This window comes from Zingiber officinale, chromosome 4B (genome assembly GCF_018446385.1).
Source record: "Zingiber officinale cultivar Zhangliang chromosome 4B, Zo_v1.1, whole genome shotgun sequence".
Classification (NCBI taxonomy): domain Eukaryota; kingdom Viridiplantae; phylum Streptophyta; class Magnoliopsida; order Zingiberales; family Zingiberaceae; genus Zingiber; species Zingiber officinale.
Window position 1 is genome coordinate 79,014,125 of NC_055993.1, and position 144,179 is coordinate 79,158,303.

A 144,179-nucleotide genomic window follows, 5' to 3' on the forward strand; every position below is an offset into this window, starting at 1 on the left:
AATATTAATCTAGAAAATCCTATTCAAACCCAAGATAATTTAATTAATAAAAAATTAAATTTTAATGATAAGAATAATCAAATAAATTCCACTAATTATATCAACTTAAAAAATAAAGAAAATATAAGAATAAAATCAAACACTTTGATAAAATCAAAACTAAATTTAACAAAATTAAAATTAAATGTTAAAAATAACATATTAAATAAAGATAATCCAAAAAATTCAAAATTAACAATTAATAAAAGGTTAAAAGATAAACCTTTAAGGAAACATAATTCAAACAATTTAATTAATTCAAAGTTAAAAATGAATAAAAACTTAAACTTTAAAAATAAGCTATTAAAGAAAGATAATTCAATTAACCTAATAAAAGTGAAATTGAAAGAAAATTTAAATATTAAATACATTCTCTTAAAGAAAGATAATTTGACTAATTTAATTAATTCAAAATTAAAAACTTGAATCTAAATTACAAATTAAACATTAGATTTTAACCAAAACTTAACTATAATAAACCCAGAACCAAAAATCTTAAATTAATGGCCAATAATTCAGGGGGAGGTTCTAGAATAGCTGACACCTCCAAAACTAACCTACCCGACAGGGTAACCCTAACCAACCTACCCGAAAAGGGTAACCCCAACCAACCTACCCGACAGGGTAATTAGGACTAGTTAAAGAGGGTTCAAGTTTAACTTGAATCATGGTACTGGTGAAGTTTTTTGATGATAGTACGTTGGGGAAGCTTGAGTATCGCATGTCTAGAAAGATATGGCTTCAATCTGGTACATTTGGCCAAGTGGAACCGACCGAAGCTACCTTTAAATGGATCCTAACTAGTTAGACCAAGGTTTAATACTAAGTTCCGTGGATAGGACTATTCGGAAAACCTCGAAAGGTTGGTTACTTCTAATGACGTCCAAGTGACTCACCAAGCTTAGAAGTTTATCTGAAAAATGCCTATTTGTTGAGACCAAAGCTAAACCTAAATCTAACACAAGTTAAACCAAACTCTGTAATTAAATCTAATTCATCTCACAAAATTATAAGATTCCCTGATTGATAATCTAGATCGGGTGAGATGAATAAGGATTAAATTAATTAATTTTCAAACGAAATTAAAATTAATTAAAATTAAATTTGGAATTTCAAATTCAAATTAAATTAAAATTAATTAAAATTAAATTAAATTAATTAAAATTAAATTAAATTAATTTTTTTTAAAAAAAATCTATTTTAAAGATTAAACATATTTTTTTAACTTAAAAATTTATTTTAAAACTAAATTTTTTTTAAAAAATTTATTTTAACCTAAAAATTATTTTAAATTAAAAAATTTATTTTAACCTAAAAATTATTTTAACTTAATTATTTAAAAAAAAAACTATATTTTAAAATTCTTTAAAAACTATTTTAAAAATTCTTTAAAAACTATATTTTAAAATTCTTTAAAAACTATTTTAAAAATTCTGTAAAAACTATTTTTTAAAATTCTTTAAAAACTATTTTAAAAATTCTTTAAAAACTATTTTTTAAAATTCTTTAAAAACTATTTTTTAAAATTCTTTAAAAACTATTTTAAAAATTCTTTAAAAACTATTTTTAAAATTCTTAAAAATTATTTGAAAAATTCTTTAAAAAATATTTTTAAAACTCTTTAAAAACTATTTTTAAAATACTTTAAAAACTATTTTTTAAAATTCTTTAAAAACTATTTTAAAAACTCTTTAAAATCTATTTTCAAAACTCTTTAAAAACTATTTTTTAAAAATTCTTTAAAAACTATTTTAAAATTCTTTAAAAACTATTTTTTAAAATTCTTTAAAAACTATTTTTTAAAATTCTTTAAAAACTATTTTAAAATTCTTTAAAAAACTATTTTAAAAATTCTTTAAAAACTATTTTTTAAAATTCTTTAAAAACTATTTTTTAAAATTCTTTAAAAACTATTTTAAAAATTATTTAAAAACCATTTTTTAAAATTCTTTAAAAACTATTTTAAAAATTCTTTAAAAACTATTTTAAAAATTCTTTAAAAATTATTTGAAAAATTCTTTAAAAACTATTTTTTAAAATTCTTTAAAAACTATTTTAAAAACTCTTTAAAAACTATTTTTTAAAAAAATCTTTAAATACTATTTTAAAATTCTTTAAAAACTATTTTTTAAAATTCTTTAAAAACTATTTTTTAAAATTCTTTAAAAACTATTTTTTAAAATTCTTTAAAAACTATTTTAAAATTCTTTAAAAAACTATTTTAAAAATTCTTCAAAAACTATTTTTTAAAAATTCTTTAAAAACTCTTTTAAAATTCTTTAAAAACTATTTTTTAAAATTCTTTAAAAACTATTTTAAAATTCTTTAAAAAACTATTTTAAAAATTCTTTAAAAACTATTTTTAAAACTCTTTAAAAACTATTTTTGAAAATTCTTTAAAAACTATTTTTCAAAATTCTTTAAAAACTATTTTAAAAATTCTTGAAAAACTATTTTTAGAATTCTTTAAAAATTCTTTGAAAACTATTTTTAAAACTCTTTAAAAACTATTTTTAAAATTCTTTAAAAACTATTTTTTAAAATTCTTTAAAAACTATTTTTTAAAAATTCTTTAAAAACTATTTTTAAAATTCTTTAAAAACTATTTTTAAAATTATTTAAAAACTATTTTTTAAAATTCTTTAAAAACAATTTTAAAAATTCCTTAAAAACTATTTTTTAAAATTCTTTAAAAACTATTTTAAAAACTCTTTTAAAAATCATTTTAAAAACTTTAAAAAATTCTTTTAAAAATTCTTTTAAAACATTTTAAAAATTGTTTTAAAAACTCTTTTAAAAATCATTTAAAAAAAAAACTTTAAAAAAATTCTTTTAAAATTATTTTAAAAACTCTTTTAAAAATCATTTTGAAAATTATTAAAAATTCTTTTAAAACATTTTAAAAATTATTTTAAAAACTCTTTTAAAAATCATTTTAAAAACTTTAAAAATATTCTTTTAAAAATTCTTTTAAAACATTTTAAAAATTATTTTAAAAACTCTTTTAAAAATCATTTAAAAAAAAAAAACTTTAAAAAAATTCTTTTAAAATTATTTTAAAAACTCTTTTAAATATCATTTTAAAAATTTTTAAAAATTCTTTTAAAAATTCTTTTAAAAATTCTTTTAAAACATTTTAAAAAATTATTTTAAAACTCTTTTAAAAATCATTTTAAAAACTTTAAAAAATTCTTTTAAAACATTTTAAAAATTATTTTAAAAACTCTTTTAAAAATCATTTTAAAAACTTTAAAAAATTCTTTTAAAACATTTTAAAAATTATTTTAAAAACTCTTTTAAAAATCATTTTAAAAAAATTTTAAAAATCCTTTTAAAAATTATTTTAAAACATTTTAAAAACTCTTTTAAAAATCATTTAAAAAATATTTTAAAAATCGTTTTAAAACTATCTAAAATTTTTGTATCATTTTGAAGAATTCTTGTTATTTTTTCACTGTAATGAAATTTTGTTAACTTAAAAATAGTAATAATAAATTATTTCTATAGATTATTTTCACTTTAAAAATTATTATTTTGACTTTAAACTCATTTTTAATCTTAAACATCATTTTAACCTTAAAATTAATTTTTAATTTGACTTAATTAAAAATTAAATCTTAAATTAAAACTCAATATTCAAATTACAATTAAAATTAAAATTTTTAACTTAAACTTAAAATTAAACTTAAACTTAAATTAACCACTAATATTAATTTAAATTTAAAATCAAAACTGAATCAAACGTATGTTAATTGACATAAAACATATTATAAAAATCATTTTAAATTCCTTTTAAATGTTGTTTTAGAAATCCCTTTAAATTTTTTTTTATAATAATAATAATTATAACTAACACTTTCATTGATCAGCTCAATCAAGTAATATGAAATTTAAATTATTTCACTAAGTATTAAATTATTAAATCAAGTAAAAACTAATCAATAAATTATTGATAATGCTTAACTGTTATTGAATTAATAAAATCTTATCTTATTTAACCTTAAACTAAAGTTAAGCACCTGAATCTAAAATTAATTAATAATTGATTAATCAAATTCAAATATACCAAGGATACAGAAATAATAATATATGTATTACTAAATTAGACAAATGTGTTAGGGCTTTGAAATTTAACACAACCAAACCTTAGTATTAAAGGGGAGATATTAAATTAAGGGGAGTAACCAATTCAGGGGGAGGTTCAATTTCTTTTAAATTCCCTAGAAAAATTAATAAATAAGGAGGATTAATAAATTAAAAGAATATCAAATTAAAGGAATATCAAATTCAGGGGGAGGTTTATTTTTTAATTATCTCCTTAAGCGTTATTTTTTAATCTTCTCTTTAAAATCTCTCTAGAAAATTCTACCTCATTTAAAAAAAAAAAATTTACTTTGAATATTTTTAGCAAATATTTTCAAACTTTTAAGTATCAAGTTCAAGGGGAGAAATTAATTAAAATTTTGTGTGTTTGAAAAATGCTTTTTTACATCTATTTTAAAACTAACTTATTTTTAAAACACCAGTTTTCAAAAAGTTAAATTTAACTAAGTTTAATCCCACCTAATTTTTAAACCTGATTTTAAAAGTTGAATATTGCAAATTTAAACTTATTCAGTTTTGTAACATATGCTTGAAAATTCAACTTTCCAAACTTAGCTTTTATCAAATTAGCCTTAAAAATTTATTTTGGCAAAAATTTTACTTCTTGAAAAATTATTCTTACTTGTTTAATTTTTGCTTTATTTTGAAAAATAGAAGTTGAAAATTTACCTTTTTGAAAAGTAAATGTTACTTAAACATGAAAAGTAAATTTGAAAAACCTGATTTGAAAATTTTTACACGCTTGAAAAGTTAAACTTGATTAACTTTAAATTTATACTTTTCAAAATTCAACTTGTCTTCCCCAAGTCAACTTGACTTTTTTTTAACTTGGTGTTAAAAATTGTACTTTTATCTTTCAATTTTGAACCAAACTTAGATATGTTTCAAAATTTGATTACTTTTTACAGTAACTCTACACTATGATTGTTTACCCTTGCTTATTTTTGATGAATGCCAAAGGGGGAGGGTTAGGTGGTTAAGTTAGCTAAACCAATTTGAAAATACAAACTAACTTTAAAACCACATAAATGCATGTTGTTTCTTGCATATGTTTTCACTAACTTAACCAGGTTGTCATTCCATAAAAATGGGAGAGATTGTTGGTGCGGTTAGCACTAACGATTTAACCCAGGTTTTGATGAATGACAAATAGGTTAAGTTAGTTTTGTTGTTGTCTGACACTTTGATCGAGTGTGCAGGAGAAGTCCAGACAGGTCGACGGATGTTGCAGGAGAAGTCGGCTAGGTCGACGGGCTGACCGGATAGTGGCGAGAAGTCCAAGCGGGTCGACGGCCTGACCGGATAGCAAGTCCAGGTAACTTGACGTTCGGTAAGTGAGGTAAGTCACTGGAGGAGTGAGGACGCGTTCCGGGAAGGGACATTAGGCGTCGATCCGCTTAGATCCATTTCGGATGTCTAAGTCAAGATCGTGACTAGATTCCGAAAGACGGAATCTAAGTCATACTCTTTTATCCATCTGTTGAACTTTAACCGTGCTATGTTTTCTTGGATATATATTTACCTCGGACTAACTTTGTTTTGCAGGAAAAAGGAGTTTTTCTGGAACAAGGTGGTCCGGGCGCCCGGAGGGGATCCGGGCGCCCGGAAGGGATCCGTGCGCCCGGAAGGCGAATTCTATTCAGCCAAGTCATCGCCACGTGGAGCATCTTGGTTTGAGCAGTTACGTCACATTCCAGGCGCCCGGAAGGAATCCAGGCGCCCAGGCAGGAGCTTCAGAATCAATCAAACTGAGAACTCTTCTACTGCTGGTCTTGCTGCTCGACGTTCAATGCGACGCCAACAACGCTCCGACAAAGTGCTCCTTCCGTTTTTATTTAATTTCCTTGTCGGTATTGCTTTATTTTCACTAGCATTTCCTGTACTTATTCTGTAATCATATTTCGACTTGTTAGTGATTGCCCAACGAAAGTGGTCAAGGACCACGGACCTTCGAGTAGGAGTCGTCACAGGCTCTGAACGAAGTAAAAAATATCTGTGTCTATTTTACTTTTCCGCTGCGTTTATACTCTAAGTTTTCGAATCGATATTCACCCCCCCGTCTATCGAATCTAACGGTCCTACAGAAATTACAACTGTTGGATCTTGTGCGTGAGCTTCATCGGTTAAATGTTTAGGACAGCAAGTAATCTATAAAAAATTATGTTGGTTATGTCATTCTCATTTCTATTTCCATGAGTCTTTAGTGGATGCATTCTTCTTGTTCGTTCCACATGATAATACTGTGTTAGATTACTGGCAACATTTTTTTTTTATGTATATTTGATTTAGAATGTTTTTTCTGGCTATATGATGATGATATGCAGAGTCTCATTTCATCTGAATCTAAAATTTCCTAGCAATGGTTGAAAATTACGGTGAAGATCAGTTATACATTCCTCAAGTTGTAGATGTCCGAAAGCTAAAATATAGGATGAAATTCTCATCAATAGATGAAGCATTTTCATTCTATAACCAATATGCACGTGAATCTGGATTTAGTGCTAGGATAAATAGTAGCAAGAAAAATAAAATGACAAATGAAGTCGTGTGGAAAACATTTGTATGCTTTAAAGAAGGGCATACAGATGATCAATGGAATAAACAAGCAAAAGGTGATCAACGGACAAGGGAAAGAGAACGTGACGAAGTTAGAACTGGTTGTAAGTTAAAGATTTCACTTGTCATGAAACAAACTGGGCATTCATGGGTTGCCACTAACTTTATAGAAGGTCATAATCATCCACTCTCGACACCTTCAAAGGTGCATTTGCTACGCTCACATCACAATATTTCAGAAGCAAAAAAAGCATTGACTCAACGATTTTCAGAGGCTAATGTGCCAACTTGTCAACAAATGCGATTACTAGAGATAGAGTATGGAGGGCTCGAGCAAGTAGGTTGCACAGAAAGAGATATTAGAAACTTTGAAAAAGAGTTAAGGGATCAACAAAAGGGTATCGATGCCGAAACACTAATTGAGCTATTTGCATCTGAGAAAGAGAAAAATTCAGCTTCTTTTTTTGAATATGAGACTGATTCAGATAATAGATTCAGTAGGTATTTTTAGGCTGATCATGTATCAAGAACGGTATACAGTGTATTTGGTGATATAGTTGTATTTGATACAACATATAATGCCAACAAATATGGGTTGATTTTTGCACCATTTGTAGGAGTTAATCATCATCACCAAACAATTATTTTTGGTTGTGGCTTTTTAAGTGATGAGAAAACTGAATCTTTTGTTTGACTGTTCAACAAGTTTATAGAAGCCATGCCTAAAGGTGCACCAAATGTGATCATCACTGATCAGGATCCTGCTATGACAAAAGTCATTGTCCAAGTTTTCCCTCAGACAGTGCATCGATATTGTTTGTGGCATATACTGAGCAAATTTCCAGAAAAATTGCATCCTTTGACTTTTTGTGACTACTATTAAAGTATAAACAATGTAATTAGAAATTCTACAGCACCTGATGAATTTGAGAATTCATGGGAAGAGGTTATCAAGTGTGCTAACTTGGAGAACAATGATTGATTGTCTTTGATGTATGAATTGCGACATAAGTGGGTGCCAGCTTATTTTAGTCATGTATTTTGTGCTGGAATGTCTAGTAGTCAGAGATCTGAAGGCCCACATGCATTTTTCAAGAGATATGTCTCAAATAAAAATTCATTGATGGAGTTTATCACCCGTTTCAATAGGGCATTGAGACATCAAAAACATAATGAGTTAGTTGCAGATCATATTGATTTGAGCATCCCAGGGTTAAGACAAACTGGCCAATGGAAACTCAAATGGTTAAGTTATACACAAAAAAAATGGATGGAGTTTCAAAGTGAAATGAATGAGAGCAATGGTTATTATGTGCAACAAGTATCTATGGAAGTTGACTCAGTAGTTTACCATGTGAGGAATTTTCAAAGTTGTTCTTCCTCCAAACCAAGGGTACGCTTACGCATGACAAACAGAGGGACAACATATTCTGTAGTTGTAGGAAATTTGAGTTTGATGACATTCCATGCAGACATATGTTAGTTTTTTTTCGTATCAACCAAGTATTTCATTTGCCTGATAAGTATATAATCAAACGATGGACACGAGATGCAAAGGTTGGAGCAATATATGCTTTGGGGGTACAAAATTTCATTGATGATCCAGATAGGGTTTTGATGTCAAGGCACTCAAGGTTATCCTATAAAGCTTCACTATTAATTGATGATGCATCTTTGACTAATGAGGGAACAAACTTCTTGGATGAACAATTGGATTGTATCTACAGTAAAATTCAAGAGATGAACATTAGTAGAACATGTGACAATAGAGGTCAAAGGAAGAAATCTATGGATGAGTCCCCTAATATTATGGATCCTTTTTTAGTAAGAACAAAGGGATGCGAGAAGAGATTGAAATCATCAAAGGAGAAGTCAATCTCAAAGTCTCAGTTATGTCATGGATGTGGGCATCGAGGTGTGTCACATGATAAGCGTAATTGTCCACATTTGCAACAAGGTATGTGTCAATTAATTCTCTATTTGTATGCTAATTTTATTTGCAAATTAATTACCTTTATTAAATTGTATAAATATGACAATGTGCTGATTGACAGATCAACTTTGGATAATCATCATAACAACGATGACGACCCATACGAAGAAGAATTGGCATCAATAGCAGGCAAGGACTATCAAAGTTTAATTTAAAATTACTAGTTGATTGATTAAAGGCAATTATTAAAAATAATAATTGTCTTTATTATTGTAGGTTCTAACAATATGCGCTAGCAAATAATTCAATGGGATAATATTAAACAAATTCTAAAGCTTGGTCAATACAGGAAAATTCGTATTGAAGGTTTCTCTTTTTACTTTTGTTAATTATGTCTATTTAGTTCCATAGAAGATGCCTGTACAATTTATTTTTTATTTGTTAGCTATTACACTTATGTTAGCTTTAGTTGTTCTTATAGATGCTCATGGAGTAGTTGCAAAGACAAGCACCTAAATCTGAAGCTATTCTAAAGGTGGAGAAGACGATGTATGCTGCATCATGGAGTAGTTGCAAAGACAAGCACCTAAATCTAAAGCTGCTGCTTCTCTATGTAGCTTTGTTTTTATCAAACATTCATATGTAGCTTTGTTACAGACCATGTATGCATGTAAGATTCTTGTGGATTTAAACATGACGACTGAAAAGTTTCTGCTTGGGCAATTTTAAGAAATCCAAAACATCCATCAACTTTTGCATAACAAATGGCTATTAGAGTTGAGCTGGTCTGAACTGTAATAAGTGATGTATTTACAAGGAAGAACAATAGAGAACTTACAGTCCTGTTGTTGACAAGATCCTCGTAAAAAAGTATAATATGATGGGAGCTCTTGAAGTAGTCCAAAGAATCAGTATCCAATTTATCGACATGCTTTAGTTTAGGGATCAATGATGTTATATCGATTGTGGGCTTATATTTTTCAAGAATATCCGCTTGCATATTGTATAAGCAATGACTATTAAAATTCTAGTTTGTGGGAGATATGGGGTTCTATGGTTCACATATTCCTCATCCTTGGAATGCACATGAGCTTTATGGGTTCCATTTAGTTGCTTCACATTGCGATCATGAGTATTTGCGAGTATTGAAACTAAACGACGGAGTAGATTTCTTCTGAAAAGAAACATTGCAAAAACTCCTCTCTTATTGAAATACTCGTTTATGTTTTTGTGATGTTGCATGACACCCTGAAAGAGCAGGTAAGCTTATCAAAACTACATGAAAAATAGGAACAAAAACATATTGTTAAAATCGCTAAGTGTTTGGTTCTGTGGATATGTGGGAGTTTGACTACAATATTTAACCTCTCCCATTAAGTCATTTGTAATGAAAAATACACACTCCACTTTGAATAACATCTATTTTTTTCTCATTGCTATTTTTTTCACAGTGTTGAAAGAATGTAAGCACATTGAAGTTCTTTCACAGAGAACAAGATCAACTACACTTTCAATATACAAAATTCAACTGTATATAATGGTAACTTGAGCATATGAGGAAGATCTTTGAATAAGGTTTTGGAGCACATCCCATGTTAGTGCAGTTGTAATACGTTTTTGAAGCACATCCCATGAAGCAAATCCATAACTTAATCACATTACTTATAACAACATGGATAAAGCAATTTAGATTAAATCATCATTTTAATTTCGATACAACACTTGTAACAACTCAAACTAAAATAAGTGTTTGAACTTCAAGTCATATAACGACTTCAAACAACATGCCTAATCATTATCATTATCATCACTGATCATAAGAGAATCTAACTGATGCTCTATCTCTTTTAATGCATCTTTCAACTTAATAATTTTTTCAATTTTTGAAAGTTTTCTCTCCAAATCTGAACTTGACCTTGAACTTGAAGTTGCACATGATATTTTATTTGGACTAGATGCAAAGGAAGTTGGTACAGATCTTTTTTCGAATTATTCCTCAAAAGCTTTTTGTGCCTCCTCTCTAGTTTTGAAAGATTTGTGTATGGCGCCCTTAAAGCCATTAACATGATCAGAAGCTTCTACCAACGTTTCATAAATTCCTGGTTCACGTCCAACAAATACAACATATGTTTTCCCCTGCATTTTAAAGAACATTCAGAATCTTATATAAACAAAATATTAGAACTTAAATCAAATTATTTACCATAGATTATATATAAAGAGTCAAAGTTTTGCAAGTTTCCTATAAACTGTAGAACCAAAAGAATATAAGTTATCAAAGAAAAAGAGGCTGAAATCCAATTATTTGTGCCCAATTTATAGAAAATATAGTCTGTTATAAAACTCATCACCCGAGTGCATCGATATTACACATTAAACTAATAAATTTATTATGTGGATTTGAGACATGTCATCATTAGAGAAATTCATAAATAACTGATTGGTGTCATACTGATGCAACTAATAGACAAAATCATAACCTTTCCCACCTTATATAATTGAATTTCCAACATCTCAATTCCTATAATTGCAACAATTGCATGGTGTTAGTTTCAATTTAACATTTCTCTAGTAGTAACTAAATTTCATTCATAACACTTTACTTTTAGAAGAGCATAACACTTCATTTGACTAAGGAACCACATTCATAATAATTCGTGCAGATAAAAATAAATAAATAAAGACTTTATAATTTGTTCGTGTAGATAAACTATAAATCTTGCAATTGTAACATGTGGTCATTGTATTGTATGATTTAGCTAATCAAATAAAAGCACTATGTTGTGACCAACTAATTAATGGTTAAATTATACGCAACAAAAAGACTAGTGTTATTAGAAAAATGTAATTATCATGGACAATGATTGCTCATGGAGGACCTATAGGAATGTGCAAGAGGAATTCATCCCCTAAAGGCTTGTAGAAATAGAAATTGAGAATCACCATAACCAATGTGATTAAATCATATAATACTTTAAGCCCTAAGATGGGAAGAGAGGAAAACTATGAACAAGCATTCTCACAGAGAGGGGTTACGACGAGAGGTCGACAACGATAACAAAGGCTTCGTGGCGTGAGGTCGGCAGCGAGAACAATGGGCCAGTAATTCCATATTTTCCAGCAGTTGTTAATTTCAAAAATGAACAATGGGAAGTAGAAGAGGGACCAAGCATTCTTACAAAGAGGGGTTGCGGCGTGAGGTCGGCAGCGAGAACAATGGGGCAGTACAGTTTTGGAAGGGGCAAGGACAGCGAGGTTCTGCCTAGTTGCGGCATGAGGTCGACACGAGGATCTGAGAGCGAGGTTCTGGAAGCTTCGCGACCCCAGTCTGGAAGGGGCAAGGACAGCGTCGCGATGGCGAAATATGCGCTTTGGCGGAACAACAGCGCAGAGAGATGGCGTAATTTCATATTTTCTGGCAGTTGCTAATTTCAAAAATGAACAATGGGAAGTAGAAGAGGGACCAAGCATTCTTACAAAGAGGGGTTGCGGTGTGAGGTCGAGGATGGCGAGGGGCGCGAGGATCTGCCTAGTTTTGGTGGAACAACAGTGCAGGGGCAAGGACAGCTTCTCGTCGAAGGTTAGTCCAGAGAGATGGTGAGGGGCACGAGTATCTAGAAGCTTTGACGGAACCACAGCGTAGGATCTGGTTGCCCTAGTTTTTGCTCTGGCGACGAAGAAGGAAGTGTCGCGTGGAAAAAACACAAAAGGAAAGAAGTCAGGACGCGGTCAGCAAAGCAAAAGAGAACCGCGTCCACGTCGCGATGTGCCAACGAAGCAGTCACGCATCCTAAGTCGCGCAGGATAACGTTCCTATATACATATATATATATATATATAAAAGAAATATTTAATTTATAATATTAAATATATTTTTCTCCATTGTTTTTAAATGGTAAACTCCTTCCCAATGTAAACGGTAATGTTATTGTCATGTGACCAAAAGGTCACGGGTTCGAATCATGGAAACAACCTTTTGTAAAAAAATAAGTTAAGACTGCGTATAATAAATCCTTTCTTGGGACCCCAGATGACAGGAACTTCGTGCATCGAGCTACCCTTTTAAACTCCTTCCCAATGTAGGGGCGTCCCAAATTCCCAATGTGCACTCAAGCTACTATTTTGCTTCGTCTCTTCGGCTTCCCAAAAAAAAAAAAAACTTAATCATATTCTCAAGTTACTTTCCATTTCTTCGTTCTTTATTTATTTTTCTTCTTGTTTGATGTTTTTATTTCTTTCTTTCTCTTCTCCTCAGTCCTCACAAGTCACAAGCCACAAGTCACAACTCACTTTCATATTATTCTTCTCCGTCTTGGTCCACCAAATCATCATCACCAACCAAGATCTTGCACTTTCAAACTCATTTTCCAAGCCACACTCAGTGTTGCATGCTCTTTGCCCTAACTTTCCATGAGCACTCTACCTTATTCCTTGCCTATGCTCTTTGCCATGCTCCACAAAAGGCAAGTAATTTTTATTTTTTTGCTCCTTTTTTCAGTGGTTATACTCCATTATTTTGTTTAATTAAGTTTGATATGTTTTGTTAACTCTATATGATATGTTATCAGTTCACGTTTATTATAATTAATGATAAATTTTTAATATCATTTGTTTGGTTTTACTTAAAGTTTTTATTATCTTCAGTCATCTATGTCATCTATGGAAGAGATAAATGCTTCTATTATTGAGGAAAATATTAATTAAGAAGTTGAAGAAAGTAAGAATAGTTCATTTGATAAAAAGAAAAGGAAAAAAATTTCAAAGGTTTGGGAAGACTTTAGTGAAGTTAGCCTTGCTATTGGCACAAGAAAAGCCAAATGCAACCACTATTGCCAATTATTTTCAAAGAATAAGGATGACACCACAACACAATTGTTTAGACATCTAAAAGGTTGTACAAAACACCAAATTTTATTGAACAAGGGTCAAAAACAACTTCACATTGCTCAAACTGTAACTTCTATGAGTATGGGTGAATTAACAAACTTCAAATATAATCAAGAGAGAATTAGAGAAGTTATGTCTCACATGATTATGGTGCATGAATTATCATTTAATTTTTGTTGAGTATGATTTGTTTAATGTCTTACTGAGAATAGATACTGCACATTATCAAAGTATTTCACGTGCAACAACTAAAGGTGATTGTATATCTAGCTATGAGATGGAGAAAAAAAGGATTAAGTTGTTGTTGAAAGATATTTAGCATCACGATAGATTTATGGAGATCAAGGCAAAAACTCAAATACATGGTATTAACATGTCATTTCATAGATTCTGATTGGAGATTGCAAAAGAGGATCTTAAATTTTTGTAATGTTCCCCCTTCTCATACTGAAGTTATCTTACAAGATGCTTTATATAAATGTTTGCAAGAATGAGGTATAGAAAGTAAAATGTGGACAAACACTATTGATAATGCCTCTAACAATGATTCCATTGTAAGAATCTTAAAAGAAAATCGTTTGTTCTAAAAGAAGTTTCCTTTAAATGGACAACTATTTCATGTTAGATGTGTTCATATTTTAAATATTTTAGTTTAAGATGGATTATCTGAAATTAAAAGTATAATTGAAATTTTTTGAGAAAGTGTAAAGTACATTTTAGCTTTTCAGGTACGCCTTCATATTTTTTCTAACATAACCCAATAATTGAGGTTATCATCAAAAAGGTTGATTTTGGATTGTTGCACTCGATGGAATACTACTTATGACATGCTTGCCTTAGCTTTGGAATTCAAAGATGTATTTCCTCATTATCAATAAAGAGATCTTGATTATCAATATTTACCAAGCGAAGAGGATTGGATTCTTGTTCAAGAAGTTTGTTCATTTTTAGAGCTTTCTAATAAACTCATAAAAATCATCTCAGGTATCAATTTCGATTAGTGAAATATGTACAATCCAAAAAGGTTGATTTTGGATTGTTGCACTCAATGGAATGCTACTTATGACATGCTTACCTTAGCTTTGAAATTCAAAGATGTATTTCCTCATTATCAACAAAGAGATCCTGATTATCAATATTTACCAAGCGAAGAGGATTGGATTCATGTTAAAAAAGTTTGTTCATTTTTGGAGCTTTTTAATGAATTCACAAAATCATCTTAGGTATCAATTTCGATTAGTTAAATATTTATTTTACATTATCTTTAGTTAATTTAGTTATAAATATTTAAATGAACACACTGAATATTTCAATAGCTTAAGTGTTTTTATCTAGTTGTTTGTTTCAACTTATCATCTCTGTCATATGAATTTAGGTACTATTCTGGTTTTTGACAACTTTAGTAATCTTTGGTAGGAAATAAATATTTGATTGTTTGTTGGAGAGACTCTATACATGAAATTTTGAATGCCCTATTGTAGCAGATTTTGTTGACTAGCTATTGACATGAATTGGATTTTTTTTTTAAAATTAATGTAATTGATTCGTGTTCAAGAAGCTTGCTCGTTTTGGAAACTTTTTAATGAACTCACGTGAGTGTTTTATTTAGTTATTCTCTCAGCTTATTTATCACCCTAAACCATTCCACTTATTTATTTTATACTAACCTTTTTCCAATTTCATATTACAAGTAGTGAATATCCTACTTCAAATCTATTTCTTCCTTAACTTTGACAAGTAAAAGAGATACTAGATCAACAAATTTTAATTGAGAGTTCATTCATGAAAATAATGACTATAAAGATGAAAACTAAATTTGATAAGTACAAACACCAATGCAATTTAATAATCTCTGTAGCTAATGTTTTAGATCCTAGGAACAAAATAAAATTTATTGAGTTTGCTTTTCCTATAATTTACCCTGAGCATGAAGTTAGTGTCAAGCAATTGATTTATGGAAGAATAGTTTGCATGAGTTATATAATGAATATGTCACTGTACATGTAGAAGAAAAATCTAACAAAATCTCAATGGTGATTCAAATGGTGATGGTTTTGACACTACTTCAAATGCAAATAATGAGAAAGAAAAAGCTATTGTGATGGGACAGTATAAGTTTGATAATTTTATTAGAAATATTGATACTATTTAACATGTCAAATCTGAATTGGGCATTTATTTAGATGATGGTATTTATATATGTCAAAATGATAAAACTCATATTGATACATTAGAGTGGTGGAAAATAAATAACCTCAAATTTTGAATTCAATCAAAGATGTCATGTGACATATTATCTATTCTTATTAATACGGTTGCTTCAGAATTAGCTTTTGGTACTAGTAGTAGGGTGATCGATAATTATCGTGCTTCATTAGAAATTGAAACAGTTCAAGTTATACTTTGTGGCAAAGATTGGTTTTGTCATTTTTATGGTATTAAAAGAAAGAAAAAGATAATTCATTATTTGTTTTATAGATTTTTGTTCATAGTTTAGTATTTAACTTATGATATTCTTATTTTGAATAGGATCACAAGGAAGATGTGAACGAATATAATTTATCTTAGCCATTTTCATATGCAAAATCAATGGTTTTAGATGATATGTTTTTATTAAATTATTGATCCTTTAATATTTTTTTGTTGTGGTTGACTTGACTTCTTGTAATTGATGATTTTTTTTAAGTATGCTGATCCGGTGGTAAGGCGGGGCCCGCTCGACAGAAGGGTCAATGCCACGATGGTGGTCAAAGTCAAGACGGTCAACACCCCGATCGTCATCGTCCGATCGGAAGTAAGAGAACCCGACAAGATATCAATACAGCTCGGTTCCAGATCGAGCTTCTGACACTCAGAAGACCAAGTATCAGTGAACCTAGATGCCGAGCGGCCAATCCGCTCAGATTTGCCTTAAACCTCAGAACCGATAGAGTGGAGTCACAACCGAGCGGGCAGTGGAATGATGGCCGAGCGGCTCTCCCGCTTGGCCCAAGGGCAAGGTCACCCGGATGACTGAGGGCAGGCTGAGCGGCTCTCCCGCTCGGCCCCAGGATTGACAATCGTCCGAATGGACGAGGATCGGCCGAGTGACTCTCCCGCTCGGCCCAAAAACAGACAAAGGGAGTAGATGGTGATATCCTTTTGTGAACCAGTGCCACCGACACGTAGCATTGTTGACGGCATAGTCAGGCAGAGGATCATAAGACGGAAGCTTCCACTGTCTTGTCAGGGATATGCTCGGGCTGCTAAGGTATGGTGTTAGAGACGCTTTTCTGACACGTCTTTTCAGGATATGCTTTGAGAAGTGTACATGCCTCGATAAATATGCACACGATCTCCAAGAGTCCTATATAAGGACCCCCAAGCTTTGACGAAGGTATGAAAATCTCTACTGTAGCTACTGTTACGCTGCTGCTTTCACTTCTCTTCTTTGCTTGTTTATTGCTACCGCCGGTGACTGACTTGAGCGTCGGAGGGTCAACGCCGAGGAACCCCTCCCTGGCTCGGCACTGACATCTTGTGGTTGCAGGCTCATCTCGTCGAAGGTCCACGCACATTCAACAGGAGCGCCACGTCCCCAGCATCCATCGCCTCGACTCTCGGACAAGATCAAATTTGGCGTCGTCTGTGGGAACGTACCTGCATCTGAGCCGGGAAAATGGAAGACGCTGGATGACTTCACACCATGACACTCACCCAAGAGGAGCTCGACATGCTCGTGCAGGCTCGAGCATAGAAGATAGTAGAGCAGCAGCAGCAAAAGGCGCTAACCAATCGACTGGCACAACAAGAAACGTTGGCCTCAGGAGGCCAAGCGGCGCATGAAGACTGACCAGAGCAACTCTCCATCTGGGGGCAGAACAAAGGGCAGATCGACATGCATGGGGAGGCGTCGCCCACCCCGATACCATTCCACCGGACTCTGTTCCAAACACCCTCGGAGATTGCTCAGGCGAATTAGGAGAGAGGATCTTCTTCAGATGAAGCGCTTGTTCGGGACGTGAGGAAAGGCAAAGCGCCCCGAGCTGACTTATCTCTCGAGCCGATCAATCGCAAGTTCTCTAAGGCGATACTGCAAGACCCACTGCCAAGACACTATGCTTCTTTGGTGATCGGAGAGTACAATGGGTCGACTGATCCGGATGATCATTTGGGTAAGTTTGACAACGCCGCTACTCTTCATCAGTAAACAGATGACGTGAAGTGCCGAGTCTTCCTCATCACACTGTCCAGCTCGGCGTAACGGTGGTTTAGAAGGTTGTCGGACGGGTCGATTCGAAGCTTCAAGGACTTCCGAACGACCTTCTTACACCATTTCGCAAGCAGCAGACGCTACCAGAAGATGAGCGTCAGCTTATTTTCCATGAAGCAAGGACCCAGGGAGGCCCTTCGACCGTACATTCAACGCTTCAACCAGGTAGCCATGGATATCCCTTCTGTCTCATCTGAGACCATGATGAATGCGTTTACTTAGGGCCTAGTCGAAGGAGACTTCTTGTAAAGCCCGAAAAATTCCCAAATTTATTTTAGAATTATTCTATGATTTTTCTAGAATTATTAGATATTTTTCCGGAATTTTCCGAGTAGCGGAAGTAGCAAAAACAAATAGGTCGCAAAATAGCTTAGGCGGGAATCGAACCCGAGACCTATGGTGTAAGGGATAATGTTAGTAACCAGTTGAACCCAGCAGGGCCGTGCTGAAAGGAAGGAGAACCAAATATATTTATATTAGAGTTGGGTTCATTAAACCACTTAATATAAATAATAAACTTAAGTGGGGTTTGGTTTATTTTGGTTCGGCACCTCTTCACCTCACGCCACTTTCTCTTCCAAAACCTCACCGCCGCCTCTCCCTTCTTCTCCTCTTCCTCACGCACGGCACACCAAGGCAAGGGTCCATAGGATCATCTTCCGGCGACGACTCCAACACGAAAGGGGTTCTTCTCCGCGAGAGGAACGCGAAGACGTAAGCGGTTCGTCGAGCGGACAGTTTTCCGGAAACACCTAGCGAATAGAATCGTAAGAAAACCTTACGATTGAGGTAAGAAACCCCTCACCTGCAGTATAATTGCTCTCGCTTGTTAGTTTTGGCGTTAGTTCAGAAATTTTACAGTTCTCAGTGTTAGGGTGTGTTTTTAGTGCACACCAAGCATTCGGTAGAATGCCCAGTTCAGAAGGATGCACCAATAGGCGTCCTAACAGCATGTAAAATATATTAGAAATATTTTATTCAGTTGGTTATCAGTTATCACAGCTATATGGATCAGATATCCATTGGGTAGGCTCCCACAGAGCCTCTAGGTTCGAAAAATCTAGCTCTATAGTTGGTACGACAATAAAATAAAACGATTCAAGATTTTACTTTTATTGGGTTTGGATCGTGAATCTCCTAACATTTTGTCTATCAGGTTCGGATAACCTAGTAAGGGGTTATCATTTGTCACTTATTGGTGCTTTTAATCTGTTGCTAGGGCCCAACAGATGTTTAGTATTTTCATCTATTATATGTATAGTTTTCAAATTTGAAACCAGTGATGAGAACACAAATTTAGCGTTCAGTTCAGTTCAGGTTTGAGTTTACATGATTTGAGATATGCATGACTAGTTCAGTTTCATGCTCAGTTTATAAGTATACCATGTTCAGTTTATATGTTATGCCATGCTTTGTGTGATACCATGCCATGCCATGCTTGCATGCTCAGTTTAGTTTCAAACTGCATGTTTTAAAAACATAATCGCATCGTTGCATGTTTTTGTGAGGTAGATGGTTTCTTACTAAGCTTATTGGCTTACAGATACTACTTTTCTTATACTGCAGATACCGGTAAGAGAAAAGTGGATTAGCGGAGGCTGGAGGGCGATGCTACGATGATGTGTGTGTGCAAGGGGTCTGGAATAAAGATCCTTGGGATCTATACGTTTTTATTTCAGTTTAGCACTTATCATGTCTAGTTTGATACTTAGTCTCGTTACTAATTGTTCTAGCTTAGTAACTATGTTTTGTTAGCTTATCATGTTTAGAACATTAGTACTTATATGCTAGAATGTATCTTCATTGTTTTAGAACTATTGTGTGATGTTTTGGCACGCCAAAGTGTCAAATCAACTCTCGAGTGAAATCGACATCGACGCGCCTGCATCGATCGTGGTCCGAAGTCCCATCGATCGGCCACCGACCGATCCAATGAGATAAGACTATCAGATCCTCCTCGGATCGGCCACCGACCGATCCACCGATCTGAGCTCTCGAGGAAATTTCAGTGCATGGATCGGTCACCGACCGATCCAAAGACTTAGAGCATCCCAATCGGTCCGCAGACCGATCCAGACACACCGGATCGGTCCGCCGATCGATGACTGATCGGTTCGCAGATCGATCCAGCAGGGCATAGAATCGCAGAAGATTCATCGATCCGTGGATCGATCAAGAACTAGCGGGAAGTTAGTTTGAGTTCCTAGCTCAGATGGGAGGTCAAGCATTCTCCTTAGCACATGTACACCAATCGGAAAGGGTCTTGAATCCTTCCTTATAACAACATGGGTGCATCGGTTATCAGATTAATAGAGTCGATTAGTGAAAATTTTATTTTACCTAGTTTTCCGCCAGTTAGTTCAGTATAATGTAGCGATCCGCCTACAGCCTAGTAGTAGAAGTTGGGTCATTACAGAGTGGTATCGAGCCGTGTTCCATACTTCCTACACACACATCAACATTGTACCTGCAGCTTCCAAGTAAGAACATCTCTCACTCGCTTTGTTTTGTTTTCATATTTAGATATATGTGCTGCATGTTTGCTCGCATGTTGGTAGTTAATTAATTCATGTTTACAGTGATAGTATTTAACATGTTACCAGTAGTTAACTATAACATGATAGCCTAGTTATATATATATGTTCTCCGCTATTTAGAAAATGGTACGAGGACGTCCAACTAAGAAAGCATCAGCGGCTGAGCCCCAGCATGAGGCAGGTAGTTCATCAGCAGTTAGCTGAACAGCAGCAGGAGATAGCCTCCTTAAAGGCTAACCAGCAGACTACTCCCCAGTCACTCCAAGACCGAACCTCACGACTCCAGTAATCACAGAGGTAGTACCACCTCAGCCTGCAGTCCCCAGTAGCATGGGCTAAGAGAGAAGCTTACCTTATCCAATGGCAGAGAATTAAGCCCGAGAACTTCTCAGGCACCAGAACCATGGGCTCGGGCATGGTTTAAAACACTCGAAAGCACGATGGAGCTTCTAGATTGGCCGAGCACGGAAAGGTGAAGTGTGCCTCCTTCGCTTAACAGAGACGCACGATGTGGTGGGAGCGGATTAAACCGGCGGCCAGTAAACCACATGGGCCAACTTCGAGAAAGAATTCTTCGAGGAATTCTTTCACATGCAAGTCACGAACCGACACTATGACGAGTTTACGAGTTTCGGCAACCTATCGAGGAGGCCGTGAAGAAATTCAACAGTTTGGCTCGTCCGTGACTAGTCTCAGAGAAGGAACGAGTACGCTTGATGTCAAGATGCTCGGACCAGATCGCAATGAATGTGACTGGTGGTGTTCATAGGCCACAAACCACGGAGGAGCTGGTGAGTAGTACTCGATCACCGAGCACTATCAAGACAATGAACAAGGGCAAGCCCAAGGGACAATCTGGCTGGTACTCAGCAGAAACAACAAGGGCATAGCTCCAATCGGAAGGGGAAACGCAAGGCAAGCAGTGACCCAAAAGGAGGACCAGGAAAACATTCCAGACATCCCAAGTGTGCTACTTGTGGGAAACATCATCCAGAGTTTGCCGCAAGGGTACGCGAGGTTGTTTTGAATGTGGATAGGAAGGGCACATGGCTAAGCAGTGCCAAGAACAGTCTTCCTCGGCCTCACCGATACAAGATGGAGCTCAACCAGCGCACTACACCGATGTATGCTGTCTTAGATGGTCCACGATCAGTCAGGATTAGAAGCCCCCACAGCTACCACGAATGCCAGGATTTTCTCACCGACCAGGGACGTAGCAAATGCCTCGACAGCTGTCACAGGTCGATCAAGATTTTTCAGATAATGCAACTGTCTTATTCGACATCGGGCAACCCACTCTTATGTATCCGTGGCATTTGCCGAGAAACTAGCAACACCTCCAAGTACTCAATAGTCTTCGACAACGCTACCTCGAGACATTATGGCGCCTACGACCGCTCAGAGCAAGCAACCGTTATAGCGCATGGAGCTTTTGGTGATCCGATAGTGCTAGAAATGATCGACTACGATGTCATCTTTGGAATGGATTTTCGATCGATACGGCGCTTCTATAGAGTGCCGTAAATAGAAAGTCATATTCCAACCTGAAGCAGGAGTACAGTTTGAGTACACGGGGAAGCCAAAGAGGAAAGCCAGGAAGTTTCTCTCAGCATTGAAAGCACAACAGCTATTGGATTCAGGATGCATGGGATTTTAGCAAATGTAGTCAACACCAGCCACTAGCATTTATAGTCAACAAAGGGGCAGAACAAAAACGTGGACACTGTGAGATTGAATTTGAGATAGAGCTCATTCCCAGCACAAATCCAATTTCCAAGGCACCGCATCGCATGGCTCCAAAGAATGAAGGAACTTGAGGAGCAATTACAGGAGCTTCTTGACAAGGGTTTCATACGCCCTAGTCACTCACCATGGGGAGCACCTGTGTTGTTCGTGAAGAAGAAGGATGGAAGCATGCGCTTATGCATAGACTACCGTGCTTTGAACCAGGTCACAATTAAAAACAGGTACCCTCTTCCCGGGATAGATGACCTGTTTGACCAGCTAAAGGTAGCCACAGTGTTCTCTAAAATCGACCTCGGATCGGGATATCACCAGGTTAAAGTCAAGGAAGGTGATATACCTAAAACAACTTTCAGGACTAGATACGGACATTATGAGTTCGTAGTCATGCCTTTCGGCGTGACAAATGCTCCACTACATTCATGGACCTCATGAACAGAGTATTCAGAGAATACTTAGACAAGTTTGTCATCGTGTTCATCGATGACATTCTTATCTATTCAGGCACACAGGAGGACCATGCAGAGCATCTGAAGACAGTTTTGCAGATCCTTCAACAGAATCAACAGTACGCCAAATTCACGAAATGTGAATTTTGGCTAGACCAGTAGCCTTTCTAGGTCACATCATCTCCAAGGATGGTGTTATGGTAGATCCTAGCAAGATAGAAGCGGTAAGTAATCGGAAGAGACCGTGAACGCCAAAGGAAATCAAGCTTTCGGGATTAGCAGCTACTACAGAAATTCGAGAGGACTTCTCCAGATAGCCTCCCACCGATGCTCTCACCGGAAGAACAAGAAATTTCAAGTGACGGAGGATCATGAATTTCAACAATAACTAAAACGGAGATTGACCAAAGTGCTCCTATTTTAGCTATACCAAAACATGCATACCTTCGACATCTACACGACGCCTAAATTGGGATTAGGAGCGATCGATGCGGCGAGGCAAGGTGATCGCCTATGCCCGCACAACTCAAGGATTATGAGAGGAACTATCCTACTCACGACCTTGAGCTTGCAGCAGTTCGCTCTCAAGATTTGGAGACATTATCTAGACGGAGCTCGGTGCAGAGTGTATACAGATCATCAAAGTCTCAAGTATTTCTTTACTCGAAGGATCTGAATATGCGACAGATGGTTAGAACGGGTCAAGGATTATGACATAGATATCCTCTACCATCCAGGAAAGCTAATAAGGTAGCAGACGCACATAGCAGGAAGTCTAGTGCTACCTTATTATCTTTAGCAACTATGTCACCACCCCTAAGGAAGGAGATTACAACTTTAGTCTCGAAATTATAGTCGGGCAGCTTTCCACAATGTCCTTAGATCTACCTTGCTTGATGATATCCAGACAGCTCAGGAGCAAGATCCCGAAATCCAGAAAATCAAGCAAGGGTTAGCGTAATCGAAAGTGGAGAGTTGAGTGTCCGCTGGGGTAGTGTACCTTGGGGTGATGACTTTGTGTTCCGATCGAGGAACTACGAAAGCGATTCTAGACGAGGCTCACAGACTCCTATGCGATGCATCTCGGTTCCACCAAAATGTATCGTGATCTAAAGAAACGATTTTGGTGGCTCGATGAAGCGAGATATCGCCGATACGCCAAGATCCGCCTAACAAAGGGTTAAGGCGTAACATCACGACTGTGAGGAGTTCTGCACCGATCCATTCCGTAATGGAAGTGGAGGATATCTCTATGGACTTCATAGTGGGGTTACCCATAACCACGAATGGTTTTGATGCCATTTGGGTAATAGTCGACAGGTTGACTAAATCACCCACTTCTTAGCTATCGAATATCCTATTCCATGGAGCAACTAGCTCATTGTATCTCAAGGAGATAGTCAGCCGCATGGAGTCCCACTAACCATTATATCGATGAGACAAGAGATTTACATCACACTTACGGAAGTGTGTGCCACTATGGGCACCCGCTAAAATTCGAACCTTCCATCCTCGATGGATGGTCGACGAGCGAGTGAATCGTGTACTCAAGACATGCTCCGAGCTTGTGCCCTAGATTTCAAGGAAGTTGGTGCAAATATCCGAGTCTAGCGTAATTTGCATACAACAACAGCTATCGTGCCACTATCGGCATGGCACCTTATGAGGCACTCTATGGGCGGAGGTGCAGATCACCAATCTACTGGTATAAGAGTGGTGAACAGAAGGAGCTAGAGCTTGAGACGGATCTAGTAGCAGATACCACAGCCCAGCAGATTCGCCAGAGGATAGAGACAACACAGAAGAGCTATGCCGATACACGACGCAGACCCCTAGAGTTTTTAGTCGGTTTCTCAGAGTAGCTCCCATGAAGGAGTCATGCGTTTGGGAAGAAGGGCAAGCTAGCTCCCGGATATGTGGGACCCTACCTTATCACGAAGAGAGGGAAAGGTAGCATATGAGCTAGAGCTACCCTAGGAGATGTCAGCCATCCACGTATTTCATGTCTCCATGTCAAGAAGCATATTCCAGACGCCACCCAGTGATTGAGCCCCAGCTGTACAGTCCGTGATGATCTCTGATGACAATGGCCTATTCGGATAATAGACCGAGCAAGAAAGAAATTACGGAACAAGGAAGTACCATTAGTTAAAGTCACCTGGCAAAATCACACAGCAGCAGAGGCGACTTGGGAGACAGAGGCCAGCATGAGACAGAAGTACCCAGACTTGTTTTAAGTTCGGGACTAACTTTTATAAGGTATGGGATTGTAAAGCCGAAAAATTCCCAAATTTATTTTAGAATTATTCTATGATTTTTCTAGAATTATTAGATATTTTTCCGGAATTTTCCGAGTAGCGAAGTAGCAAAAACAAATAGGTCGCAAAATAGCTTAAAGTGAATCGAACCCGAGACCTATGGTGTAAGGGATAATGTTAGTAACCAGTTGAACCCAGCCGTGCTGAAAGGAAGGAGAACCAAATATATTTATATTAGAGTTGGTTCATTAAACCACTTAATATAAATAATAAACTTAAGTGGGGTTTGGTTTATTTTGGTTCGGCACCTCTTCACCTCACGCCACTTTCTCTTCCAAAACCTCACCGCCTCCCTTCTTCTCCTCTTCCTCACGCACGCACACCAAGGCAAGGGTCCATAGGATCATCTTCCGACGACGACTCCAACACGAAGGGGTTCTTCTCCGCGAGAGGAACGCCAAGACGAAGCGGTTCGTCGGCGGACAGTTTTCCGAAACACCTAGCGAATAGAATCGTAAGAAAACCTTACGATTGAGGTAAGAAACCCCTCACCTGCAGTATAATTGCTCTCGCTTGTTAGTTTTGGCGTTAGTTCAGAAATTTTACAGTTCTCAGTGTTAGGGTGTGTTTTAGTGCACACCAAGCATTCACCAATAGGCGTCCTAACAGCATGTAAAATATATTAGAAACATTTTATTCAGTTGGTTATCAGTTATCACAGCTATATGGATCAGATATCCATTGGGTAGGCTCCCAAGTAGCCTCTAGGTTCAGATAACCTAGCTCTAGGTTCGATAGCAAAAAAGAAAGTAAAATAAAACAAGATTAAGATTTTACTTTTAGTGGCACTGTATTGGATCAGATATCCATGGGCTGGACTCATGTCCCCTAGGTTCGATAACCTAGTAACTGGATTCGAACTTGCAATCCCGGTCTCGAGGGATGCGCACAAGAAGTACGATGCTGTGGCCCAACAAAGATGTTTAGTATTTTCATCTATTATATGTATAGTTTTCAAATTTGAAACCGTGATGAGAACACAAATTTAGCTTTCAGTTCAGTTTACATGATTTGAGTTCGTGTACAGATTTAGATATATGCATGACTAGTTCAGTTTCATGCTCAGTTTATAAGTATACCATGTTCAGTTTATATGTTATGCCATGCTTTGTGTGATACCATGCCATGCCATGCTTGCATGCTCAGTTTAGTTTCAAACTGCATGTTTTAAAAACATAATCGCATCGTTGCATGTTTTTGTGAGGTAGATGGTTTCTTACTAAGCTTATTGGCTTACAGATACTACTTTTCTTATACTGCAGATACCGGTAAGAGAAAAGTGGATTAGCGGAGGCTGGAGGGCGATGCTACGATGATGTGTGTGTGCAAGGGGTCTGGAATAAAGATCCTTGGGATCTATACGTTTTTATTTCAGTTTAGCACTTATCATGTCTAGTTTGATACTTAGTCTCGTTACTAATTGTTCTAGCTTAGTAACTATGTTTTGTTAGCTTATCATGTTTAGAACATTAGTACTTATATGCTAGAATGTATCTTCATTGTTTTAGAACTATTGTGTGATGTTTTGGCACGCCAAAGTGCTGAAATCAGAACTCTCGAGTGAAATCAGACACTGATCGGTGCCCAGACCGATCAGGGTCTGAGCTGTTCCACTGGATCGGTCAGCCGGGATCGGTCAGCCGACCGATCCAGCTCGATACAGTAGCCTCGGAGGAAATTTCCAGGTGCATGGATCGGTCAGCCGACCGATCCAGCATCGAACAGTAGGCATCTCAGCGCCTCCAGGTGCCTGGATCGGTCTGCAGACCGATCCAGACACACCTGGATCGGTCTGCCGACCGATCTAGCCTCTGCTGGATCGTTCCGTAGATCGATCCATCAGGGCATAGAATCGCAGTAAGATTCATCGATCCGTGGATCGATCAGCAACTAGCGGGGAAGTTAGTTTGAGTTCCTAGCTCAGATGGGAGGTCAAGCATTCTCCTTAGCACATGTACACCAATCGGAAAGGGTCTTGAATCCTTCCTTATAACAGCATGGGTGCATCAGTTATCAGATTAATAGAGTCAGTTAGTGAAAATTTTATTTTACCTAGTTTTCCGCACAGTACGGCACAGTAGTTTCAGTAGTTAATGTAGCGATCCGGCTCACAGCCTAGTACCCAGGAGTTGGGTCGTTACACTTCTTTCGGTCGCTTATCCAAAAGCCACCCCGAGACTACGACCGCATGCTCAAGAAAGCCAGCGAATACATAAATGTGGAAGAGTCCCAGGCAGCAAGAAGGAAGGAGGCACCAGTCGAGCCCTCGGCGCCTACTGAACGCAGGCCGTCGAGCGGCCCTTAACCTCCCAAGGGGCCGAGAGCTGAAGGAATATGGCTACATCAAGAGATGAGGGTGCATGCCGTGCAGCATGTGGCCTCCGCCCGACCAAAGGCATCGAAGGGCAAGGTATGAACTCCTATGTTTTGTTCCTTTCACCAATCGGCGTCCCACAACACCCACGACTATCGTGGGCTGACGCCAGTCGCCGGATCGGCACTAAGGGGTTATCGTCGTCGATCGCCTTCACCCGACCGACGACACTGGCATTAAACCGCCAGGCGACGAGAAGATGCCAGGCAGTCACCCGAGTGACATCACCACCATCTGTTGGTGCAATATCCCTAGGTCAAGGTTGACCTGGTTGACTAAGCTTGAGTTAGGTCAAGCTTAAGTCTTGATGTTTGGGTTTAGATGTTTGGCAATACAGACAATACGTAGAGATTGGAGGTGCAATCGTCCGATTGGGGAGATTGCTGGTGTAATTCCTCTCTGGTCAGGGTATGACCAGTTTAGTGTGAAGAAGAGTCAAGTAGGTTAAGATTGACCGGATACTTGACTGGAAAGTCTTAGTGAGTGAAGCTAGGCAGAAGTTGAAGTCCTGGTGAGTGAAGCCAGGCAGTTAGAAAATCCTAGTGAGTGAAGCTAGGTGAAAGTCCTGGTGAGTGAAACAAGGCAGGTGAAAGTCCCGGTGAGTGAAGCTAGGTAGTAGAAAAATCCTGGTGAGTGAAGCCAGGTGAAAACCCTAGTGAGCGAAGCTAGGTGAAAGTCCTGGTGAGTGAAGCCAGACAGATGGAAAATCCTAGTGAGTGAAGCCAGGTAAAAGACCTAGTGAGTGAAGCTTGGTAGTATGAAAATCCTAGTGAGTGAAGCTAGGTAGAAGTCCTGGTGAGTGAAGCCAGACATGTGAAAATCCAGGTGGGTCAAGGCTGACCAGACATCTGGTATCGGTAAGTCCAAGTGGGTCAAGGTTGACCGGGCATTTGACACGAGGAGAAAAAGTCCAAGTGGATCAAAGGGATTGATCGAACACTTAGTGAGGAAGTCCTAACAGGTCGAAGGTGACCAGATGCTAGGCATGAGGTCCCAACAGGTTATGGTTGACTGGATGTTGGTTTTAGGGACTTCAGACTTGATTTGGTAAATCACAAATGAGCCAAATCGATCAACCGATCGATTGACTCATGCCCAATCGATCGGTTGATCGATTGGGTGAGATGCCGCGACAATGCTTCTCCAAATCGATCAGTGGATCGATTGGGAAGAATCGTCGTTCGCACAAAAGGCCTCCAATCGATCACCCGATTGATTGGGAGCCTCCAATCGATCAGGTGATCGATTGGAATTGCGCGAGGGTTAGTGAATCGATCGGGTGATCGATTCAAGAGAGTTCTAGAGAGCACAGAGGCACTCTGGATCGATCAACCGATCGATCTAAAGCCTCCCCAATCGATTGAGAGCAATTCAATTGATTGAGATCCAACCGTTGGTGCTGGATAAAGCTGTTGCGAGCATCTTCTTCAGCATGATCTTCACCCGATTCATCTCAGATCTTAACAGTGCCTTCTCCACCACTCACTGCCAGTTCTTGAAGCTTCTTGGAGCAAGGTGTTTTTGCACTTTCAAGGTCAAGAGGCATTCTAAACAAGAAGAAGAAGCTAGCTAGGGTTTTATGCTGTAAAATCTTGTAAGATTTACTTGTATTTGCTTCTTCTTTTCTTCTTGTTGTTGTGTGAGTTTGTACGAGGTTTCTCCACCTCCGGCTGCGACCGAGAAGGAGTGTTTTCATAGTGGAGAGTGCGTGTCGTGTGTGGATCCTTGGATTAGTCACATCTTCTTGTGGTGGATACCAAGTAAATCCTTGTGTTAGCATTGTAATTTTGTTTATTGTATTTTCCATTGCATATCATCACCAAGAAGCAAGACGACGAGCACACGATGAGCTATTCACCCCCTCTAGCTACAAATCAACCCTAACAAGTGGTATCAGAGCGAGGTCGCTCTTCACTAGAATCATCGGCGGAAGGGGCAACAAGGCTAGAGGGTGAAGAAGTTGGAGCAAAATTCTTCAAGTCAAAGACTTCATCAAAAGGCTCAACTTCAAGATGGAATTCCGAGATAGACTCGGATTCGACACGAGGGTGCCTCCACCATTCACTATGACGAGTTTCGATTCTTGGAAATTAAGAATAAAAAATTTCTTGATGATAGAGATAAAGCAATGGTTTGCTCTAATGGAAGGCTTCGAAGCTCCAAGAAATTCAAAAGGCAAGATCCTTAAGAAGAGCAAATGGAGCCAAGAGAAAATTCAAAGGAGCGAGGCAAATGACAAAGTGACCAAACTATTGGTCAATTTATTACCAAGCAATATTTTTGTTGGTTGCTACTCGGAAAGCCTAGAGGTTCCACTGTACAAAAATTTTGTACAAAGGTCTGAACCTTTTCCTAGCTACCATGTGTTCTTTTAAATTAAATTTTGGATCGCCTGCGGAACTTAACACGTTTGATCCAAAACTTAATCTATTTGTTCTTTTAGGTTTTGACTTGGATCTCCTGCGGAACTTAACACGTTCGACCCAAATCACCTTAAGTTATTAATTTCATTAAATATTAATTTCCATAATTGGTTCCCAGTACTGACGTGGCGAGGCACATGGCCTTCTTGGATATGGGAGCAACCATCACCGACTAGACAAAACCTTTTATAGAAATCTAATATTTAATTTCCTAAAATAACTTTAGGTTAACCGAAAAGAACAATCAAATCACAAGGAAAAATAAAACAAAAGAACACAACTTCGAAAAACATATTCGAAATACTAGAACGTAAGCCTCTTGTATTTGGTAATATTTCCATAAATAACTAGTATGATGCGGAAAGAAAAATACTAGTTATACCTTTAGAAAGACCTCTTGATCTTCTACCGTATTCCTCTTCTAACCTCGGACGTTGTGTGGGCAACGATCTTCCGAGATGAGAATCCACCAAAGCACCTTCTTCTCCCTTCTTCAAGTTTCGCCAAGCACAAAGCTTCCAAAGATGAAGATCTTTTCCACCAACCAAGCTCCAAGGGATACAAGCTTTGTCTCCTTCTTCTTCTTCTTCTCCAAGTAGTATCCGCCACCACAAGAGCTCCAAGCCAATAGAGAAGGTTCGCCACCACCAAGAGGAAGAGAGGAAGAGAGGTTGGCCGCCACAACACCAAGGAAAAGAGAAAGAAAATAGAATAGAGTCGTTAGCCAAGCCCCCTACCCCTCTTTTATAATCCTTGATCCTGCGAATAAGGAAAATTTAATAAAATTTCCTTAATTCTTTTCCATTGAAAAGGAAAAATTATTTAATTAAAAACAATCTTTCTCAATTCTATTTGGTCGCACATTAAAGTTACAAACAAGGAGAGTTTTAATTAATTAAAACTTCCTAATTTGTCTCCAGAAATTTATAAAATTTCTCCAATAATTTAATCCTTCATGATTGGTTTAAAAGAAATTTAATAAATTAAAATCTTTCTTTTAAACATGTGGATAAAAAGTTATCTCTAAAAATTAAAATATCTTTTAATCTACAAATAAGGAAAGATATCAAATCTTTTCTCAATCTTTTGTAGAAACTAATAAAAGAGAATTATTAATTTTAAACTTTCTTTAAATCATGAACATGGGTAAAAGGAAAGTTTTCTTAAAATTTAAAATCCTCCTTTAATCAACAATTAAGGAAAGATTTCAAATTGTAAACTCTCTGTTAAACATGTAGATTATTTACAAATAAGGAAAGTTTTTACCAAAAATTAAAACCATCCTTTTAAACTACAAATAATGAAAGAGATTAATCTCTTCTCTTAATCTTTTGTAGAAAGCTATAAAAGGAAATTTTTAATTTTTAAACTCTCTTTTAAAATCATGATATCCACATAAGAAATAATTTTAAAAAAATCCTTTTAAATATTCTAGTGGCCGGCCACCTAAGCTTGGGACCCAAGCTTTGGCCGGCCACCTACATGGCTCATCCACTTGGTCTTGGCCGGCCCTAGCTTGGGTTCCAAGCTAGCTTGGCCGGCCCCATTGGATGGGTAAGAAGGTGGGTATGCGGTGGGTATAAATCTCTATATACTAGAGGCTACGATAGGGACCGAGAGGAGGAATTGGTTTTGGTCTCCCGATGAAATTAAGCATCCCGTGTTCGCCCCGAACACACAACTAAATTTCATCAATAATAATTCATTCCACTAAAGAACTATTATTGAACTACCGCACCAATCCCAAATTACATTTTGGGCTCCTTCTTATTATGAGTGTGTTAGTCTCCCTGTGTTTAAGATAACAAATGCCCACTAATTAAGTAAGTTATTAACAACTCACTTAATTAATATCTAGCTCCAAGAGTAGTACCACTCAACTTCATCGTCATGTCGGACTAAGTCCACCTGCAGGGTTTAACATGACAATCCTTATGAGCTCCTCTTGGGGACATTCTCAACCTAGATCACTAGGACACGTTTCTTCTATAGTCAACAACACACACTATAAGTGATATCATTTCCCAACTTATCGGGCTTATTGATTCATCGAACTAAATCTCACCCATTGATAAATTAAAGAAATAAATATCAAATATATGTGCTTGTTATTATATTAGGATTAAGAGCACACACTTCCATAATAACTGAGGTCTTTGTTTCTTTATAAAGTCAGTATAAAAGAAACGACCTCTAATGGTCCTACTCAATACACTCTAAGTGTACTAGTGTAATTATATAGTTAAGATAAACTAATACCTAATTACACTACGACCTTCCAATGATTTGTTCCTTTCCATTATGGTCGTGAGCTACTGTTTATAATTTATAAGGTACTGATAACATGATCCTCTGTGTGTGACACCACACACCATGTTATCTACAATATAAATTAATTGAACATCTACATTTATCATAAATGTAGATATTTGACCAATGTGATTCTTATTTCTAGATAAATGTTTATACCAAAAGCTAGGCTTTTAGTATACACTCTAACAATTTTAGCTTAAATTGGAGAGTATAAAGATGCCAAGGAGCTTTGGAGCAAATTGGTAAAGATTCATGAGATCCCCTCCACTCTACCAAATCAATAAGAATCCAAAGAGGGCGACTCATTGGATCAAGGCCAAGAGGAAGAGGACTTCGAAGTTGAGATATGCTCAACTTCCGAAGAAGAGGTCCAAGAAGCTTCATCTTCAAAGGAATGCAACGAAAAGAGCAAGGAAGGAGCATATTCCTTGTTCCATGTACAAGATGAAGATGAAAAAGCCTCCACCTCTAGGATTGAGGGGGAGAGACCTTCATTGACACCGGAACAAGAAGAAGGAGAAGCTTCTACATCCTCCTTCTTCTCGATCCGGGTCAAGTGGAGAAGAAAATGGTGTATTCTCCAAAAAATCAAGAGACATCAAATGGAGGATCAAGTGCCATCCCTACATGTGAAGCTAAAAATATTTCAATTAAAAATTAAAATCATATTATATGTTTTGAGTGTAGGGAACATGAGCACTATAAAAGTAAGTGCCCTAAATTGTCCAAGAAGAAGGGCCAAGTGACACCAAAGGGCAAGGAAAAGCCCAAGAAGATCGCTCCCACAACAAAGAAGAGCAAGGAGCACATTGTGTGCTTCTTGTGTAATAAAAAAGGACATTATCGAAGTCAATGTCCTAAGGAGAAGAAAGCGGTCAAAGTCAAGGGAGGAAGCACAAGTCAAGGGGGAGCTTCCAAGGTAAAACCCAAGGTATCATTTATTGAGTCTATCCCCTTGAATTATGGTAAAAAGCATGCTAGTGCTAACTTATATCATTTCAATGCTATTTACCATAAAAATAGAAAGCATGATAGCATTAAGGAAAATCATGTGGCTTTTCATGCTAAGACCATCACACCTAGGGTTAGGAAGGTAGATAAAAATTTAGGCAAGAACTCTAAGGATTTTAGTTATAAGCCTAAAAATAAAAATGCTCAAGGACACAATGAAAAACCAAAATCTAGGGATTTATGGAAGGAAAATCAAGTCTTGAGGTCAAGACTTGATAAAATGGAAAAGACCTTAAAAAGGATGACAAATATCCTAAAAGGGTAAAAAGAGCAAAAATTAGGTCTACGAAAACAACAAGGGTCATCCAATGGTCATAGAGGTTTGGGATACAAACCTAAAATCAAAAAGGATGTGCCTTCTTACCATAGGGTTTCATATAGCTATGGAACCAAGTCTAGGTCTAGTGGTCAAGTCAAAAATACTAGGGAAGTTATCCCTAAGAGTATTTTTGCGACAAATGTGACTAAGACTTCTAAGAAGTCTAGGAAAGTCACTAAGAAGGTCACAAGGGAAGCAATCCCTAGAGTTGACCTAGAGAAGGTGACCAAGGCTCCTAAGAAGCATAACAAGGTCATTAGGAAGGTATCTAGGGAGGTTATCCCTAGTGAGTACCTAGAGCATCCAAGGAGCACCAATAGGTTTTGGGTTCCTAGGAACATTTTCTCTACCCCTTAGATGGGTTAGAGAGTGTTAACTCCAATTTGAAGGGTAGTTAACCCAACCTTGACGAAGTTGACACTCGGGGAGCATTTTCAAAGTTATTATTAACCTTTGAAAATGAAGTGGATTTACATTTACTCTTTGAAAGAGTAAAATGTGTCATAATTTGAAAATTCTGATTTTAATTTTAAATTGGCACAAATTGGGAAAATATAAGAAATACCAAGTTGGGGTTTTGGTATTTTCTTAGAGATTTAAAGACAAATCTAAGCCTTAATTTAAAGTGTTTACTCTTTGGACGAGTAAAATGTGCCAAGTTTTGAGGAATTGAATTTAATTTTAATTGGCACAAGAAATCAAGAGTAAAATAAATGCCAAGTTGAATGTTTGGCATTGTCTTAAGGAGTTAAGGGCCAATTTAGGCCTTAATTTAAATTGATTACTCTTGTAAGAGTAAAATGTGTCAAATATTGAGGAGTTATACTTAATTTTAATTTGGCACAAATTTGATCATGGGTTGAAGAAATGCCAAATTGAGTTTTGGTATTTTCTTGAGAAGATGAGGGCAATCTAGGTTAATTTTAGGTTTAACTAAGGATTAAGGACACTTAGATAGATAATCTAGGTATATTATTTAAGCTAAATTATCATGTTTTTGTTTTCCCATCATATGTCATGACATCATTTTTACATTCATGTTTATTATGAAAAATAACAAAAATATCATGTCATGTCACACATACATCATGTAGTTATAGTATATTTTCTTTTGAAAATTATTCATTTTGATGTATGCCATACACATCATGCATTATTTTTAATTTCTTACAATTAAGGACAAATGACATTTATTAACAAGTAACATCCTTGGTGGATGTTCATAACTCCTAAAATACCTAGATATAAAATGCATGATCCCTAGTTTAGGGCAAAACCAAACTTTACATCTCACAAAAACTTATAAGGTGACTTGTATGTGTTTTGGTACACATTATATACAAGTGAGATGTTAGGATGATGAACAAAACTTAAGATGGTGATTTAATGCATTATTTTGAGTTTTAGGTTCATCAAAACACATAGTTATGTGTTTTCCAATCATTGGTAAAGTTAATGTACAAGTCATGTGCATTGAGCCCAAAGAACATGGTTGGATATTGGTTTTGAAAATCATTTTAAAATGCTTTTGGAAAACCTTGATGAAGGCTATCTTTTGATAGTAATCATCATTGAAAAGTGAGACACAAACTTAAAGAAAACACTAAAGTTTTTCTAAGTTTTCAAGTTTGTGTCAATATTTGAAAATAGGAAGTATTTTCATAGAAAACTATTTTTCCTTGATAGTATATGCCCTAAATAATGTCTACAACAATTTTCATGATTTTTAGAATTTTGTAGAATTTTTGAGGAATTTCTGAAAATCACTGAAATTGAATTTCAGATTTTCAGGCCTTCAATCGATCACCCGATCGATTGAAGTGCCTCAATCGATCGAGCGATCTATTGAGAAGGTGTAATCGTGAATAGAAGCTAATTGGATCGATCCATCGATCGATCCACAACTATTGAATCGATCCATGGATCGATTGGGTCAGGTTCAATCGATTCAAACCCCAACTTCAATCGATTGAAGTGTTGATTTCGGTTGGAAAAGCTTAATTTCAGCATCTTAGACCATCTTCAGTGCATGAAACCATTTCTAACCCCTCAAAACACATTTGTACACATTTAAGGGGAGTTTTCATGATGAAAACAAGGATGGATTGGTTAAGGAAGACTAAGTAGAAGTTTAGGTTGAGGTTTGGTTTCATTATTGAATTTTTGAACTTTAAAACTTCTAAATTTGGGTTTCCTAAAGATTTATGGATTCCAAGTCATTGTTGGTGCAATGACAGAAGTTTGAAGCATGTCTTTAGGGGGAGTTACTCTTTAAGGACATGAAAATCTATTTTTCATATACCTTGGAAGGTGGTCAACCTTCTTTAACGTAAATGCTCAAGGTTGAGCATTTTAAAAATAATGGAGAGTGGATATCTTCATTGTGGGGTTATGGATGCTCTAGGATGAGCAGCATAACGTGGAGTAATGCTCAAGAGTGAGCTTTAAGGATAATGAAGGGTATGTGACCTTCATTGTTGGATTGGTTAATGCTCAAGGGTGAGCATTGAAGATAATGAAGGGTATGTGACCTTCATTATCGTGTTGAACACATTGAGTGAAGTTGTGAACAACGTTGAGTAACTCTTCAGGGGGAGAATTTTTGATGTGTGCCAATACGGGAAGAATGTAGGGTTTAAGTTAGGCCTTCATTACCTAAAGAGGGAGTTTGCCCTCTAGGAAAGGGGGAGAATGAAGGGAACCCTCATTCATACATTGGCATAAAGGAAGTTGAGGCTATGAGATTAGCCTAACTTAAAAGTATTGTTAAACATCAAAAAGGGGGAGATTGTTGGTGTAATATCCCTATGTCAAGATTGACCTGGTTGACTAAGCTTGAGTTGGCTCAAGCTTGAGTCTTGATGTTTGGGTTTCGATGTTTGACAATACAGACAATATGTAGAAATTGCAGGTGCAATCGTCCGATTGGGGAGATTGCTGGTGCAATTCCTCTCTGGTCAAGGTATGACCAGTTTGATGTGAAGAAGAGTCAAGTAGGTCAAAATTAACTGGATACTTGACTGGAAAGTCCTAGTGAGTGAAGCTAGGAATAAGTTGAAGTCCTGGTGAGTGAAGCCAGACAGTTAGAAAATCCTAGTGAGTGAAGCTAGGTGAAAGTCCTGGTGAGTGAAGCCAGGCAGATGGAAAATCCTGGTGAGTGAAGCCAGGTAAAAGACCTAGTGAGTGAAGCTAGGCAGTATGAAAATCCTAGTGAGTGAAGCTAGGTGGAAGTCCTGGTGAGTGAAGCCAGACACGTGAAAATCCAGGTGGATCAAGGCTGACCAGACATCTGGTATCGGTAAGTCCAAGTGGGTCAAGGTTGATCAGACATTTGGCACGAGGAGAAAAAGTCCAAGTGGGTCAAAGGGATTGACCGGACACTTGGTGAGAAAGTCCTAGCAGGTCGAAGGTGACCGGATGCTAGGCATGAGGTCCCAACAGGTCATGGTTGACCGGATGTTGGTTTTAGGGACTTTAGACTTGATTTGACAAATCACAAATGAGTCGAATCAATCAATCGATCGATTGACTCATGCCCAATCGATCGATTGATCGATTGGGTGAGATGCCGCGACAAAGCTTCTCCCAATCGGTCAATGGATCGATTGGGGAGAATCGCCGTTCGCACAGAAGGCCTCCCAATCGATCACTCGATCGATTGGGAGCCTCCAATCGATCAGGTGATTGATTGAGAAACTGGAATCACGCGAGGGTTAGTGAATCAATCGGGTGATCGATTCAAGAGAGTTCCAGAGAGCATAGAGACACTCTGGATTGATCAACCAATTGATCCAAAGCCTCCCCAATCGATTGAGAACAATTCAATCAATTGGGATCCGATCGTTGGCACTGGATAAAGCTGTTGCGAGCATCTTCTTCAGCATGATCTTCGCCCGATTCATCTCATATCTTAACAGTGCCTTCTCCACCACTCAACGCCAGTTCTTGAAGCTTCTTGGAGGAAGGTGTTTTTGCACTTCCAAGGTCAAGAGGCATTCCAAACAAGAAGAAGAAGCTAGCTAGGGGTTTATGCTGGAAAATCTGGTAAGATTTACTTGTATTTGCTTCTTCTTTTCTTCTTGTTGTTGTGTGAGTTTGTACGAGGTTTCTCCACCTCCGGTTGCAATCGAGAAGGAGTATTTTCATAGTGGAGAGTGCGTGTCATGTGTGGATCTTTGGATTAGTCACCTCTTCTTGAGGTGGATACCAAGTAAATCCTTGTGTTAGCATTGTAATTTTGTTTCTTGTATTTTCCACTGCATATCATCACCAAGAAGCAAGACGACGAGCGCACGACGAGCTATTCACCCCCCCTCTAACTACAAATCGACCCTAACACCATCAACAGAGGAGCAATGACCATCCCCGAGCTTCACACAAGCGACACAGGTAGTCCGCTCAGGAGGAAGAAAACAGAAGCAATGCCGCTCAGGGAGAGATAAATATCATCGCCGGCAGACCGACTAGTGGAGACTCCAACCGAGCCAGAAAATCATTCACTCGACAGCTGGAGATCCATGCCGTAGGCTATAGCGGGGAGAATGCGAGCGGGCCTGAAATCAGCTTCAGACCCAGGGATCTTGAGGGAGTAGAAGTTTCTCACGATGACACCCTCATCATCCAAGCGGTAATCGCCAATTATGCTATTCATCGAATCTTCGTTGACACAGGCAGCTCGGTGAATATAATTTTTAAGAAGGCGTTCGACCAGCTCCAAATCGACCGGGGTGAGCTGCTGCCAATGACAACCCCACTGTAGGGTTCACTGGCAATAAGGTTCTGCCGATCGGCCAAACCAAGCTGGCCATATCGCTAGGAGAGGAGCCGCACAGGAGGACCCGGACCACAAACTTCATAGTGGTGGATGCCCCTTCAGCCCACAATGTTATCTTGGGTCGGCCGACCCTCAACGAGTTCTGAGCTATAGTCTCAACTTATTGCCAGAAGATCAAGTTCCCAGTAGAAGACCGGGTGGGAGAGGTCAAAGGTGATCAGTTGGCCGCTCGGTATTGTTATGTCAAGATGGTCAAAACTGAGGCAAGGTCCGCTCGGAAAACACCCTGGCTAGAGGTAAGCACCATAACCGAAAAGCCTCCTACTATGGTCTATGAGAAAAAGGAAGAGGTGTAGATCCATCCTGGCCGAGCGGAGGCAACTACCTTCATAGCTATTGATATGGAAGTTGAGCAGAAGGTAGAGCTGATCATTTGCCTCCAGCAGAATCATGACATGTTCGAATGGTGGATGCACGAGCTGCTCGGCATCTCCCCGAGCGTCGTGTAGCACGAACTTCATGCCCAACCGGACGCTCGGCTGGTGAAGCAAAGTAAGAGAGATTTCAGCGTCGAACAAAATCTGACAATCCGAGCGGAAATAGAGAAGCTCCTAGAGGCCATACACATTCAGGAGGTTCAATTCCCGAGCTGACTCGCTAATGTAGTGTTGGTCTCTAAGCCGGGCAACAAGTGGCGGGTTTGCATCAATTTTTGTAACCTTAACAAAGCGTGCCCAAAGGACTTTTACCCGCTGCCTCGGATCAATCAAATGGTAGACTCCACTAGCGGGTGCGAGCTGATATGTATGCTGGACGCATATCAAGGGTACCACCAAGTGCCGCTGCCAGGGAGGATCAAGAAAAGGTTAGCTTTATTACGGCCGATGGAACATACTATTACAATGTCATGCCGTTCGGATTGAAGAATGCCAGAGCCACCTACCAAAGACTGATGAATAAAGTGTTCCAACAGCAGATCGACCATAACATGGAGGTATATGTCAATGACATATTAATCAAATCCCTCTGAGCTGCTGATCTCTATGCAGATATCAAGAAGACCTGCCAAACACTTAGGACATATGGAATCAAGTTGAATCCAAACAAGTGTCTATTCGGTGCAAGGAGCTGGCGTTTCCTGGGCTACATTGTCATAGAGCGAGGCATCGAGGCGAACCCCAGCAAAGTAAAGGCGCTGCAAGATATGCCACCACCAAGGAATTTGAAGGAAGCTCAGAGGCTCATGGGTCAGATAACATCCTTGTCTCGGTTCATCTCTAAATTGTCCGACCGGAGCTTGTCCTTCTTCAAAATTTTGTGCCGAGCTACCAAGTTTCAATGGGACGAGGAATGCGACCGGGCGTTCGAAGAGTTTAAGGAATACCTCAATTCGTTGCTTGTACTAGCTAAGCTAAATGTCGGCGAACCACTCAGAATCTATTTATCCTCGACCGAGCATGCAGTCAGCTCGGTGCTAGTTAGGTAGAACGACGAAGAACAGCCGGTGTACTTTCTAAGTCATATATTGAAAGATGCTGAATCCCGCTACACCAACCTCGAGAAGCTTGCCTATGCTTTGATACTCGCCGCTCGGAGGCTTCATCCATATTTCCTCAGCCACTCTATCATCATGATGACCAACAGTCCCTTAGGGAGAGTACTCTTAAATCCAGAAGCGTCAGGACGACTGATCAAATGGGTGACGGAGCTCAGCGAGTTCGACATCCAATATCAGCTCCGAACAGCCATCAAAGCGCAGGCCTTGGTGGATTTCATCACTGAGGTACAAAATCCAGAGCCCGAAGCTGTTTGGAAAATATATGTGGATGGGTCGTCTACTCGGCAGGGGAGCGAGATTAGCCTACTACTCGTCTCCCCGCAAGAAGAGCGGATGCAACTGTCCGTTCAGCTGGACTACCGGGCAACCAACAATGAAGTCGAGTACGAAGCACTCATAGTCAGCTTGTAAGCCGCTCGGCATGTCGGAGCCATTAAGGTCCTCATTCACTCGGACTCTCAATTAGCCACTCAACAGCTGACCGGGACATTCGAAATAAGTAATGCGCGACTCAAGATCTACGTTGAAGCCTTCGAAAAGCTAAAGGTCAACTTTCAGGAGGTTATCATACAGAAGATCCTCCGATCGGAGAACTAGGTTGCAGATGAGCTGGCCAAGCTAGCTAGCTCCTTATCGTCGATCGTCATAACACAGCCGATCGAACAGATATCCCTAGTGGCTCACATCGACCGGATGGAAGGACTTACCTTCCCAAGCGATTGGCAGACAGCAATAACAGAGTTTTTATGGTCAGGGGCTATACCGTCCGATTGGGAGGAGGCTCGATTGCTAAGGAAGAGGGACAGACACTTCACCTTAATCGGGGAGCAGCTCTACAAAAAGGCCTTCTCTAGGCCCCTACTCAGGTGCGTTAGATCGGAAGACGCCGATAACATACTCAATGAGGTGCATCAAGGGTCCTGCGATGGGCATTTAGGCGGCCGCTCACTAGCAAGGAATATCCTGTTAGCTGGATACTTCTGGCCGACCCTCCAGGAAGATCCTGCCCAGACTGTGGCCACCTTTCTGTCCTGCCAGAGGTATCATAACTTCTCACACTGACCGACTGAGGAGATGAAGGCATCCAAGGTCTCTTACCCGTTCGACCAGTGGGGCATGGACATCATTGGGGCATTCCCCATGGCAACTGGCCAGCGGAAGTTCTTGCTCGTCGCGGTGGATTATTTCTCCAAATGGGTGGAAGCTGAGCCACTGGCAAGAATAACCGAACAGATGGTTATGAAGTTTATCTGGCAGCACATTATCTACCGATTTGGCATCCTCGCTGGCTTGCCTCAGATAACGAGAGACAGTTCGCCAGTCAGAAGCTCAAAGAATGGTGCGAAGGATACGATATCCGGCAGGTCTTCACTTCAGTGGCCTACCCTCAGAGCAACGGGCAAGCAGAAATTGCCAATCGTGAAATATTTCAAATCCTGCGCGCTCGGCTCGATCACGTCGGAGGAAGATGGGTAGACGAACTCCCCAGCGTGCTATGGGCGATCCACATGACTCCCAAGGAAGGGACCGGGGCAACTCCTTTTCACATGGTGTATGGCAGTGAAGCAGTCATTCCTATCGAAGTCGGAGTTGAATCCGATCGGCTGCAGCACTACGATGAAGATAACACCGAGCGAAGGCTACTAAAGCTGGACTTGGTAGATGAATTGCGTGCTAAAGCCATCGTCTGGTTGATGGCGTACTATCAGAGGATGAAGTAGAACTACAATCAGAGGGTGATCCCGAGATCATTCCAGATCGGTGATCTAGTATGGAAGAAAGTGAAGCCGGTCGACGATGTCAACAAGCTTGAAGCTCCGTGGGGTGGACCTTCAAGGTCGTGGAGAAGCTCCGTTCGGGCGCCTATTACTTGGATGATGAGGACGAACGACGACTAGAACGGCCGTGGAGCGCGAACCATCTCTAGCCGTACCGAGCCGGGTGAGAGGTGCGCTGATGTATCTTTATATCCTTGTGCTCTTGGTGTGCAGGGCAGAAATAAAATACTCAAATTCCAAGCTCTGTGCCGAACATACCAACAAATTGTTGAGCGGCAATGTTAAACCCCTATCTCTATCGACGGTTGAGCGATGACCTTAAACCCAAGTCTTCGTCAAATCGTCGAGTGACGACATTAAACTCCTGTCTCCATCGACGGTCGAGCGGCAACCTTAAACCCAAGTCTTCGTCAAATCGTCGAGCGACGACGTTAAACCCCTGTCTCCATCGATGGTCGAGCGGCGACCTTAAACCCAAGTCTTCGTCAAATCGTCGAGCAGTGACGTTAAACCCCTATTTCCGTCAACGGTCGATCGACGACCTTAAACCTAAGTTTTCATCAAATAATTGAGCGGCGACGTTAAACCCCTGTCTTCGCCAACGGTCGAACGACGACCTTAAACCCAAGTCTTCGTCAGATCATTGAGCAGCGACGTTAAACCCCTGTGTCCATCAGCGATCGAGCGGTGACCTTAAACCCAAGTCTTCGTCAAATCGTCGAGTGGCGACGTTAAACTCATGCATCCAACAATGGTCAAGCAACGACCATAAACCCAAGAGCAATTGAAATTCATCTAGGGTCAAACGACAACCCGAGCCCTCGACTATTCTGGCCGCTTGGGGTCATGTTGTCAAATGCTTCATTGAAGGCAGTGGGAGACTAGCACTTATCGCCGACCGGAAGGAGCGAGGGCAAACACGAATTATAAAAAGAAAGCTCACCGAACAAGTGAATATCCATTAATAAAAAAGGGGCACCGCCGAGCGGCGGGCATGCATTCAGACTTGAAAAAGAAAATTTTCTTACAGACTCTCCGCTTCACTCAAGATAATCGAAGACATCATCAGGCATCGAGTCGTTGAGCTGGCTGGGATTGATGACACCATCAGTCAGGGCTTCGGGGAGGTGACCGTTCACCTTAAGCTAACTGAACGTCCCGTCAACAGCCAATTCAAAGGCTCGGACGATCTGACGGGCGACCTTGTCGGTAAATTGGTCCGAACGGAGGTACTCCTATTTCATCACCTCGAAGCAGTTGGGCTCGACCTCCTGGCAGGTCTTCAGAGCATCGCGAGAGGCCTCCAGAGTGTCTTCAAGGGTCTTCAGCTACCCCCAAAGAGAAGCCTCTGCAGTCGAGCGACCGTCCTGCTCGGCTACCAGTAAGTCCTCTGTTTCTTTGAGCTTCTGTGCAAAATTCCGAGCCTCCTGATTTTTCAGCTCCAGGTCGGCAATGGCATGGTTTTTTTTGGTTGTGGTCAGCTCGATCTTCTTGTCATAAGTCTTCACCTGCCCCTCGAGCTGACCCAACATGATAGCTTGATCGACAGACTTCTTCCGTTCGGCCTCCAAGAGTTTGTTAGCCTTCTCCAAATCGGCTTGTAGCTCGGCGAGGGATGACCTCGGGGAAGAAGATGCGCCACCTGAAAGCTTGAGCTTCTTCAGCTCATCCTCCACAAAGGTGAGCCGTTGGCACATAACCATGCTCTCCACCCAGTACTACAAAGGAACAAAAAAAACGTTAGCGCCGATCAGAGGCAACTAGTGAATTGGTTGTGAAATACGTACCTGGTGGACATCTACAGATGACTGTTGCCGAGCTATCCCGGAGACATCGTAGCCGCTCGGGCCCTCGCTTCCTCCCAAATACCGGCAAGGAGCTCGCGGATCAGAATCTTATGCTTGGGAATGGTCGAGCGGACACACTGCTTAAGATAGTCCTCTCTTGGGAGGTTGAGAGTCGCGGTCACCGATCGCCGGCCGCTCGGGTCTGATGAGGAAAAGACTGCCGGACCAGAAGGAGCAGCAATCGATGTAGGATCGATTCTAGACCGCAGTGGCCTCCGTTGGGTTCGGGACGGAGGCAGAGCCGCGATCGGTCGCGCGACGATATACTCCGACTGCAGATTGGCCAAGGAGGGTGTCTAATCAGATGAAATGACCTCTGCTATTTCAAGGACGGTCGCGGGAGACGATGTACCCCCTCGCTTGGAGGGTCACACAACCAAGGTGGCAGATTGGGAAGGTGTGGCCATGCGGCGTCTCTTGCGCCTGACGAGCGGCTCACCATTCCCTGAAGACCCCGAGCCTTCGGTCTGGACGACGGGTTGCGCTCCAGAAGGGAGTGGATAACCCACCACCCCTATGCTGGCCGTCCGGCCGGTGTCGCCTTCGCCCACAGTAGGCGTCCCCCCACGCTCCGCCAGCATGCCTTCATGGGAGCCGATCGGCGTCAAGCCGAGGCTCGCCATTTCCTTTGCTGCAGCCGCCTCAATCTCGACATCCTTGAGCTTCGTTAGACCAGCTGCCCGTGCTCGTATCATGATTTCAGCTACAAAAGAAAAGAAGAAATTAGTTAGATTCTAGGGAGAGGGGTAGGAAATCTCATACCTAAGCTTCTCGGGAACCTCGTGCGGATCGGACTCAACCCAAAGATATACATAATACCCTCCAGTAGTAGCTTATGGATGTCATATTTCTGACCGACCAGCATGTTCACTGCATGAAGATAATCCGGTCGGCTCTTGTACTTCTTCATATCTTGCTGAGGGGGTAGTCCGACCTGCCAGTGCGTCTGAAAGCTCAGCCTTTCGGGAAGTCACAGAAAGAAAAAATACTCCTTCCAATGCTTGTTGGAAGTAAGCATTTTGTCAAAAAAATACTAAGCCGATCCGAGATTAAAAGAGATAGGTCCCTAGCTCAGACTGCTTGGGATAGTAGAAATAATGAAAGACTTGAGAGGTTAGGGGAATGTCATGCAGCCGGAACAGCACAACAACGCCGCACAGCAGACGGAAGGAATTTGGTATGAGATGGGGAAGAGGAACGCGGAAGTAGTTACAAACTTCAAGGATAAAGGGATGGATGGGAAAGCGGAGGCTGACCATGAATTGGTCTCTGAATAGATAGATGGTGCCGATCGGCGGATCATTAGGCCGATCGGACAAAGAGGCTAGAATAATTTCGTGGTCAGCAGGAATTTCATAGACATTCCGGAGGCTCTCAGCGTCACCCGCGTCGAACCTAGTCTCCATGGTGGTAAACTGGAGACCGGGAGCGGGGTCAGACGGCCGAGAAGAGCTGGCCATGTCCGGAAAAGGGGAAAACAAGAAGATCGACGGAAAAAGAGATGGAGGAAAAATGCAGAGGACACTGGAAGGATGCGAGAATCTGAAAGAACTGTAAAAAGTCACAAAAAGCTTACAGAAAGAGGAGAGGAGGTCGTCGTCGAGGAAAATAGAGGATCGCCGAAGCACTGGCCACACAAGGAACTGCCTGCAGCTATCGAAGAAGAAGACGCGAGGCAAGAAAACGGAGGTAACGCAGCGACTTTATAAAGATTGGGTGCAGCCGACCGGAGTCGTTCGATTTAGGGCACGGAAGCCGGAGCGTAGATTCAACCATTGAATTCAAACCGCAAAACATCACATCAGCGTCTATCACTTCGGACGTGCGGTGATGGTGGCAGTGACACGTGGCACATGCCTATAGGGCAGCATTTAATGGACGCCATTAACAGGCGTGGGCGCGTGCTCGGCTTTAATGATCCTGATTTACATGAATTCCAAGGGGTTTGGGAGGCGTCAGCATTGACCGCTCTCGGCCAAGGATACAAACTGAATTTCTTGAAGTGCAAATATGTGGAGCGCCGATCAGCCTCAAGGAGCAGTCTCAGGGTCGTCCGATACTCTTCGACAAACCGATCGGAATCTAGACCAGCATCACGGTCGATCGGCCAACCCAACTCAGACTACTTGTCCAGTCAGTCGGACTTACAGCCTCCTTTGACTAGACTTGAGGGGAGGCATGTGATCTGGTGGCAAGGCGGGGCCCACTCTACAGAACAATGATACGATGGTGGTCAAAGTCAAGATGGTCAACACCCCGATCATCATCGTCCGATTAGAAGTTACAGAACCCGACAGGATATCAATACAGCTCGGCTCCAGACCGAGCTTCCGACACTGAGAAGACCAAGTATGAACGAACCTAGATGTCGAGTAGCCAATCTGCTCGGACTTACCTTAAACCTCAAAACCAACAGAGTGGAGTCACAACCGAGCGGACAGTGGAATGATGGCCGAGCGGCTCTCCCGCTCGCCCCAAGGGCAAGGTCACCCGGATGACTAAGGGCAGGCCGAGTGGCTCTCCCACTCGGCCCCAGGAGGGACAGTCGTCCGAATGGACGAGGATCGGCTGAGCGGCTCTCCCGCTTGGCCCAGAAACAGACAAAGGGAGTAGATAGTGATATCCTTCTGGGAACCAGTGCCACCGATAGGCGGCATGGTTGATGGCATGGTCAGGCAGAGGATTATAAGACGGAAGCTACCACTGTCTTGTCAGAGATATGCTCGGGTTGCTAAGGTATGGGGTCAGAGATGCTTTTCTGACACATCTTTTCAGGGTATACTTTGAGAAGTGTGCATGCCTTGATAAGCGTGCACGTGCTTTCCAGGAGTCCTATATAAGCACCTCCAAGCTTTGATGGAGGTATGAAAATCTCTACTGTAGCTACTGTTACGCTGCTGCTTTCACTTCTCTTCTTTGCTTGCTTATTGTGTTAGTGTGTGCACTTATGTGCCAAGACACTCCGTATGTATTTTGTAGATAATTATTTAATAAAGATAATAATTTATCATTAATTATTTACTTTTCTGTATATATATTATTAATGATAAAGTCCCACAGATTAATGGGTATATTAATCTGAAAATAGTCCTTGATCGAATAGATATCTAGAGGGGTCATGGATATTTAGATCAACGCTGAGTATGACTAGGTCGTGATAGATCGGGAGATGGATATCCAAGTTGTACTTGGGGGTGCCTTGAGTTTAGAGGTACACTGAACACGACCCGCTCAAGAGGAGACCACATATTAAGCATCATTGGTTATTCCTCTTATGAACGAGTGTAACTGATCTTTTGACTTGAGATCTTCATTTATTCTATGCGTGGAGTTATGTGCTTTGACGCCGTTAAAAGCAGTCTTTAATCGGATTGTGATTAATACGGTAGTTGGGTGTATGGCAAAGCGTAAAGAGAATAGTGTTGAGTCAATAGAGGATTCATCGCTCTCTTGGATTAGGAGTTAACATCCTGACTGCTTGATAGAGATATTAGTGACTCGAAATCCATGGCCATGGGAGGAATGATTTATCATTCAAGAGGAGTCTATTATATCTTGGAAATCAAGTAAAATAATTAATTTGGTAATGATGCATAATGTACTGAATTAATTGGGATGTAACCTTAAATGAAGATATTGAATTACACAGTAATCGGTTCATAGTGGTTTACAATTTATAACTGATATTAATTTTATCGCGTTGGGTGGCTAAAAACTGTTGCTAGATGGTTACCTTAGTCTGTGTATGGATTTACACTGCCTTCGTGTATAAAACCTAGAGGGCCACATGCATAGCACGTAGACATGAACAATGGTATCGGAAGCTAGTCGAGATCAAGATCAAATATGGATTTATTTGATACAAAGAAGAGAGAATTCAAATAGCCATAATCATGATGATTAATGGAGAATTCGAAGAGTCATCATAATGATAATTAATGAAGATTTTGAAGAGTTATCATAATGAAGGCTATAAATGAAGAATTTATGGAGCCTATAACTCTTCATCTTCCTAATTAATGAAGATCATAAATGATGAATTTAATGAGAAGTTAACCCTTCGTATTCCTTGGAGGCTATAAGTAGCCATCCTCAGAAAGATGCAAAATGAGAATTATTCTCTCCGAGTTTCCCTCGTCAACTTCTTCTTCGTTCGGAAGAGATCGTAGTGCTTCTAAGGCTTTGTCGATCCAAGAGGCTAGCACCAAACAGATCGTGTCAAGTTCGTGATCTAGTGCGCATGGATACCACTAGAGGAGTCACACGTGGGGCTCTTATCTGTCTATCTGTCTGTGATATCATTCACACCTATCGAGGACTCAAGGTATGTTTTTATGTTATTTTTGTGTAAAACTATATGTACCACGAAAAGATCCATGATCAATATATGTCTTCCGCTGCGCTTTGAACCCAACAGTGGTATCAGAGTGAGGTTCGTGGTTGGATCATATAGTACGAAGCCGATTCTTCAAAATTTACTTGAGGAATCAGTGTTTCAAGAGATTTCAAAGAAATCTTAATTTCTTTATTGCAAGTTATATGTCGTAACATTTCATGATAGAAATGAATTTTGTCTAAAACCTGTAAAGTAATACATGTTGTAATTTAGATATAAATTCCTTATGGCATAAGTAGATTAACATGTTAAAATCTCTGAGACCTATTTGTCTTAAAAGACTAAGAGGATTAATGGAGATAAATCTCGTAATGAGATTGTGCAAATGCACAAGAAGTTAATTGTGGTGAGATATTTTAATAATTATAAAATTCCTTAAATATATTAAAGTCAAGATTTGTTAAAAGCCCTCCACTAATAACTATGATGATAGTTAGAGTTTTTACATAAAGTCGGTACAGCTCAGCTGTGGTCTTGTGTCAAAACATCTATAATTTATCATAATTATTAGTGGGTTGACTTAACTCAAATTCATTGACTTGTTTAGCTCAGCTAAGGTTAACTAATTTGAGGGGCAAGTGTTGAGAATATAAGGCTCAACAAGACCATACCGAAAGTCACATAGATTTGTGATTGACAAGTTAAGGCCTACTTGATGAATGTAACATGTAGGTATAGCTCAGCTGTGTGCATTCTATATGATTCAAGGTTTCGGTCCTATTAGGAATTATTACCAATCAATTCCCATTTCTAACAGTGAGGGATGTTGAACTTGAATAAAATAATAGGAGTTATAAAAGACCTTTATTAAATATATTCCACAAATACTAAAACTCTGCTTTAAATTTTAGATGGAAAACACAAGTACCTTATCACTGCGAAGCATTCTCGAGAAAGAGAATATCCTCCTCGGTTCCAACTACCTAGATTGGTATAGGAAATTAAAAATTATCTTAAGACACAAGAGAAAAATTTACGTGCTCGAAGATAAACCACTAAAAGAGCCTACACTTAATGCTTCAGAGGAAGATCAGTCATATTATTCTTAGTATATGGAAGATGCACTGGATGTGCAATGTATCATGTTGTCTTCTATGTCTCCCGAGTTGCAGAGACAACATGAGAACATGAGTGCTAGGGAGATTGATTAGCACTTGGGTGAGCTCTTCCAAGAGAGTGCGAGAGTAGAGAGGTATGAAACCTCTCGAGCACTATTTCGTACCATGCTGGAGGAATGAATCCAAGTTGGGCCTCATGTACTCAAGATGATCGGGTACATAGAAAGGCTCGAGAGCTTAGGTTCCAAGTTAGACCAGGACTTGGCTGTTGACCTGATCCTGTCGTCACTACCTCCATCATTTTCTCAGTTTGTGTTGAACTTCAACATGAACAGCATGGACAAGAGTTTGACTGATCTGATGGTAATGTTGAGAACTACTGAGAAGGATATGAAGGTAATGTTGGTTAGTCCTAGGAAGATCGTACCGATTTCACTGTACAAAAATTTTGTACAAGTGCCGAATCTTTCCTAAATAACCTATTGTGTTCTTTAGAAGTTAAATTAGGAATCGCAAACGGAACTTAACATTATTGATTCCAAATTTAACTTATCTGTTCTTAATGGTTTAGACTTGGATCGCAAGCGAAACTTAACACTATTGATCTAAATCCACCTACGTTATAAATTCAATTAAATATTAATTTTCAAAATTGGCTTCCAGGTTAAACATGGTGAGGCACAAGGCCTTCTTGGATATGGGAGCAACCACCACTTGCTAGACAAAGCCTTTTAAGGAAAGCTAATAATTAATTTCCTTATATAACTCTAGGTTTAACCAAAAAGAACAATCAAATCACAAATTCGAAAAACAAAGAAAAAAATAAACACGAATTACTAATTTGAAAAACTAGATCTAATGCCTCTTGTGTTTGGAATTCTAACAAAGAAAAATAACTAGCATGATGCGGAAGAAAATTACTAGTTATACCTTTTCTTTACAAGCTAATGATCTCAAGATCTTCTACCGTATTTCTCTTCTTATCCCGAACGTTGTGTGGGCAACGATCTACCGAGATGAGAACCACCAAAGCTACTTCTTCTCCTTGCAAGATTCGGCCACCACAAGTACTCCAAGAATAGATGTGGTTCGGCCACCACCACCAAGCTCCAAGGGATGCTTCCTTTCTCTCCTTCTTCTCCTTGCTAGAATCCGGCCACCTTCAAGCTCCATGAGATTATAAGGTCCGGCCAATGAAGAAGAAAGAAAAGGAAGAAGGAAAAACAATAGGGCCGACCACCACCAAGGAGGAAAAGAGAGGAAGAAAAATAGAATAGAGTCGTTCCTTTTGAAGGCACCTCTACCCTCTCTTTTATAATCCTTGGCCTTGGCAAATAAGGAAAGTTTAATAAAACTTTCTTATTTTCTTTGCCATGAAAAAGAAATAATTAATTGATAAAATTAATTTTCTTTTCTCTTATTAAAGTGGCCGGCCACAAAGAATTCTCCATCAAGGAAAGTTTTTATTCACAAGAATTAAAACTTCCTAATTTGTTTCCGGAAATTTTTAATAAAAATTTCTCTAATAATTTTCCCCTTCAAGGTGGATTATAAAAAGAAATTTTATAAATTAAAATAATTCTTTTAAACATGTGGATGATTTTCAAAAGGGAAAGTTATCTCTAAAATTAAAATCTCCTTTCAATCTACAAATAAGGAAAGATATTTATTCTTTTCTTAATCTTTTGTAGAAACTTATAAAAGGAAATATTTAATTTTTAAATTCTCTTTTAAATCATGAACATGGTTACAAAAAAGGAAAGTTTCCTTAAAATTAAAATCCACCTTTCAATCTACAAATAAGGAAAGATTTCAAATATTTTCTTAATCTTTTGTAGAAAGCTATAAAAGAAAAGATTTAAATTTTAAACTCTCTTTTAAAACCATATTATCCACATAAGAAAAAATTTAAATAAAATCCCTTTTATATTATATGTGGCCGGCCACACCTAGCTTGGATTCCAAGCTAGGGCCGACCACTAATCTTGGCTCAATCCTTGGGTCTTGGTCGGCCCTAGCTTGGGTTCCAAGCTAGCTTGGCCGACCACCAAAGAGTGGGTAAGAAGGTGGGTATAATTCTCTACATACAAGAGGCTACGATAGGGACCGAGAGGAGGAATTAGTTTTGGTCTCCCGATGAAAATAAGCTTCCCGTGTTCGCCCTGAACACACAACTTTATTTCATCAATAATAATTCATACCACTAAAGAATTATTATTGAACTACCGCACCAATCCCAAATTACATTTTGGGCTCCTTATTATGAGTGTGTTAGTCTCCCTATGTTTTAGATGTCGAATGTCCACTAATTAAATGAGTTACTGACAACTCACTTAATTAATATTTTAGTCCAAGAGTAGTACCACTCAACCTCATCGTCATTTCGGACTAAGTCCACCTACAGGGTTTAATATGACAATCCTTATGAGCTCCTCTTGGGGTCATTCTCAACCTAGATTACTAGGACACAGTTTCCTTCTATAATCAACAACAAATACTATAAGTAATATTATTTCCCAACTTATCGGGCTTATTGATTTATCGAGCTAAATCTCACCCATTGATAAGTCAAAGAAATAAATACTAAATATATGTGTTTGTTATTATATTAGGATTAAGAGCACACACTTCCATAATAACTAAGGTCTAGTTCTTTTATCAAGTCAGTATAAAAAGAACTTACCTAAAATGGTCCTACTCAATACACTTAGAGTGTACTAGTGTAATTTATTAGTCAAGATAAACTAATCCCTAATCACACTATGACTTTACCGATGGTTTGTTCCTTTCCATCTTAGTCGTGAGCAACTGTTTATAATTTATAAAGAACTGATAACATGATCTTCTGTGCGTGACACCACACACCATGTTATCTATGATATAAATTAATTGAACAACTACACTTAACATAAATGTAGATATTTTTGACCAATGTGATTCTTTATTTCAAAATAAATGTTTACAAAAGCTAGGCTTTTAGTATACATTCCAACAGGTAAATCCTTCACTACATGCAATGATGGTCAGAAAGACCAACAAGCGCCCAAGCACTGGGAAGTTTAATCCCAAGGCCAATGCAGTGAAGAATCCTAAATATCAAGCTCAGAAGAAGCTTAAGAAAGGGATGCAGGTACCCTAATCTGATGAGAAGGAGGCCGTGTGCTTCCATTGTGGCAAGAAAGGTCACTGGAAGAAAAACTACTATATTTTCATTAAGAAGAATGCCAGTGGAGCGAATGCTTCAGGTATCTTTATGATAGAGTGCAATCTTTCTGTTTCTTCATCATGGGTCTTAGATTCTAGAAGTAGTTCTCACATTTGTGTGAACATACAAGGTCTAAGTGACTTCAGACAATTGTCCAAGGGCGAAATAGATCTACGAGTAGCTAATGGAGCGAGAGTTGTTGCGTTAGCTGTAGGAACCTATTCAATAAATTTGCCTAGTAGACTTGTTTTGAATTTAGAAAACTATTATTTTGTTCCTAGTTTCTCAAAGAATATCATTTCGGTGTCAAGTTTAGACACCAAGGAATTTGTATTTCAATTCAAGGACAAGTTATGTTCTTTTTATTTGAATAATATATTCTATGGTAATGGTTCATTGAATAATGGTCTTTATGTTCTTAACTTATATGAACCGATCTATTGTATTGAAAGTATGAAACAGAAATTACATGACTCAAACTTAACATATCTCTGGCACTGTAGACTTGGTCATATAACCCATAAACGCATCGTTAGATTACTCAGTAATGGGTATTTGGACTCTTTTGAATTAGAGCCTATAGATACATGTGAAGCATGTTTACAAGGCAAAATGACCAAGAAGCCATTCACCAAGATTGGTGAACGGACAAAGGAACCACTAGAACTCATACATAGTGATGTTTGTGGGCCATTGCAAGTTCAGGTTAGAGGAGCGTATACCTACTTTGTGACTTTTACTTACGATTTAAGTAGATATAGATATGTCTACTTAATGAGACATAAGTCTGAAACTCTAGACAAGTTTAAGGAGTTCAAGAATGAGGTAGAAAATCAACGTGGCAAGAAGATTAAGGTCCTTCAGAGTGATTAAGGTGGCGAGTATCTAAGCCAAGAGTTCATTGATTACCTAAAAGAGTGTGGGATAATTTTCCAACTTACACCTCCTAGAATGCCGGAGTGGAATGGTGTTTCAGAAAGGAAAAATTGTACACTCATGGATATGGTTAGATCAATGATGAGTCATGCAAGTCTTCCAATGTCATTTTGGGGTTATGCCTTAGAACAGCAACACACTTAATCAAGTTCCAACCAAGACTGTAGATTAGACTCCTTATGAATTATGGTTTGGAAAGAAACCAAATTTATCTTATCTTACGATATGGGGTTGTGATGCTTATGTGAAGAATGAAAATTCTAATAAGCTTGCAGCAAGATCCATAAAATGTACGTTTGTAGGTTATCCCAAAGCTACAATGGGATATTATTTTTATCTCCCAAGTGAGCACAAAGTTATTGTTGCTCGATATGCTACTTTCTTGGAAAAGGAATTTATTTTTAAAGAAAGTAGTGGGAGTAAAGTAAGTCTTGAAGAAATTATAGACTCTACAAACAGGTTGGAAGATGAACAGTTGGATAATGAGACAGTGCCATAAGTACAAGTGTCTCCTTCATCCGAAACTGCTCAAGAAATACGAGATTAACGTAAGTCTACAAGAATACATCGAGAGACAAACAGATATGGTTGGCTGGTAACCCAAGATGAGGAAGTGTTACTCATCGAAAATGATGAACCGTCGACTTACAAAGAAGCAGTTGCTTCAAATGATTATGAGAAATGGCTGGAAGTCATGAAATCTGAAATGGACTCCATGTACACCAACCAAGTTTGGGAGTTGGTTGATGTGCCAGTTGGGGTAAAACCCATAGGGTGCAAATGGATCTTTAAGAAAAAGATTGACAAGGATGGGAACATCAGTACCTATAAAGCTAGGCTTGTGGCAAAGAGTTTTAATCAACGTCATGGAATTGACTATGATGAAACATTTCTGCCCGTTGCAATGCTTAAGTCCATTAGAATTTTGCTAGCTATAGCGGCTTACAAGGACTACGAGATTTGGCAAATAGATGTTAAAACTATTTTCCTAAATGGAAGGTTACAAGAGGAAATATATATGGTACAACCTCCCGATTTTATAAAATCTGAGAATGCCAATAAGTTATGTAGGCTCAAGAAGTCCATTTATGGACTAAAGCAAGCATCTCAGAGTTGGAATCTGTGATTTGACGAAGCCATTAAAGATTTTTCTTTTGTCAAAAATCCAGAAGAACCTTGCGTTTACAAGAAGGTTAGTGGGAGCAAGATTACATTCCTAGTGTTGTATGTCGATGATATACTTCTTATAGGAAATGACATCCCTAGCCTAAAATCTACCAAGACTTGGTTAAGAGAGTGTTTCTCAATGAAAGATCTTGGAGATGCAACTTATGTCTTAGGTATTAGAATATACTGAGATAGACAAAGCAGGTTACTAGGGTTGAGTCAAGGTGTATACATTAATAAAATGCTAAATAGATTCGGTATGTAGGACTCCAAAAGAGGATATTTACTAGTGTCACATAGTGTGCATCTTTCCAAGGCTATGTGTCTAGGAACACAAAAGGAAAGAAGTAGAATGGACAAGATACCTTATCCTTCGGCTATAGGGTCCATAATATATGCTATGATATGCACTCGGTCGATGTCTCGTATGCATTAAGCATGATGAGTATATATCAATCAGATCCTGGAGAGGGTCATTGGACTGCTGTAAAGACTACCCTCAAGTATCTTAGAAGAACAAAGAACATGTTCTTAGTTTTTGGAGGAGACGAGGAATTAGTCGTCAGAGGATATACTGATGCAAGTTTTCAGACAGATCGGGATGATCTGAAGTCGTAACAAGGATATGTGTTTTGTCTGAATGGTGCAGCTATTTGCTGGAAGAGTTTCAAGCAGGAGACAGTTGCAGATTCAACAGCTGAGTCCGAGTACATAGCAGCTTCAGAAGTAGCAAAGGAAGTTGTGTGGATCAAGAACTTCATAGCGGAGCTTGAAGTGGTTCCTAGCATTGTTGATCCAGTTGTGCTATACTGTGACAATAATGCGGCCATAGCGCAGGCAAATGAGCCAAGATCTCACCAACGATCCAAGCATGTACTAAGGAAGTATCACCTCCTTAGAGAGATTTTTCAGAGGGGTGATGTGTTGGTTAGCAGAGTAGATACCAACGAGAATATCGCAGACCCACTCACAAAGGTCTTACCTCTACAGAAACATGAGACCCATGTGAGGAGCCTAGGACTGAGAGTCCGTAGTGTTTGACAATAGTGCAAGTGGGAGATTGTTAGTGTGTGCACTTATGTGTCAAGACACTCCGTATGTATTTTGTGGATAATTATTTAATAAAGACAAGAATTTATCATTAATTATTTACTTTTCTATACGTATATTATTATAATGATAAAGTTCCACAGATTAATGGGTATATTAATCTGAAAACAGTCCTTGATCGGATAAATATCTAGAGGGGACATGGATATCTAGATCAACGCTGAGTATGACTAGGTCGAGATAGACCGGAAGATGGATATCCAAGTTGTACTTGGGGGTGCCTTGAGTTTAGAGGTACACTGGACACAACCCGCTCAAGAGGAGACCACATATTAAGCATCATTGGTTATTCCTCTTATGAACGAGTGTAACTGATCTTTTGACTTGAGATATTCATTTATTCTATGCATGGAGTTATGTGCTTTGACGCCGTTAAAAGCAGTCTTTAATTGGATTGTGATTAATACGGTAGTTGGGTGTATGACAAAGCGTAGAGAGAATAGTGTTGAGTCAATAGAGGATTCATCGCTCTCTTGGATTAAGAGTTAACATCCTGGCTGCTTGATAGAGATATTAGTGACTCGAAATCCATGGCCATGGGAGGAATGATTTATCATTCAAGAGGAGTTTATTATATCTTGGAAATCAAGTAAAACAATTAATTTGGTAATGATGCATAATGTACCGAATTAATTGGGATGTAGCCTTAAATGAAGAGATTGAATTACACAGTAATCGGTTCATAGTGGTTTACAGTTTATAATTGATATTAATTTTATCGCGTTGGGTGACTAAAAACTGTTGCTAGACGGTTACCTTAGTCTGTGTATGGATTTACATTGCCTTCGTGTATAAAACCTAGAGGGCCACACGCATAGCACGTAGACATGAACAATGGTATCAGAAGCTAGTCGAGATCAAGATCAAATATGGATTTATTTGATACAAAGAAGAGAGAATTCGAATAGTCATAATCATGATGATTAATGGAGAATTCGAAGAGTCATCATAATGATAATTAATGAAGAATTTGAAGAGTTATCATAATGAAGGCTATAAATGAAGAATTTATGGAGTCTATAACTCTTCATCTTCCTAATTAATGAAGATTATAAATGATGAATTTAATGAGAACTTAACCCTTTGTATTCCTTGGAGGCAATAAGTAGCCATCCTCGGAAAGATGCAAAATGAGAATTATTCTCTCCGAGTTTCCCTCGTCAACTTCTTCTTTGTTCGGAAGAGATCGTAGTGCTTCCAAAGCTTTGTCGATCCAAGAGGCTAGTACCTAATGGATCGTGTCAATTTTGTGATCTAGTGTGCGTGGATATCGCTAGAGGAGTCACATGTGGGGCTCTTATTTGTCTATCTGTTTGTGATATCATTCACACCTATCGAGGACTCAAGGTATGTTTTTATGTTATTTTTGTATAAAACTATATGTACCACGAAAAGATCCATGATCAATATATGTCTTCCGCTGTGGTCCGAACCCAACATATTTCTACCGCTGGTGACTGACTTGAGCGTCGGAGAGCCAACGTCGGGGAACCCCTCCCTGGTTCGGTGCTGACATCTTGTGGTTGTAGGCTTATCTCGTCGGAGGTCCACACACATTCAACAAGAGTGCCATGCCCCTAGCATCCATCGTCTCGACTCTCGAACATGATGATATGCTAATATAAGTTATGAATAAAAATCTATTTAATTCCTTTTGATCATGTATATAGTAAAACTTTTTTTTTTTTTTTAAAATGATTCTTTTTATTGGCTAAATTGTTTTTTCCCTCCCACTACCGTATAAATTGATACTTGCAATAAATTGTAATCTGATTTTTTTTTCCTTTTTAGGATGAGAAAGGGTAAGATGAGTCTTTGAGATGAGGAAGTTACATTCTATTTTTGGAGACACATAAATACTTATGAGTTTCAAAAACGTTGTAATTTAGTAATATTTTTTGTAATGAAGTATGACTTCGTATTTTAGAGTTATAAATTAGAAGTTGGATACTCTAAATTAATATATTTGTTTTGTCATCTAGTCAGATTTATTTATTTGAGTTATGAATTTTGATATTATTAGATGTAGTTTTAAAAGTTTTTATAAATGATATTTCTATCCTACTTCACAATATGATTATTATTAAAATATATTTATCTACAGGTTTTGAGTAATCAAGCTATGGCAAGCCTTATTAAGCATTTAAGCTTATAAATAAACAATAAGCTCTTATCAAACAAGTACTTATAAATAATTTTTAAAATAAACAAATACATTTAAACAAGCCAATTAATCAATTAAATAAAATTTAAAATATTAAATTTCAGATAAACTTGACTTAAGAGCTTAGTAATGTCTAAACAAACCGAGCTTGATAATGTCTAAACAAGCCAAGCTTGATTCAAGTTCGAACCAAGCTCGAATCGAGCTTATTAAAAGCTTAATATGAATTAAATGAGCTGAGCTTGATTCAAGTTCGAACCAAGCTTAATAAAAAAAAAAATGAACCAAGCAAAGCTTAAACAAACATTTCAAAAGCTTGGTTAATTTTAGGCTCGGTTCGACTCGGCTCGGCTTGGTTATCTTATCGAATAATCCTAAACATCATGATGGTTTTCTTGTTTCTCCCACATATGATGATATTTCTGGTGGTGCAGCTTTGCTTCCATATATGATGATCTATTATTGTTATATGTACTGGCATAGACTTAGGCTTTGCGGTACCCATGTTGATCATTATTTGGCTCTGCTCATTATTGCATTATTTACAGTTGAGTAGGTTGCTTATGTTGTAGATGCATATTGCATATGTTTGAGATCTTGCCATGATTCATGCATGTTCATTTATCATACGTGTATATGGTATCACATATATTGCTTAGGTGTTGCAAGAAGATCTGTTGCTGATCCCTAGTGATTTACTGATCATTATACTGTATGTGTTAGACCAGTACTAGTATGTGTGTTTATTATGACATTTATGATCATATTTTAATTTCCCTACTGAGATTGTATACCTTTGATCTCCTTACACATTTGTTCATGCACGACCATTTATCTATTACCCGTTGAGTCACTCAGACTCACCACACCTATGTATGTTTTACTTTCCTCTGGTAATAGGTAGATGTTTGAGGAGTTTCTTGGAAGATCCTGACTGTCAGTCCCACGTCACATCTGAGGTCATCTTTCCCTACTATTTCACATTGTTCTATTTGTACTTTGTATTTAAGTTTGGTTTTGTAATAATTTTCCTTTCTCTTAGATTTTGAGCCTTGTAGTCACTTTTATTCATTTTTAGGTTTTATTGTGGTGTAAGTCATGCCAGCATGTAGTCAGTCTATTATCTTACGTGCTTTGTGTTTATACCAGTCGTGTAGACTGTGTAGTATTATTATCTTCCACTATGTAGGTTATTGTATAGTTTTCAGCCGTGTGGGCTATGGTTTGATACCAGAGTAGGGTGGGTGTGAGGGGGTGAGAGCTGTGGATCGAAACAACAAGTTTAAATAAAAAAGATAAGTGATGAGAGATGAAACTTACTTAAAAGCAGACTTCTTATTATAAACTTCAAATATTACAACACTCAGACATGATACCAGAGTAGGGTGGGTGTGAGGGGGTGAGAGTTGTGGATCGAAATAGCAAGTTTAAATAAAAGAGATAAGCGATGAGAGATGAAAGTTACTCAAAAGCATACTTCTTATTATAAGCTTCAAATATTACAACACTCGGACCTCCTAGGTAAGGCTTAAGGTAAGCTTAAATGCCTTGCAAAGGAAACAAGGTTCATCTTAAATAGAGAAGTAAAGGTTCTTCGGGTGTTCTGAGGGCCCCATCGTCAAGATACCTTTATCTCAGATAAGATCGAATATGGTAAGGTGTTATAGACATCACCTAGTGCTTATTCTTTACAGCTCACACTTTACATAAAGTAGGATGCTACTTTACCAAAAGATAGATAAAGTGACATGTTCATACTTCTTTACAAAAAGTCAAGATTCTTAGTCACTTCAAACTTTAAAGTTATTTATCCTGTGTACCGCATCACTTAGTAGGTTGGCATCTTGCTCCAGCTGGTGATCTACTTGACTAGTGATAGGGCGCCACCCAAACCACCAATTATCCTTGGTACTTAGATGCTGTCATTCTCGTAACTTAAGTGAGTGTAGTATTCGTAATTGTTGTAAGGCGTTGCTTGCCTGGACTGCTGCTCATTGTTGGATTTGGTGAAGTTCTTCCCTGATTCATTCATCTTCATCCAGGGAGATAGGGTATTTCCTTCGCAGCAGTCTTTGGTATTGTTCATCCAATTGAAGAGGTTGTTGAGAACTTTCATGATCTCCTTCTTCGCTTCTTTGTTGGGTTGTAATAGAACTTCTGTTAATGCTTGAGGAATTAACTCCAGACCTCCAAGGATTTGTTCCGGCCATTCTGAAATAGTAAGAGAAGTAATTAGTCTAGATAAGGCATCAGCTAATTGGTTATCCTTGTCATCGATGTGTTCAAAGGAAATAGGGATGCCAGTTCCTGTGATGTAGTCAGTGAAAGGAAGCCATCTTACTCTTGACGGTTTATTAGTAGCTGTCTTCCCTAAGAAGCTAATAATGGCTTGGCAATCAGTACGAATGACTATCTCCTTTTTATCCAAATAATAAATTTTTAGGCCTTCCAAGGTATTCATTATCGCATGTATCTCAGCATCTATGGTAGATTTAATGGGAGAGTATTTTCCACTGGCATAGGTATAAATTTTTTTAGATGATTGTGGATCATACTTGCATTTTTTCCATTTACAGATGCCACCCCATCCTTCTGGACAACCGTCAGTTTCTAAAATAATGAAACAATCTTCATAAGGGTCTTCAAGTGGTGGAAGATTACGAACTATTTCTCTAATCTTTTTAACTAGCGACCAGTCTTGGAAGTTCATCCATCTATCTCCAGTAGGACTAGTTTTTGCATATAGTGGTCCTAGTAATCTCCCAAGGTTAGGAATATAATTTCGTGCATAATTTAAAATTCCTAACCATGATCTCATACCCTTATTTGTCATCAGATCCTCGTCCTGGAATTCTGTAATCTTCGTAATAATATGTGGTTGAAGCTTAATCTTTCGATTTTCTAGAATAGCTCCAAGGAATTCAATTTCTGGAACTACAATTTTCATTTTTGAAGGACTTAGGATCAAACCATTTTGTTTGCATATATCCAGTATAATCTTCAGTTGTTTGGCGTGTTTTGCTTCATTTTTTTAGAATACTAGAATATCATCTATATAGACAGCAATAAATTCTTCAGTTCCTCAGAAGCAGTTGTCCATCTTTCTTTAGAAAATAGCTAGCGCGTTTTTTAACCTGAATGGCATAGCCAGCCATTCAAACAGGCCATCGGGTATCCAGAATGTAGTCCATTCAATAGAGTTAGGATGCATCGCAACCTAATGAAAACCACTCTTTAAATCAAATTTGGAATAAATAGTGTTGGTACTGACCTTCTGGAGTATGGTATTGATTCCTGGTAGGCTATATTGGTCTTTGTTGGTGACATCGTTCAGCCTTTTGTAATTGAATACCATACATTCTTTACCTTTTACTTCTTTTCCGGTTGTAGGGTCTATGGTTGTTCCGGAGTTGACTATAATGCCAGTTGTTCTATGGTGAGATCGTTCAACCTTTTGTAACTTTAATAATGCTTCAATATGCTTTGTAAAGGTCACTTTCTGATTAGGAGTTAAATGCTTGATGGGACGATCTTCTATGATGAAATCCGGGTTCTTAATATCCAAGTAGCATAAAACCTTATTTTTAGACCAATGTTGGAGTGGATTTTCCCCTATAAATCCTTGATCTTGTAACTCCTTTAATAATGGACCAAATTTTTCAGTGAAGGTCTATGAGGATGTCCCAATAGAATAATATACAACCTCTTTGATCTATAAATATTCATCTTCCTCCAGATCAAGTTCTTTAATAGCAGTAGTTGTTCTTGCAGTAGGGAGAGTATTGATGATAGTCAGGCTTTTATAAAAGGTGACGACGTTACCTTCAATCCTGACACCGCCATTCATAGCTCTGATGAAATTGCATCCTATAATCTGTTGGTGCGGTTATCACTAACGGTCTAACTCAAGTTTTGATAAATGACAAAGTAGGTTAAGTTAGTTTCATAGTGATCTAACACTTTGACAAAGTGTGCAGGAGAAGTCCAGCTAGGTCAACGGGTCACCCTGATAGCTGGCACGAAGCCCAGACTGGTCGACGGGCTGACCAGATGTCTGGCACGAAGTTCAGCTAGGTCAACGGGCCGACCTAATAGCTGGCACGAAGCCCAGACTAGTCGACGGGTTAACCAGATGTCTGGCACAAAATCTAGCTAGGTTGACGAGCTGACATGAAAGCTGGCACGAAGTCTAGACGGGTCGAAGGGCTGACCGGACGTCTGGCAGGTAAGTTAAGATAAGTCACTGGAGGGGAGTGACTGTGAGGACGCATTCCCGAGAAGGGAACTTAGGCACCGATCCAACTTAGAACCATTCAGAAATCTAAGTTGAGATCTTGAATAGATTCCGGTCTCGGTGAGACGAAATCTAATTACTGCTTTTATTATTATTATAACTATACTAAGCTAACACTTTATTTTGCAGAGTAGTTTTGCATTTTACCTTGGACTAATATTTTCTTACAGGTCGCTGGAAAACAGAGGTCCGGGCGCCCGGAATACAAGTTATATCCTCTTATCGCTTCACCACATGGAGCACTCTGGTTGGACGGGATACGTCACATTCCAGGCACCCGGAAGGGATCCGGGCGCCCGGAGCCTCCTATATAAGGAGGATGCACCCTGGAGCAAAGAACTAACTCACAACAAGATCTTCCAATGCTTGATCTGCCGTGCTGTGCTCCTGCGACGCTGCGAAGCTACTCCGACAACAAGAGGCTCAAGTTTTTCTTTTCAGTGTTGTCGGTATTCCTTTCTAATAATTCCTGTACTTAGTTTTTGTAATAACTTTGCGAATTATTAGTAATTTCCAACGAAAGCACTCAACAAGTGCGGACCTTGGAGTAGGAGTCGACCAAGGCTTTGAACCAAGTAAAACAGTTCATGCTAGCGTTGTGTTTTCATCTTTCCGTTGCGTACTTGCTTAAATATTTTCGATCGATATTCACCCCCCTATATTGACTTTCACGATCCAACAAGTGATATCAGAGCTGGTACCGCTCTGAATTGGTGCAACCACCAATCGAGTAAGGGGGGTACACCTTTCATTTTTTCCCTCCAAAATTATTTTTGAAAAAGTCATTTTCATCTTTTCACCATTCGTCAATATTAGCAAAATAGTATATTTTTCAAAACTTGTAATAATATTTTTTTATTAATACTTTATTAATATTTTATTTTAAAAAAATAATATTTTTTTCTACTTATTTCCTTATCTCCCACATTGCTTACCCCAAGACAAAGTCTTGGAAATTGTCTCTTGTCTATTTTTTTTCTTGCATATACCAATGTCTATTCAAGAAGGACAGAGTATCCACGAACCACCACCATACGATCAAGAAGATTTCAACTACTGGAGGCGAAGAATGAAATGTTTCTTAGGAAGTCCAAATTTTGATTATTGGCTGATATTGAGAAAACCTTCTCGGGACTCAGAACTAAACAAAAATGTAAGTAAAATTATGTATAATATTTTTCCTAACAATGTTTTATGCAGACTAGAAAAGTACAAGAATGCACATGAACTTTGGACCCAGTTGATCAAGCTTCATGAGGAGCCGATGGAACTAGAAGATCAAGTCAAAATCAAATCTGGACTCAAGTCAAAACCAATCGAAAAGCCTACTGAATTAGGGGTTGCGCTCCAGGTTAGTAATATTTGCCAAAATGCCCTTGCTAGTAGTAGTTTAAAAAATATGCATGTTAATATTTCTAAAAATATACGTGAAAATAATGTATTTGATAATACATACAGAAATACCCCTAGGATATTATCTGATAAACTAAATCTAATTAATTTATAAAATTCAAAAAATTTGAAAATAATTAACAACCCTAAAAATTCAAATGATAACTAAATCAATTTGAATGACTCTACCTCTAAGAAAAATTCAACTAATAATATTAAAATTATTATTATACACAAAAATTTAAATAAATTAACAAATTCAGAAAAGTTAAATATTAAAAATTCAAATGATAATGATGACAAGTTCAATATTGATCTAGATAAAAATAATAAATTTCTTTATAAATTATTTAATAATCTAGACAATATAAATCCAGAAAATCCTATCGAAACCCAAGATAATTTAATTAACAAAAAAATAAATTTTAAAGACAAGACTAATCTAATAAATTCAACTAATCATATCAACTTAAAAAGCAAATAAAATATAAGTATAAAATCAAACACTTTGACAAAATTAAAACTAAATTTAACAAACTTAAATGTTAAAGATAACATGTTAAACAAAGATAGTCTAGAAAATTCAAAATTAACAATTAATAAAAGGTTAAAAGATAAACCTTTAAAGAGATATAATTCAAACAAATCAATTAATTCAAAATTAAAAATTAATAAAAACTTAAACATTAAATACACTCCTTTAAAGAAGGACAATTTGACCAATTTAATTAATTCAAAATTAAATTGACTTAAAAATAAAATTTAAAACTTAAATTGAATTAAAATTAAAACTTAAAAATTAAATTAAAACGTAAAACTTAAACTTAAATTCAAAATCAAACATTAAATCTTAACTAAACTAATCTTAATTATACAAAAATCTTAAAAGAAAAATCAATAATTTAGGGGAGGCTCCAGAATAGTAGGCACCTCCAAAACTAACTTACCCTACAGGGTAACCATAAACTAACCTATCCGACAGGGTAATTAGGACTAGTTTAAAAAGGGACAATAGTTTAACTTGACCGACAGTACTGGTGAAGTTTTCAATGTTAGTGTTGGTGCAAGTTGCACCATAATCAAACCTGAGTTTTGATGTTGTCAAAGGTTCAAGTTAAGTCTTGTTATGATCTAACTGTTAGGATGTATACTAAAAGTCTAGCTTTTGGTATAAATATTTATCTAGAAATAAGAATCACATTGGTCAAATGTCTACATTTATGATAAATGTAGTTGTTCAATTAATTTATATTGTAGATAACATGGTGTGTGGTGTCACATACAGAGGATCATGTTATCAGTACCTTATAAATTATAAACAGTAGCTCACGACCAAGATGGAAAGGAACAAACCATTGGAAGGTCGTAGTGTAATTAGGTATTAGTTTATCTTAACTATATAATTACACTAGTACACTTAGAGTGTATTGAGTAGGACCATTAGAGGTCGGTTCTTTTATACTGACTTTATAAAGGAACAAAGAACTCAGTTATTATGGAAGTGTGTGCTCTTAATCCTAATATAATAACAAGCACATATATTTGATATTTATTTATTTAATTTATCAATGGGTGAGATTTAGTTCAATAAATTAATAAGCTCGATAAGTTGGGAAATGATATCACTTATAGTGTGTGTTGTTGATTATAGAAGGAAACTGTGTCCTAGTAATCTAGGTTGAGAATGTCCCCAAGAGGAGCTCATAAGGATTGCCATGTTAAACCATGTAGGTGGACTTAGTCCGACATGATAATAAGGTTGAGTGGTACTACTCTTGGACTAAGATATTAATTAAATGAGTTGTCAGTAACTCACTTAATTAGTGGACATTCGACATCTTAAACACAGGGAGACTAACACACTCATAATAAGAAGGAGTCCAAAATGTAATTTGGGATTGGTGCGGTAGTTCAATAATAGTTCTCTAGTGGAATGAATTATTATTGATAAAATTAAGTTGTGTGTTCGGGGCGAACACGGGATGCTTAATTTTATCGGGAGACCAAAACCAATTCCTCCTCTCGGTCCCTATCGTAGCCTCTTAATTATAGAGTACTATACCCACCTATACCCACCTTCTTACCCATCTTATAGGGGCTGGCCAAGCTAGCTTGGAGATCAAGCTAGGGCCGGCCATGGCTAGGTTCATGGGTGAATTCATGTGGCCGACCCTAGCTTGAACTCAAGCTTAGGTGGCCGACTCTATTAAAATAAAAAGGAATTTTAATTTTTTAAAATTTTCTTATGTGGATAACATGATTTAAAAGAGAGTTTAAAAATTTAAATCTTTCCTTTTATAAGATTCTACAAAAGATTAAGAGAAGAGCTAAATCTCTTTCCTTATTTGTAGATTAAAAGGTTGATTTTAATTTTGGTAAAAAGTTTCCTTTTATTCATGTTCATGATTTAAAAAGAAGTTTAAAAATTAAAAATTCTCTTTATTAGTTTCTACAAAAGATTAAGAAAAGATTTAATATCTTTCCTTATTTGTAGATTGAAAGGAGATTTTAATTTTTAGAGATAACTTTTCTTTTTGGAAATTATCCACATGTTTAAAAGAAAGATTTTAATTTATAAAATTTCCTTTTAACCAATCATGAAGGGAGAAAAATTATTGGAGAATTTTTTTTTAAATTTTCGGAAACAAATTAGGAAGTTTTAATCTTTGTTTTAATTAAAACTCTCCTTGTTTTGGGGAAATAAGTGGCCGACCATTGAAATTGAAAAAAGGAATTGTTTTAAATCAATTAAAAATTTATTTTTCATGGAAAATGAATTAAGGAAGTTTTTATTAAAATTTCCTTATTTGCCAAGACCAAGGAATATAAAAGAGGGGTAGAGGTGCCTTCATGTAAAACGACTCTATTCTTTTTCTTCCTCTCTTTTCTTCCTAGGTGTGGCCGACCCCTAGAGGTTCCCCTTCCCCTTCTCTCTCCTCCTTCTTGTGGCCGAGACTTCATCACCTCTTGGAGACATAGAAGTGGTCGGATCTAGCTTGGAGAAAAGGCGAGAAAGGAGGCTTGTTTCTTGCATCCCTTGGAGCTTGGTTGGTGGAAAAAGTTCTTCATCCTTTGGAAGTTTTTGCTTGGCCGAAACTTGAAGGAAGGAAGAAGAAGGTGCCCATTCCACAATTCTGTGGGAGTAGAAGAAACTGATTTAGAAGGTACTAAGTTCAGAATGTACACTGCTGTTTCCAGTGCATATCCCCAAAACGAATTTGGTAATTCTGAATAACTCATCATCGATCTAACCATCTCCATAAGAGTCCTATTCCTTCGTTCTGCCACACCATTCTACTGGGGTGTACCAAGTGCGGATAGTTGGGATTGAATCCCGGCCTCTGATAAGTAATTCCTAAACTCTCCTAAGAGGTATTCGCCACCACGATCAGATCGTAGTGTCTTGATACTTTTACCTAGTCGTTTCTCCACATCAGCCCTGTACTCTTTGAACTTATCAAAGCACTCGGACTTACGGCGCATTAGGTAAATATATCCGTATCTTGAATAATCGTCTATGAAAGAGACAAAATATTCAAAACCTCCTCTTGCCTGGACAGACATAGGACCACACAAATAAGAGTGAACCAATTCTAAGACTTCTTTGGCTCTATACCCCTTGGCCTTAAAAGGCCTCTTGGTCATTTTACTTTCTAAGCAAGATTCACAAGTTGGAAAATTTTCCAACTCTAATGAACCTAAAAGTCCATTGGCCATAAGCCTCTGAATCCTATTTAAGTTAATATGACCAAGCCTTAGATGCCAAAGATATGCTTGGTTCATTTCTGAAGGTTCTTTTCTTTTATTAGAGTTAGAAGATGAGTTATAAATTTCCATGTTTTGCTTTGTGGGAGAATTTGGATTTAAAATATACAAATTGCCAACTAATGTACCAGAACAGATAATCACTTTATTTCTTTTAATAATTACATCATTACTAAAAGAAACTGAATATCCATCCAAAAACAATTTAGAAACTGAAATTAAATTCTTTCTAAAACTGGGTACATAAAGATAATTTCTTAAAACCAAATTTCTATTTCTATTAAAAGATAAATAGACGTCTCCCACTGCAACAACCGCCACCTTAGTAGTATTGCCCATGTAGACGGTAATCTCTCCTTCAGATAGTCGTCGGGTTTCCTGGAACCCCTGCAAGGAATTGCAGACATGATCAGTGGCTCCCGTATCTACACACCAGGTGCTGGTAGATAGCACCGCTAAACATGTTTCAACAACTAGAGCATGAGATATACCTTTGTTGTTCTGATTCTTACGAGGACAGTCCGCCTTCCAATGCCCAGACTGCTTGCAGATGAAGCACTTGCCCTTAGGTTTCTTCACTCCAGCTTTAGGTCCCGTACTCTGAGATTTATTCACTTTCTTTGCTGAACCAACTTGTTTCTTCTTCTTCTTTCCTTTCGGTTTAGAAGTAGAACCATTTTCAGCATAGTGAATATGAGAATTGTGACGAAACAATCCTTCTGCTGCCTGAAGTTCTGTCAGTAGTTCCGCCAATGAATATACCCTTTTGTTCATATTGTAATTCAGGCAGAATTGCTCTGTAACGACCCGCCTTCTACTGACTAGGCTGTGAGGCCGATCGCTACATTATGCTGTGCTAAATTACTATTGCGGAAATCTGGATTGATTAAAATTTTGCTAAACTGATTACTGTAAAATCTGAACTTAATATTCTAGGTGTACCTAGGAGTTGTACTGTAACGACCCGCCTCCTACTGACTAGGCTGTGAGGCCGATCGCTACATTATGCTGTGCTAAATTACTATTGCAGAAAATCTGGATTGATTAAAATTTTACTAAACTGATTACTGTAAAATCTGAACTTAATATTCTAGGTGTACCAAGGAGTTGTACACATGCTAGGGAAGATAATCTATGCCTCTCGGATGTCCTGCTAGCTGTAATCAGGCATTTCAATCGATCCATGAATCGATTGGGCTGTCGGATCGATCCGTAGATCGATCGGAGTTTCTGATTTCGCACTGAAACTCTGATTTCAGCACTAGTTCATGCCAAAACCTCACACAACAATTATGCAATGCATGGAAAATATTCTAATATCCACTAACTAGCATTCTAACATGACATAGTGCAAGGTTTATTAATTCATAGCATTTAAACCACTAGAAATGCATAAAAGTGTCTTAAGAAAAGAAACTAAGTTCTTAATTTGCTAAACTTCCTAAGGATCTTCATTCCAGGTTCCTGCCACACACAGCATCTCTGCATTGACCTCCAGCTTCCTCTGCTAGTCCATCTTCCCTTTTACCTTTATCTGCAGTATAAGGGAAAATAGTATCTGTAAGCTTTAAGCTTAGTAAGAAACCAACTACCTCACTAAAACATGCAACGATGCAAACATGTTTTTAAAGAAATGCTATTTAAAAACATGCACTGAATTTGTTAAAGCATGGCATATTGAAATTACATAGCATAAACACTAAAACATGGCATGCATAATAAAATCTAAGCATGGAGCTATCTCATGGTATCAACTAGGAGAAAATAAGCTGAAACTGAGCTAAAACTGAGCTAGTGCTGAACTTAAACTATAATCACATAACTAGGTTATGAATTTGAAAGCTATTATCATAATAAGTGAAAATAGTAATCATACTGCTGTTTGGGCCCGGCAACTGTACTTGTTGTGCGCGCATCCTTAACTAGACTCGGGTTTGCAAGTCCCACATTTAGTAGGGTTTACTAGGTTATCTAAACCTAGGGACCGACTATGGGAGCCCAGCCCAATGGATATCTAATCCAGTACAGTGCCACTGAAAATAAAATACTGAATATAGCTACTAATTTCTTATTTTGCTGTTTCTAGGTTATCTGAACCTAGAGCTAGGTTATCTAAACCTAGAGGCGACTGTGGGAGCCCACCTATTGGACCGTAGTCCCATGTAAGATGAAACTAGACTAATATACTGATTTAAATTCTACTAATGCATTTAACTGAGCTGTTAAAAATATCTGAGGTGGTATTTAGCTACACTAATCATTTTGTCGAACACTTGGTGTGCTCCAACTCTCTCCTCTAATAGGGAGACCACCTCTAGGCACCCGACAACGTCTAGAGCCTCCAACTGAAGGAGAACAACGTGTCTGGCCCATCTAGAGGTGCTCAACTAGATCCCTAATCTGTGAGGAGGGTTTAAACACACCCTGGGTGCCGAAAAATCTGCATATAGCTAAACTAAAGGCATGCAATCAAACGAAAGCTACTTATACTGCAGGTGAGGGGTTTCTTACCTCCTATTCGTAATTTCTTACGATTCTAATCGCGAGATTTTCTGGAGGAGACGATCCTTTCGACGATCTTCTTGCGTCTACGCGTTCCTCTCACGGAGGGGAGCGTCCTCGTGTCGAAGTCATCGCCGGAAAGTGCCCTTGGAGTCCTAGGAGAGGAACCCTAGGCCCCCTTGTGGTTGGCACCGAGAGAAGGAGGAGGAGAGGGAGGAGTCGGCGGGATTAGGTTGAGGGAGAGGAGTCACGATTAAACAAAATAACTCTTCACTAATTTATTCTCCCTATTTATATTAAGTGGGTAATTTCGGCCCAACTTAAACTTAAATATAAATGACTCCCCTTTCTTTCAGCACGACCCTGCTAGGTTCAACTGGTTACTAACATTATCCGTAAACCGTAGGTCTCGGGTTCAATTCCCGCTTAGGCCGTTTTCGTTTTCTATTTGTTTTTGCTACTTCCGTTACTATAAAAATTCTGTAAAAATATCCTAAAATTCCAGAAAAATCATAGAATATTTCTAAAATAGTTTTGAGAATTTTCGGGCGTTACAATCCCTCATACCTTATAAAAAGTTCATCCTCGAACTTAGAATAATTCTGGGTACTTCTGTCTCATGCTGGCTTCTGTCTCCCAAGTTGCCTCTTCTGTTGTGTGATTTCGCCAAATAACTTTGACTAATGGTACTTCCTTGTTCCGCAATTTCTTAACTGCTCGGTCTATTATCTGAATAGCCGACTGTCATAGCTGAGGTCTTCGCGGATTTATACCGATGGGGCTCAACCACCTGGGTGGCATCTGGGATATGCTTCTTCAGCATGGAGACATGAAATACATTGTGGGCAGCTGACATTTCCTGGGGTAGCTCTAGCTCATATGCTACCTTGCCCACTCTTCTGCTGATAAGGTATGGTCCCACATATCTGGGACTTAGCTTGCCCTTTTTCCCAAAATGCATCACTCCCTTCATGGGAGCTACTCTGAGGAGCACTGAATCCCCAATTGAGAACTCTAAGGGTCTGCGCCGTGTATCAGCATAGCTTTTCTGGCGGCTCTGAGCTGTCTCTATCCTCTGGCGGATCTGCTGTATAGCTGCTGTGGTATCTGCCACTAGATCTGTCTGAAGTTCTAGTTCCTTCTGTTCACCACTCTCATACCAGCAGATTGGAGATCTACACCTCCGCCCATAGAGAGCCTCGTAAGGTGCCATGCCGATGGTGGCCTGATAGCTGTTGTTGTATGCAAATTCTGCTAAGCTCAGATATTTACACCAACTTCCCTTGAAATCTAGGGCACATGCTCGGAGCATATCTTCGAGTACTTGATTTACCCGCTTCGTCTGTCCATCTGTCTGAGGATGGAAAGCTGTGCTAAATTTTAGCTTTGTGCCCAAAGCTGACTGTACACACTCCCAGAAGTGTGACGTGAATCTGCTGTCTCTGTCTGAAATAATGGTTCGTGAGACTCCATGTAATCTAACGATCTCCTTGAGATACAACTGAGCTAGCTGTTCCATGGAGTAGGATATCTTGATAGCTAAGAAGTGGGCTGATTTAGTCAATTTGTCGACTATTACCCAGATGGTATCAAAACCATTCGTGGTTCTGGGTAATCCCACTATAAAATCCATAGAAATGTCTTTCCACTTTCATTCTAGAATCTGAATGGGCTGTAAAACTCCTCCTGGTCTCTGATGTTCCGCCTTAACCCTCTGACAGGTTAGGCAGGTGCTGACATATCTAGCGACGTCTCTCTTCATCCCAGGCCACCAAAAACGTTTCTTCAAGTCCTGGTATATTTTGGTGGAGCCAGGATGCATCGCATAAGGAGTCTTGTGAGCCTCATCTGAAATCTTCCTTCTGAGTTCCTCCTGATTTGGAACACATAATCTGTCGCCAAAATACAGCACCCCGCTAGCTGACACTCTGAACTCTCCGCTTTCTGTCCCTGCTAATCCTTGCTTGATTTTCTGAATTTCAGGATCCTGTTCCTGAGCTGTCTGGATGTCACCAAGCAAGGTCGACTCTAAGGTCATAGTAGAGAGCTGTCCGACTATGAGTTTGAGACCGAAATCTGTGATCTCTTTCTGTAGGGGTGGTGACATGGCTGCTAGAGATAATAAGGTAGCACTGGACTTCCTGCTAAGTGCATCTGCTACCATATTGGCTTTCCCTGGGTGGTAGAGGATGTCTATATCGTAGTCCTTGACCAGGTCTAACCATCTGCGCTGTCGCATATTCAGATCCTTCTGAGTGAATAAGTACTTCAGACTCTGATGATCTGTATACACTCTGCACTGAGCTCCATACAAGTAATGTCTCCAAATCTTAAGAGCGAACACCACTGCTGCAAGCTCAAGGTCATGAGTAGGATAGTTCTTCTCATAATCCTTAAGTTGTCTGGAGGCATAGGCTATCACCTTGCCATTTTGCATCAGTACTGCTCCTAGTCCCAATTTAGAGGCATCACTAGATATATCAAAGCTGTCTGTGTTCTCTGGTAGAGTCAGAATAGGTGCACTGGTCAATCTCCTTTTCAGCTCGCTGAAACTGTTCTCTTTCTGTTCTTCCTGGTAAGAGCTGTCAGTGGGGAGGCTATCCTGGAGAAATCCTCTACGAATTTCCGGTAGTAACCTGCTAATCCCAGAAAGCTTCTGATCTCTCTGGCGTTCTTGGGTCTTTTCCAGTTGCTCACAGTTTCTATCTTACTGGGGTCTACCATGATACCATCCTTTGAAATGATATGACCCAGGAAGGACACCTGATCTAACCAAAATTCACATTTTGTGAACTTGGCATATAACTGGTTCTGCTGAAGGGTCTGCAATACCGTTCTCAGGTGCTCTGCGTGTTCTTCCTGAGTTCCTGAATAGATAAGAATATCATCGATGAACACGATGACAAACTTATCTAAATATTCCCTGAATACTCTGTTCATGAGGTTCATGAAAGTAGCTGGAGCATTGGTCACACCAAAGGGCATGACTACGAACTCGTAATGTCCATATCTAGTCCTGAATGCTGTCTTAGGTATATCCCCTTCTTTGACCTTCACCTGATGATAACCCGATCTGAGGTCTATCTTAAAGAACACTGCTGCTCCCTTTAGCTGATCAAACAGGTCATCAATTCTGGGAAGAGGATACCTGTTCTTGATGGTGACTTGGTTCAGCACTCGGTAGTCTATACACAGGCGCATGCTTCCATCCTTCTTCTTCACGAACAATACAGGCGCTCCCCATGGTGAGTGATTAGGACGTATGAAGCCTTTGTCAAGCAGCTCCTGTAGTTGTTCATGAAGTTCCTTCAGTTCTGCTGGAGCCATGCGGTAAGGCGCTTTGGAGATAGGATTTGTACCACTAATGAGATCTATCTCAAATTCGATCTCCCTGTCTGGTGCTAAGCCTGGTAACTCTTCAGGGAAAATTGCTGGGTAGTCACATACTGTTGGTGCAATCGACCTAGGTTTGATCGGTACGATCATAGTTTTGATGTGTGTGTCAAAGAGTTTAAGTTAGGCTTTCATATGTGTTTGATATGTGTGTTTGAGTCTTGCAGGACTTGCTGAAACAACACATGAGGAGCTTGGTGTAACTGAGCTTGGGAAGATTATCCTAGTGCTCGGATCCTTGAGTCGGTGAAGGATGGTGTGGAAGGCATCCGAGGAACCGCCGGATGAGGAGCAACGGAATAGAGCCGAAGGAAGTGGACTTCAAGGCAACGTGAAGGATGGCACGGAGAGGAGCCGCGGGCTCGGGTGCATCTGAGGGACGAAGGCCAAAGAAGAGGACTTCAAAACTCCGGAGAGGATGAGTGTGAGTGTGTAACAAAGTACAGTCCATCGATTGCATGTTTTAGCAGTCGATGCACAGTCGATGCGCAGTCGACTGGCAGTGAACAGAAGATTCTGTTCGCTTAGTCGGTAGCAACCAGTTGACTGATAAAACATGCAGTCGACTGGTAAATGACCGTTGATAGACCGTTGGTGCTGGAAAGTAGCCGTTGGCTACCTCCAACACTATACACCAATCGACTGCATGTTTTAGCGATCGACTGATGCCGAGATGAGTTGATATGATGATCAACTCTCTCCTCTTATTTAAGGGAAGCTTTGGGGCTTGAAGGAGGTTACTCATGCTTATTGAATAACTCCTTGTCATTGCCCAAAAGCTTCCAAGCCTACTCTCTTCCTCCTAAACCTAAGTTTATCATTGTAAAGAGGAAGAGATCCTTTGTGAGAGGTTTGCTCCACCGAGAAGGAGAAAGCTCTAGCCGGAGATTGCCGGGGACTGATCCACCGAAGGATCAAGGGCTCGTCCACCTCAAGGACACGCCGTGGAGTAGGAGCAAGCAATCTCCAAACCACGTAAAAGAATCGTGTTAGCGTTTGTGTTCTTACTCATTGCTTTCTTGTTTTAGTTTCATTTCCGCTTGCGCAAACTAACCGTGTAGAGAAGAAATCAAAGTTGGGGGTGACCTAGCTATCCAACCCCCCTTCTAGCCGGCCACCGATCCCTTACACATACGACTCGGACCTCTGCTAGCTGTTGGTCCTTGTCCTGACTGGTACTGACTACGTGTGCTAAAAATACCGTACACCCTGAATCCATTAACCTCTGTGCCTTCATAGCTGAGAGAAACTTCTTGGCCTTTCTCTTGGGTTCTTCGATGAATTCGAACTGTGCTTCTGCTTCGGGTTGGAATGCGACTTTCTGCTTACGGCACTCGATAGAGGCACCGTATTTGATCAAGAAGTCCATCCCGAAGATGACGTCGTAGTTGGTCATATTAATCACTATTAGATCGCAAAAGAGCTCTCTGTCTGCTATAATGACTGACACCGCTCTGAGCCAGTGCATGGATGCCATAATTTCTCCTGAAGGTAGCGTCGTCAGAAACTGACTACTAAGTACCTCTGGAGGTACTGCTCACTTCTCAGTTAGTGCCCTGGATATATATGAATGGGTTGCCCCAGTATCGAATAAGACAGTTGTACTTTGCTGTAAAATACTAATCTGACCTGTAATAACTGTCGAGGCATTTGCTACGTCCTCTCTGGTGAGTGAGTAGATCCGTGCATTTGTCGTAGCTAGAGGGGCTTCTAATCTGCCCTAGCTGATGTGCGGACCATCTAAAATGGCCTGCATATGATGTAACTGAGCTGGCTGGCCTCCGTACTGAATCGGCTGTGGTGGAGGAAAGCTGGCCTTGTTCGGACACTGCTTGGCCATATGCCCTTCCTGTCCGCATTCAAAGCATCCTCGTGTGCCCTTACGACAAACTCCTGGGTGAAATTTCCCACAAGTAGCACATTTGGGATTTCTAGACTGTTTGCTGGCTGGTCCTCCCTTTGGGTAACTCCCTGGTTTGCGCTTGTTGCTGGAGTTCCCTTTCCAGTTAGAGCCATGGGAGCTATGGCCCTGCTGCTTCTGGGTACCTGAGCCTCCTTGACCTTTGGATTCTGAGAGAACTTGTTTCTGCTACTTGATACTGTTCTGGTAGTGCTCGGTGGTCAGAGCACTACTGACTAGTTCTTCGGCGGTTTGCGGCCTATGAACGCCGCCAACCACGTTCATTGCTATTTCCGGCCTCAACATCTTGAGCATCAACCGGACTCATTCTTTTTCTGTGCTGACTAGTTCAGGACATAGACGAGCCAGTCTATTGAATTTCTTCACGACTTCCTCAACTGATAGGTTGTCCTGACGAAATTCAGTGAACTCGTCGTAGTGGCGGTTTGTGACCCGCATGTGAAATAATTCTTCAAAGAACTCCTTCTCGAAGTCTGCCCAGGTCATCTGGTTCACTGGGCGCTTCGCTCTGATTCTCTCCCACCACATACGTGCATCTCCTGTCAGACAGAAGGAGGCGCACTTCACCTTCTCATGTTCTGGCCAGTCCAGAAGCTCCATCGTACTTTCCAGTGTTTTGAACCATGCTTGAGCATCCCATGGTTCACTGGTGCCTGAGAAGTTCTCGGGCTTGACTCTCTGCCACTGGATCAGATAGGCTTCTCTTCTTGCCTCTGCTGCTGGGGCTACTGGTGCTGTAGGTTGGACTGGTGGAACCTCTAAGACTACTGGTGTCGCTAAGTTTGGTTCCGGGGTGACTGTGGGGGTATTCTGCTGACTAGCCCTAAGAGTGGCTATTTCTTGCTACTGATCAGCTAGCTGCTGTTGTAACTGAGCTACTAATGCTGTCAGGTCTGGGGGAGGCACTGAACTGCCTGCCTCATACTGGGGCTCAGTAGCTAGTGCCCTTCTAGCTGGGCGTCCTCGTGCCATTTCTAAGACATAGAGGACAGGACATACATAACTAATACAATCATAATTGTATAACTATTGCTATAATGTTATATACTATCACATACTAACATGCATCAGTTATCTATAAACATAAGTTATAACAAGAAAGCAAGAAACATAAATAAAGTAGAGGCATTCTTACTTGGAAGCTGCAGGTTCAATGCTGATGTGTGTGTAGGAAGTATGGAACACTACTCTGATACCACTCTGTAACGACCCGCCTCCTACTGACTAGGCTGTGAGGCCGATCGCTACATTATGCTGTGCTAAATTACTATTGCGGAAAATCTGGATTGATTAAAATTTTACTAAACTGATTACTGTAAAATCTGAAATTAATATTCTAGGTGTACCTAGGAGTTGTACACATTCCAGGGAAGATAATCTATGCCTCTCGGATGTCCTGCTAGCTGTAATCTGGCATTTCAATCGATCCATGAATCGATTGGGCTGTCGGATCGATCCAGTGATCGATCCAGCTTGATACTGGCACGGAGAAAACCTTTGGATCGGTCGGCTGACCGATCCATAAACCATAAAACTTCTGTATGCGGCTGGATCGGTCTACCGACCGATCCAGGAGCACACTGATCGGTCGGCTTGACCAATCCAGTGGCTCACTGATTGATCGGCTGACCGATCAGTGAGCTTCTGTACGCTACGCTCACAACGCTTCTGTATGCGGCTGGATCGGTCTACCGACCGATCCAGGAACACATTGATCGATCGGCTGACTGATCCAGTGGCTCACTGATCGGTCGGCTAACCGATCCAGTGGCTCACTGATCGGTCGGCTGACTGATCAGTGAGCCTCTGTATTCACTGTTCGCATCTGGATCGGTCGGCTGACCGATCCATAACAGATGCTCAGCTGACCGATCCAGCGACACAACTCAACTCTGATCGATCCGTAGATCGATCGGAGTTTCTGATTTCGTACTGAAACTCTGATTTCAGCACTAGTTCGTGCCAAAACCTCACACAACAATTATACAATGCATGGAAAACATTCTAATATCCACTAACTAGCATTCTAACATGACATAGTGCAAGGTTTATTAATTCATAGCATTTAAACCACTAGAAATGCATAAAAGTGTCTTAAGAAAAGAAACTAAGTTCTTAATTTGCTAAACTTCCTAAGGATCTTCATTCCAGGTTCCTACCACACACACCATCTCTGCATTGACCTCCAGCTTCCTCTGCTAGTCCATCTTCCCTTTTACCTTTATCTGCAGTATAAGGGAAAATAGTATCTGTAAGCTTTAAGCTTAGTAAGAAACCAACTACCTCACTAAAACATGCAACGATGCAAACATGTTTTTAAAGAAATGCTATTTAAAAACATGCACTGAATTTGTTAAAGCATGACATACTGAAATTACATAGCATAAACACTGAAACATGGCATGCATAATAAAATCTAAGCATGGAGCTATCTCATGGTATCAACTAGGAGAAAATAAGCTGAAACTGTAACTGAAACTGAGCTAAAACTGAGCTAGTGCTGAACTTAAACTATAATCACATAACTAGGTTATGAATTTGAAAGCTATTATCATAATAAGTGAAAATAGTAATCATACTGCTGTTTGGGCCCGGCAACTGTACTTGCTGTGCGCGCATCCCTAACTAGATCCAGGTTTGCAAGTCCCGCATTTAGTAGGGTTTACTAGGTTATCTAAACCTAGGGACCGACTATGGGAGCCCAGCCCAATGGATATCTAATCCAGTACAGTGCCACTGAAAATAAAATACTGAATATAGCTACTAATTTCTTATTTTGCTGTTTCTAGGTTATCTGAACCTAGAGCTAGGTTATCTAAACCTAGAGGCGACTGTGGGAGCCCACCCATTGGACCGTAGTCCCATGTAAGCTGAAACTAGACTAATATACTGATTTAAATGCTACGAATGCATTTAACTGAGCTGTTAAAAATATCTGAGGTGGTATTTAGCTACACTAATCATTTTGTCGAACACTTGGTGTGCTCCAACTCTCCCCTCTAATAGGGAGACCACCTCTAGGCACCCGACAACGTCTAGAGCCTCCAACTGAAGGAGAACAACATGTCTGGCCCATCTAGAGGTGCTCAACTAGATCCCTAATCTGTGAGGAGGGTTTAAACACACCCTGGGTGCCGAAAAATCTGCATATAGCTAAACTAAAGGCATGCAATCAAACGAAAGCTACTTATACTGCAGGTGAGGGGTTTCTTACCTCCTATTCGTAATTTCTTACGATTCTAATCGCGAGATTTTCCGGAGGAGACGATCCTTTCGACGATCTTCTCGCGTCTACGCGTTCCTCTCGCGGAGGGGAGCGTCCTCGTGTCGAAGTCGTCGCCGGAAAGTGCCCTTGGAGTCCTAGGAGAGGAACCCTAGGCCCCCTTATGGTTGGCACCGAGAGAAGGAGGAGGAGAGGGAGGAGTCGGCGGGATTAGGTTGAGGGAGAGGAGTCACGATTAAACAAAATAACTCTTCACTAATTTATTCTCCCTATTTATATTAAGTGGGTAATTTCGGCCCAACTTAAACTTAAATATAAATGACTCCCCTTTCTTTCAGCACGGCCCTGCTGGGTTCAACTGGTTACTAACATTATCCGTAAACCGTAGGTCTCGGGTTCAATTCCCGCTTAGGCCGTTTTCGTTTTCTATTTGTTTTTGCTACTTCCGTTACTCTAAAAATTCTGTAAAAATATCTTAAAATTCCAGAAAAATCATAGAATATTTCTAAAATAGTTTTGAGAATTTTCGGGCGTTACATGTACACATGCTAGGGAAAATAATCTATGCCTCTCAGATGTCCTGCTAGCTGTAATCAGGCATTTCAATCGATCCATGGATCGATTGACCTGTCGGATCGATCCAGTGATCGATCCAGCTTGATACTGGCACGGAGAAAAACTCTGGATCGGTCGGCTGACTGATACATAAGCTATATTGCTTTTGTATGCGGCTGGATCGGTCTACCGACCGATCCAGGAACACACTGATCGGTCGGCTTGACCGATCCAGTGGCTCACTGATCGGTCGGCTGACCGATCAGTGAGCTTCTATACTCTCTGTTCGCATCTGGATCGGCCGGCTGACCGATCCATAGCAGACGCTAACTTTCTGTTCGCGACTGGATTGGTCAGCTGACCGATCCAGTGGCACAACCCAATTCTGATCGATCTGTAGATTGATCTGGTTTCTGATTTTGAATCAGAACCCCTGATTTTAGCATTATTTCATGCCCAACTCATACACATCAAGTCTATAAAAGCTAGAAACATTTTAACATGTATTAGCTAACTATTTAAACATGATATCATGCATGGTTCACTAATTCATGGCATGCAAATGTACTAAGTGTGGGATAATAAGGTTCTAACAGTTAACTAATTTTGCGGAAAGTTCTAATGCATAAATAAAGCTTGTTAGATCCCTAAGATCTTTTATTCCAAGTTCCTTCCACACACATCTTCATCGCATTGTCCTCCAGCCTCCGCTAGTCCATTTTCCCTTTACCTTTATCTGTAGTATAAGGAAAAAGTACCAGTATGCTTAAAGCTTTGTAAGAAACCAGCTACCTCACAAAACATGCACACGATGCAATTTATGTTTTGAAAACATGCTATTTGAAATACGTATTGAACATAGATAGGCATGACATAGCAAAGTTACTAAGCACAAATACTGAAACATAGCATGCATATCGAAATCTAAGCATGGAGCTAACTCATGGCATCAATCAGGAAGAACTAAACTGAAACTGAAACTGAACTAAACTAAGCTGATACTGAATTAAATCCTGATCACATAGGTGGCTGCGAGTTTTGAAAACTGTATACATAAGTAGATTAAAATAATACTCATGATGCTGAGGGCCCTAGCAACTGTACGTGCTGTGCGCGCATCCCTAGCTAGACCCGGGATTGCAAGTTCCAAATCTAGTAGGGTTTACTAGGTTATCTGAACCTAGGGACGACTATGGGAGTCCAACCCAATGGATATCTGATCCTGTACAGTGCCACTACTGAAAATAAAATACTAAATAGCTGTACTGTTTTATTTAGCCGTTTCTAGGTTATCTGAACCTAGAGCTAGGTTGTCTGAATCTAGAGGCAACTGTGGGAGCCCACCCATTGGACATCTAGTCCCATGAAAGCTGTAATAAAGCTAATTAACTGGATCAATACGTTTATACGGCATTTAACTGAGCTGAATAAATGCCCACTGAATCAAAAGCTGTCCCAGTCTTTTTATCGAGCATTTGGTGTGCTCTAACTCTCCTCTCTAGTAGGGAGACCACTTCTAGGCACCCGACAATGTCTAAAACCTCAAACTGAAGAGGGAAAACGCGTCCGGCCCATCTAGAGGTGCTCGACTAATCCCTAAAGCTGCGAGGAGGGTTAAATACACCCTAGGTGTTGACAAAAATCCGAGTAAAACTAATCTAAAAGCATGCATTCAAACGGAAGCTACTTATACTGCAGGTGAGGGGTTTCTTATCTCGTATGCTAATTTCCTTACAATTCTATTCGCTAGAATTCCGGTGGAGACGACCCCTTCGACAATATTCTCACGTCTATGCGTTCCTCTCGCGAAGAAGAGCGTCCTCTTGCCGGAGTTGTCATCGGAAGATGTACTTGGGGCCCTAGGGAGGGAACCCTAGGATTGGCGCCGAGAGGAAGAAGAAGAGGGAGAGGTGCGGCGTGAGGTTAGGGTGAGGAGGAGAAATTGCCGAACCAATTAAAAATAAACCAAACCCCACTTAAATTTTCTATTTATATTAAGTGGGTAACTCGGCCTAACTTAAATATAAATATAATTGACTCCCCTTTCTTTCAACTGGTTACTTAAGCGGTCTAAAGGTTTAGTGGACCCGAGAGGTCCCGGGTTCGATTCCCGCTTAAGCTATTTTACTTTTCTAATTATTTTTGCTACTTCCGCTACTCTAAAAATATCATAAAAATATTCTAAAATTCCAGAAAATTCATAGAATATTTCTAAAATAGTTTTGAGAATTTTCGGACGTTACAGTCCCTCATACCTTATAAAAAGTTCATCCTTGAACTTAGAATAACTCTGGGTACTTCTGTCTCATGCTGGCTTTTGTCTCCTATGTTGCCTCTTCTGCTGTGTGACTGTGCCAAATAACTTTGACTAATGGTACTTCCTTGTTCCGCAATTTCTTAACTACTCGGTCTATTATCTGAATAGGCCGACTGTCATAGCTGAGGTCTTCGCGGATCTGTACCGACTGGGGCTCAATCACCTGGGTGGCATCTGGGGTATGCTTCTTCAGCATAGAGATATGAAACACATTGTGGACGACTGACATTTCCTGGGGTAGCTCTAGCTCATATGCTACCTTGCCCACTCTTCTGCTGATAAGGTATGGTCCCACATATCTGGGACTTAGCTTGCCCTTCTTCCCGAGACGCATTACTCCCTTCATGAGAGCTACTCTGAGGAACACTGAATCCCCAACTGAAAACTCTAAAGGTCTGCGCCGTGTATCAGCATAGCTTTTCTGGCGGCTCTGAGCTGTCTCTATCCTCTGGCGGATCTGCTGTATAGCTGCTGTGGTATCTACCACTAGATCTGTCTGAAGTTCTAGTTCTTTCTGTTCACCACTCTCATACCAGCAGATTGGAGATCTACACCTCCGCCCATAAAGAGCCTCGTAAGGTGCCATACCGATAGTGGCCTGATAGCTCTTGTTGTATGTAAATTCTGCTAGACTCAGATATTTGCACCAACTTCCTTTGAAATCTAGGGCACATGCTCGGAGCATATCTTCGAGTACCTGATTTACTCGCTCCGTCTGTCCATCTGTCTGAGGATGGAAGGCTGTGCTAAACTTTAACTTCGTGCCCAAAGCTGACTATACACACTCCCAGAAGTGTGATGTGAATCTACTGTCCTTGTCTGAAATAATGGTTCGTGGGACTCCATGCAATCTAATGATCTCCTTGAGATACAACTGAGCTAGCTGTTCCATGGAGTAGGATATCCTAATAGCTAAGAAGTGGGCTGATTTAGTTAATCGGTCAACTATTACCCAGATGGTATCAAAGCCATTCGTGGTTCTGGGTAACCCCACTATGAAATCCATGGAAATATCCTCCCACTTCCATTTTGGTATCTGTATGGGCTGTAAACTCCTCCTGGTCTCTGATGTTCTGCCTTAACCCTCTGACAAGTTAGGCAGGTGCTGACATATCGAGCGATGTCTCTCTTCATCCCAGGCCACCAAAAATGTTTCTTCAAGTCCTGATACATTTTGGTGGAGCCAGGATGCATCGTATAGGGAGTCCTGTGAGCCTCATCTAAGATCTTCCTCTGTAGTTCCTCCTGATCTGGAACACATAGCCTGTCGCCAAAGCACAACACCCCGCTAACGGACACTCTGAATTCTTCACCTTTTGCTTCTGCTAACCCTTGCTTGATTCTCTGAATTTCAGGATCCTGCTCCTGAGCTGTCTAGATGTCACCAAGCAAGGTAGACTCTAAGGTCATAGTAGAGAGCTGTCCAACTATGAGTTCGAGACCGAAATCTGTGATCTCTTTCTGTAGGGGTGGTGACCTAGCTGCTAGGGACAGTAAGGTGGCGCTGGATTTTCTGCTGAGTGCGTCTGCCACCTTATTGGCTTTTCCTGGGTGGTAGAGGATGTCTATGTCGTAGTCCTTGACCAGCTCTAACCATCTGCGCTGTCGCATATTCAGATCCTTCTGAGTGAAGAAGTACTTCAGACTCTGATGATCTGTATACACTCTGCACTGAGCTCCATACAAGTAATGTCTCCAAATTTTTAGAGCGAACACCACTGCTGCAAGCTCAAGGTCATGAGTAGGGTAATTCTTCTCATAGTCCTTGAGTTGTCTGGAGGCATAGGCTATCACCTTGCCATTTTGCATCAGTACTGCTCCTAGTCCCAATTTGGAGGCATCACTGTAAATGTCGAAGCTGTCTGTATTTTCTGGTAAAGCTAGAATAGGAGCACTGGTCAATCTCCTTTTGAGCTCACTGAAGCTGTTCTCACAGTCCTCTGTCCACTGAAACTTCCTGTTCTTTCTGGTAAGAGCTGTTAGTGGGGAGGCTATCCTAGAGAAGTCCTCTACGAATTTCCTGTAGTAACCTGCTAATCCCAGAAAGCTTCTGACCTCGCTGGCGTTCTTGGGTCTTTTCTACTTATTCACTGCTTCTATTTTACTGGGATCTACCATGATACCATCCTTTGAGATGATGTGACCCAGGAAGGCTACCTGATCAAGCCAGAATTCACATTTCGTGAACTTAGCGTATAGCTGATTCTGCTGAAGGGTTTGCAACACTATTTTCAGGTGTTCTGCATGTTCTTCCCGAGTTCTTGAGTAGATAAAGATGTCATCGATGAATACGATAACAAACTTATCTAAGTATTATCTGAATACTCTGTTCATGAGGTCCATGAAAGTAGCTGGAGCATTTGTCACACCAAATGGCATGACTACGAACTCGTAATGTCCATATCTAGTCCGGAATGCTGTCTTGGGTATATCCCCTTCTTTAACTTTCACCTGATGATAACCTGATCTGAGGTCTATTTTAGAGAACACTGCTGCTCCCTTTAGCTGATCAAACAGGTTATCTATTCTGGGAAGAGGATACCTTGATTGATATACTCTTAGTCTTTGCCTCCTTCACGAACAATACAGGTGCTCCCCATGGTGAGTGACTAGGACGTATGAAGCCCTTGTCAAGCAGCTCCTGTAGTTACTCATGAAGTTCCTTCAGTTCTGCTGGAGCCATGCGATAAGGTGCTTTGGAGAAAGGATTTGTACCGGGAATGAGCTCTATCTCAAATTCAATCTCCCTGTCTGGTGCTAGGCCTGGTAACTCTTCAGGGAAGACTGCGGATAGTCACATACAACTCGGACCCCTTCCAGCTGTTGGTCCCTGTTCTGATTGGTGCTGACTACATGTGCTAGAAATCCCGCACATCCTGAGCCTATCAATTTCCGTGCCTTCAGAGCTGAGAGAAACTTCTTGGCCTTACTCTTGGGTTATCCGATGAACTCGAACTGTGCCTCTGCTTCGGGGTGGAATATGACTTTCTGCTTACGGCACTCGATGGAGGCACCGTATTTGACCAAGAAGTCCATCCCGAAGATGACATCATAGTCAGTCATATTTAGCACTATCAGATCACAGAAGAGTTCTCTGTTTGCTATAATGACTGGCACTGCTCTGAGCCAGTAATTTCGTCAGAAACTGACTGCTGAGTACCTCTGGAGGTACTGCTAACTTCTCGACAAATGCCCTGGATATATATGAATGGATTGCCCCAGTATCGAATAAGACAATTGTACTTTGCTGTAAAATACTAATCTGACCTGTAACAACTTTCGAGGCATTTGCTACGTCCTCTCTGGTGAGTGAGTAGATCCGTGCATTTATCCTAGCTGGAGGGGCTTCTAATCTGCCCTGTCTGATGTGCGGACCATCTAAAATGGCCTGCATCTGATGTAACTGAGCTGGCTGGCCTCCGTACTGAATCGGCTGTGGTGGAGGAAAGCTGGCCTTGTTCGGACACTGCTTGGCCATATGCCCTTCCTGTCCGCATTCAAAGCATCCTCGTGTGCCCTTACGACAAACTCCAGGATGGAATTTCCCACAAGTAGCACACTTTGGATAACTGGGCTGCTTGCTGGCTGGTCCTCCCTTTGGGTAACTCCCTGGTTTGCGCTTGTTGCTGGAGTTCCCTTTCCAGTTAGAGCCATGGGAGCTATGACCCTGCTGCTTCTGAGTACCTGAGCCTCCTTGACCTTTGGATTCTGGGAAAACTTGCTTCTGCTGCTTGATACTGTTCTGGTAGTGCTCGGTGATCAGAGCACTACTTACTAGTTCCTCTGTGGTTTGTGGCTTATGGATGCCTCCAGCCACGTTCATTGCTATTTCTGTCCTTAGCATCTTGAGCATCAACCGGACTCTTTCTTTTTCTGTGCTAACCAGTTCGGGGCACAACCGAGCCAACCTGTTGAAGGTTGCCCTGACGAAACTCAGTGAACTCGTCGTAGTGGCGGTTTGTGACCCGCATGTGAAAGAACTCCTCGAAGAATTCTTTCTCGAAGTCAACCCATGACATCTGATTCACTGGGCGCTTCGCTCTGATTCTCTCCCACCACATACTGGCGTCCCCTGTCAGGCAGAAGGAGGCACACTTCACTTTTTCCTGTTCCGGCCAGTCCAAAAGCTCCATCGTCCTCTCCAGTGTTTTGAACCAGGCTTGCGCATCCCATGGTTCACTAGTGCCTGAGAAGTTCTCTGGCTTGACTCTCTGCCACTGGATCATATAGGCTTCCCTCTTTGCCTCTGCTACTGGGGCTGCTGGTGCTGTAGGCTGGACTGGTGGAACCTCTATAAATGCTGGGGTTGCTAGGTCAGGTTCAGGGGTGACTGTGGGAGTATTCTGCTGATTAGCCCTAAGAGTGGCTATTTCTTGCTGCTGATCAGCTAGCTGCTGTTGTAACTGAGCCACTAATGCTATAAGATCTGGGGGAGGCACTGAACTGCCTGCCTCTTGCTGGGGCTCAGTAGCTGGTGCCCTCTTAGCTGGGCGTCCTCGTGCCATTTCTAGATACACAGAAGACATATATAACTAAAGCATTCATGTTTGTAGAATTTCTACTATCATGTTTAGCTAGCTACTATAAACATGTTAAAGCTATCACATATAAGCATGCTATAATTATCCATAAACATGAAAGCAAGACATAATTAAAGTAGAGGTATTTTTACTTGGAAGCTGCAGGTTCAATGCTGATGTGTGTGTAGGAAGTATGAAACACTGCTCTGATACCACTCTGTAACGACCCGCCTTCTACTGACTAGGCTGTGAGGCCGATCGCTACATTATGCTGTGCTAAATTACTATTGCGGAAATCTGGATTGATTAAAATTTTGCTAAACGACATAAAATTCGAACTTAATATTCTAGGTGTACCTAGGGTTGTACACATGCTAGGAAAATAATCTATGCCTCTCGGATGTCCCGCTAGCTATAATCGGGCATTTCAATCGATCCATGGATCGATTGGCTGTCGGATCGATCCGATGATCGATCCAATCTTGATACGCGAGAAAAACTCGATCGGTCGGTGGCCGATACATAAGCTATATTATACGTATGCGGTGGATCGGTCAACCGACCGATCCGGCATCGATCGGCTTGGCCGATCGGTAGCTCAGCGATCGGTCGGTGACCGATCGGTGAGCTTCTATCTCTGTTCGCATCGGATCGGTAGGGTGATCGATCCATATGACGCTAACTCTCATTTGATCGATTGGTCGGTGCCGACCGATCCAGTGGCACAACCCAATTCTGATCGATCTGTAGATTGATCTGGTTTCTGATTTCGAATCAGAACCCCTGATTTTAGCACTATTTCGTGCCCAACTCATACAAATCAAGTCTATAAAAGCTAGAAACATTTTAACATGTATTAGCTAACATTTTAAACATGATATCATGCATGGTTCACTAATTCATGGCATGCAAATGTACTAAGTGTGGGATAATAAGGTTCTAACAGTTAACTAATTTTGCGGAAAGTTCTAATGCATAAATAAAGCTTGTTAGATCCCTAAGATCTTTTATTCCAAGTTCCTTCCACACACATCTTCATCGCATTGTCCTCCAGCCTCCGCTAGTCCATTTTCCCTTTACCTTTATCTGCAGTATAAGGAAAAAGTACCTGTAAGCTTAAAGCTTTGTAAGAAACCAGCTACCTCACAAAACATGCACACGATGCAATTTATGTTTTGAAAACATGCTATTTGAAATACGTATTGAACATAGATAGGCATGACATAGCAAAGTTACTAAGCACAAATACTGAAACATAGCATGCATATCGAAATCTAAGCATGGAGCTAACTCATGGCATCAATCAGGAAGAACTAAACTGAAACTGAACTAAACTAAGCTGATACTGAATTAAATCCTGATCACATAGGTGGCTGCGAGTTTTGAAAACTGTATACATAAGTAGATTAAAATAATACTCATGATGCTGAGGGCCCTAGCAACTGTACGTGCTGTGCGCGCATCCCTAGCTAGACCCGAGATTGCAAGTTCCAAATCTAGTAGGGTTTACTAGGTTATCTGAACCTAGGGACGACTGTGGGAGTCCAACCCAATGGATATCTGATCCTGTACAGTGCCACTACTGAAAATAAAATACTAAATAGCTGTACTGTTTTATTTAGCCGTTTCTAGGTTATCTGAACCTAGAGCTAGGTTGTCTGAATCTAGAGGCGACTGTGGGAGCCCACCCATTGGACATCTAGTCCCATGAAAGCTGTAATAAAGCTAATTAACTGGATCAATACGTTTATACGGCATTTAACTGAGCTGAATAAATGCCCACTGAATCAAAAGCTGTCCCAATCTTTTTATCGAGCATTTGGTGTGCTCTAACTCTCCTCTCTAGTAGGGAGACCACTTCTAGGCACCCGACAACGTCTAAAACCTCAAACTGAAGAGGGAAAACGCGTCCGGCCCATCTAGAGGTGCTCGACTAATCCCTAAAGCTGCGAGGAGGGTTAAATACACCCTAGGTGTCGACAAAAATCCGAGTAAAACTAATCTAAAAGCATGCATTCAAACGGAAGCTACTTATACTGCAGGTTAGGGGTTTCTTACCTCGTATGCTAATTTCCTTACAATTCTATTCGCTAGAATTCTGGTGGAGACGACCCCTTCGACAATCTTCTCACGTCTATGCGTTCCTCTCGCGAAGAAGAGCGTCCTCGTGCCGGAGTTGTCACCAGAAGATGACCTTGGGGCCCTAGGGAGGGAACCCTAGGATTGGCACCGAGAGGAAGAAGAAGAGGGAGAGGTGCGGCGTGAGGTTAGGGTGAGGAGGAGAAATTGCTGAACCAATTAAAAATAAACCAAACCCCACTTAAATTTTCTATTTATATTAAGTGGGTAACTCGGCCCAACTTAAATATAAATATAATTGACTCCCCTTTCTTTCAGCATGGCCCTGCTGGGTTCAACTGGTTACTTAAGCGGTCTAAAGGTTTAGTGGACCCGAGAGGTCCCGGGTTCGATTCCCGCTTAAGCTATTTTGCTTTTCTAATTATTTTTGCTACTTCCGCTACTCTAAAAATATCATAAAAATATTCTAAAATTCCAGAAAATTCATAGAATATTTCTAAAATAGTTTTGAGAATTTTCGAGCATTACATGCTCAAAATTTCTAGGTAATGTTTGGAGGATCATATCGATCTGGGTTTCCCCATCAATTTCTCCTCCAAGGATTTGTATCTCATTTAGATAAGCCATCATCTTTAGGATATGATCCCTCACAGGAGTACCCTCTTGCATGGTGGTTGTCATTATCTTTCTCATGACTTCTTGCCTAGAAGCCCGATCCTGATGACCAAAGAGTTCCTTGAGATTGTTCATAATATCATAGGCTGTTGGTAAATCTTGATGCTGATGTTGCAATACATTTGGCATTGAAGCCAAAATGTAACACTGCGCCATCTCATCTGCTTTTACCCATTTCCTATGATATTCAATCTCCTCTTGGGTAGATTCCCCAGTGAGTGCATCAGGACAAGGTTCAATCAGTACAAACTTAGAGCTTTCAGCAGTAAGAACAATGTCCAGGTTCCTTTTCCAATCTATATAGTTAGGACCAGTAAGTCTATTCTGTTGTAGTATGATGGACAGTGGGTTGAAAGTCATCCTAAGAATCACAAATAACTTTTGGTCAGAACTCTAAATTTAGAATAATATTTCCTCAAACAATACTATTTTAAATTAACCAATACCTTAAAACACCGCGAATGTTGTATGCCACGATAGTGTGGACATATACAAATTCAGCATTTGTAAAAGGAGGGTTTAACCCATTAATTTTACTATCTTATCAACCTAACTTTTTGACAAATAAAATTAATAGTTGGTATCCTTTGGTCACACGAATAATAGTAGTGACTCCGATGGGGAGGATACTATTAGACGTGCCTAAGTGTATACCACTACTTGACACTAAGTCCATTAATAAGATTGTGCCCCTTCCGATGGGGAAGATCACACGCTCTTAATTAACTTCCTATAGTCATCCAAAATGGAAGTTTGTTCTAGTGATCCACAAACAAGCTCATCCGATATAGAGGAAGGCACTCAGAGCCAACGCGCAAGCTTGTTTGCATCACTTACAAACCAGTAATGGAGACCGTGGAATTTATTTAAAATCCCTCTCCCACTTAGTTATTTATAAATGAGGAATTTTAACTATGCTAGCCTACTAGACATTTATACTAACATGCACACACAGCACAATATAAAAGCAATAAATAGAAAATCTAATTTTCAACTATTATGGCTTTTATCTATGGTTGTTCTCCGTGTGTTGTCATCCCAAGTTGCTGCCATATTTGGCCACCGCCACCGGGTCTAGCTGTCGCATCCATCTTGCTCCTTGTTCCGCTGCGCCTCTGGTCCTCAGAAGGTTCCACGCTTTGCAAGATTCGATCCGCGACATAAATAGAATTTTACAATTTTGATCCTATATTCCTCGAAGGAATGTACATGTAAACTAGATCGAACATAAAATATAAATTTACATCCATCGATCCTATATTCCATAAAAGGAATGTACATGTAACTAGATCAAAAATAAAATCCTAATAAAAACTAAATACAGCTCCTGCTATATTGTATAATACAATCATGCACACACAGATAAATTGCCCTTGACATGTCCAAGGGTCCAATCACACACATAAAAAACTATAAGCCATAATAGTTGGATCCTGCATCCACAAAGTTAGCACATCCTACTATTAACCTGCCTAAATTATGTATAACATGTGCATAATTAAACTAATACCAAATACACAGAGGTAAAACCCTAGCTCTGATACCAATTGTTGGTTGCTACTCGGAAAACCTAGAGGTTCCACTGTACAAAAATTTTGTACAAAGGTCTGAACCTTTTCCTAGCTACCATGTGTTCTTTTAAATTAAATTTTGGATCGCCTGCGGAACTTAACACGTTTGATCCAAAACTTAATCTATTTGTTCTTTTAGGTTTTGACTTGGATCTCCTGCGGAACTTAACACGTTCGACCCAAGTCACCTTAAGTTATTAATTCCATTAAATATTAATTTCCATAATTGGTTCCCAGTACTGACGTGGCGAGGCACATGGCCTTCTTGGATATGGGAGCAACCACCACCGACTAGACAAAACCTTTTATGGAAAGCTAATATTTAATTTCCTAAAATAACTTTAGGTTAACCGAAAGGAACAATCAAATCATAAGGAAAAGAAAAAACAAAAGAACACAACATCGAAAAACATATTCGAAATCCTAGAATCGTAAGCCTCTTGTATTTGGTATTATTTCCAAAAATAACTAGTATGATGCGGAAAGAAAAATTACTAGTTATATCTTTTAGAAAGATCTCTTGATCTTCTACCGTATTCCTCTTCTAACCTCGGACGTTGTGTGGGCAACGATCTTCCGAGATGAGAAACCACCAAACACCTTCTTCTCCTCCTAGCTAGGTTCGGCCAAAACAAGAAAGCTTCATCAAGGAAGAAGAAAAAAACACCAACCAAGCTCCAAGGGATGCAAGCTTTCTCTCCTTCTTCTTCTTCTTCTCCAAGTAGTATCCGGCCACCACAAGAGCTCCAAGCCAAGAGAAAGGTTCGGCCACCACAAAGAAGAAGAGGGGAAGAGAGGTTGGCCGGCCACACCAAGGAATAAGAGAGGGAGAAAAATAATAGAGGTTATTCCCCATGAAGGCACCCTCACCCCTTCTTTTATATTCCTTAGCCTTGGCAAATTAGGAAATTTATTTATAATAAAATTTCCTTAACTTTCCTTGACAACAATTAATTAAGAAAAATTAAATAAATTTTCCTAATTAATTGTATGTGGCCGGCCACCTCATGTAGAGCAAATAGGATAATTTTAATCAACAATTAAAACTTCCTTATTTGTCTTTGGAAATTTTAAAAAATAAAATTTCCTTTTAAAATCCCTTCATGGTTGATAAAAATAAATTTCTATAATTTTAATTTTCAACATGTGAATAATTTTTCAAAGAGAAAAAAATAAAATATCTTTCCAATCTACAAATAAGGAAAGAGATCTAATCTCTTTCTTTTAATCTTTTGTAGATCTTTTAAAGAGATATATTTTAATTTTAATTCTCTGTAATAAATTATATCTTCCACATAATAAAAATTAAAATTAAAATTCTTTTTTATTTAATTATGGCCGGCCCCCTCTAGCTTGGGTTCAAGCTAGGACCGGCCACCCTAAACCATGCTTAGGCTAGCTTGGTTCCCAAGCTAGCTTGGCCGGCCCCCTTTAGGTGGGTATAGAAGGTGGGTATAGGTGGATATAGTACTCTATAAATAAGAGGCTACGATAGGGACCGAGAGGAGGAATTGGTTTTGGTCTCCCGATAAAATTAAGCATCCCGTGTTCGCCCCGAACACACAACTTAATTTTATCAATAATAATTCATTCCGCTAGAGAACTATTATTGAACTACCGCACCAATCCCAAATTACATTTTTTGGGCTCCTTCTTATTATGAGTGTGTTAGTCTCCCTGTGTTTAAGATGTCGAATGTCCACTAATTAAGTGAGTTACTGACAACTCATTTAATTAATATCTTAATCCAAGAATAGTACCACTCAACCTTATCGTCATGTCGGACTAAGTCCACCTGCAGGGTTTAACATGACAATCTTTATGAGCTCATCTTGGGGACATTATCAACCTAGATTACTAGGACACAGTTTCCTTCTATAATCAACAATACACACTATAAGTGATATCATTTCCCAACATATCTAGCTTATTGATTCATCGAACTAAATCTCACCCATTGATAAATTAAAGAAATAAATATCAAATATATGTGCTTGTTATTATATTAGGATTAAGAGCACACACTTCCATAATAACTGAGGTATTTGTTCCTTTATAAAGTCAGTATAAAAGAAACGACCTCAAATGGTCCTACTCAATACACTCTAAGTGTACTAGTGTAATTATATAGTCAAGATAAACTAATTCCTTATTACACTATGACCTTCCAATGGTTTGTTCCTTTCCATTTTGGTCATGAGCTACTGTTTATAATTTATAAGGTATTGATAACATCATCTTCTGTATGTGACACCACATACTATGTTATCTACAATATAAATTAATTGAACAACTACAACAAATGTAGATGATTTGACCAAATGTGATTTTTTATTCAGAATAAATGTTTACAAAAGCTTAGGCTTTCAGTATACACTCTAACAAAGAGGTCATTGAAAGTTCACAAAGAAAGGTATAACTAATAATTATTTTCCGCATCATACTAGTTTTATTTCTTTGTAAAAATATCAAATACAAGAGGCATGTGATTCTAGGTTTCGAATTAGTTTTCGATGTTGTGTTCTTTTGTTTTCTTTTCAAACTTGTGCTTCGATTATTCTTTTTGGTTAACCTAGAGTTATTTAAGGAAATTAAATATTAACTTTCCTTAAAAGGCTTTGTCTAGGCGGTGGTGGTTGCTCCCATATCCAAGAAGGTCATGTGGCTCGCCATGCAGTCCTGGAAGCCAAATTTGGAAATTAATATTTAATCAACTTTGTGACCTAGGTGATTTGGATCGAACGTGTTAAGTTCCGCAGGAGATCCAAATCTAAACCTAAAAGAACATATAAGTTAAACTTGGGATCAAACGTGTTAAGTTCCGCAGGCAATCCAAGTTTAATTTAAAAGAACACATGGTAGCTAGGAAAGGTTCAGATCTTGCACAAAATTTTTTTACAGAGGAACCATTAGGTTTTCTGAGTAGCAACCAATACTAACAAGTTGACCGAGTGTGCAGGATGTTTACTCAACCAGAAAAGTCCTAGCTGGAGGCTAGGCGGAGAAATCTTAGCAGATCATGGAACCCAGGTGCAAGTCCAAGCAGGTCAAAGGGACTCGACACTTGGCGGTGTGATCGAGAGGTCTGGAAGACCGAAGATCAAAAGGAAAAGTCCTGAGGAGCCGATCAAGGCTGAGTGAAAAGTCCAAACTAGATCTGGAGGATCTAAGTTTGGCAGGTAGGTTGAGGTAAACAACTCGAGGAGCGACAGTGAGGTCGGGTTCCCGAAGGGAACAACCTTAGGTCGCTAATCCAACTAAAGAAACCAGGCAGGTTTCAAAAGTTGAGATCAAGACAGTCCTACCGTCTTACATTTTATTCCTGCTTTATATTATTGCTCTAACATCTGTTTTGTAGGAGATTTTTCTGTCTAATACTGTTTTACAGATCTGAGCTGATAGGTTGACCGAATAGTAGGATCAGTCGACCGAACCAAACAGAATCAGCACAAAAATCAGATTAGATCAGAACTGAGTCCAAGTCAGATCAAAGCCTGATCGGTCGACCGAACCATAAAATCGGTCGACCGAACCATAGTGACTCAGCATAGGACAGATCATCAGCATCGATCAACAGCAAAGGAAATAAGCTGATCGGTCGACCGAACCTAGGGATCGGTCGACTGATCCAATCAGCATTTATTCAGCATTAAATGATGATCTCGAAAAAATCACGACGAACAAGGAAGGAAGTTGTTCGGTCGACCGAAATGCATGATCGGTCGACCTTACCATTAAAGACCAATAAATGTAAAAGATCGAGCCAGCTTCGAACTTCAGCCAGGAAGGAAGGGAGCGGGTTCGATTGATCGAACATTGGGACCGGTCGACCGAACCTCCAGTACACCTATAAAAACAGGCTCGAAGACAGAGGCCAGGAAGAACTTTCTGATCATCTTCAAGTCTTCTCTCTGCGTACGGATTGTGCTACAAGTCATCGACTTCGCAAATCTACTCCGTCCGGAAGTGTCGACCGAGCTTCAACCTACACACATAATTGTCGGTATATTTTCATATTGCACTTAATTTCAATAAGATAGTAGGTTTGTTACTATCTTATTCTATTTGTACTTGTACAATCTGCTTCTCTCTGAGGATTTTGGAGAGAAGGGTTATAGTGATTTGCCCATCGGTGCGGTCAAGGACCACGGGCCTTCGAGTAGGAGTCGAGCTAGGCTCCGAACGAAGTAAAAGAACGTGTCTCTTTGTCTAATTTCCGCTGCTTAACTTTGAGTTTTAAAATATGAAAAGAATAGTTTTAAAAAGCGATATTCACCCCCCCCTCCCCCCTCTATCGCAAGTTTCCGATCTATCAATTGGTATCAGAGCAAGTTAGCACTGAAATTTCTTAACCGATTTTCAAAGCAATTTTTAAAACTCTTTTCTTTTCTTTTAGAAATATTTTTTATTTATTTTATTTTCTTCTCAAGCACTACTAATCCCAAGACGAAAGTCTTGGAAATATTTTTCTCTTAATTTGTTTTTGCAAGGATGTTGAACTCTTATCAAGAAGGTTACAGCACCGTAAGACCTCCACTGTTCAAAGGAGAGAACTTTAGTTATTAGAAAAATAGAATGGAGTGCTACTTGCAGTCCGACATCGAGCTCTGGTTCATAATCCTAAAAGGTTACACTCTACCGACGAAAGATGGAACAACTTTAGAACCAGAAGAATGGACTCCTCAAATGATCAAGAAGGCTCAACTGAATTACAAGACAACAATTAGGAATGTGTTTTATAGAATACTTTTTCTTTCATTTTGAAATTTATTACTTAGTTTATTTTTTCAATATTATTTTTATAAAAATCCCACTTTCAAAATTTTTGTTTTCAAAAACTCTTTCAAATTATTTTAAATTTTCTGGAGTAGCCTATGTCTTACCGTAGAATTGCATGATCCTATAGTCCTAGGAGCCAGCATCTCACAAGCACAGTAGGATCCCTTGTTTGATAACTTAGAATGGGTGAGATGCTTAGGTCTTAGCCCTAGATTTCAGATGCTTATGTCAGTGCATCACTATAAATCTGGGCTTTAAAATAATATACATGAATCAATTTGGGTTAACTAACTAGTAAAAATCTAGTTAGAACTAAATACTCAAATTAACTAGCCTGAATCATTAGCTACTATCTTGTGGTAGTTAGCCTTGAACAAAGGTTGGATATTTCATCATAAGGACAATTTTCCTTAGTTTTCCAACCCATGCTTGGACTTTTAGGAATTTGTCAATTTTAGGGGGAGCTTCAAAACAAGATTTTTAAGTTTATATCACTGTCAAATTTTTTTTACTTAGTGACCAAATCATTTTCAAAATATAATTTTCAATATGTTTTTCAAAAATTTATTCTTTTCAAAATATAATTTTCACTATAGTTTTAAAAAATTTATTCTTTTCAAAATATAATTTTCAAAATGTTTTTCAAAATTTTTTTCAAAAATTTAAACTTATTAAATCTTTCAAAATTTTCAAAATTATTAATATTTTTAAAAAATTTAATTCAAATTTTTTAGTATAGACTTCCTTAGTAAAATTTTCTAAATTATTTTGCTTTGTAAAGTTTTTAAAAATTTTATTCAAATATGCTTAAAATTTTTACCTAGTAAATTTTTTCAACAATTTTATTCAAAATTTACTTAGTAAATTTTTTCAAAATTTCATCATTTTTACTTAGCAAACCTTAAAAGTTAAAATTTTACTTGGTTATTGAGTCTACCCCTATTTTTGATGTGTGTCAAAGGGGGAGAGATAGTGAATTCAGGGGGAGTTGTTTAACTCAAGGGGAGAAAAGTTAGATTGTTTGTTTACTTACTTGTTGCATATGTTTAAACTTAACTTTGAACCTTGGTTGCCAAACATCAAAAATGGAGAGATTGTTGATGCAAGTTGCATCAGAATCAAACCTGAGTTTTGATGTTATCAAAGGTTCAAGTTAAGTTTTGTTATGATCTAACAAGTTGACGGAGTGTGCAGGATGTTTACTCAACCAGAAAAGTCTTAGCTGGAGGCTAGGCAGAGAAATCTTAGCAGATCGTGGAACCCAGGTGCAAGTCCAAGCAAGTTAAAGGGACTCGACGCTTGGCGGTGTGATTGAGAGGTCTGGAAGATCGAAGATCAAAAGGAAAAGTCCTTGGGAACCGATCAAGCTGAGTGAAAAGTCCAAACTAGATCTGGAGGATCTAAGTTTGGCAGGTAGGTTGAGGTAAACAACTGGAGGAGCGACAGTGAGGTGGGGTTCCCGAAGGGAACAACCTAAGGTCGCTGATCAAACTGAAGAAACCGGGAAGGTTTCAAAAGTTGAGATCAAGACAGTCCTATTGTCTTACATTTTATTCCTGCTTTATATTATTGCTCTAACATCTGTTTTGCAGGAGATTTTTCTGTCTAATACTGTTTTGTAAATCTGAGCTTATTGGTCGACCGAATAGTAGGATCGGTCGACCGAACCAAGCAAAATCAGCACAGAAATCAGATCTGATCAGAACTAAATCCAAGTCATATCGAAGCCTGATCGGTCGACTGAACCGTAAGATCGTTCGACCGAACCATAGTGACTCAGCACAGGAAAGATCATCAGCAAAGGAAATAAGCTGATCGGTCGACCGAACCTGGGAATCGGTCGACTGATCCAATCAGCATTTATTCAGCATTAAATGATGATCTTGGAAAAATCACGATGATCAGGGAAGGAAGCTGTTCGGTCGACCGAAAGCCATGATCGGTCGACCGAACCATTAAAGACCAGTAAATGTAAAAGATCAAGCCAGCTTCGAACTTCAGCAAGGAAGGAAGGGAGCGGGTTCGGTTGACCGAACAGTGGGATCGGTCGACCGAACCTCCAGTACACCTATAAAAATAGGCTCAAAGACAGAGGCCAGGAAGAACTTTCTGATCATCTTCAAGTCTTCTCTCTGCGTACGGATTGTGCTACAAGTCATCGACTTCGCAAATCTACTTCGTCCGGAAGTGCCGACCGAGCTTCAACCTACACACATAATTGTCGGTATATTTTCATATTACACTTAATTTCAATAAGTTAGTAGGATTGTTACTATCTTATTCAATTTGTACTTGTACGATCTGCTTCTCTCCGAGGATTTCGGAGAGAAGGGTTATAGTGATTTGCCCATCGGTGCGGTCAAAGACCGCGGGCCTTCGAGTTGGAGTCGAGTTAGGCTCCGAACGAAGTAAAAAAACGTGTCTCTTTGTCTAATTTCCGCTACTTAACTTTGAGTTTTAAAATATGAAAAGAATAGTTTTAAAAAGCAATATTCACCCCCCGCCCCTTCTATCGTAAGTTTTCGATCTATCAATTGGTATCAGAGCAGGTTAGCTCTGAAATTTCTTAATCGAATTTCAAAGAAATTTTTAAAACTCTTTTCTTTTCTTTTAGAAATATTTTTTATTTATTTTATTTTCATCTCAAGCACTACTAATCCCAAGACGAAAGTCTTGGAAATATTTTTCTCTTAATTTTTTTTTGTAAGGATATCGAACTCTTATCAAGAAGGTTATAGCACCGTAAGGCCTCCACTGTTCAAAGGAGAGAACTTTAGTTATTGGAAATATAGAATGAAGTGCTACTTGAAGTCCGACATCGAGCTCTGGTTCACAAACCTAAAAGGTTACACTCTACCGACGAAAGACGGAACAACTTTAGAACCAGAAGAATGGACTCCTCAAATGATCAAGAAGGCTCAACTGAATTACAAGATGACAATTAGGAATGTGTTTTATAGAATAGTTTTTCTTTCATTTTGAAATTTATTACTTAGTTTATTTTTTCAATATTATTTTTATAAAAATCCCTCTTTCAAAATTTTTATTTTCAAAAACTCTTTCAAATTATTTTAAACTTTCTGGAGTAGCCTAAGTCTTACCGTAGAATTGCATGATCCTATAGTCCTAGGAGCCAACATCTCACAAGCACAGTAGGATCCCATGTTTGATAACTTAGAATGGGTGAGATGCTTAGGTCTTAGCCCAAGATTTCAGATGCTTATGTCAGTGCATCGCTAAAAATCTGAGCTTTAAAACAACATACATGAATCAATTTGGGTTAACTAACTAGTAAAAACCTAGTTAGTACTAAATACTCAAATTGACTAGCCTGAATCATTAGATACTATCTTGTGGTAGTTAGCCTTGAACAAAGGTTGGACATTTCATCATAAGGACAATTTTCCTTAGTTTTCCCACCCATGCATGGACTTTTAGGAATTTGTTAATTTTAGGGGGAGCTTCAAAACAAGATTTTTAAGTTTATATCACTGTCAATTTTTTTTTTTACTTAGTGACCAAATCATTTTCAAAATATAATTTTCAATATGTTTTTCAAAAATTTATTCTTTTCAAAATATAATTTTCAAAATTTTTTCAAATTTTTTTTCATAAATTTTAACTTATTAAATCTTTCAAAATTTTCAAAATTATTAATATTTTTAAAAAATTTAATTCAAATTTTTTAGTATAGACTTCCTTAGTAAATTTTTCAAAATTATTTTGCTTTCGTAAAGTTTTTGAAAATTTTATTCAAATATGTTTAAAATTTTTTCCTAGTAAATTTTTTCAACAATTTTATTCAAAATTTACTTAGTAAAATTTTTCAAAATTTCATCATTTTTACTTAGCAAACCTTAAAGGTTAAAATTTTACTTGGTTATTGAGTCTACCCCTATTTTTGATGTGTGTCAAAGGGGGAGAGATAGTGAATTCAGGGGGAGTTGTTTAACTCAGGGGGAAAAAGTTAGATTGTTTGTTTACTTACTTGTTGTATATGTTTAAATTTAACTTTGAACCTTGGTTGCCAAACATCAAAAAGGGGGAGATTGTTGGTGCAAGTTGCACCAGAATCAAACCTGAGTTTTGATATTGTCAAAGCTTCAAGTTAAGTCTTGTTATGATCTAACAAGTTGACCGAGTGTGCAGGATGTTTACTCAACCAGAAAAGTCCTAGCTAGAGGCTAGGCGGAGAAATCTTAGCAGATCGTGGAACCCAGGTGCAAGTCCAAGCAGGTCAAAGGGACTCGATGCTTGGCGGTGTGATCGAGAGGTCTGGAAGACCGAAGATCAAAAGGAAAAGTCATAGGGAGCCGATCAAGGTTGAGTGAAAAGTCCAAACTAGATCTGGAGGATCTAAGTTTGGCAGGTAGGTTGAGGTAAACAACTGGAGGAGCGACAGTGAGGTCGGGTTCTCGAAGGGAACAACCTTAGGTCGCTGATCCAACTGAAGAAATCGGGAAGGTTTCAAAAGTTGAGATCAAGACAGTCTTACTGTCTTACATTTTATTCCTTCTTTATATTATTGCTCTAACATCTGTTTTGAAGGAGATTTTTCTGTCTAATACTGTTTTGCAGATCTGAGCTGATCGATCGACCGAATAGTAAGATCGGTCAACCGAACCAAGCAGAATCAGCACAGAAATCAGATCAGATCAGAACTGAGTCCAAGTCAGATCAAAGCCTGATCGGTCGACAGAACCATAAGATCGGTCGACCGAACCATAGTGACTCAGCATAGGATAGATCATCAGCATCGATCAGCAGTAAAGGAAATAAGCTGATCGGTCGACCGAACCTAGGGATCGATCGACTGATCCAATCAGTATTTATTCAACATTAAATGATGATCTCAGCAAAATCACGACGAACAGGGAAGGAAGCTGTTCGGTCGACCAAAAGGCATGATCGGTCGACCGAACCATTAAAGACCAGTAAATGCAAAAGATCGAGCCAGCTTCGAACTTCAGCCAGGAAGGAAGGGAGAGGGTTCGGTCGACCAAACAGTGGGATCGGTCGACCGATCCTCCTGTACACCTATAAAAATAGGCTCAAAATAGAGGCCAGAAAGAACTTTCTGATCATCTTCAAGTCTTCTCTCTGCGTACGGATTGTGCTACAAGTCATCGACTTCGCAAATCTACTCTGTCCGGAAATGCCGACCGAGCTTCAACCTACACACATAATTGTCGGTATATTTTCATATTGCACTTAATTTCAATAAGATAGTAGGATTGTTACTATATTATTATATTTGTACTTGTACGATCTGCTTCTCTCCGAGGATTTCACAGAGAAGGGTTATAGTGATTTGCCCATCGATGCGGTCAAGGACTGCGTGTTAGTTAGAGCCCTAGAGTCAATCATTTGATGATTGTATGGACTCATTGTATCATATTCTTGTATATTAATAAAGGCATTTGTTTGGTTATTATACTTATTTGTATTAGTGCCAAATAGACTAAGTATAATAGCGTCCTTGAGTAGAAGGTTCATACCTATATCAATCGATTAGTTGAATCGATAGTGAGATGATATAGGGAACACTACTCTAAATCATTCCTAGTCGAGTATTAACATTCAGGGACAATGTTAATGCAATAAGACTAGCATGTAGGTCAGCTCGATGACTTGATCTCACAAGTCATGGATATAGAGATATCAAGCTGACACATGGGTATACATTGGAGAATGTATACTGAATGACCCGCCATGAGAAAGTATCATGGATCGTTATATGAGTGTCATATACTTTCTCATGTGGCTATTAGTATGACTATTAGTCCTTTGACCTGAAGTCACCATGGATCCCTACATAAGGAGTTATGTACTTTGGTTTCATCAAACGTCACCGTAACTGGGTGGACTATAAAGGCGATTACTGTGTAACAAATTATGCAGAGGGATGTGAGTGATGTAGATGGGATCTATCCCTCCCATATGACGGGAGCGACATCAATATTCTTGATAGAGTGAGACCACTAAGTGCATGACCATGCCCAAATGAGTCAACATGAGATGTTGAGCTCATTTGATTGAGTGAGTCTACTTGGGGTTCAAGATTTAGATTGATTAGAGGATGACACGGTCTATGCCTCATATTGATCAATCTAGATGTCTAGGATAGAAGGACACTTGTCATTATTTTGTGAGGAGTCACAATTGGTAGTCACAAGGTGATGTCGGATCTCGATATTCTTGTAACTTGGGTAGTAATGATGTGTTGCTAGATACCGCTCATTACTTATGCTCCTAAATGTGTTTAGGGCATTGCCAACGTTACAAGAACCTATAGGGTCACACACTAAGGATAATTAGATGGAGATTAGGTTCATATGATGAACCAAGAGGATTAGATTCATTTAATGAATCAAATTGGATTAAGAGTAATCCTAATTGGGCTAACTTGAGTTGGACTCAAGTTGATTCATGTATTCAATGAGTCTAATTTAGATTATGACTCATTAAATCAACTTAATTTAATGAATTAGATTCATTATATTAAGTTGGCTTGAATCAAATGATTAGATTAGATCAACCATGGAAGAGATTTGGTCAAGGTTGACTTGACTTGATAGGAAGTTTAAAAGTCAAGTTTGACTTGACTTTATGCCACCTCATTGGTGAGTTGGCATTGATGTGGACCAATGATGATGCACCACATCATCATGGTTGCCACCTCATGGAAGTTACAAAGCCATTTTCTTAATAACTTCATATTAATTACAATTAATGCAATTAATTTGGGAGTTTCCACAGGGTAGAGTGGCCGGCCACTTTGGGATTCATGTGGATTTCATTTTTCCATTCAAGTGGTGTATCTTCTTCTTCCTCCTCTTGAAGCTCTTCCTCTCCCTCTCCTCCTTGCTTGGCCGAACCTTACCAAGGTGCTAGCACACCTTTGTGTGAGGTTTTGTCCACCTACGTGTCCATGTGGATACTTCTAGAGGACCGACGCTTGACGGTCTTGAGATCCGGCAACTCCTTGGACGAGCGGGAACGCGAAAGGGCTCGCTTCGAAGGTATAACTTTCATCTAGTGTAGATCTAAAAGTTTTTACAAACTCGTACAAGAAAAAGGCTTTTTTTCGATAAATTTTGTTTACAAATCTTTGCACAAGATCCATGGCTTTGGGTGACTCGGGGTTTCCGCGACGCGAAAAAGCGGTTTTCGCGGCCCGACGAACCCAACAGTGGTATCAGAGCCATGTGCAAAGACTTGTACGAGTTCGTTTGTATTTTTATGAAAAATATACCTTCTGTGATTTTCTGTAAAAATTGAGTTTTTAGAGTTTTTATGAGTAATTTTTCCGTAGAAGCGAAGCACAAGTGTCTCGGCACTTGTAGGCTCTACCGGAAAGTTTTCTTTAAACGGCTTCGTTTTGCCCCAAATCCGTTTGGGACAGCGGGTCGGTGCCATTAGATCGCAAAGGAGCAACTCACGATGGTTAGATTATGGGTAGGGCATTGCCCTAACCCCGAGGGAATTTGCTCAGCGATTGCACCCGAAATTGCTAAAACCCGCCGGGAAGATTTTTCCGAAGCGGCAATGTCTCGACCCAAATCGCTTTGGGACAGCGGGTTTAGGCGCTGTTGGATCGCAAGGAACCCTCGCGATGGTTAGATCACGGGTAGGGGCATTGCCCTGGGCCCCGCAGGGATCCGTTCATGATTGCTTGAAACCGCTAAACGGAACCGGAAATTTTACTCATAAAAATTGTAAAAATTATTTTTAAAATTACAGAAAAATTATGAAAAATATATAATTTTGAATTATATATTAATTTGTGATAGTCATGGCCCAAAATACCCAATAAGATTGGATTTGTGTTGTAATTCATAATACGGCCTGCGTGCCGTCATATGATTGTGTGTGCTGTATTTTTATTTTTTTTTCCACGGCCTGCGCGTCGTGCCTTTCTCTTATTCTGGTTGTAAATTAGATTTAGACTCGAATGTAACTCGAGTTTCAAATTGTAATGTACAAATTGGAGCGGTGGAGGGTCCACACGAGACGGAGTTCCGAGGCGGGCACGAGCAACACAAGGTGGTCAAAGGGAGAAGCTTGGAGAAGCTGTTGACCCTAGGTTGACCAATCGATCTTCTCATTGGCTTGAGAAGATCGTAGTAGGGCCATGACTAAATCACAAATAGATTAATTAATTGCTTGTGTATGTGATGCATATTTAATAAGTAGTTAATTAATTAGTGCCTTACGATTAGATTAGATCTAAGTCGTGCACATGATGCACCCTTGCGATTAGATTAGATCTAAGTCGTGCACAAGATGCATCCTTTTTCGATTAGATTAGATCTCGATCGAACCAACTCTAAATGCCTAACCGTGCCGTGATACCTATCACTACCTCGATCACATGTATTGTTGAATCTGCCAAAGCAGAGCAATACATATTATCTTGGTAGGGTACGGAGGGACAATCTTGGTCCCGCCTATCAACGCATGGGTGAATACAAACTCAATTAGATTGACTATTCCTAGTTACTCGGTTGGATCGAGTCAACTATAGGCATTATTCCAATGGTTGGAAAAAATAGGTCAAAATCACATCTATATTAACTCTCGGGCGTATTAGCCAAAGCTAACTCGAGTTTTAATATAAATGTGGATATTGATTCTATAAACAAGAGTTGCATAGAGATGTAATTGGTAATCGTTACCTACCGATCATACTAAGCCTTGGGCGTATTAGCCAAAGCTAACTCAAGGGTTAGTATGATGTGGATCTTGTCCCATATGAATTATAGTATTCAGTGGGAGCATCATTTAGTTAAAGGCCTAATTAAATGATTTTTAAAGAATATGATATTTATTTCTGCAAATTTTTGTTGTAGATAACCATGACGTCGAACACGAATTCCTTCTCCCTGCGATCTGTCCTTGAGAAGGACAAGCTCAACGGAGCGAATTTCCTGGACTGGTACAGGAACTTGAGAATAGTTCTCACCCAGGAGCGTAAGTTGTACGTTCTGGAGCAGCCCATTCCGGAGGCTCCTCCTGCCAATGCCCCGCGAGCCGACAAAGATGCTTACAAGAAGCATCAAGACGACGCATTAGATGTGTCCTGTCTAATGCTCGCGACCATGAACTCAGAGCTTCAGAAGCAACATTAATGGGCGCTACGATATGGTTGAGCATCTTCGCCAACTATATCGGGGACAAGCGAGGCATGAGAGATTTGAGATCTCTAAGGCACTGTTTGTCAGACGGGGCTCCTGTAGGTCCTTATGTACTCAAGATGATTGGGTACATAGAGAACCTACAAAGACTGGGGTTCCCACTTGGCCAAGCGCTGGCCACTGACTTGATCTTGCAGTCCTTGCCGGATAGCTATAGTCAATTCGTTCTCAACTATAACATGAACGAGATTGACAAGCCTCTGCTCGAGCTACTTAGTATGTTACGAACTGCTGAGATTAACCTTAAGAAGGTTAAGCCCATTCTGATGGTCCAGAAGCACAAGGGTAAGGGCAAGCCCAAAGGTAAGGGAAAGTCCCAAACCAAGGGCAAAGGCAAGGCACTGAAGCCTAAAGGAGGGGTCGCCAAGGATGCTACCTTCTTCCACTGCGGTCAGACCGGGCACTGGAAGAGGAACTGCAAGGTATACTTGGAGGATCTTAAGAAGAAGCGAAGTGAGACTTCCACTTCAGGTATATATATTATAGAAGTCAATCTATCTATTTCTACATCATGAGTATTACATACTGAATGTGCTTCTCACATTTGTACTAATGTGCAGGCGCTGAGAAATAGCAGAGCATTGGCAAAGGGCGAGGTGGACCTACGAGTAGGCAATGGAGCACGGGTTGCTGCTGTTCTGTAGGAACTTATCGACTATCTCGCCCTCTGGGCTTGTATTAGATTTAGATGATTGTTGTTATGTGCCCGCTCTTACTAAGAACATAGTTTCAGTTTCTTGTTTAGACAAGAAAGGATACTCTTTATAATAAAAGACAAATGTTGTTCTGTTTATTTAAAAGATATGTTCTATTGTAGTGCACCACTAATAAACAGACTCTATATTCTAGACCTTGAGAGCCCTATCTATAACATTAGTACCAAGAGGTTCAAGTCAAATGACATGAACCAAACCTACCTCTGGCACTGTCGCTAGGTCATATAAATGACAAGCGCTTATCCCACTCCATAAGGATGGTTTGCTGGATTCATTTGATTTAGAATCATATGAGATATAGTCATGCCTACGAGGCAAGATGACCAAGACCCCTTTAGTGGGCATAGCGAGAGAGCAATCGATTTGTTAGGACTCATACATAGTGATGTATGTGCCCTTTCAATGTTGCTAGGCGGTTATAGATACTTCATCACATTTTTGATGACTTCAGAGATATGGTTATGTGTACTTGATGACATATAAGTCCGAATCCTTTGAAAAGTTCAAAGAATTCAAGAATGAAGTATGGAACCGACTTGGCAAGAGTATTAAGATACTTGATCAGATCGAGGTGGAGAATACCTTAGCCATGAGTTTCGTGACTACCTAGCCGAGTGTGGGATTCTATCCAACTCACTCCTCCCGGAACACCACGGTGGAATGGTGTATCCGAAGGAGGAATTGTACTCTATTAGATAGTGCGATCTATGATGAGTCACACGATCTTCCGACATATCTATGGGATATGCTCTAGACACTGGCAGCTTTCATACTCAACCGAGTTCCATCAAAGGCGTGATAAAGACACCATATAGGATATGGACCGAGAGATGCCCATGTGTCTTTCATGAGGATTTGGGGTGTGAGGCTTACGTCGACGTCAAGTCTCGGACAAATTAGGACCCAAATCCGACAAGTGCTATTTCATCGGATATCCCAAGGAAACTAGGGATATTATTTACATTCCCAGGTGCAAGGTAGTTGTGGAAGATCGGGGTCTTTCTAGAAAGGGACTTTGTTTCTAGAAAGACTAGTGGGAGCGCGTTCGATCTTGAAGAAGTTCAAGATGCGAACAATAGCACTGATGCCTCGATGGAAATTGAACTGGAACCACAAAGTGTTGTGGATGATGTTGTTCCACAAGGAGTTGAGGAACAACAACCAGTTCAAGTAGACATACCTCTTCGCAGGTCTGATAGGGTACGTCGTCAGCCTGAGAGATATTCATTTCTCTTGTCTGACCATGATGACATTGTGCTCATAGAGGATGAGCCTACCACCTATCAGGAAGCTGTGATGAGACCAGATTCCGAGAAATGGCTAGAAGCCATGAGATCCGAGATGGAATCCATGTACACCAACCAAGTATGGACTTTGGTTGATCCACCTGAAGGGGTAAAACCCATTGGGTGTAAGTGGGTCTTTAAGAGAAAGACTGACATGGATGGACTTATCTATAAGGGTCGCTTGGTAGCTAAAGGTTTCAAGCAGATTCATGGTATTGACTATGATGAAACCTTTTCTCCAGTAGCGATGTTTAAGTCCATTCGGATCATGCTTGCTATTGCAGCCTACCATGACTATAAGATATGGCAAATGGATGTCAAAACCGAGTTTCTGAATGGAAACCTACTCGAGGATGTGTACATGACACAACCTGAGGGTTTTATAGATCCACAGCATACTAGTAGAGTATGCAAGCTGCATAGGTCCATTTATGGACTAAAGCAAGCTTCTCGGAGCTGGAATCTTCGATTCGATGATGCGATCAAACAGTTTGGTTTCATCAAGAACGAAGATGAGCCTTGTGTCTACAAGAAGGTTGTAGGGGACATAGTTGTCTTCCTCATATTGTATGTGGATGACATACTACTCATTGGGAAGGACATCCCTATGCTTCAGTCTGTCAAGACCTGGCTAGGGAGTTGCTTCTCAATGAAGGACTTAGGTGAGGCATCCCGCTTAGGGATACAGATCTATAGAGATAGATCTAAGAGATTGCTTGGCCTAAGTCAAAGTACATACATTGACAAGGTACTCATTCGGTTTGCCATGCAGAATTCCAAGAAGGGATTTCTGCCAATGTCACATGGCTTGAGTCTTTCGAAGACTCAAGGTCCCTCTTCTAGAGAGGAGAGAGATCGCATGGATCAGATCCCTTATGCCTCAGCCATAGGATCGATCATGTACGCCATGCTATGTACTCGACCTGATGTCTCGTATGCTTTGAGCATGACGAGCAGATACCAGTCAGATCCAGGTGAAAGTCACTGGATAGCGGTCAAGAATATTCTTAAGTACTTACGAAGGACTAAAGAATATTTCTTGATATATGGAGGAAATGCTGAGCTAACTGTAAAGGGTTATAGTGATGCCAGCTTCCAGACCAATCAGGATGATTACCGATCGCAGTCAGGGTTCGTGTTTTGCTTAAATGGTGGTGCTGTGAGCTGGAAGAGTTCGAAGCAGGACACAGTAGCTGATTCTACAGCAGAGGCCGAGTATATTGCTGCATCAGAGGCAGCAAAGGAGGCAGTTTGGATCCGCAAGTTCATCACTGAACTTGGGGTGGTTCCTAGCATCGCTGATCCAGTTGAGCTCTATTGTGACAACAATGGAGCTATAGCACAAGCGAAGGAACCTCGCTCACACCAGCGGACCAAGCACATACTACGGCGCTTCCATCTCATTCGAGAGATTATCGACAGAGGAGATGTGAAGATTTGCAGAGTACCTACAGAGGCTAACATCGCAGATCCCTTGACCAAGGCTTTGGCACAGAGGAAGCATGATGGTCACACTAGGTCATTAGGCCATAGAGCCTATACTGATTGGCACTAGTCTAGTGGGAGATTGTTAGTTAGTGCCCTAGAGCCAATCATTTGATGATTGTATGGACTCATTGTTGTTAGGATCCTTTGTACGGCTAGAGAGGGGGGTGTGAATAGCCGACCCCAATTCGTTCTCGATTCTTTCTACAATGTCGAGTTAGCGCAGCGGAAATAAAACAATAGAAGCGACAAAGAAAGAAATCAAACCTCAAACTCGATGGATGTAACGAGGTTCGGAGATTAGGGCTCCTACTCCTCGGCGTGTCCGTAAGGTGGACGAGTCCGGTCAATCCGTCGGTGGATGAATCCCCGGAGAACCGGCTAATATAAACTCCTTATGGGTGGAGAAACCTCGCCACACTCTTTTGCAACAGCAAACAAAGGAGTACAACAATGGAGAAAACAAACAAGAACAATAGAAATTGTAATACACTTGCTTGCCTCTTGTTGTCGACTGGAACCTTGATGAAGCAAAGCTTCTGGATCCAACAGCTAGAACACCAGCAGGAAACTCACGCAGAGCTTCAGGCAACGCGATCAACAAAGAAGGAAGAAGAAGCAAAAGCTTGAGGAAAAGACTTCGAAAGAAGAAGAAGAAGCCTCCAGAAGCCCTCACCTTTATACCGCGAAGAAGAAATGAAGAAACTAGCCGTTGCGATCGCAGCTAGAACAATCGATCGGCCGCAGACCGATCAGCCCTAAGCGCGTAAGCTTTGTCACCGATCGGTCCCGCGGATCGATCAGGTGTCGATTCAACTGATCGATGCGTGGACCGATCAGGGAACCTCCCGATCGGTCCATAGACCGACGGTCTTCGCTCCTCTGCCATCGATCTTTCCCGATCGGTGCCGACCGATCATGCCATGGGTGGATCGGTCAGCAGACCGATCCACGGTTTTCCTCGCAAGGTTGCGTTGCCTCGATCGGTCTCCGGACCGATCGATTCTGTCGATGAGCCACGATCTAATTACGACGGTCCACGGACCGATCCAACTCCTCGGTTTAGAGTGCCTCTCTAACCTAGTTCGGAGAACGAGCCACCGAGCCCTCTCCGACTCCATATGCCAAGCTTCACTCACTTGGACTTCTCAACACGGATGTCCGATCACCCTTGATCCATCTGGATTTTCCTTGCCCGCTTCACTCACGGGACTTTCCACCGCTTCACTCACCAGATTCACAGCGCCTAACATCCCGAGTTAGGACTTTCTCATTCACCTAGCTTCACTCACTAGGATTTTCACCGGCTTCACTCACGATTGACCAAGCTCAGCCTTCAGTTTAAATCTGGCTTCACTCACCAGGACTTTCCCTGGCTTCACTCACCAGGACTTCCAACCGCCTAACATCCCAGTTAGGACTTTCCATTGCTCGGCTTCACTCACCAGACTTTCCAACTGCCTAACATCCCAGTTAGGACTTTCCATCGCCTGCTTCACTCACTGGGACTTCTCCGTGCCAAGTCTTCATACTTGGACTTTTCCGTGCCAAGTCTCCATACTTGGACTTTTCCGTGCAAAGCTCCTTGGACTTTCCATGCAAGTCTCCATACTTGGACTTTTCGCGTGCCAAGCTCCTGCTTGGACTTTTCCGAGCCAAGCTCCCTGCTTGACTTTTCCGCCAAGTCTCCATACTTGGACTTTTCCTAATCAGTCAACCAGGTCAACCTTGACCTACGGTTGCATCCAATAATCTCCCAAACATCTAATCTTGTCCCATATCAAGAATAGAACTCTCTCACGAGTGTCAAACATCAACATGCAACACAACTAGGTCAACCTTGACCTAAGGTTGCACCGACAATCTTCCCAAGTCAAACATCAAAATACAACTCGAGTCAAGTCAGCTCGAGTCGGGTCAACCAGGTCAACCTTGACCTAAGGTTGCACCAACAATCTCCCCTTTTGATGTTTGACAAAACCATAATCAAGTTAGGTTAACCCGATAACCTAACTTAGGTTTTCCAACCATCTTCCAATGTCCAATGTTCTTTCCTTGAACATTCTCTAGACATTCTCCCTTAGGTTAACTCGATAACCTAACTTGGGTTCTCTAATAATTCTCCCCTTTTGACACACATCAAAAGTATTCCAATGTTCTTCCTCGAACATTCCTTGACAATCTTCCCTAGCTTAGGTTAAACCGATAACCCAACTTGGGTTCTCAATAATTCTCCAATGAACACTCTCCCTTTTTGCACATCAAAAGAATAAGGAGGGTATCAAGGTCAAGAGTTTCTTCCTAATGAAAGTCCCATACCTTTCATTGAAACTCTTATTTTCCCTTTGATACTAAGCTCAACAATCCACTTAGTGATAATCCCATATCACTAATCCTCAAGGAGTAAAAACTCCCCCTAAAAGTCAACTCCCCTTGACTAATAGTTAAAACTCCCCCTAAAGGCCAACTCCCCCTTGACCATTGCACCAACAATGTCTTGGAGAGTTTCAAACCTTTAGAAATCTAAAAACCAACTTTCAGCCGAAATTTCAGACATGCAGTCGAATTTCAGCACATTGGCACGCTATCAGACCTCACTGGATCGGTCACCAGACCGATCCACAGCACTCTGGATCGGTCCAGTGACCGATCCAGCCCTCCCTGGATCGGTCCAGCGACCGATCCAGACACTGATCACAGGGATTTCTGATTTTTCCTCTCCCGAAATTCAGAAACCCCTAATAAATTCCAGAAAATTCGAAAAATTGTGAAATTTTGAGGATACATTCCTCATATCATACACTACCATGGAAAAATAATTTTCTATGAAAATAGTTTCCATTTTCAAATCTTGATACAAAGTTCAAAAACTTTGAAATAGTTCAAGTTTTAACTCAACTTTGTATCATAATGTTCAATGATGAATGCTATCACTAGGAAAGCTTCATCAAGGTTTTTCAAATCAATTTTAAAATGCTTTTAAAACCATTTGAATTTAGGACCATAATCTTAGGGCTAAATGTACATGACTTGTACATAAGCTTTCCCTATGATCCTCCATTTCTTGAATTAGGGTCATCTAGGTACAAGAATTATGCACCTTGATCCTAACTCATGATCCTAATATCTCACACACATCTAAAGTGTATCAAACCACATTCAAGTCAATTTGATGTGAGATATGGGTTAAGGTCAACTTAGGCTAAGTTCTCATGCATTTTCTAAACTACACTTTGATCTCAATATCAAAATGTGTTTTTCATCCTTAAACCAATTCAATTGATTATTAATGCAAGAGATGATGACATGGCATATAATGATATCATAAGTAAAAACATGTGCCAATGTCATGATGTCATGGCATAAAGTTTGAAAACTTAAATAAAGCATGACATATAAACTAGCCTAGCACTATCATGACATTTCAAATGATGATAAAACTAAACATGATGTCATGACATGTCATATGGCAAACAACCATGGTAAGTTAACACAAATAAAATACCTAGATTACCTATCTAAGTATCCTTAATCTCTTAGTTAACTTAAATTCTAATCCTAGATTGCCCATATATCCCTAAGAGAAAACCAAAATCCCAATTATGGTTTTTCTCTAGGTTTCCTTAAATTGTGCCAAATAAGATTAAAATATTCTCACTTTGGCACACTTTACTCTTCCAAGGAGTGAATGATAAAGATTATCCCCTTTCATTTTCAAAGGTTCCCAAAAACCTTGAAAATGCTCCTTGAGTGTCAATTTCCTCAAAGTTGGGTTAACTACCCTTCTTATTGGAGTTGACACTCTCTAACCCATCTATGGGGTAGAGAAAATGCTCCTAGGAACCCAATACCTACTTGAGCTCATTGGGTTCACTAAAAATTCACTAGGGATGACTTCCCTAGCAACCCTCCTAATGACCCTCTTAGGCTTTAAAGCCTTGGTCATTTGGGTCTCATCAAGATCAACTCTAGGGGTGACTCCCCTTGTGACCTTGGTGGTGGTCTTCCTAGCCCTAGGTTTTATTCCATAATCGAATGGAACATTGTGGTAAGTGGGCTTGACCACTTGGGACTTAGGTTTGTGACCCAAACCTTTCTTGTCCTTGGGCTTTGGTTTTTGACCCTTAAACCCTAGAGATGACTTCTCCAAGTTCTTAAGAGCCTTTTCCAAAGTATCAAGTCTTGACCTCAAGACTTGATTCTCCTTCTCTAATACCTCAATTTTTGATTTGTCATTTTTCTTTGAGGTATTCCTAGGCATGTGTCTAGTTGTTTTGGGGTTTCTACCTAGGTTCTCCTTAGCCTTAGATGAGTTAATTCTAGGGTTAGCATTTCTAGAATTGTTCTTATCTAGGCTAACATGTTTGGCACCTAAGCATGTGTATCGATTTCTAATGTTATCATGCTTATCATTATTGACTAGTGCAATAAAATTTCTAGCATGCATCTTACTAGTATTGCACGAATGAGACTTAAATGATACCTTAGGGTTTGCCTTAGCTCCCCCTATAGAAGTGCTCGGTCTCTTGCCCTTGTGAGGTTGCCTCCCCCTCGGACAATGGCTCCTATAGTGTCCCCTTTGCTTGCATTGGAAGCACACGATGTGCTCCTTGCCCTTGCGTTTTGGGACTCCGGCTTCCTTGAACTTTGGCGCCGGTGGAGTCTTTCTTACCCTCTTTGGACACTTACTCTTGTAATGTCCATGTTCCCTACACTCAAAGCATATTATATGTAACTTATTTGAAATTGAAATGCTTGAGTTACCTAGGTTTGGGGATGGGTGTGAGCTCTCTTCCTCATCCCTTCCGGAGGTAGATGTCTCTTCTTCTTGCTCCGAACTTGAACAAGAGGAACTCTCCTCCTCTTCTTCCTTGGATGTTGAGTAGCCCTCAACTCCCAATTCGCTCCCTCCATGATGTGAGCTACTTGGCTCACTTAGCTCCTCTTCATGGCTTGAATTTGAGCTCTCCTCATGGAACTTTGCCAAGTTGTTCCACAATTCCTTGGCATCGTTGTATCTACCTATCTTATGCAAGATATCACTAGGTAATGAAAATTCAAGAATTTTCGTTACCTCGTCGTTGATTGTGGATTGGTGGATTTGCTCTTTCGTCCACTCCTTCTTCTTGATAGGTTTTCCTTCCTCATCCATCGGTGGGGAAAACCCTTCTTGTACACAAAACCAATTTAACATATTAGTCCTAAGAAAATACATCATCCTTACCTTCCAATATGTGAAGTTGTCGTGAGACTCGTAGAAGGGTTGAATCGTGACATCTTCTCCATAGAGATCCATCTCTAGCCCGTGCTCCCCCGGGTGTTGATCCGATGAAGAGCGAACCTTCGCTCTGATACCACTTGTTAGGATCCTTTGTACGGCTAGAGAGGGGGGTGTGAATAGCCGACCCCAATTCGTTCTCGATTCTTTCTACAATGTCGAGTTAGCGCAGCGGAAATAAAACAATAGAAGCGACAAAGAAAGAAATCAAACCTCAAACTCGATGGATGTAACGAGGTTCGGAGATTAGGGCTCCTACTCCTCGGCGTGTCCGTAAGGTGGACGAGTCCGGTCAATCCGTCGGTGGATGAATCCCCGGAGAACCGGCTAATATAAACTCCTTATGGGTGGAGAAACCTCGCCACACTCTTTTGCAACAGCAAACAAAGGAGTACAACAATGGAGAAAACAAACAAGAACAATAGAAATTGTAATACACTTGCTTGCCTCTTGTTGTCGATTGGAACCTTGATGAAGCAGCAGCTTCTCGGATCCAGCAACTAGAACACGCAGAGCTTCAGCACCCAACGAGCTCAACAAAGCTCAGGCGGAAGAAGAAGCAAAAGCTTGAGGAAGAGTACTTCGAAAGAAGAAGAAGAAGCCTGTAAAGCCCTCACCCCTTTATACCGCGAAGAAGAAGCAGTGAAGAAACTAGCGCTGCATCGCAACTGCTAGAACACGATCGCCCGCGCACCATCAGCCCAGCAGCTGAAGCTTGCTTGTCACCGATCGGTCCCCCGTTGGTGTCGCGATCAAGCCCCTGATCGGCCTGTGGACGATCAGGAAACCTCCGACGGTCCATAGACCGATCGCTTCGCCCTCTCGCCATCGATCTCTTCACGATCGACCGATCAGGCCATGGGTGGATCGGTCAGCAGACCGATCCACGGTTTTCTTCTCGCAAGGTTGCGTTGCCTCCTGATCGGTCTCCAGACCGATCAGATTGCAATCAGTGAGCCACTGATCTAATTCTGATCGGTCACCAGACCGATCCAACTCCTCGGTTTAGAGTGCCCTCTCTAACCTAGTTCGGAGAACGAGCTACCGAGCCCTCTCCGACTCCATATGCCAAGCTTCACTCACTTGGACTTCTCAACACCAGATGTCCGATCACCCTTGATCCATCTGGATTTTCCCTTGCCCGGCTTCACTCACCAGGACTTTCCACCTGGCTTCACTCACCAGGATTTCACACTGCCTAACATCCCAGTTAGGACTTTCTCATTCACCTAGCTTCACTCACTAGGATTTTCACCTGGCTTCACTCACCAGGATTTCCAATCTGCCTGGCTTCACTCACCAGGACTTTTCCGTCTGCCTGGCTTCACTCACCAGGACTTTCCCTTGCCTGGCTTCACTCACCAGGACTTCCCAACTGCCTAACATCCCAGTTAGGACTTTCCACTGCCTGGCTTCACTCACCAGGACTTTCCAACTGCCTAACATCCCAGTTAGGACTTTCCCACTGCCCTGCTTGGACTTCTCCGTGCCAAGTCTTCATACTTGGACTTTTCCCGTGCCAAGTCTCCATACTTGGACTTTTCCCGTGCCAAGCTCCCTGCTTGGACTTTTCCAGTGCCAAGTCTCCATACTTGGACTTTTCGCGTGCCAAGCTCCCTGCTTGGACTTTTCCAGTGCCAAGCTCCCTGCTTGGACTTTTCCGTTGCCAAGTCTCCATACTTGGACTTTTTCCCGAATCAGGTCAACCAGGTCAACCTTGACCTACGGTTGCACCAATAATCTCCCAAACATCTAATCTTGTCCCATATCAAGAATAGAACTCTCTCACGAGTGTCAAACATCAACATGCAACACAACTAGGTCAACCTTGACCTAAGGTTGCACCGACAATCTTCCCAAGTCAAACATCAAAATACAACTCGAGTCAAGTCAACTCGAGTCGGGTCAACCAGGTCAACCTTGACCTAAGGTTGCACCAACAATTGTATCATATTCTTGTATATTAATAAAGGCATTTGTTTGGTTATTATACTTATTTGTATTAGTGCCAAATAGACTAAGTATAATAGCGTCCTTGAGTAAAAGGTTCATATCTATATCAATCGATTAGTTGAATCGATAGTGAGATGATATAGGGAACACTACTCCAAATCATTCCTAGTCGAGTATTAACATTCAGGGACAATGTTAATGCAATAAGACTAGCATGTAGGTCAGCTCGATGACTTGATCTCACAAGTCATGGATATAGAGATATCAAGCTGACACATGGGTATACATTGGAGAATGTATACTGAATGACCCGCCATGAGAAAGTATCATGGATCGTTATATGAGTGTCATATACTTTCTCATGTGGCTATTAGTATGACTATTAGTCCTTGGACCTGAAGTCACCATGGTTCCCTACATAAGGAGTTACATACTTTGGCTTCGTCAAACGTCACCCGTAACTGGGTGGACTATAAAGGCGATTACTGGGTATGTAACAAATTATGCAGAGGGATGTGAGTGATGTAGATGGGATCTATCCCTCCTATATGACGGGAGTGACATCATTATTCTTGATAGAGTGAGACCACTAAGTGCATGGACATGCCCAAATGAGTCAATATGAGATGTTGAGCTCATTTGATTGAGTGAGTCTACTTGGGATTCAAGATTTAGATTGATTAGAGGATGACACGGTCTATGCCTCATATTGATCAATGTAGATGTCAAGGATAGAAGGACACTTGTCATATATTGTGAGGGGTCACAATTAGTAGTCACAAGGTGATGTTGAATCTCAACATTCTTGTAACTTGGGTAGTAATGATGTGTTGCTAGATACCGCTCATTACTTATGCTCCTAAATGGGTTTAGGAGCATTGCCAACGTTACAAGAACCTATAGGGTCACACACTAAGGACAATTAGATGGAGATTAGGTTCATATGATGAACCAAGAGGATTAGATTCATTTAATGAATCAAATTGGATTAAGAGTAATCCTAATTGGGCTAACTTGAGTTGGACTCAAGTTGATTCATGTATTCAATGAGTCTAATTTAGATTATGACTCATTAAATCAACTTAATTTAATGAATTAGATTCATTATATTAAGTTGGCTTGAATCAAATGGTTAGATTAGATCAACCATGGAAGAGATTTGGTCAAGTTTGACTTGACTTGATAGGAAGTTTAAAAGTCAAGTTTGACTTGACTTTATGCCACCTCATTGGTGAGTTGGCATTGATGTGGACCAATGATGATGCACCACATCATCATGGTTGCCACCTCATGGAAGTTACAAAGCCATTTTCTTAATAACTTCATATTAATTGCAATTAATTTGGGAGTTTCCACAAGGTAGAGTGGCCGGCCACTTTGGGATTCATGTGGATTTCATTTTTCCATTCAAGTGGTGTATCTTCTTCTTCATCCTCTTGAAGCTCTTCCTCTCCCTCTCTTCCTTGCTTGGCCGAACCTTACCAAGGTGCTAGCACACCTTTGTGTGAGGTTTTCTCCACCTACGTGTCCGTGTGGATACTTCTAGAGGACCGACGCTTGACGGTCTTGAGATCCGGCAACTCCTTGGACGAGCGGGAACGCGAAAGGGCTCGCTTCGAAGGTATAACTTTCATCTAGTGTAGATCTAAAAGTTTTTACAAACTCGTACAAGAAAAAAGTTTTTTTTCGATAAATTTTGTTTACGAATCTTTGCACGAGATCCATGGCTTTGGGTGACTCGGGGTTTCCGCGACGCGAAAAAGCGGTTTTCGCGGCCCGACGAACCCAACACTGCGGGCCTTCGAGTAGGAGTCGAGCTAGGTTCCGAACGAAGGAAAAGAACGTGTCTCTTTGTCTAATTTCCGCTGCTTAACTTTGAGTTTTAAAATATGAAAAGAATAGTTTTAAAAAGCGATATTCACCCCCCCCCCCCCCCTCTATCGCAAGTTTTCGATCTATCAATTGGTATCAGAACAGGTTAGCTCTGAAATTTCTTAACCGATTTTCAAAGCAATTTTTAAAACTCTTTTCTTTTCTTTTAGAAATATTTTTTATTTATTTTATTTTTTTCTCAAGCACTACTAATCCCAAGACGAAAGTCTTGGAAATATTTTTCTCTTAATTTGTTTTTGCAAGGATGTCGAACTCTTATCAAGAAGGTTACAACACCGTAAGGCCTCCACTGTTCAAAGGAGAGAACTTTAGTTATTGGAAAAATAGAATGCAGTGCTACTTGAAGTCCGACATCGAGCTCTGGTTCACAATCCTAAAAGGTTACACTCTACCGACGAAAGACGGAACAACTTTAGAACCAGAAGAATGGATTCCTCAAATGATCAAGAAGGTTCAACTTAATTACAAGACGACAATTAGGAATGTGTTTTATAGAATAGTTTTTCTTTCATTTTGAAATTTATTACTTAGTTTTTTTTTCAATATTATTTTAATAAAAATCCCACTTTCAAAATTTTTGTTTTCAAAAACTCTTTCAAATTATTTTAAATTTTCTGGAGTAGCCTAAGTCTTACCGTAGAATTGCATGATCCTATAGTCCTAGGAGCCAACATCTCACAAGCACAGTAGTATCCCTTGTTTGATAACTTAGAATAGGTGAGATACTTAGGTCTTAGCCCTAGATTTCATATGCTTATGTCAGTGCATCGCTATAAATCTGGGCTTTAAAACAACATACATGAATCAATTTGGGTTAACTAACTAGTAAAAACCTAGTTAGTACTAAACACTCAAATTGACAAGCCTGAATCATTAGCTACTATCTTGTGGTAGTTAGCCTTGAACAAAGGTTGAACATTTCATCATAAGGACAATTTTCCTTAGTTTTCCCACTCATGCTTGGACTTTTAGGAATTTGTCAATTTTAGGGGGAGCTTCAAAACAAGATTTTTAAGTTTATATCACTGTCAATTTTTTTTTACTTAGTGACCAAATCATTTTCAAAATATAATTTTCAATATGTCTTTCAAAAATTTATTCTTTTCAAAATATAATTTTCACTATAGTTTTCAAAAATTTATTCTTTTCATAATATAATTTTCAAAAAAAATTTCATAAATTTTAACTTATTAAAATTTTCAATTTTTTTTAAAATTATTAATATTTTTAAAATTTTTAATTCAAATTTTTTAGTATAGACTTCCTTAGTAAATTTTTCAAAATTATTTTGCTTCGTATAGTTTTTAAAAATTTTATTCAAATATGTTTAAAATTTTTACCTAGTAAATTTTTTCAACAATTTTATTCAAAATTTATTTAGTAAAATTTGTCAAAATTTCATCATTTTTACTTAGCAAACCTTAAAGGTTAAAATTTTACTTGGTTATTGAGTCTACCCCTATTTTTGATGTGTGTCAAAGGGGGAGAGATAGTGAATTCAGGGGGAGTTGTTTAACTCAAGGGGAGAAAAGTTAGATTGTTTGTTTACTTACTAGTTGCATATGTTTAAACTTAACTTTGAACCTTGGTTGCCAAACATCAAAAAGGGGGAGATTGTTGGTGCAAGTTACACCAGAATCAAACCTAAGTTTTTATGTTGTCAAAGGTTCAAGTTAAGTCTTGTTATGATCTAACAAGTTGACCGAGTGTGCAGGATGTTTACTCAACTAGAAAAGTCCTAGCTGGAGGCTAGGTGGAGAAATCTTATCAGATCATGGAACCCAGGTGCAAGTCCAAGTAGGTCAAAGGGACTCGACGCTTGGCGGTGTGATCGAGATGTCTGGAAGACCGAAGATCAAAAGGAAAAGTCCTGGGGAGCCGATCAAGGCTGAGTGAAAAGTCCAAACTAGATCTGGAGGATCTAAGTTTGGCAGGTAGGTTGAGGTATACAACTGGAGGAGCGACAGTGAGGTCGGGTTCCCGAAGGGAACAACCTTAGGTTGCTGATCCAACTGAAGGAACCGGGAAGGTTTCAAAAGTTGAGATCAAGACAGTCCTACTGTCTTACATTTTATTCCTGCTTTATATTATTTCTCTAACATCTGTTTTGCATGAGATTTTTATGTCTAATACTGTTTTGTAGATATGAGCTGATCGGTCGACCGAATAGTAGGATCGGTCGACCGAACCAAGCAGAATCTGCACAGAAATCAGATCAGATCAGAACTGAGTTCAAGTCAGATCAAAGCCTAATCAGTCGACTGAACCGTAAGATCGGTCGACTGAATCATAGTGACTCAGCATAGGACAGATCATCAGCATTGATCAGCAGCAAAGGAAATAAGCTGATCGGTCGACCGAACCTGGGGATCGGTCGACTGATCCAATCTGCATTTATTCAACTTTAAATGATGATCTCGGCAAAATCACGACGAACAAGGAAGGAAGCTGTTCGGTCGACAAAAAGGCATGATCGGTCGACCGAACCATTAAAGACCAGTAAATGCAAAAGATCGAGCCAGCTTCGAACTTCAGCCAGGAAGGAAGGGAGCGGGTTCGGTCGATCGAACAGTGGGACCGGTCGACCGAACCTCCAGTACACCTATAAAAACAGGCTCGAAGACAGAGGCCAGGAAGAACTTTCTGATCATCTTCAAGTGTTCTCTCTGCGTACGGATTGTGCTATAAGTCATCAACTTCGTAAATCTACTCCGTCTGGAAGTGCCAACCGAGCTTCAACCTAGACACATAATTGTCGGTATATTTTCATATTGCACTTAATTTCAATAAGATAGTAGGATTGTTACTATTTTATTTTATTTGTACTTGTACGATCTGCTTCTCTTCGAGGATTTCGGAGAGAAGGGTTATAGTGATTTGCCCATCGGTGCGGTCAAGGACCGCGAGCCTTCGAGTAGCTAGGAGTCGAGCTAGGCTCCGAACGAAGTAAAAGAACGTATCTCTTTGTCTAATTTCCGCTGCTTAACTTTGAGTTTTAAAATATGAAAAGAATAGTTTTAAAAAACGATATTCACCCCCCCCCCCCTCTATCGCAAGCTTCCGAACTATTAGTTAGTACGTTAGGGAAACTATGTCTATGCATGTCTAGGAAGATATTACTTCGATCTGGTGCATTTGGCTTAATGGAACTAACCGAAGCTACCCCTTATGGATCCTAACTAGTTAAACCAAGATTTGTACTAAGTTCAGTGGATAGGACTATTTGGAAAACCTCGAAGGTATGGTTACTCTAATGATGTCCAAGTGACTCACCATAGCCCAGAAGTTTATCCAGAGAATGCCTATTTGTTGAACTCAAAGCAAAACTCAAATCTAACACAAAGTTAAACCAAACCCTGAAACTGAATCTAACTCATCTTACAAAAATTATAGTATTCCCTGATTGAAAACCAAGATTGGGTGAGATGACTAAGGACATCAAATCGGATCGAACCAAATCGAATCAAATCGAACCAAATTAAATCGAATTGAACCAAATTGAATTGAATTAACTGAACCAAATCGAATCGAATCGAATCGAACCAAATTAAATTAAATCTAATTAAATTAAACCTAACTAAAAATGAATTAGATCTAATGAAAATTAAACTAAACCAAATCAAATTAAATTGAAAATTCAATTTCAGATTATTTTAATTTAAAATTATTTCAAAAATTATCTTAAAAATTATTTTAAAATTTATTTTAACAATTATTTTATAAATTATCTTAAAAATTATTTTAAAAAATATTTTAAAAATTATCTTTAAAAGTATTTTAAAAATTATCTTAAAAATTATTTCAAAAATTATCTTAAAAATTATTTCAAAAATTATTTTAAAAATTATTTCAAAAATTATCTTAAAAATTATTTCAAAAATTATCTTAAAAATTCTTTTAAAAATTCTTTTAACTTAAAAGTTATTTTAACTTAAAAAAAATTATTTTAACTTAAAAATTTTTTAATTATTTTGACTTACAAATTTATTTTAAAAATTATTTTAACTTAAAAAATTATTTTAAAATTATTTTAACTTAAAAAAAATTGACCTAAAACCCATTTTAAAATTAACTTAACTAAAACTTAACTTAATTTAAAATTAAACTTAAAACTAAAACTTAAACTTAAAATTAAAATTAAAATTAAAATTAAACTTAAAATTAAAATTAAATTAACCACTAATATTAATTTAAATCTAAAATCAAAACTGAATTAAACATATGTTAATTAACATTAAACATATTTCAAAAATCTTTTTAAAATCCTTTTAAAGTTTATTTTAGAAATTATTTTAGAAAAAAAATTATTTTAAATTCGTTCAAAACTTAGACACCTAACTTAAAAGATTAAATCTTAATTAATATGTAATTAATCAAAATTCAATTAACTTAAATTTTAAACTTAATTAAATAATTAATAATTAAATAACTAAAACTCAATTATCTCTAACCTTACTCGAAAACTAAGGTTGACTTGATTAGTTTCTAGATTTAACCTAATCAAAATATTAACTTTACTTTAAATTATTTTAAATCAAACTTGACTTTACATTAAAATGTTAGCTATTTTAATTAAATCATAGTTTATCTTAATTAAAGATTGACTTAAATTGAACCTTACTTAACTTGGTTTAATAACTTGAAAAAATTTAACTTTGAATTAATACTAACTTTAAACTTAGTTAATCCTACTTAAGTTAAATCCAAAATGAAGTAAGTGAAAAGTTAAATTATTAACTCATTTAAATTATTCAAATAAGTATTAATTTGTTAAATTAAGTAAAAGCTAATCAATAAACTATTGATAATGATTAACTGCTATTGAATTAGTAACAAACTATTTTTAACCTTAAACTAAAATTTAACTTAATACACCTATATCTAATGTTAATTATTTTCAGTATAATAGATTAATGATGAAAAATACAACAAGTATATAAAGATAATTATGTAAATAATAAACTTTATCAACGTAAGTGTTCTTAACTCTAAATCACCTAAAACACTTAGGTAGAAAAATTTGTCAAGACTATAAAATTTAACATACCCAAACCTTAGTATTAAATTAAGGGGGAATAATAAATAAAGCAGGAGTAATAAATTCAGGAGGAATAATAAAATCAGGGGAGTAATAAATTCAAGGAAATGATCAATGTTTTATTTAATTAAACTTCTCTTTAAAATTCCTTAGTTTTTTTTATTATTCCTTATCAAACTTTTTTTTAAAATCTCTTTTGAAAGTCCTACCTCATATATATATATATATATATATATATATACATACTTTGAAAATCTTACTTTAAATTCTTTTTACAAATATTTTCAACCATTTTTTTAAATACTGTCAGGTTCAGGGGGAGGATTAATTATTTTCACACTCCCTTTATTTTGAAATTAGTTTTTGAAAAATATAAACCAACGAAATACAAAACAAAACAATGGGTCTTCTGTGTTATTTTTTCTGTGTTATTTTTGATGAATGTCAAAGGGGGAGGGTTAGGTGGTTTAAGTTAATTAAAATAAAATAATGAAATACAAAATATAAACCAACTTTAAAAACCTTATAATTGCTTGTTTTACTTGCATCTTTTTTACTAACTTAACTCAGGTTGTCATTGCATCAAAAAGGAGGAGATTGTTGGTGCGGTTAGCACTAACGGTCTAACTCAAGTTTTGATGAATGATAAAGTAGGTTAAGTTAGTTTCATAGTGATCTAACACTTTGACGAAGTGTGCAGGAGAAGTCCAGCTAGGTCAACGGATCGACCTGATAGCTGGCACGAAGCCCAGACTGGTCGACGGGCTGACCGCATGTCTAGCACGAAGTCTAGCTAGGTCAATGGGTCAACCTGATAGTTGGCACGAAGCCAAGACTGGTCGACGGGCTGACCGGATGTCTGGGACGAAGTCCAGCTAGGTCAACAAGCTGACCTAATAACTGGCACGAAGTCCAGACGGGTCGAACGGCTGACCGGACGTCTGGCAAGTAAGTTAGGATAAGCCATTGGAGGGGAGTGATAGTGAGGACGCGTTCCGGGAAGGGAACTTAGGCGCCGATCCAACTTATAACCATTTTGGAACTCTAAGTTGAGATATTGACTAGATTCCAGTCTTGGTGAGACGGAATCTAATTACTATTTTTATTATTATTATAACTGTACTAAGCTAACACTTTATTTTATAGGGTAGTTTTGCATTTTACCTCGGACTAACGTTTTCTTACAGGTCGCTAGAAAACAGAGGTCCGGGCGCCCGGAAGGGATTCGAGCGCCCGGAAGGGATCCGGGCTCCCGAAATGCAAGTTCTATCCTCTTATCGCTTCGCCACATGGAGAACTCTGGTTGGACGGGCTACGTTATAGTCCAGGCACCTGAAAGGGATCTGGGCACCCAGAGCCTCCTATATAAGGAGGATGCACCCAGGAGCAAAGAACTAACTCACAACAAGATCTCTCAATACTTGCTTTGCCGTGTTGTGCTCCTGTAATGCTACGAAGCTACTCCGACAACAAGAGGCTCAAGTTTTTATTTTCAGTGTTGTCGGTATTCCTTTTTAATAATTCCTGCACTTAGTTTTTGTAATAACTTTGCGAATTATTAGTAATTGCCTAATGAAAGCACTCAATGAGTGCGGACCTTGGAGTAGGAGTCGACCAAGGCTCCAAATCAAGTAAAACGGTTCGTGTTAGCGTTGTGTTTTCATCTTTCCACTGCATACTCGCTTAAACATTTTCGATCGATATTCAACCCCCCCCCCCTATCGACTTTCACGTTCCAACATAATCATTTGTATTTTGTCTCCCAAAATCATAGGGAAACTATAAGTATATGGAATCCTGAAATGATTGTCCCCTCTCATCATCCTTCCAGGCTTAATTTTAAACTTGGTTGTCTGCTGAGAATTTATCCCACTAAAATACACCAGAAAAGTATTTTCTTCTAGCGCCTCCTTTGGCACAGAATGTTGATCAACACAACATGTGGTTGCACCCGTATCTAAGATTGCCTTTAAGGAGAATTTTGGAATCCCTGGAATTTCCATTTCCACATGTAAATTATATAACATGTTCTTTACCAGTTTAGGGTTTTTTCCTTCATGAACCGAGGATACCTTTTCAGTTATTTCAGAGTATAACATATTTGCGACTTCCTATTCCGATGTAATAGCAACTTCTTGATTTAACTTGTCATAATCCTTCTGAAGGTCTCTTTCTAGAATTAGTTGCTCATAAAGATTTTTGTAATATAACACTTCTTTATGTAGTCGTTCAATTTCAGCATCACACCAAGCAATATATTTTTGTTGTTCCTGCAAAAGCTTGTTAGGGAAAAATGGTTCAGGAGTAGCAGGTAAAACTGGTACCTCTTTGCCAAAATAATACGGGCCACATAAATTGCAAGAAGTAATTAAACATTTAGAACAGTGTATTCGAGCTCGTTTAAAAGTTCCCCTCTGGCATCCAGTGCATCTTGTTGGTTGTGGAGGGAAGATATTTTCATTAGCTTGCTATTTGTGTTGGCATTGATACTGTTCATCAGTAGCTTTTATTTGAGGTTTGTAACCTCCATCAATTTGTCCAAGCATAAAAAGGTTTCCAGAAAAGGTGAGGGTTTGAATTAACCTTTGTAAATCTCCTGTATCCTCCTCCCCTTCAGAGATGCTGAAGATGGCATCGCTTTGATCTTCCCTTTCTTGGGCAGATAAAATGTCACAGTCTTCAGGAATATCTAGCTGTTCAAACATAGCCACCCGCTTAGAGCTTCTTTTGTCGTTTGGGCACTTCCCTTGCAAAGTGTCCTTCCTGGCCACAAAGATAACACTTACATTTCTTATTTTTAAGTAAGTGTTTTCCTTTCTCGATTCGAGCATGAGTGTCATGTGGCTTGCCCTTATATGTTTTACTTTTCCGAAGACCATACTTTCTTTGCCCTTGGTTTTGTAATATCCTGGTATAGGGATTTGATTGTAGAATGAAAGATCCTTTAGAGATCACTTGAAGGCAGCATCTTTACATTCCTGCTCTAAGAATTTGTAGGCAAAAAGTACACTTGGGATTACGCCTATAGTTAAACCCATGTATTTTGTCTCAAAAGCTGCTTTGATTCTGGCCCCGAGATCTCCTGACATTTTAAACCAAAATTTTTCAGATAATTCTGGTCTGGTATAAAGTATGCCAGTCTTGGAAGCTAGCGTCATATAATCATTCATGTATTGAAATATATTTTTGACATTGTCACAAGATAATTTTTCTAAATTCCTATATGCTTCATCCTATATAATAGTAGAAACTTGGGTGGGATCTTCTGATGAGAATACCCTCCTCATTTGAGAAATAATATTTTGAGTCCCACGTCTTCCTTCAGCGGATTGGATAAGAGCTTCATATTCCATGAGATAATTCATCCTCTACTGTACCCAAGCTAACTTTTCAATTTCTCCTAACAGATTTTCCATATACTCTATTTTTTCATTGGGATCAGTAAATCCCTGTGTTGCCACATGATTGAGAGTTATGGGTTCCCATTTAGAGAAGACATCATGAAATAAGCCCAATTGTTCAAGTATTACAAAGATAGCTCCACCCTGTTGCTGGGTTGATGGCAGGCTCCATATTTCATTATTAGTTCCTCCTCGTAATTTCGGGTTTTCTTTTGGAAAAGTGGGTTGGATGGGCTCAACCCGGGATGGGCCTGGCTCCCGAATTGTTGGTGGGTAGCTTGGTGGCCCCATAGTTGTATCATTAGGGGATTGATATGGAGAAATCACAGTGCTTGTGGAATAAACTTGTTGTTGTTCTGGGTCTGGTGAATTCATTGCTGATAGTTGTCTGAGTGTCGGGTAAGGCATCTCTTGTCCAACAACAATTAGTTGTTGTGGGGCAAATGGATTTTCCCATTCCTCATCGTCATTATATTTGTCCCATATAGTATTTGTTGAAGAAGTTAGGTCGGCCAAATACTGGATGTATGTGAGGTCATCATCCTCCTCCTCTAAGGTTTCCATAGAAGGGTCCTTGGACCGGGGTATAGAGGCCCATGGGCTTGTAATCCCTGTAAGGTCTTCTGATGGCTCTAGTAGAGAAGATGGTGAGTCCTCGAAAAACATGGATAACACATGTTTTTTTTTTGGAAGAAGTATATCCTAGTTTGGCTTATGACGTGTTGAATGAGGGACATTAGTACTTGAGGATGCGTCGTCGGTTGATCTGAAACCATTCGTTCCTCGAAAAGTTGCTGATAACTGTGGAACTTCATAAACATCTGGATGGATAATTTTTTCAAATATTATATGCGCCACAGCTATTCCTTCCATAATGATTACTCTTTCATTAGAATGATTAAAAACCATAATAATGATTTCCCCTCTGTAATCACTATCAATAACTCCATCCCCAACATCTAGACTGAAGTTTCATGCCGCACTAGAGCGAGTTGTAATTCGACCGTATGTTCCCCAGGGAATTTCCAGGCTAAGCCCAGTAGATACTAAGGCTCGCCCTCTAGGCTCTATAATAACGGTTTTGTTTGCTACTAAATCAAAACCAGTAGCTCCTAATGACTTGTGCTCCAACATTTTGGATGAGCTAGAAAGCCTGTGAACAAGAATATAGGGGTATTCTTCTAATGATGCAATAATTTGATTAGGGTCTTCCTCATAATCAATATTAACATCAATTGCAGGATGTTTTTCAGTTGGAATGACATAATCTTCTTCATAACTGACTTTTGTGAGAACTACAATAAGCTCGCTTTCTTCTTCTTCTTCAAGGGTACAATCCCTTGCTGCAGTATAGTTAGAAAAACTAATTGAAACTCGACCATCAATGAGATTACGACTGTTTACCTCCATTGGTTGCATGGGAATGCATATTTGTGTTGGTTGTATAACCCAATCAAGCCCTAACACGGGTGTTGTAGGGTATCTTCTTCCTGGTAAGGCATTAATGCCATGACTTGCAAGGTAATCGACTACTCCTTAAATTTCATACGCAAATCCAACGTTGGGGGTGTTGGATAACCTTCCAACCATTCCTCTTGTAATAAGAAGATTGGCTTCTCCATTTCTCCATTGATCATAACCTCTTTTAACAAAGAGATTTGTATATTCTTGTAGAAATCATTAATAGTCATCATTATATCAGGAATAACATATACCATCTGACTACTTCTAGTCAGGTCGACTTCCATGGTGGCTAATATTGCTTGATCTCCTAGCCATCGATTATCTCGGAATACAATAAGTGCCAGGATGCCTTCTTCTTGCCAGTGGAGAGTTTGTGTAACGACCACCCTTCTTACTACTACTACTACTCTTTAAGAGTGACCGTTACTTAACTACTAACTCTACTTAACCGGTATAATTAAAAATCTCTAGGAAAACCCTACCGAAAAATTTCGACAGAATCTCCGCTGTACCGGTGACCAAATCATCAATACAAATATAATATACTCAGCCACAGGCGGCTGGAACATATATCTTCACAACCACGCAGTATAATAACACAATAAGAAGAAGGAACTACTCTAACAATAGCAAACAACTATATCACTCCAACAATAGGACCCAACTACAAGTGCGGAATAAACTTAATTACAATCTCAACTCATAATAACATTTAAAGAGAACTAGAACATAAACTGAAACTCTAAACAGGTAAATCCTGAACATTTGCTAGCAAACTCTGGATCTCTCCATAGTCCAGTCATCACACACCTTCATCACCACCACCTTGTCGCCTTCCTTGCTAAATCTTTTCCTTTCCTTTATCTGCAGTAGGAGGAAGTGCAGTCTATAAGCATAAAGCTTAGTGAGCGCTATCTACTCACAAAAACTCGATATGCATGTATATAAATAAAAACATGCTAAAACTGAATGCTAACATATAAAACTACTCATGCTCATATATAGCAAAGGAATCATGCTAACTGAAATACTAAACATGTATGGCTAATCATGCTCATAATCCAATGAAGGAATCATACTAACTGAAATACTAACATGTATAGCTAATCATGCTCATAATCCAATAAAGGAATCATACTAACCGAAATACTAAACATGTATAGCTATTCATGCTCATAAACCAATAAAACTATAACTGCATGCTGAGAGCAAATAAAGCTAAACATGCTGAATAATCTAGTAACAAGAAACAAATAAAACTACTACTGCATGCTTCAAATAACAAGAAACTAAACTTTCTAATTCTAAACATATTTGAAGCTTGTTTCATTTGTTTCAAAACTTATACTTTAATACTTCAAAATAATAATAAACTTCTTTTGGGCCCGGCATTGTACCACTTTGCGCGCATTCTTAATAAGAATCGAGGTAGCTAATCCCGAAACTACTAAGATACTTCTAGGCCTTGTGCCTAGGGGCAACTTGGAGCCCATCCCTTGGACCTTGTGTCCGGTACATGCCCTTTAAAAGTAAAATACTTTCTTTCTCTTATTACTTCTAATATATAATACTTTGACATTCTAATAAGCACCTTGTGTGCCTAAAATCCCTAAAGTCTTGACTTAGGGATCTACTTAAGGCCTTGGCCTTCTTCTTTCTTTCCTTTATCTTTCTTATACTTTTCCTTAAAAAGAATGCTTCTTACAAAACTGAAATGTTTAAACAAATTCTAATACTGCAATGTTTAAACAAAAAAATCTGCATAGAAGCTTAAACAGAAATCTGCATATTAAGCTTAACAAAAATCTGTATTATAATGCTTATCAAAATTCTGCATACTATACTACTTAAAATTCTGCATTCTATAAGCTTACAAAATCTGCACTTTCAACTTACAAAATCTGCACTATAAGCTTATAAAAATCTGCACTATATACTTATGAAATCTACACTATAAACTTACAAAAATCTGCACTATATACTTATTAAATCTGCATATTTAGAAGATCTAAACTTCATTAAAACTTCCAAATTGATTCAATCATCTTTAGTCTTAATACATGTTACTTTTTTCTTTACTGCTTCCACACATAGATATTCTTCCTTCTATGACATCTACTAGTCTTGCACTTTCATCTATATAATTCTCTATTAATAACTCATCTTTATAAATCTGTATTTCTTGCTCACCTCAAGATTTTATCTTACGATGTGTCATTAAAAGTGAAGATTTAACAAAACTTCTATTTATAGCTTAAATCTTTTCGTCTACTTTTATTATCTTATATATTTTTCGTACTGAATACTACTACATCAACTACAAAGCGCATGATCTCAACTTACACATCTCTCCTTCTCAATCAATCTCATTTTGCTAACTACTACATTAGTCATTCTCTTTCTCATAATCTATATATCTTTCTTATAACTGTATTCATATCATCAACAACTTATCCATACCTCTCTACTGAAATAAATCCATCTAGTGACAACATCGAATCAACCCCCTATTACCAAGCTGAAATCTGCAGAAATCCTGAATTGCAGTGATCATCTTTAACAACTCAAGCAAGAAAATCACAACTCAACAATCAATATATATATAACCTACCAAAACTATTCAAAACTAAACCATAAATTAGCATGCTTAATATGTATGCTACGGAAGGTAAGGAATGAAAGGGAAAATCCTAGCTTATAATCCTGTTCATCAGCCACCCAAGCAGGAAACTTTCGGCACAGCAACTTAGCATGGCAATTTGGCATAGCAACTTCCAAAAAGGAAAACTAACACAGGAATTTCAACACAGCAATCCTAGCTTACTCCAAAGAGAAACCCTAGCATAGAAATCCGAAACCTAATGCCCTAACATGGCAAATTCGGTCCAGTACCCTTAGCATAGCAAAAACCGAAAGCAAGAAACGAAAATCTAAAACTCGGAACTACTCCTACTGCAGGTGAGAAGCAACTCACCGAGCGATCTTGGACTTACAACCGAAAAGGAGAAGTCTAGGGTTCCGGATAGGTGAAGATTCCCGTGATCCCTTGCGGCAACACCTTCTCCTCGATGAAGGGGACTCGCGATTGTGAAGATCTCACCGGGAAAAAACCCTCGCCGGCCGCCGGAGACGAAGCTAAAGCTTCGTATTTCCTTCACTCGGCAGAAGCGGCGCCGTAGCACGCAAGGAGAAGAGGAAAAGAATTTTGAGAGAAAATTTTAGGTTTTCGAAATAAGATTTAAATCTTATACCTTAGGCTATTTTCATTTCTAACTTTACCTTATATACTTGTCGCTGCATATCTGATCAGCAAAGACCGCTGGCGCAGTTGGTCCGTTGGGTTTTGCTCGAAGCCACAGGTCTGGGCTTCGATTCTCAGCCGCGCCCCTTTTATTTCCAATTTATTTTACTGTTCCTAACTACTAGTTAAATATATATCGCTCCATATATGATTAACAAAAACCGTGTAGCTCAGCTGGTTGGGCCGGTTTTGCTTGGGTCAGTCCGACCCGAGATCGTGGGTTCGAATCTCACCTTCAACATTTTCTTTTAAAACTTCTTTCTTTTTGTAACCTTACTAAACGACCTCCAAAAATTACGTAAAAATACTCTAAAAATTTCTTAAAATCTCTAGAATATTTTAAAAGTATTTCCAAATATTTTTATGGACTTTTAGAACTTGAAATAGGGAAAATTGGGTCGTTACAATTCCCCATACCTTATAAAAAGTTCGTCCTCGAACTTAGAATAATTCTGGATACTTCTGTCTCATACTGTCCTCCCGCTCCCAAGTGACTTCCTCGTGCTTCTGGTTCTGCCAGACGACCTTCACTAGTGGTACTTCTTTGCTTCTTAGTCTCTTGACTGCTCTGTCCACTATCTGTGTAGGTCTACTCTCAAAACTAAGATCCTCTTGGATCTGCACTAACTGAGGCTCAATCACTTGGCTAGGGTCATGGAGGCACTTCTTTAACATGGAGAGATGAAACACATTGTGTATTGCTGACATGTCTTGTGGTAATTCCAGCTAGTAAACTACCTTCCCAATCCTGTCTGTAATCAGGTAAGGTCCTACATAACGAGGACTTAATTTGCCCTTCTTGCCAAATCTCATCACTCCCTTCATAGGAGCAACTTTGAGAAAACCGAATCTCCTACTTGAAATTCCAATGGCCTACGACGTGTGTCAGCATAACTCTTCTGTCTACTATTACCCATATCGCATCATATTCATTCGTGGTTCTTGGAAGACCTGTTATAAAGTCCATGAATATGTCTTCCCACTTCGATTCCAGTATTGGAAGAGAATGCCTATCAGAAACAATAGATTTAGGAACTCCGTGAAGTCCGATCACCTCTTTAACATACAACTGTGCCAACTGCTCTATAGAGTGGAACACTTTGATGGCTAGAAAATGGGCAAACTTGGTCAATCTATCCACTATTACCCATATTGCATCATATCCATTCATAGTTCTTGGGAGACCTGTTATAAAGTCCATGGATATGTCTTCCCACTTCCATTCTGGTATTGAAAGAGGTTGTAGCATCCCTCCCGGTCTCGGTGTTCGCTGACTCTCGGCATGTCGGCAAGTACATATTGCAACATCTCTCGAGTCCGCACCACGGAACCTCTGCTGGATCTTGATACATCTTGGTAAAACCGGATGCATGGAGTACTATTATGGGCTTCTTCAATCTTCTTTCTCGCTCTTCATCATCGGGAACACAAAGGCGACTCGATAAAGAATTCCACCGATCGATACTCGAAATTCAATTTCCTTCTGTATCCCTCGCTCGATCTTTGATATCCGGATCTTCACTGCTTTCTGTATATCCTCAAGTGGTTGACTTAAGGTCAATGCAGAGAGTTGCCCATAAATAATTTCCATACCAAAATCGACAACTCCTTCTGCAGTGGTAGGGCTAATGATGACAAAGACATCAAGGATGCACTGGATTTTCTGCTTAGTGCATCTGCCACTTTGTTAGCTTTTCCTGGGTGTATCACTTTCTATCACTTCCAACTGATAATACCCAGAGCACAGGTCTATTTTAGAGAACACTATTACCCTTTTTAGCTGATCATATAGATCATCTATTCTGGAATGAGGGTATTTGTCCCTAACTGCTACTTTGCTCAGCGCTCTAAAATCTATGCACATTAGTATGGATCCGTCTTTCTTCTTAACGAACAACTCTGGAGTTTCCCGGGGTAAATGACTAGGGCGGATGAAACCCTTGTCAAGTAACTCCTGAAATTGTTCTTATAACTCTTTTAGCTCTGCTAGAGAAATTTGGTACAGAGCTTTTGAAATTGGCTCCACTTCTCTGTTGTGAGGTAGTCCAGGTAGCTCTTCTAGAAATACCTTTGGATACTCACAGACTACCCGAACATCTTCCTGCTTGGGTCTTTCTTGTTCTTATGTACTCCAGTTCTGATTACTTGACTAGGGTCTCTGTTTCCCCACTATCTTGTCTTCTATCTTGACTGGCTTGTGTTGCGTTTGTTGTGCCTTGATGTTGTTCAGATAATGCTCACTAATGCCCTGCTGACCAGCTCTTCACCAATCTATGGTCGGTAAGTTTCACTACTCACATTAGGTGTTATTTCTGGTCTCCGCATTAAGAGCATCAGTCTGACTCGTTCTTTCACTATACTTACTGACTCTAGGCAAAGGTGAGCTAGCCTGTTAAATCTTTAACCGCTTCTTCTACTGGTAGCCTTGTCTGAATTCCATAAGCTCCTCATAATGTTTATTGGTGATCCGTCGACGGAAGAATTCTTCAAAACTCTATCTCAAAGTCAACCCACCTTGGTCGACTGTTCTCTTACTCTTAACTCGCTCCCACTACATACAAGCATCTCCAGATAGCAGAAAGAGACACACTTAACCTTCTCGACTTCCGCCACCAAGAAACCCATCAGGCTTCTAGTGTCTCAACCAAGCCTGGCATCCCAGGCTCTGAGAAGCTCGTTTCTTTCACCACCGGACGAGGTATGCTTGTCTTTTAGACGCCGGGCGACTTCGTGGCACTGATAGGACTTCATCACCACTAGGGTCTCCACATTAATGGTCGGGGAGTGGGGCTTCCGATTGGCCATTAGATTGGCAATCACTGCTCGCTCGTTACTTGTCTCAAGTTGAGCAACAACCGCAGAGAGAATAGTCCAGGGTTCGGCTCTTTGTTCTCCTCGGTCCTCGACGAACGACGGGGATCGCCCTCTTCGCCATCAAGTCGGGAAAAGAAAACTTAAAATTATCACTATACTTTCTAGATATATCTTACTTATATATGATTCTTGACTTTCAACACCTATGAGTAAGTACTTCTAAACATTTCTCTATCCTTTCTAAACATACATATTGTATATGAAGAAAGAAAACAGCAAAAATTCTTATCTTACTTAAGCACTTATAAACCATCACTCTATACTGCAAATAATAATAAAGGAAAGCAATAAAGAAAGAACTTAAATACTTTCTTACTTGGAGACGGCAAGGATGATGCTGATGTGTGTGATGCTGGAGAATGGAACACTGCTCTGATACCAACTGTAACGACCACCCTTCTTACTACTACTACTACTCTCTAAGAGTGACCGTTACTTAACTACTAACTCTACTTAACCGGTATAATTAAAAATCTCTAGGAAAACCCTACCGAAAAATTTCGACAAAATCTCCCCTATACCGGTGACCAAATCATCAATACAAATATAATATACTCAGCCACAGGCGGCTGGAACATATATCTTCACAACCACGCAGTATAATAACACAATAAGAAGAAGGAACTACTCTAACAATAGCAAACAACTATATCACTCCAACAATAGGACCCAACTACAAGTGCGGAATAAACTTAATTACAATCTCAACTCATAATAACATTTAAAGAGAACTAGAACATAAACTGAAACTCTAAACAGGTAAATCCTGAACATTTGCTAGCAAACTCTGGATCTCTCCCCTTCCTTGCTAAATCTTTTCCTTTCCTTTATCTGCAGTAGGAGGAAGTGCAGTCTATAAGCATAAAGCTTAGTGAGCGCTATCTACTCACAAAAACTCGATATGCATGTATATAAATAAAAACATGCTAAAACTGAATGCTAACATATAAAACTACTCATGCTCATATATAGCAAAGGAATCATGCTAACTGAAATACTAAACATGTATGGCTAATCATGCTCATAATCCAATGAAGGAATCATACTAACTGAAATACTAACATGTATAGCTAATCATGCTCATAATCCAATAAAGGAATCATACTAACCGAAATACTAAACATGTATAGCTATTCATGCTCATAAACCAATAAAACTATAACTGCATGCTGAGAGCAAATAAAGCTAAACATGCTGAATAATCTAGTAACAAGAAACAAATAAAACTACTACTGCATGCTTCAAATAACAAGAAACTAAACTTTCTAATTCTAAACATATTTGAAGCTTGTTTCATTTGTTTCAAAACTTATACTTTAATACTTCAAAATAATAATAAACTTCTTTTGGGCCACTTTGCGCGCATTCTTAATAAGAATCGAGGTAGCTAATCCCGAAACTACTAAGATACTTCTAGGCCTTGTGCCTAGGGGCAACTTGGAGCCCATCCCTTGGACCTTGTGTCCGGTACATGCCCTTTAAAAGTAAAATACTTTCTTTCTCTTATTACTTCTAATATATAATACTTTGACATTCTAATAAGCACCTTGTGTGCCTAAAATCCCTAAAGTCTTGACTTAGGGATCTACTTAAGGCCTTGGCCTTCTTCTTTCTTTCCTTTATCTTTCTTATACTTTTCCTTAAAAAGAATGCTTCTTACAAAACTGAAATGTTTAAACAAATTCTAATACTGCAATGTTTAAACAAAAAAATCTGCATAGAAGCTTAAACAGAAATCTGCATATTAAGCTTAACAAAAATCTGTATTATAATGCTTATCAAAATTCTGCATACTATACTACTTAAAATTCTGCATTCTATAAGCTTACAAAATCTGCACTTTCAACTTACAAAATCTGCACTATAAGCTTATAAAAATCTGCACTATATACTTATGAAATCTACACTATAAACTTACAAAAATCTGCACTATATACTTATTAAATCTGCATATTTAGAAGATCTAAACTTCATTAAAACTTCCAAATTGATTCAATCATCTTTAGTCTTAATACATGTTACTTTTTTCTTTACTGCTTCCACACATAGATATTCTTCCTTCTATGACATCTACTAGTCTTGCACTTTCATCTATATAATTCTCTATTAATAACTCATCTTTATAAATCTGTATTTCTTGCTCACCTCAAGATTTTATCTTACGATGTGTCATTAAAAGTGAAGATTTAACAAAACTTCTATTTATAGCTTAAATCTTTTCGTCTACTTTTATTATCTTATATATTTTTCGTACTGAATACTACTACATCAACTACAAAGCGCATGATCTCAACTTACACATCTCTCCTTCTCAATCAATCTCATTTTGCTAACTACTACATTAGTCATTCTCTTTCTCATAATCTATATATCTTTCTTATAACTGTATTCATATCATCAACAACTTATCCATACCTCTCTACTGAAATAAATCCATCTAGTGACAACATCGAATCAACCCCCTATTACCAAGCTGAAATCTGCAGAAATCCTGAATTGCAGTGATCATCTTTAACAACTCAAGCAAGAAAATCACAACTCAACAATCAATATATATATAACCTACCAAAACTATTCAAAACTAAACCATAAATTAGCATGCTTAATATGTATGCTACGGAAGGTAAGGAATGAAAGGGAAAATCCTAGCTTATAATCCTGTTCATCAGCCACCCAAGCAGGAAACTTTCGGCACAGCAACTTAGCATGGCAATTTGGCATAGCAACTTCCAAAAAGGAAAACTAACACAGGAATTTCAACACAGCAATCCTAGCTTACTCCAAAGAGAAACCCTAGCATAGAAATCCGAAACCTAATGCCCTAACATGGCAAATTCGGTCCAGTACCCTTAGCATAGCAAAAAAAAAAAACCGAAAGCAAGAAACGAAAATCTAAAACTCGGAACTACTCCTACTGCAGGTGAGAAGCAACTCACCGAGCGATCTTGGACTTACAACCGAAAAGGAGAAGTCTAGGGTTCCGGATAGGTGAAGATTCCCGTGATCCCTTGCGGCAACACCTTCTCCTCGATGAAGGGGACTCGCGATTGTGAAGATCTCACCGGGAAAAACCCTCGCCGGCCGCCGGAGACGAAGCTAAAGCTTCGTATTTCCTTCGCTCGGCCAGAAGCGGCGCCGTCGCACGCAAGGAGAAGAGGAAAAGAATTTTGAGAGAAAATTTTAGGTTTTCGAAATAAGATTTAAATCTTATACCTTAGGCTATTTTCATTTCTAACTTTACCTTATATACTTGTCGCTGCATATCTGATCAGCAAAGACCGCTGGCGCAGTTGGTCCGTTGGGTTTTGCTCGAAGCCACAGGTTTGGGCTTCGATTCTCAGCCGCGCCCCTTTTATTTCCAATTTATTTTACTGTTCCTAAATACTAGTTAAATATATATCGCTCCATATATGATTAACAAAAACCGTGTAGCTCAGCTGGTTAGGTCGGTTTTGCTTGGGTCAGTCCGACCCGAGATCGTGGGTTCGAATCTCACCTTCAACATTTTCTTTTAAAACTTCTTTCTTTTTGTAACCTTACTAAACGACCTCCAAAAATTACGTAAAAATACTCTAAAAATTTCTTAAAATCTCTAGAATATTTTAAAAGTATTTCCAAATATTTTTATGGACTTTTAGAACTTGAAATAGGGAAAATTGGGTCGTTACAGTTTGAATCCTTACTTGAAGAATCCTAATATGAATATATTGCATTCTGCTCCTTTGTAATTGTTGGAAGCTTTCCTCCTGAATGAAGTTTCTGTCAACTTGATTAGAGTTGATTACCAACAGGGGTTCTTCAGATCTATGCATATACACCCGGTGATGCTCGTCATCTCTTCGTGAGTGATAAAGTACTTCAACAGGTACTATTGAGGCTCTTTCAGTCATGGGCATTTTTAGTTGAGTTTGGGGGTCCAACTGCTGCTCCAAGGTGTAGGCAGGTGAAGTACGTCCTATTAGTCTTCTGCCAAGTCTTTGAGCTGCTCTATGGGTGTTGTAAAGCTTTCGTTGATTTCTCCTGTACTCCCATATATGATCTTCGAATAAGGGGCAGAGGTTGGAGGGACTGTTTGAATAGTTTGCCGTTGCGACATCACTTCTTGAGTTTTGCCTATTCTTGTTTTAGCAGTTTATAGGGATCTTGAAAAACCCCTAAGTGTGCCTAATTTAGGTTTGTCAGGCTTTCCTAAAGAAAGGTTTTGGAGTTTTTGGATTAGGTCGTCCGGTAGTGTTGATGAACTCTTCTACTTTCCTTTTTCTAAAATTATTTTAATATCTGACTGGATGTCTTTTAAGCTTTCAGCAATTTGGGAAAGTAATTGGATCTGGGTGTTGTTTTGTTTAATGATAGTGGAGAGTGCGGAAGATGAACTTTGGTGATCACTAGTGATATGGGTTAGGTTTAATGGGTCCCTGGTGAAAAAGGGAAAGGAGATACCAGAGTTAAGAAGATAGATCAATATCGGTCGGGATATACCTTAAGAGAGGAAGGCCGATTCCAACCAGATAATACCTTGATGAAGGAAGACCAATATCGATCGAGATATCCATCAAGGGAAGAAGGCCAATATCGACCAAGAGATACCTTAAGAAAAGTAAGTCAATATCGACCGATATATACCTCAAGGGAGGTAGACCGATATCGATCGATATATACCTTAGGGGAGGTAGGTTAATATCGACCGATATATACCTTAATGAAAGTAAGCTAATATCGACCGAGATATATACCTCAAGGGAGGTAGACCGATATCAATCGATATATACCTTAGGGGAGGCAGGTTAATATCGACCGATATATACCTTAATGAAAGTAAGCTAATATCGATTGAGATATACCTTAGGGGAGGTAGGTCAATATCGACCGATATATACCTTAATGAGAGTAAGCCAGTATCGACCGAGATATACCCTGAGAAGGAAAGGCTAATATCGGCCGGGCTTAAGCGTACAGGATAGATAAAGCAAGATGACCTGGAGCAGTACGATTAGGCATGGACTGGTATTAGTTAAGTATACATGATCGCCCGGGAATGAAAAGATCTAAGGATTTATAAAATTGGTAGTATATTATTGAACGATTAGTTGATTGATAATAATAAACCGACTAAACAAGGTCTGGGTTTAATATTCGGTCAATATAAAACATAGTATAATACCAAGCTGTCTACAACATAATAAAGACAGGAAGAACAGGTAGACTCATAATTAATTTAATAAAGATATCTGTATGTGATTGTATAACAGGTTTACCTATTTGGCGGGAAATGTGCTTCTAGACTTTTCTGCAGGTACTAGGCGACAAAGAAGGTACATCTGGGGTACAAAAAAGATTCCTTAAAAGTCATTTACCACAAGTACGTAGCTTACGTCATCTCATAGCAAACTCTAACAAACCGGGATCCATTTCATGACTACGGAGGTTATATGAAGTGGTATAAAAGGGGGAATCTTCTCCGTTGGCCAGGTAAGTTCACATTATGGCTCACATTCACAACCCTAATTTTCAACTACTGTTCATCTTCTTCCTCCTTTTTCCACACAAGTATAGATCACTGACTTGAGCGTCGGAGGGCCTAGCCAAGGATTCCCACCCCGGTCTTAGGTCACTGATGATAGCGTTGGTTGGTCTCTTGTGCGCAGGAAGCCTTGGGAGCTCTAGATCTCAGTTTTCTTCAATTAGATCTCTCTCATCATTGAAGTTTCACATAGGGAAGGTATTCTGTGATTTCATTCTCCCCGATCCGCTTTGGGTTTCTCGAATCAGGATCCAGTCAGGTATTATTCTTCATTAGCAGTAGGTTTTCTCCCCATCTTTCCCTTTTGTCCAGCTTCTTAGACAGGATCAACTAGGTTTAACAAATCCTACAGCAGGTGATTCTATGGGCTATGTAGCTTGTAAAGCATCACGATAGGATGCAGTATTTTTAATGATAACAAAATTACTCATAAAATAGGAAACCCACAAGGTGTAAGAGAAAGTTTTCTTCCTTATTTGATTCACACAAGTGTTTGCTTGGGCTTATAGAGGTAGATTGCCTATGATGCCAAGGTAAGACTTGTTCTTTTATCAAATTAAGAAAAGAAACCAAGCTTTGATACCAGAGTAGGGAGGGTGTGAGGGGGTGAGAGCTGTAAAGAATAAGCACTAGGTCTGTAACACCTCACCAGATTCGATCTTATTCCAAGACGTGTGGGCTATGTTTTGCTATGCTTATTCCCAGTTGTGTGTGCTGTAGTTATTATACATGTACAGCAGAGTAGTAATGTATCTAGATTTCATATGTTGTCATAAAGGGGAAGATGCTATCCGTTTATCGGGCAAGGACTCCTCCGGAGTGTGAGATGTCATCAGTGCTAACCTAGCATATTCTTCTAGCTCAGACTCGGATAAGGACTCATCCCAGGTTTCTTTTAGGATCTTGTGCTTGAATCTACTTGGCCCTTTGTCCTTTCCTTCTCTTTTCAGCTTCGGAGAGTTATATTTGACATGTCCTTTTGTTTGGTAGTTGTAGCACTGCACCTTCCTTTTACTTTGAAAAGATTTTATTGTCCGTCTCATGCCCAAATTTTTATATTTTAAAAATTTTGAAAACTTACTAGAAAAGCTTCTTCATTTTCATCGAGAGAAACTTCAGAGTCTGGTTCGTTCTTTTTTTGCTTTTAGGGAGATGTTCTAACTCGGCTCCTTTGTTGGTGCAAGGAGCACCGGACGATCAACCCTATATTTTAATAATGGCAAAGGGTTCAAAAGTTAAGTTGTTTTGTTATCTAACAAGTGTGAATGAGCTTGCAGGAAAATCCTAATGGATTCTAGGCATGTGGAAAATTCTCGGGGGAGGTAACCCTAGGTTATAGAAAGTCTTAGCTCCGGTTAGGCAACGAAGTCCTAGTCTGGGAAATTGGGTAAAGTCTTGGAGGGTCGAGGACTTTGGGTGAAATCCTAGAGTTGACTCTAGGTGAAAATCCTGGGGGTCACGGACCAAGTAAAAGTCTGGACAGGTCATGGAGCGGACATTCAGCATGAAGTCCTGAAGTCTCAGACGTTGAGCAATAGTCCAGACGGTCTGGAGGACCAGTCTAGAAAAAGGTAATTTCTCCTGAGAGGAGTAGGTGAGGATACGTTCCCCAAAGAGAGAACAGTAGGCGTAGATTCGACCTAGGAATTCTATGAAATTTGAAAGTCAGAATCGGACAGTCTGCTGACTATCAAAGTTATATTTTATTCTATTTGCCTATTTTTCTAACTTTATTTTATAGGAAACTAACATTTTGTAGGATAAAGTTTGAGGACATAATCGGTCGACCGAACCTTGGAGATCAGATCAGCTTGCGGCTAAGGTTCGACCAAGGGATCTGTCGACTGAACCTTGGGTTCAGTTGACCGAACTGTGGATAAGCACTGACTCAATTGGACCAGGTTGATCGGACCAGATAAACTAGTGAGGAAAGTAGGATCGGATGATCGAATGGCTAGATCGAACGAAGACTCATCCGAAGCGATAACATCTAGATGAAAAGTCGGGCAGGTTCAGTAGGTTTGGTCGACCGAATAGCTGAATCGATCAACTAATAAACGTCAAGTCAAACCTGAGCCCAAGATCAGTGGATCTGGATTAGGTCTAGCTTGGCTATAAAAGGAGGTCTTGACCCAGCACTTCGATACAATTATTTTCAAAACAAATTGAGCTCTTGCGCGCACTCCGTAAACATCTAAACACTACTTCGACGACGATCAAGCCAGAAGATCGATTTATCCAAGTCGTTGGTAACTAGTTTCATTTCATGCAATACTTGTAAGCTTTATCTTTATAATCAATACTTGTAAAGATTTTTTGATACTATAGTTGTTTCCCAACAAAAGCGATCAACGATCGTAGGCCTTGGAGTAGGAGTTGACACATACTTCGAACCAAGTAAAAAATCTTGGTGTCCTTATTGTGTTCTTTACTTTCCGCTGCGTCTTACTCTGTAATTTGAAAAAAATAAACATGAAATTCATGAGTACTATTCACCCTCCCCCTCTAGCACGTCTCGATCCAACAATTGGTATCAGAACGGGGTTGCTCTAAATTGGTGAAACCACCATTCGAGCAAAAATTTTATATTTTATTTTGCTAGTGAATATATTATTATAATTTTTTTTTCGGATTTTGAATCTTAAAATTTTTGGAGTCAATCAGGATCGGTGTCATCACCCCTTCCGATAATCTTTCTTGATCGAGTTCATTAGTGCTCAAAGTTGGTGCAACACACTTGAGCTCTTCAGTTTTTCCCTCACTACTAATCCATGATCCAGTCTTAGAACATTTGTTATTTTTTTGTGTGTGCGAGATTCTTAATCAATGGTCCACAAAGAAGGCTACAGTACCGCTCGCCACCCCTTTTCTCCGATAAAGATTTCGTCTATTGGAAGAGTTGAATGGAGTATTGTTGGTATTAGCCCTAAGAGTCAATTATAAGATGATTAAGCTTTTTATGTTACTCATTGAGTTAGACTTAAATGAATTCACTCATTGGATTGAGCACTCATTGGATTGAATCCAATTCAAATTAGTCGCATTGGATTAATGAGATTGATTTATTGGGTTATTAGATTAATGATTAATCTAATATAATAATCCAACCCATTAAGAGGAATACAAAGAGAAAAAAACCCTTGGTAATCATTGGATGTATATAAATAGGCTTTTGATTAGATTTTTCATTAGAGATGAAAAGTGGTGACTCTTGAGCTTCTCCTTCTTCTTCGGTTTGGCCGAACCTCCATGTGTGGCTAGCACCATAGTGGTGGTTCTTCTCCAAATCGTGAGTTCGTGAGATGGACGGAACATGTTCGAAGGCATATACTAAGTTGTTCAAACCTCCATGTTTTTCCACTGTGCTTTTTGTTTGTTTAGCGAGCTAGATCCCAACAGTGGTATCAGAGCCACTTGCGAAGACATATACTAAGTTGTTAGATTTTTATTTGTGATATAGGAATTGCATGAGATATTTACTATGATTTGCATGATTATAAGTCTTTGTTTTGTTAGGACCGAAACAAAGTTGTTGTGAACAAAATAGCCTTGGCCAAACTAGGTTTCGGCCAAACCAGGTCTCGACCATACAAGGTTTCAGACAAACTAGGTTTCGACCAAACCAGGTCTTGGCCATACAAGGTTTCGACCAAACTAGGTTTTGACCAAACTAGGTCTCGGCCATACAAAGTTTCGGCTAAACTAGGTTTCGGCCAAACTAGGTCTCGGCCATCAAAAGGTCTCGGCCAAAGTACTATTTTGAATAGCAAGGTTTCGACCAATACTGTTGTGAATAGTTAGATTTTGACCAAAGGTTTTGTGGGTAGTAGGGTCTCAGGTATGGTAGTAACTCATACAATGAGTATGCAAAATAATTTTTTACTGGGGGTGCTACCCCCTCTCCCCCTCAAGGGCCGCCGTGGCGTTGCGGCTCATAATTCTTTGTTGCAATCATAGTAGATTTTATGTCATAAAATATTATAAATGTTATATGACATTGTGCATGGTTATGAGCTTTAACCCCAATGTGATTGGATGTGTATGTGTGTATGTTGAAATTCATAATACGTCTTGCATGTCATGTCTCTCATTTTTCATTCTTATTGTAAATTTAGGCTACCCTCGAATGTAACTCGAGGTTTCTTTAGACTTTGTAATGTACAAATTAGAGAAAAAACTAGTCTACTGGACAATGGTGAAAAGGGGAGAAGGAAAATAACACACGACGACCAAGGAAGCACTTGGAGAAGCTACTGTGACCTAGGTTGACCTTTCACTCTTCTCATTGGCTTGAGAAGATCGTAGTTTATGGGGCCATAACCATGTCACATTTAATTAGCATATATGTTGATGCATACCATGATATGCCATAATTGTATGTGATGCATATGTAGCTATCGTAATTAGGTCCTTTTAATATGCCTACCAAAGTTGGTACTCACTACTACCTTGATCATCTGAAGTCAAGTTTTGCGAAAGGAAAGTGACTCTCTTTATCTTGTTAGAGTGCGATAGGACAATTATGATGTCCGACAATTGGACTTTGGGTGTGACTTAACTAAGTTACCTTAATTGAATTGAGAACTTAGAGGCATATTCCATGCGATGTAATTCAAATTATACTAGTCTTGGGCGATTTGCCAAAGCTAACTCAAGATGAGTTATAATATGAATTTCATAAGATGGGCAAACGAACAAATAGTCTTGTTCACCCAATGATACATAGGATGTAATTGGTAAACATTGTCTACCTATGTTATACAAATCTTGGGCGATTAGCCTGAGCTAACTCAAGATGAGGTATAATATGGATCTTGTCCCTCTTGAATGTCTTTGCTCCTAGGTTTAGAGCTAGTAGTGACTTGCTCCTACCAAGCTTTAGAATTTAGTGGGAGAATCATTTAATTGAAGGCCTAATTAAATGATCTAAATATGATACATATTTCTACATTTTATTGTTATAGATCACCATGTTGTCTAGTACATCAAATACACTATCTCTGTGATTTGTCCTTGATAAGGACAAGCTCAATGGAGCTAATTTTCTAGACTGGTGCCAAAATTAAAGAATAGTTCTCAAGAAAGAAAGAAAACTATATGTCCTAGAGTAGCCCATTCTTGAACCACCTCCACTACTAACACTAGAGCTGATAAGGATGCTTATAAAAAGCATCAAAATGATGCATCAGATGTATCATGCCTTATGCTTGCCACCATGAACTCTGAGCTTCAGAAGCAACATAAGAACATGGATTCCAATGATATGGTTGAAGATCTTAGGCAACTATATCAAGGACAAGCAAGACATGAAAGATTTGAGATCTCAAAGGCTCTGTTTCAATGCAAGATGCAAGAAGGATGTTGGGATATGCCTGATACGGAGTGTACTAAAACACGTTTCATAAACATGCACAGTGGAAAATAAAACAATAATAATTCCTAAATTATTACATTACACACACCACACACATACAAGGATACAACATGTCAAACATGATCGCATAATTAAATTTTTACAGAAAGTAAATTTACGCTAGGTGTACCTTACAGATGACCTGTAACAAGAAGCGCATCAATCATAGCGACGTTATCGAACCTCGTCTCTTTTCGTATCCATATCAATCTCCTTAAAACAACTCCTTGAGTACAAGCCTCTCCTTCGGAAGTTACTAGCCACGAGAGAAGAAGAGGGATCAAGAGGAAGAGGAAAAAAAGCACACAAGGAAGATATTTCTTCCTTGTGGTGGTCATGCCAACAAGGGAAAGAGCTCCCCCTTGTTAGAGGTGGCAAAGAGAGGGGAGAGGGAGAGGAGAAGAGAAATTGGGTTGAGGTTTTCCAAAAACCTTACAAGTCAATTAATGATCTCATGTGTATAATCTTCTCTCAATTATATTAATATATAGCTCTCATTAATGAGTTGGATTAGAAAGCCAAATCCAACCCATTATCCCTTAACAAAAAATTAGCTCATTAACCCCTTGGTTTGGTTCACAACTAAACCAATTTGGTTCATAACTAATTCATAATTAAACCAAATATGGTCCAACTATTCCATAAGAGATGTGGCTCATCTATGCTTCCATTGCGACAAATATTTTCATATTTGTCTTATGTATCATCCAACCAAGCATTTATCTCTTGATATAAGAATCATATTCTTTAACTTATTTTATGTCTTTTAGAGACTCGTTAGTGCGTGTGACCCAATAGGTTTCCGGTTTATCTTGGCCATCCATAATTAACTACTTAATTATAGAACAATCATGAGCGACACCTAGTCGTACATCATGATTCCTAATTATCCGAAAAATCATAGTTGATCTTATAATTAATTATAAACCCTTCAGCAGTTACAGTGAGTCGTGCCTCATTCCTTTCACTCATCTTATATCCACATGGTTCAGGACATGGTCTATGTGTCTTGTCCCCACTAGGCTGACTACGTCACACCTAGCCCAAGTAATAGTTCCTCATTCTACGGATTCAAATTATTCATACATGTGTACAAGAGTCTTGCACTCTTAACATGTGATG